Source organism: Notamacropus eugenii, chromosome 6 (assembly GCF_028372415.1).
Source record: "Notamacropus eugenii isolate mMacEug1 chromosome 6, mMacEug1.pri_v2, whole genome shotgun sequence".
NCBI classification, from domain to species: Eukaryota; Metazoa; Chordata; class Mammalia; order Diprotodontia; family Macropodidae; genus Notamacropus; species Notamacropus eugenii.
The window spans coordinates 16713218-16857396 of NC_092877.1; the positions used below are offsets into that span (position 1 = coordinate 16713218).

The window sequence follows — 144179 nt, forward strand, 5'->3', positions numbered from 1 at the left end:
ACTTAAATAAAGTTAAAGTTAAAAAAAAGAATTTATGAAAGAAAATGTTTCAGAGAAATCTGAGAAGACTTGTATGAACTGATACAGAGGAAAGTGAGGAGGACCGGAATAGTGTATGCTGTAACAACATTATAAAAAGTAACAATTTAAAGGCAATGAAAAAACTAACTCCAATCAACCATGATTGCAAAGAACCAATGATATAGTATGCTACTTACCTCTTAGTAGACAACCAATAAACACATTTTTGAACATGGCCAATATGGAAATTTGTTTTGTTTGAGTATTCATAATTTAACAAGGGTTTTGCTTTTTTAATTTTTTTTTTTTAGTAGAGCGTGGGTTGAGGTTAGAGGGAGAAAAAATGCTTGATAATTGAAAAGATCATTTTAGAAAAACAATAAATTATGAGGGATTTGGACAAAAAAAAGATTTAGTGTTTTACCAAATCTCCTGTTTTGACTATGAAAATGATACTAATTGGAGTAATTCCATTTAATCCATACAACTGAGAGCACTGCACCAGGCTTTAGGAGTGATACAAAGGTTAGTTAAAATATTGTACCTGCTTTTGTGGAGCTTTTAAATCTAGGAGGGAGAGATTATACATACAAGGACAATCATAATAAAATATGATATATCACAAGTATGTACCAGGGGTGCCCAGGCATTGTCCTGGTTACTCATAGCCTCATTAATTTGGCCTTTGTTTTGGCATTGATGGGATTTCCTTAATAAGGAATAAAGTTTTGATTCCTCCCCTAATAGAGGCCCACCCAATAGCTCTCCTCTACTTAATATGTTAAGGTTTATAAAGAACTTTACCTGTGTTAGCTCATTTGATCCTCAGTATAAGCCTGGGAGATAAGTGTTATGATTATTTCCATTTTACAAATGAGGAAACTGAGGCAGATAAAGGTTGTGACTTGCCCAGGGTCACACAATTAGTATCACTATGACCCTTGTGAGATATATACTCTGACCTCATTCTCCTGGGGCACATACATCTTCCACCCAGGGCTCTTAGGGGTCCTGTCTCGTTTAAAGGGACTCTTGAGGGAGGGATAATTCTTGAAAATAGTTCAAGTAACTCCAATGCTTCACCCCCAGTTCAGAGTAGGGATTGCTTCATTCTTTGTACATGTATCCTGAGTGCCTAGCACAATGCTCTTATATAATACCTGCTTAATAAATACGTGGTGATTGATTGATCCCACTAGTATAATGGAAATGCCTTGAGAGTACAGGTGATTTTGTTTTGTTTTTTCATCATCCATAACTAGTACAGTGCCCTGCAAATAAATATTAGGTGTTTATTAAAGGTTTGTTGAACTTTAAAAAAAAAACCTTAAAGAAGTTTGTGAATTCATACTAAATCCTTTTCTGTTTTTTTTTCTTTATTTATTGAAATATTTGCGTTTGTTGAGTAGCTAGGTGTGCAGGGGAGAGAATGTTGGATTCAGCCTCAGTTTCATTCAAAGTTTATACTCAGTTTATATTCAAAGATATAATGGGATAACTTATGTACAGTACTTTGCAAACCTTAATATATGTATTATTACTGTTGATCGTCAAGTTCATGATAAAAAAAAGGGACATTTTACAAATGTTTTTTGAATTGAATTGGTCATAGAGAGATGACCTCCTCCCCACAGTAGAGTTTTCAAAGGCTATGCTAGAAGAATTCTACAAATTTTAGGAAGTCTCATCAAGGTTCTGAGTGCTGAGTAGAAACCCAAGGGCAGATATATCTGTTGTGTGGTGTTGTACGTAGAATCCTGGATTTGGAATCAGGAATCCCACCTCAGGCTTTACCTACCTGTGTGACCTGGGCAAGACATTTCCCTGCTCTGAGCTTCAATTTCCTCATCTGTAATAAAAATAGCATTGATAGGGTCCTTTTAAGTTTACAGAGCTTTATATCTCTTATGTCATTTTGATCCTCACAACAACCCTGGGAAGTAGTTGCTATATTATCCCCTTTTCACAGCTGATCAAACTGAGGCAGACGGAGAACAAGTGATTTGCCCAGAGTTATACAGCTAGTAAGTACCTGAGGTAGGGTTTGAGCTCAGCATTTCCTAATTCAAAGCCTAGCGCTCTATCAAGATGCTCTTGATGGCCTCCAAATCAATGACTCTATGATCCAGTGTCTAACCTCATTAAGCTTAGAGAAGACCCATAATTAGAAGGCTGGACAACAGGTGATGAACTATCACCACCACAGTGGTGACTTATTAAGGCACTGAGAGGTTACAGTTTGCCTAGGCAGACCTGCCCACCCTGGATCTTCAAGGAGTTTGAAATATCCAAATAGCTATCTCAAATCCCCATTTCCCACAACATGTGTAGACACAGCCTTATCCTCAGTGGTTTCCAGAATTTGGAAGTAAACCAGTTTCCAGCTCTTTCACCACACCAATTGAATCAAGAGGAACTCTCCTTTTGCCTCACTCCCCTGGGGACAGACAATAGCCTCCCATCCTTTATCTACCAGAGAAGCCCTGCCCAGCTACACGACTATGTATGAAACTAACCAGATCAGCAACTTCGCATGAAACTATGAATCATCTCTATTGGTATGGATAACTGAGAGCCCAGGAGCACCTCTTCGGACCAACCTCCACAGTCTTCCACGCCATCAACTCTCCACCACTGTCAACTGAAGTCTGGGGGACATGAACAATCAAAGATATTGAGAGTTCTATAAGAATGACAGACCCAAAGCCCATGGAATCCTTGATTCTCTGCCATCCACTTCAGGAGAACAGAAAGGAAAATATTGGAGTCTTATCTCCTCAGGATTAGCTGAATAATCATTAGCTCAATGATTAGAAGTAATTTCTGTAAATTCAAAATGGAAAACTCTAGTCAGTTAAAGTAGGGTGTATTAGAAAGACCACTGGATTTAGAGAGACCTGAGTTCAAATGCTGGCTCTCTTCCTAGTCCTGGACAGGTCATGGCTTTTGCCTTGCACTACTTTACCCTTACAGGATCATAAGATTATAGATTTAAAGCTGAAAGGGGACATAGAGGGTCTCTAGCTCAACCCTCTCATTTTTCAGATGAGGAAACTATAGGAGTACGCAGGGTCCAGCGGCTACTGATTCTAAAGAGTCAGTGGTTAAATGCTGAATGTGAGTGCTTTCACCTTTCACACTCAAAGCAAAATTTAATCGTTTGTTTTGTTGGTTGTTTGGAAAGTGATGGAGAAAATGTTTAAAATGCTGATTAAATTGAAAGGTCTACCACGCATTTTCAGAGATCTGCTTGTTAAACATTTACCAATCCAACCTGCTTCTAGCTTGAAACTTACAGTCCTGTGGCCATTTAATCTGCCCCCTATGTGAACCAAGTGCCCTTCTATAGCTTCCATGGTGAGTGATCCTCCCACCTCTGCAGAGCACTAGGCTATGAGAAGAACTCTAAACAGAAATAGATCACGAGGCCTTATAATGTAGAGGAAAGAGCCCTTGAGTGAGAAGCTTCCCTCCAATGTGTACTCCTTGTGTGACCTGAAGTCACTTAACTTCAAGGACCGCATCCTTCAGAAAGAGTAGAGTAATCCCAACAGGAGGAACCTCTGTTTTCTCATCTATAAAATGGGAATGATGATAGCAACTGCCTCCCAGGCTTGTTATAAGGACAAAGTGGGATATTAGTAAAGCTCTTAGCATGGGACCTAGCACATAGCGTGTGCTTAGTCAATGCTGGCTTATGTCTTCTCTCCCTTTCTTTCCGCTTTTCCTCCCTCCCTTCGCTTCCTCCCTCCCTTCTTTCCTTTCTTTTTTCCATTATTTCTTCTTTCATTTCATTTCCTTTTTTCCTTTCCCTTTCTTCCTTTCCTTTCCTTTCTTTCTTTCCTTTCTTTCTTTTCTTCTTTTTCTCTTTCCTAAGGATTTTCTTGTAGGAAGATTAAATGCACTTCATAGACTTTAAAAGCCACATCAATTTCAGCTATGGCTGAAGGCGCGCAACCTTGGGGATCCACCTGCAGTCCCTGAGCCCGTTTCCTTCTCTGTAAAATGAGGGGAGTCAGGCTAGACCAAGGATTCCTCCACTTTCGTGTGTTCCGGCCGTCTTAGGCAGTCAGTCTGGTGCAGCCCATGGCCCCCTTCCCTGACGAATGCTTTAAATGAATAAAATAAATGTGCAGGATTACTAAGGAAATCTGTTAGACTGAAATACAGGGATCAAAAGTTTTTGCTTTCACTTTCAAGTTTATAGGCCTAGATTCAGAACCACGGAACTAGGAGGTTTCTAAGATTCCTCCCCCTTCCAGGGGTAAAAAACACAAGGACGCATCTGTCACCCTTCCCATAACCCTCTTCCCAACTCTGGAGAGGGTAAACTCCCTGATGATGCAGCAGCAGGAAGCCTGCTTCTGGTTAGGCAACGTGCTAGGGAGCGAAGAGCTACCACTTGGGCAGCCTTTCCAATTGCTTTCTCATCTGACCTTCGCAACAGCCCTGGGAGGCAGGTGCTGCTTGGGATTTCTGTGTTTTTATCCATTTTGAACTTCAGTACAAAAAAGGCAAAACAAAAACGTTTCCATGTACATAGCACAACATAAAAAGAGGATGAAACTTCAAATTTCCATTTCACACTGTTTACTTTTTTCCAAAAAAACCCTGTATAATATTAATAATAATAAGTTTAATTATTAATAATTAATTTTTTAAATTTAATATAAATTATTTTCATTAATAATTAATTGTTAATACAATAATTTATTAACAACAAAATGTGCAATAAATATTACACATCCATTTCAAAGCTACCCTGATCTTCTCTGAGTTTTCTTTTGGTTTCTGCTGTGTATTTTTTCTTTTTTTTCCCCTCTCTCCCCACCTCACCCTAGAAAAGGCAACCATTAGGCTCAAATTTGTGCGTGCGTGTTTATAAAACCATACTATACATACTTCTCTTTATCATTTCTTTCTCTGGATGTGGATAGCATCTTGCTTCGTAGGTCCTTTGTAGTTCATTTGAGTGTATTTATGATACTCAAAATAATGAATCGTTCAACGTTGGTCTTAGAACAATATTGTTGTGACTACGGACAAAATTCTCTTCATTCTGCTCATTTTAGAAAATAAACATTTCCCTCGTTATTTCATGCAAGTCTTACAGGGTTTTCTATAATCAGCCAGCTCATCCTTTCTTAAGGACCGGTAGTACTCCATCACAATCATACACCACAACTTGTTTAGTCATTCCCCAGTGGATGGGCATCCCCTCAATTTCCAGTTCTTTGTCACCACAAAAAGAGCTGCTATAAATATTTTAGAATATAAGTTGTTTGCCTTTTTCCCTAATCACCTTGGGAAACAGACATGGATTGCTGGTAAAAGGGTATGCACAGTTTCCATAACTCGTTAGGCATAATTCCAGATTGTTCTCCAACATAGTTGGATCAGTTCACAGCTCCACAAACAGTGAGTGAGTGTCCCAGTTTTTTCACATCACCTCCAACATTTATGGCTCTCTCCAATCATTTTAGCCACTCTGATAAGAGTATGAAGATATCTTAAAGTTGCTTTAATTTTCATTTCTCTAATCAATAGTGATTTAGAGCATTTTTTCCCCTGTGACTATAGGACTATTTCTTCATCAAAAAACAGCCGGCTTCTATCGTTTGGTTCGTCAGTTGGGGAAATGACTGATATTCTTATAAATTTTACAAAGTTCTTTATGTATCTATATTACATATATGTTATTTATATTTATGTATATATATATATTTTCTCCCAATTTTCTGCTTTCCTTCTAATCTTGGCTACATTGGTTTTATTTGTACAAAAACTTTTCAATTTAATGTAATCAGAATGATTCATTTTATATCTCATAATTCTCTCTGTCTTGTTTATTCAAACATTGTTCTATCCATAAGTCTGATAGGTAATGTTTTGTGGTCTTCTAATTTCTTTAATGATACCTCCCTTTATATTGAGGTCATGTATTCATTGTGACCTCATCTTGGTAAATGGTGTAAGATACTGGCCTGTGCCCAATTTCTGCTGGACTGCTTTCTGGCTTTCCCAGTAATTTTTGCCAAACAAAGAATTCTTATTCCCAAAGCTTAAATCTTTACATTTGTCAAACCCAAGGTTACTATAATCATTTGCTACTGCATATTGTACATGTCCTCTATCTCACTGATCTACCTTTCTTTTCCTTAGCCAGTATCAGAGAGTTTGGATAATTACCACCCTAGAATAGAATTTAAGATCTAGTACTGAAGTAAGTGCTATTATTATCCCCATTTTACAAATGAAGAAACTAAGGCAAACGGGTATAAATGACTTGCCTCCATTTTATACCTACCAAGGCTGAAATCCTGAAGATTTGGGGGCTTATAATAGATTGGCATAGAGAAAAAGGCAACTCCTGATAGAACGAGGGAAGTCTAGACTTACTTTTACACAGAATTGGGCATTCTAGTTTTCAGAATCTCTTCCTTCTTTTCTTCCTTCCTTCCTTCCTTCCTTCCTTCCTTCCTTCCTTCCTTCCTTCCTTCCTTCCTTCCTTCCTTCCTTCCTTCTTTCCTTCTGAAGGAATATTTCATATCCCTTGAGTAAAGTAAGTTCACTCTGTCCTTTTGGTGACCTCTCAAGGAATATAACATATGTGAGTTGGCCATGTATTAATGTTTTGGGAACTAGCCACTCCCGGAACACATAGATAATACTTGGAAGATTTGGCTAATCCTCCCAGTATATGATTAATTAACTTATATCTTGTGGCCCCCTTATGATATCTCCTTGATGGACAACCATCTGTATTCCCATGGCCATGTGCCTGACCAGCTTGGAACAGTGTGCAGAGCCGTTGGCAAAAAGTCTTCTTTGTCTAGGTCCCTATAAACTCTCCTTGCTTAGTGTAAGTCCTTGGAATCTCACCCATGGAGAGGACACTCTGCCTGGGACTACTTGCTCCCAATTCAGACCCAGAAAGCTGTTTCCCAGGATTCTCCAGCTGAGAAAATTCAGGTGTTGGTGCTTCCCTGAATTGGTGATGCTTTTCTATTTCCTCTTATATCTATATTAATATTGCTATAATTATATTAGTATTAGGCTATATTAATTATTTGTGCTGTAGCTCTAAACTGTTCATGCATTTGCCTTTTCTGTAAATCAATAAAATACCCAGCTTCTTCTTCTCAAATGTGTCTTATTGTAGGTGCAAATCTGAACCATAAATTTCCTTAATCACACACCTTCCAACCTTTTCTTTCTTGCTTCCATCTATCCCTACTATGAGTTCATGAGAACCAGGGCTGAGTTAGGCAACTCTTGAAGGTGGTTGTTTACCTTAGGAGATCAAGACCACTGAAAATACCTGGCAGGTGAGTCATGAGGCTGTGTCTCCAAGGTTGTTGATGGGAGGCTGTAGCCAACCTTGCATTTGAGCTCCAGGATCTGGAGATGTGAAACACCTCATTGAATCACCCAAATAGGGATTGTCTCAATTGCAAAAACCCCAGCTTCCTGTTTCTAAGAAATTGGGCTTGGGGAAATGAAGAAATTTCAAGAGGTTCACTATAACCATGGGGCATTGGGCAGGAAAAGGAAGGGTGGACTCCCCACTCTGTAGTTCTGGAAGGCTCATGGAAAGGAACTGGGGCATGTGGGATGTAGATTTGCATTAGGACACATCTGTAGAGTGGGACGCCTTCCCCAAAACAGGCCAAAACATTTCTATGCAGTCAGGCTCCCAGGCAAGTGAATAAGGACCTAGGCTATGTTCCCCACAACCTTCCTCCCTTCTCCTCCCCTGCCCCTCCAGACACCATTTCTTAACTTAAGCCGTACAGAATACACAGGACCCTAGCCTACTGCAATTCCAAGCCTCATAGAAACAGCATTCAAAATGGCTTAAGATTTCAGATTACACTAAGATCTAAAAGGAGGAAAGGAAGGAAGGAGGGAAGGGAAGAAAGGAGGGAGGGAGGAAAGGGAGGAAACATTTATTACGTACCTACTATTTACCAGGTACTGTGCTGAGTGCTTTACAAATATGATCTCATTTGACATTCCCAACAACCCTGAGAGGTAGGTGCTATTATTATCTCCACTTTATAGTTGAGGAAACAGAGATAGGCAAAGGTTAAGTGACTTACCTAGGGTTACACAACTAGTAAGTGCCTGAGGATGGATTCCAGGCTCAACACCGTATCCACTGTTCCACAAGCTGCCCTCATGGGTTAGGCCAAATCAGTAGTGTAGTTCCATAGATTCAGAGGACTTTAGAGATCAGCTTCCCCTTCCCTCCAAACCCCTAATACTCATTAGCTCTGGAAGTATAGATAAGACCTTTCAACTGTCATCCTCAACTTTCTCATCTGTAAAATGGGGTAATAAATACCCACATTATCTCCTTCCTTCACAGAGTTGTAATGATTCATTCATTCATTCAACCATTAAATGAGCATTTATTAAAGGTCTCCTATGGGTCAATCACTAGGATGCAAAGACAAACATAAAACATTCCTTGCACTTAAGGAACTTATATTCTGTTGTAGAGAAACTATGTCCCCAAAGATAATTAAATATTAAATGGATGCAAAAAAAATGCAAAGTGATTGGTGGGAGGAGTGCTGTGGTTGGAGGATCAGCAGGTGTTACTTGAACTGAACTTTGAATTCTATGAAACAGGTGAAGCAGGAGTCCAGTGGCGTGGAGGTGGAAGATAGAACATCAAGAATGAGGAAGAGGGAAGAGGAGAGGAACGTGAGGGAAGAGGGAGTCAGCTTGTGAACAACTTTGAACCAAAGAGTTGGGATTTTATCCCCTAGACAACAGAGAAGCCCTGTGGAGTTCTAGAGCAGGGGAGTGGCACAGTCAGGCTTTGGGGAAAATCCATCCATTTGGAAGTGGTATGGAAGATGAATTAGAAGAGGGAGAAACTGGAGTGAGGGCAATCAATTAGAAGTCTATTGCAGTAGTAGGAAAGAAAGAAGCATTTATAAATTGCCTACTGTGTGCCATGATGGCTGGCGATGGCTCAGGATGCAGTGGATGACCTTGGCATCTTCAGTGTCCAACCAAGCTCTAAGCACTCCACATCGCCTGCTTCATCTGCCTTCGTGGCTGTTGGAACAAATTGTTCTCATCTGCCCATTCCATCAGATGAAGTCTTCGCATGTGTGGGGTAGACACCCCTCTAACTCACCAATGGGTTTGAGAACCCTTGGTTACCCTCAACCTTATGGCAAGAGGAGGTTATCCCCCAGGAGTTCAAGGATGCCTCCATTGAACATCTCTATAAGGGTAAAGGGTATAGATTGTCCTGCAACAATCACAGGGGGATCTCTCTCTTAGTCATTGCTGGCAAAATTCTTGCTAAAGTCCTCCTTAATAGGCTGATCCTTCATCTGGAAGATGGTCATATACCTGAGAGCCAGTGTGGTTTCAGAAAGGGCCAAGGAAAAATTGATATGGTGTTTGCTACCTGACAATTCCAGGAGAAATGCCAGGGGCAGAACAGAGGTCTGTATACTATGTTTGTGGATCTGACCAAGGCCTTTGACATTGTTAGTTGTGAGGGCTTATGGAAAATTGTGTCAAAATTTGGTTGCCCAGAGAAATTCATCAATATTATGTCAATTTCATGATGGCATGTTTGTCCGGGTTCTGGATAATGGACAGTGCTCTCATGGCTTCCCAGTAACCAATGGAGTGAAACAGGGTTTGTGTGCTTGCTCCCTTGCTTTTTAGCATGATGTTTTCAGCCATGTTGACAAATGCTTTCAATGAGGATGAACATGGCATCAAGGTCAACTACCATACTGATGGCAAGTTCTTCAATTTGAAAAGGTTACAAGCCAAGACCAAAGTGGAGGGAGTGTTGGTGCATGATTTTCTGTTTGCAGATGATTGTGCACTCAGTGCAGCCTCTGAAACTGAGATGCAACAAAGTATGGATCAATTCTGTGCTATCTGTGCTAATTTTGGCCTAATAATTAACACCAAGAAACACAGGTGCTCCATCAGCCACCACTACACCATCCATACATGAAACCATCGGTTACAACAAATGGAGAAGTTTTGAATGCTGTGGATAAGTTCACTTAACTTGGTAGTGTACTTTCCAGGGATGTACACATTGACAATGAGATTGATGCACACATTGTCAGAGCTAGCTCACTGTTTGGGAGGCTCCAAAAAAAGGTTTGAGAGAGAAGAGGTATTAGATTGACTACCAAACTGAAGGTCTACAGAGCCACTGTGTTAATCTCCTTGTTATGTGCTTGTGAAACACGGACAGTCTACCAGAGCATTGCCAGGAAACTGAATCACTTCCATTTGAACTGTTTTAGGAAGATTCTGAGGATCACCTGGCATGATAAGATACCAATCACTGAAGTCCTTGCTCAAGCTGAACTGCCAAGTATTCAAACTATGCTTCAGAGAGCACAACTCCAATGGGCTGGCCACATTGTTCAAATGCAAAATGTACTCTTGCTGAAAAGATTATTTTATGGAGAACTCACAGGAGGCAGGCGATCACATGGTGGCCAGAAGAAACGATACAAGGACACTCTCAAGGTTTTTCTCAAGAATTTTGGATTTGACTGTGTGACATGGGAGACATTGGCACAGGACCGCTCAGCATGACATGCCCACATTAGAAAAGATGCTGTGCTCTTTGAGCAAAGTAGAATTGAGACAGCACAAAGTAAACACAGGATGCACAAATTTGGGATATCCACCCCAAATATTCACACGGACTATCTGTGCCCAACCTGTGGTAGAGAATTCTTAGCTCATATTGGTCTGACCAGCTACAGTCGGACACACTGAAGTTTCACTTTACAGTAGTGATATCATTTTGGTCCTCTCCAAAGACAAAGGACAACAACCAACCAACTGTGTGCCATGCACTGTGGAGAAGCTCTTAGAGAATATTATCTCATTTGATCCTTTGAGGTAGGTACTATCATTATCTCTATTTATTTATCCCTATTTCAACCTAACTATTGAAAGAACTGAGGCAGACCCAGTTAAATGACTTGCCCAGGGTCACCCAGCTTGTGTCTGAGGTTGGATTTGAACTCAGGTCTTCCTGACTCCAGGCCTAGTGCTCTAACCACTGAGGCATCTAGCTGTCCTTATAGAATACAAGACATTTCATGTATTCTAAAATGTGATGTAATTGTCAGCAATTATAATGATTTAGTCACTGTGTCATGGGCTTTAAAGTTGGAAGGGACCTCATTGGTCCATTGTCTAATTTATTATTCTTGTTCAATTGTGTCTCTTTGTGACCCCATTTGGGGTTTTCATGGAAGAGATACTGGAGTAGTTTGCCATTTCCTTCTCCAGCTTACTTTACAGATGAGGAAATTCAGGCAAACAGGGGTACATGACTTGCCCAGGGTCGCACAGTTAGCAAGTGTCTAAGGCCAGATTTAAACTGAGATCTTCCTGACTCCAGGCCCTGAGCTTATCACTGTACCACCTAGCTGCCCATGCCTACCTTAGTGGTGTCAAACTCAAAAAGAAATGGATCTCTGTGACTGCATATCACATTAGAAAACCACAAACTAACATTAACTATATTGGGTTGAATTTTTATTTATTTTGTGAAATATTTCCCAATCCCATATGTGTTTGATACCTTCAACCATTTTAATCTGTTTTAGCCATTTCAATAATTTCATAGATGAGGAGACTGAGGACCAAGGAGGGAAGTGTACTTATCCAAGTCCTAATTCCTTCATACTAGAGTGGAGGAAAGAAAGCCCTGGAAAAGTGAGGGGATTTGCTAAGTGTGCCCATGGATGGCAGCAGAGGTAGGACTAGAATGGAGCTTCCTTGCCCAACAGCAGTGTTGTAGGAAGGATGCTAGACCTGGAGGCAGAAGAGACCCAAGTTCTAATCCTGACTGAAGTTTACTTGTAAAGTCTCTCTCCCTCATTTGTTCATCTATAAAATGGGAATCATATGCTGGCCCCATTGCCCCAGAAAAATATTTCAAAAACCATAAGATACTCTAGGGGGTGGCCTGCTGGAAGGAACATGTGAAGATTGCCAAGGACAAACAGCTGGTAGTACAGGTGCAGAGCATGAAGGCATTTCACCGGATGAGCTTAAAGATGAATGACCTGAATGGCAGCCTAGCCTCACTTGACTGATTATGATGTCATAATATCAACATGATGATGGAACAGTCTCATCCCCTCTGTGCTATGTTCTCCAGTCCTGTTGGTGTAAGCCTGAACCACAGATAATGTCTGATGAGAGTAAGAGTGAGCTAGTTCAAACAGGTGTAATAACCAAGGTACTGAAGACCCAACTGAAAAATGATTGGTTATGGGAGAAACTTGGGTTTTGCCCACTTAAGTCAACGTCCTATTACTCTGAAGTATTCATATACTAACTTGATTATGCTAGAACCAGACCTAAATGCTTATTTATGCCTTAAAATGCACTGTTCTTTACAATTTTGTTTCCTGCAGCAAATTAAAAAAAAACTTTATTTGGGCAAAATTTGTACAAAGGAGGAGATTCTTATAGGAGTGAAAATTTTTAGAGTGTTTCCTTGGTTTCGTACTTGTTTAGTGGAAGACTCTTGCAAGGAATTTTTATAATCTTGTGACTAATTTCTATAACTTAGCTTCTGGTTTAGAATTTGTTATTATTTTTAGATGCCATTGGAAAGTGGGTATTTTGTTTACGATGAGAAATGGTTGCCTCCTTTTGACAAATACTGGATATTAGCATAGTGTTACTTGCTAGATATGCGAAACATATTTAAAGTCTTGAATGACCCAATTTTGAGCCCCTAAATGACTTTAGAGTAGGGATGAGGCCACAGGTTCCCCACCCCTGCTTTAGAGTATCATATATTGGAACTCGAAATCTTGTGGAAGTGGATGTTGAAAACTAAAATAAATAAATTGAAATGCAGAGTATCATGTATTCTAACTCCCTTTTCATTAATTCTGAAACTTATTTACTTTGCTACATTTTTCTTCCATAACCTTCAATATCCATAACTATCAAACAATATCAAGTCCTATGGAATTATAAATTTGAATATTTCTTGTAGTCATTTTAAATCTGTTAATACTGTGTCTTTGATTTGTTAGCTTTAAAATTAAGCTCGAAAGTTTTACACTACTGTAATTCAAACTTGTTGAAATTAATACTTTTGTAAAGGGTCCAGATAAAATGTTTTGTAGTGTCTAATTCTATAACTGAGACTTGTAATAAAATGAACTTAATTTCTGTAAAAAAAAGAAGACATTCTAGAAATGTAAATTATTATTCCAGTGGGCAATGTGAATTTCTTTTTGTTGAAGAAGAAATGATTCCTGTTTCCTTCTCTCACATAAATACCACCTCAGGGGATGGTCCAGGTTGGCTTTGAGCCTTCTCCTCTCCCTAGTCAGTTAAGGGGTGGGGTTGAGTCAAAGTAGACCCAAAATCTTCATCAAGTTCATGACTTTTGGATGGGAATCAACACACTCTAGTATGAATACATTGTTTATTTTTCTTACTTTCTTTTTTTAATATTTACAGTCGGAAAGACTTTGCTTACTGAGTGACTTAACCAAATAGTAAAGGAGAGAACAGTTGTGTGTTATTTAACCTCCCTGTAAATGTCACTTGTCTGTTCCATCATTGGAGATTCCAAAGGTGACACCCATGCTGCTAGCTCTCACCCCGTCCCCTTCCCCCAAGCCTCTTCTTGGCTCTCTATCCTTCCATAGCCTGCAAATGTGTGACTTTTCTTATGACAGAGCAAAGGAAAGGAGAGGAGGGAGGCAAGGGAAAGGGGGAAAAGACAGGAGAGATAGAGAGGAAAAGAAAGAGAGGCAGGAATGGAAGACAGAAAAAGAGAAGCAAGTCCTTGCTACATTTGAGGCACTGTGCTAAACAGTTATCATTTTCAGTCATGTCTGATTCTTTGTGACCCATTTGGGGTTTTCTTGACCAAGATACTAGAGTGGCTTACCATTTCCTTCTCCAGCTCATTTTACAGAGGGATACTGAGGGAACTTAGGCAGAGTTAAGTGACTTGCCCAGGGCTACCCAGTTATTAAGTATCTAAGATCAAATTTGAACTCAGTTCTTCCTGACTCTAGACCTGGCACTCTATCCACTGCACCACCTAGCCTCCCCAGACCAAAATATGTCATCTTGAAAACCAAGCAGAAGAGTTTAGATTGACATGATGGGGAATAAAGAGTCCTTGAAGGTCTCTGAGCAGGTGAATGGCTTACTTGAAAGCGGGCTTTAAGGAAGCCAGTCTAAAAATGGTATGCCAAGAACAAATTAGATAAGGAAGTGAAGAACCACAGATTTCTAGATGTGCAAGAGAGCTTAGGACCTATCTGTCCCTAAACAAGAATGTTCTCCACAGTATCCTTTGTCCAATGCTGATTCAGGCTTTCCTTGCAGACTTCTAGTGAGGAAGAGGCCACCATCTTCTGAGACAATCCATTTCACCTTTGAATAGCTTATTAGTAGAAAAGTTTTCCTTTTACCAAGTCTAAATTTGTTTGTTTATTTATTTTTGCAACTTCTATCCATAGTTCTGCCGTGTATGATCAAATGGAGCAATTCCCATCCCTATTCCACTTGACAGCCCATGGCATGTACTTGAAGACAGCCATCATGTCCCCTCCCCTCCCCTAGCCTTCTCTTCTCAAAGTTAAATATCCCCAGTTCTTTCACCTGATCTTCACTTGGCAATGATCCAAGGCTCTTCACCATCCTAGACTGTTAATGTCCCTCCTTGTCTCTCTTTTGGACATATGATCCTATGATCCCAAGTACCAGAGATGGGAATCTCTTAGGATTTATACCTGAGAGAATGTTATATATAACTGTCTGATGGTGGAGCTGGTAAGAATGAAAAGGGAGGATTAAATGCCCAAGATGTCTTGAAAGAAGATTCAGCATTACTGACTGGACATCAGGAAGAAGGGAGAGAGAATTAGAAATATTGCTATGGTGCCAAACTTGAGTGTCTAGGAGAATAATGGGACAGGTGGGGAAGAAAAGCCAGTTCTGAGAAGTCGATGAATCAGGTTTTAAATGCCACTCACTGAACATTTACCGAATGATGCCTGGGTTCAAGTCACTGTACTAGCTGTTAGATTTGCTGAATTTGAGATCAGGCAAGTTAGTCAAGTGAAAACATTCAACAGGGAGTTGAAGATAAGGACCTCTGGTGCTTAGCACAGAGCTTGGCATGCACTTAATAAGTTGTTGTTGACTGACTGACCCGATGACCTGGAATTTAGCTGAGAACAAAGGTGGACATGTAGGCAGACTTCTGGAGAAAGTTGAAGCTGAGAAAGTGGATAAGCTGAGAGAAAGTATCAGATTAGGGCCCAAAGACTGAGCCTTGGGGAGGCCTCCCATGTAAGGAGGAGGCAGGGGAAAAGTGGTCCATGAAGGAAAGAGAAAGAATGCTGAGAGGAGGGAAATGAAAGTGTGGCAAAAGCCAAAGGGGAAAAAAAGAATGTTAATATGGAGAAGGTGTTGGCAGCGTCAAGCACAGAAAGGAGAGGAGATCAAGGAGAGGGAGATGATGGAAAAGCCATTAGGTCTGGCCATAAGAGGGCCATCTGTGACCTTTCCAAGAATGTTTCCAGTAAATTGATGAGAATGAATGTCAAACAGTACAAGGTTTAATATTGTTATCAACTATTTCATGTCTTTTGAACGGTTTGGCTTAAAGACACAGTTGACATTCAGATTTACAGATTCCACAAAACTTAGAGGAATCATTAACATCCTGTATGAAAGCTACAAATCACAAAGATTGTGACAGTCAAGGAGTGAAGATTGAGGAGATGGGCTAAGTCAGTAGTTTTATTGTTAGGGGGAGCTCCTATGAGGAAATCCCCTCCACCAATTTGAGTCAGCATCATTTTTTCTGCAATGTAATCTTTTTTAAAAAAATCTTTTTTGTTTGGGTCTTTTGTGTGACAGTGGTAGTTAAGTGACTTGCCCAAGGTCACGGAACTAGGAAGTACTGTGTCTGAGGCCAGATTTGATCTCAGGTCCTCCTGAGCCAGTGTCCTATCTACTACACCACCTAGCTGCCCCCTGTAATGTAGTCTCAGAGAGTTGTCTAGATCACTGATAGGTTCAGTGATTCATCTGATGCCATATAACTAGTATGAGTCAGGGGAAGGACTGGAAGACTGAATCAAGCCTTCCTGAATCCAAGACCAACTCTATCCCCCTATGTGATGCTGGTTCTTGAATGAAATGAAAGGTTTACATTTGAGTTTTTAAAAATCAACTTTGAATGCACAGGGTAGAGGAAAATATGCCTAGACAGAGTTTGCCTTTAAGAACTATCCAGGAGTTTGTGTGGATGGCAAGGTTAATGTGGACCATCGGTGTGATTTGGCAGCCAAAAAAGCTAATGAGAACTCGGGCTAATCAGATCTTAAAACCAACATAGTGTCCAGCAATAAGATGAAAGTCCCACGGTACTCTACTCTGATCGAACCTCATCTAAGATGTTGTATTGAATTCTAGGTGCCATATTTTAGATAGAACATTGGTAAGTTCTAGAGTATTTGGTACACGGCAGTCATGATGATGAAGAGGGTCGATTTCATGATATGAAAGGATCAGAAAAGGAATTAGAGATGACTCAGGGAAGGGCATGATAACTGTTTTCAAGAATTTGAGGGACCATTACACTGAAGACATATTAGACTTGTTCTGCTTGGCCCCAGAGAGATCTAGGAGCAAATGAATGGGTAGATGTCAAAAAGAGGTAAATTTATTGATGTAAAAAAAAAAAAAACCAACTTCCTAAAATGCCTGAAGGTAAAATGGACTGCTTTGGCCACTAAGTAGTTTTTGAAGGTCTTTAAGCAAAGGATAGATGGCTGCTTCTTGTGTATGTAGCAAAGAGGATTTGGGGTTTGGCATGGGTTGGATGAGGTGGTCCCCAAAATGCTTCCCTGTGATTCTGTGGGTTAAAAGAGCACATGTTAGATGTTCAGAAAATTTGGCTGTGAATGTAAAGAAAGAACTAGAACAATAGCCAGAGGGTGGGGATCAGGGTCAGATGATCAGTGGACAGAGATCAGTAGGAAGTGGGTTGGCTCTGCTCATTCAAGGAAGTTTCCTGGAAAGACATTTACAACCGTGTCCAAGTTCTGTTTCCACATCAGCCAAATGAAGGGGTTAGACTAGATGGGCTCTGAAGTCCCTTGCAACTCTCCATCCATGAACCCTAAGTTCAAGGCATCTTGCTTTGTGGTAGACAATGGAGCAAAATAAAGGACTCGTCAGATTCATTCCCATTTGGGCAAAAATGGTCACATTTCCTCACCTCTCTGCCCCATTGATTTCTGTCTTTGAGATCTAGAGTAAAGAATTTGTGCACACTTTGGAAGGTCAGAAAGTGGTGTTATGCTGTGTGCTGTGCTTGTTTAGGCAAGGTGGGTTGGGTAAGCCCAGAACACAGAACACCTTAACTGTAATACAAATGACTCAACTTCCCCAGATGAATACTCCACATACCAAAGAGTGGAATTCTCATTTTGGATGAGCACTTTTAATGAGCCTTTATCTCTGCACTCCATTCCTACTGTGCCCAAAGGCAGCTACCTGCCTACCTTCCCTCTCTCTGGCCCTGCTGTCTTCCTCCAGTACTACACCTCTGACCCAATTCCCCAACCAGATAGCTGCAGATCTTTGAGATGAAACTAAAAGTAACCCAATTCTCCCGTTCAAGAACCTGCCGTCACAGACTCAGACTTGTTTGTGTTTGTAGATTCTGTCACCGTTCCAAGAAACACAGATACATTTCCTTTGAATCCTGGAGGCCAAGGGTTGTTGATCCTTTGCCATTCACCTTCCAAGGTCACCTTTGATACCAATATCTTGCTGAGTTTTCTTTCACTATCAAGTGTTTTTTTTTCATTCTTTCTTTACTGTCAACTTCTGTCTCTCCTCTACCTCCTGAATGCGTGCACACACACACATGCACACGCACACACGTGCATGTGTGACAAGAGGTTCAAGAACATTAAGGGAACAGGTCAGTATAGTAGGACATGGGTTTGAATCCTGCCTTCATCCGGACTACTATACAGCCTTTGGCTATAAAAGAGAGATGTAGAAGATGATAGTGTGTGGGAATGGTGGGAATGATTGGGTCTTAAGGATAAGAGAGTCATGAGTGTTTGTAGGGATCAGGGAAGCAGCCAATAGAGAGAGGGCTTGAAGATGAGAGGAGGAAGGGAGAAGAATTGTGGCAGTAGTCTGCTGGAGAAGATGGGAGAAGATAGACAAATGGTCCATTCAGAGTGTCAGATGATAGGGACCTAAGGACATGAAACATCAGGGGTGGAAAGGATCTGAAGACATACATGGTTAGAACTAGAAGTGATTGCAGAGATCACTTAAGTATGTAAAATCTCACTATCACACAGCCAATTAGAGAAGCTGGGACCAAAACTCAAGACCCTATGCTGCCTAGCTTCTCAAGTTAATAATAATTAGACCCACATATTGTCTCAGGGGCTGTAGGGACTTTGGAGACCATCTATTCCAACCTTCCAAACTGGAAACTGAGGCCCTGAGAAATGACTTAACTTGCCAAGGTCAAGCCATAAGTTGGAAAAATCAGGACTAAAGCTTATGCATATGCATTGCTGGGATGGCGGTCCCACCTTGATTTTTGTCTTTGTATCCGCCTGAGCAGAGACAGCACAGATACTACAAATTACACCCCAAGAGAATATAAACTCCTTAAGGGCCAGGTGCTAACTAAATTTTGTCTTTGTACCCCCAGCACCTAGCACTGTACCTGGCACATAGTTGGTGCCATATAAAGGCTTGCCAGGTGGGCTGATTACTTACTAATGATGCTACTGCCCCTTTGATAGTGGGACTTTATGGAGGTTTTCTAGGATTTGCAACAGTTTAGCTAACCAGACCTGGGAGCAGGGATGTGAAGGATGCAGAGGGCTGGAATTGATTTGCTGCCCTGAAACATTTCTTTTTTAATGAAATATTGTCTTATTGAGATGCAGACCTGCATAGTAGGGGGCTAACCTTGAAGTCAGGAAGAATCTGAGTCCAAGACCTACCTCGGACACCAGCTGTGTCACCTTGGGCAAGTCAATTTCTAAGTGCCCTGATGAAATTCTCTTGTACTGTACATGGCAGATACTGATCTTTGGCAGTAAATGAAATTCCTCACCAGCAGCTCCCTACCCCATGAAATCACAGGTCTCATAAAAATGATTTACTCTTCAGCAGAGGGATCGGTCTCTCCCACCCTCCTTTGCCTGGCCCTCCCAGATAATGTATACCCAGAAATGACAGCAGTGGGCACCTGGCTCCATTTTAATTCACTGAGTAAACTTCCTTCCTCCCTGCTCTTGCAAAGCTTCAAGCAAATTTCAACTCTCTATTCCAAGAATTCTATACACATACACACATTTGTCAACTATTTCCCAGGTTTGTTTGTTTGTTTTTTAATTAAGGCACTTATGACAACCGTAAAAATAGACGTCATGCTGAGAAATACAGCTCTTTGGCAATACAGATTTTTTTTTTAAAAAACAATTTTAAGATTCAATTTAAAGAGCAAGATCCCTGATGAAACAGTGGCCATGGGGCTGTTCTCCCACCCCCCAATTGTCAATACAGAAACCAGAGGGGAAGAAAAGAAGGGGTTGTCCAGTTTACAAGTCCCTGTTTGACTGAGCATGGAAAGGCTTGTACATTCCAGCAACAAATGGGAGACCACTTTTAGGGGCCAGTTTTGATTGAACTTCTCTAGTCCATGTCAAAGAAAATGCTCCCCAAAGGGAATTCGAAAGATGGTTCTGTCCCAACATTGTCCATTCAACAAGTATTTATTCAATGCCTACTATATGCATAGGACAGGGTGCAGTAGAGATTCTATGGGTGCTATGCACATAGTAAATGCTCTATCAAAGCTTATTGATTTTGTTTCTTAATGAGGAAAACAGCATTTAGCATTTTGCAGGTATTTGCATTTGAAAGACCACACTCTTGTAAAACCAATTTACACATCCATGCTAAAAGTTCCATTGCTAACCCTAAAAACTACTCAACATTAAAAAAAATACTAGAGCTTAGAAATGCTTTACATTTAAATAGCAATTTACATGGTATAAACACATTCATATCTTCATTGGTTAAAAGTGGTCAAAGGTTCGTTGCTGCTTTGCACACCAGGTTAAGAATCACAGTTTTAAATAAGGTAGAATTTGTGTCCAACATGCATCTTCCTTGACGACAAGATGAGTGTCTAATTTCCTGTAAGACCAGGTCATAAGTCAAACGTTGAAATCCCACAATGCCACACTCACAGGTCGAGGGATTTTCTTTAAGAAAACAAAATCATCCTGCTTGCCACCATCCCACAGATGAAGTAATTTGCAAGGGAAGGTTCTTAAATTATACATGGGCCCTTCCAACTTGGCCCCTGAAGGCAAGGTCTTCAAGAGATGAGGACTCTGCTCAGCAGACATTCATCATGATGCTACCTGCTTAGACTACAAAATTTCTCACAAGAAATCAAGAGTCTCCCTCTCTCAGACAGAGTCCTTTTTACACTTTCTTGGGCTCACACACTTCCAGCTTCAACCAATAATGTTTCAGAAAATCCGAGTTGGCTAAGGGCATCCATTGTCTCAGGAAAAAAAAAAAACCAAAAGGAAGTATTTGAAAGGGCAATTCTCACTCAGCTTCTGTGAGTGTCCAGGGCATCAGCAGAAAGTTTCGAGCATAGGATTATGAATGACTGAACAAGATAACAGGCACACAGGATGAACCATCCTCAGCCCCATTCAGTCCTGAGACCTCTCAAGAGTTCAAATCCCATCCTTCTCTGACTTCAATGTCCTCATCTGCAAAAGGAGCTTGATCCTCCAAGGTCCCTCCTACCTCTAAATCTAGGAATCAAGAAAGCTGTAAATCAGAAGTCAATTCTCCAAGGAAGACAGAGATCTGATACAATCCCAGGACATGACCCCCTTCTCCCCTTTTGGCACTGAACTGAGAAGTACTTGGTCCTCACTCTCAGCAGCCAAATTGGCATGGTTGCCTGGCTTGAGTTTTCCAAGTCACAAACAGCCAACCCAGTTAAAAGTACAAAATCCAAATGGAGACAATTGAAAGAGAAGCTGAAAACTTAATACCCCAATCTATTCAGAGAGGGACCCAGTGCCAAGAAAGAGAATGCTACCAACAAATGAGTAGCGATCTTTTTTATTCAGACATGGACTGGCATTCTCTAAATCCACTTAACTAACACCTATAGAGTGATGCTTGCTACTCAGGGCAATTACCTGAGAGTGAGGGCCCACCTCAGAAATAGCCAGAAAGTCTCAGGAATGAAGAAATCAGGCCTTGCCTAAAATGCTGTTCTAAGATCAGGGAGCTAGGTACACTAGACAGGATGATAGTAGTTAGGAAGAAGTCTGAAGAAAGGTCAAAGAGGAGCATTGGGCAATTTGACTCTTTCATAAAAGATAGTTAATTCAATAAGCATTTATTAAGCACCTAATATATACCAAGCCCTGTGCAAGGTCTTGGGAATACAAATACAGAAAATAAAATAATCCCTGCCCTCAAAGAATTCATATTCTACACATTTTAACATTTTAACACCCCCAATATACACAAGTTATACCTATTTTTTGACATTGGGAAGTAAAAATATTGTGATATGTACTTTCTCTTAAGACTTAGTGAAGGGAGAACAGGCTTCCTCAGAGCCCTTTTCCTTGCTTAGAAAGCAAGTTACGGGGGAAGCTAGGTGGCACAGTGCATAAGTGTGGGCCCTGGAGTCATGAAGACCTGAGTTCAAATCCACTTACTAGCTGTGTGATCCTGGGCAAGTCACTTAACTCCAATTGCCTAAAAAAAAAAAAAAGGAAGCTATGCCTTTATACCTCAAGGAGAAGGAAGTATGTTGTAGCTTAGGGGATAGAGCCCTGGCCCTGGAGTCAGGGGAGCTGAATTCTAGTCCTGACTCAGCTAAATCCTCCACTGGACCTACAGGCAAGTCCCTACATCTCTCCCAAGCGCCAGCCATCAAATGAGGTTAATAATAACAATTGCGTAACTCCCAACTCACCAGGCAATTGTGAGGATCAAATGATAAACACTAGAGAAAGACCTTTGTTAACTCTTACAGGGCTATGTAATGTCAGCTATTATTTTTATGGATGCCCTGGGTAGAGCCACGCCAGCCTGGTTGTTTTCTTACCTCTTTTTTCAGTCACCTAGTAATTGTCAACGGAAAAACTACAGAGCACAAAGCTACAGACCTGGGGCCAGACTGTGGGTACCATCAGGCAGAAAAAGAAAATTCTGCCTGTCCAGACCTCAGCTCCAAAATTACCCAATGTGCTTCTCTTACAGTCAAGGCAGACTCTTTTTTGCCTTTACCCTATTTAAAAGTATCCATCCACCATATTCACTGAGTGCCTGTGTGTCAGTCATCAGCCAGTACTTACTGAGTGCCTACAGTGTGTTGGGAAATGAAAGAGAATTAAGGACCCTGTAATCTTGCTGCCAACACATCCTGGTCCTCCTCTTACAGAACAGGAAAATGGGGTGGAAAAATTAGGGAAAGGCATGTGGCAAGTCAGAAACTAGAGCAGGAATTCTTGGAACAATCTGGCTCCACTTTCATTTTCCCCATATGTGAGCCAATGCCTATATTTCCAGACACCAGTGTTGGAACCAGTTCCACGACTGGAGGTGCTCCTGGTAACATGTCACAATAACAAGAAATCATGGGAACATAAAATAAGACCTGCAACAAATGTTAGAAGACATCTAGTCTAACCCCGTCATTTTATAGATGAGGCAACTAAAGCCCAGACAAGGAAGTGACTAACCCAAGGTCTCTCTGACCTCAGATCCAGCATTTTTTCCACTATGCCATAATGCCCATTCTGGTAGTGTTATTTACTGATCAAAATGTGGAATGCCAGCCAGCCAACCAGGCTACAGCAAGGATAGATGAATCCAAAAGAACTGAGCCAAGAGGGAAAGAACTGGGAGAAATTTTCGTTTTCAAAAATTATTGTCATCCCCTCCTCCAACACATACACATAGCTTTCCCCCTTCTCCTTTAAAATTCCACCAGTAATTCTCTGACTGTTCTTGTTTTGTGGCTGTTTCTCTTACACAACTTTTTCTCTTATCTGGGGTTCTAAAAGTTGATCCTTTTTCATTCTCCCTAAAAGACAATCTTGGGAGCCTTCCCTCTGTTTTAGTTGAGCTAAAAGGACAGGAGACAGATGACCTCTTAGCATTCATTCCCAAATGGGGGTACAAATGAACCCATCAGTTACTCCTACAACACAGTGTTCACTCTCACACTGCCTACTCCACATAAAAACTGGGATAAACACAACCAAGGATGAACCATAGGGAAACAGGTAAAAGACAGAAGAATCTCACCAATCAGCCAGAAAAAAAGTAGTCTCTGAAGTAGGCTGATCTGGTTCAGAGTCCCTGATTCAATGATTCTCTTAACCTTTCTCTCCCCATTAAATTGTATCAGATAACATTGTGCAGGGACCATCGTAGAGTCAGCATCGTCTCCCACTTCCAGTTATTGATCACCCAGAGACTAAGTCCAAACTCCCAGCATCCTTCAGGCTTATCACGGTTGATCCAGTAGGTCCCCAGCATATCAGAGCTATGTCATTGGAGTACAGTCAAGCTGTTGTATCCATCTCTCCCAAGAAGGACGCTTGGCGTCCTCATGCACAGAGAACATATCACCTTATACTAAGTTATCTTGCATTTAAAAAACAAACAACATTTAATGCCCTCTGATTTCTTTTTTGTTTTTTGTTTTTTCTCGTCCTCTAGGCAGGTAGCAAAAAGTGGAGAACCACATTATTCTTGCAACAGAAATGAACTTCACAAGAGGCAAAAATTGATCATACCACATTCAGCATCATATTTCACAGAAAACTGTGTACGTTTTTTCCCCATACAGGACATACTTCAAAGTAACAAAATAATTTTAACAACTGTAGTGTTCCTTCTTCCCTTTAGACGTAGATTGTGTTGTCCCTTATGGTACATAAATAGGAGAAAAGTAGTCTTTGAAATATTTACGTCCAGAGGTTCTTGGCTTGTTGTTGGATGTGTGTGTGTGTGTGTATGTGTGTGCGTGTGTGTGTGTGTATTTGTGTTCTGACAGCCTTAATTTTCATTTTCTCTCCATCCTCGGGCATTCTTCCCAAATTTATATACCAGTCTCCGTCCATCCACACGTTCGAGGATTTCTCGTTTGTAATAGTATCTGTAAAGAGGAAAATATACAAGGAGTCTAGGTAAGTCTGAGTTGGTGGAATACTTGAGCATGGAAGACAGAACTGTCAGGAGGGTGGAGCAGTTGGCATGTTGTCCCAAAACACCAAATTTGAAGAGAGCAGAGACCACTCTCATGCCTTCAGCAACAAGTAAATAATAGAATTTTGCACCTCAGTTCAAAGAGTGATTGTCCCATGCCTCCCCCCAACCACTGCATAGAAGCCAGGGTTTCTCTCTACCTGTCTCCCCCCACAACCCATTAAAAAAAGGCAGCTCTTGGCCCCTCCCTCAGCTGAGGGTGTTCTTGAAGCCCCTCGACCCAGGAGTCAACATTATAGGATCACCAATTGAGGGTTGGAAGGGAACTTAGAGGTCACCTAGCCCAACTCTCTCATTTAACAGATGAAGAAATGGAGGCACAGAGAAGTAAGGGGATTTTCTGGAGCTTCAACCAGTCTGAAAAACACCCCCTCCCCGCCCCGCCCCTGGTGGGCAGCGATTTGAATAGAGGCCATCTAACTCTGTCCTCTCTCTTGGCTGGCTATGGCTCCCATAAGTGGTCGCTGGCTCCTATGGTGCTCTAGGTCCGCACAGCCACTTACCTCATAGCTCGGCTGAGTTTTTCGTAGGTCATGCTACTATTATTTTTCTTTTTCCCCCAGAGTTGAGCCACTGCCTCTGATTTCAAGAACCTGAAGATGCCCTCAGACCGGTCTTCCCACTTTATTAAGCCTGGGTTCTTATCTGGGTTCAGGAGAATATCTCGGATAAACTCCCACAAGTGAGTCCCTCGAGGGTCTAAGCAAGAAAGCAGAGACAGTGTCACCAGGGAATGATGACAGGGGGACGTGAGTTCTGATCACTTCACTGGCTACTTCTGTAGAATGGAAGCAACTGAGGGCAACTTTGTGTTTACAGCGACTGGCACACAGTCGGTGCTCAATCACTGTTGTAGAATTAAATTGAATTGGATTGTGGACAAATGTCTTCCTTTGGGTCTCCCTCTCTTTCACTTCCCTTGTTAGAATCTAAGATCCTTATCTTAGGATCTGTCTTTCTTTCTCCTTGTATTTGTGTCCTCAGTGCTTGTTTAACACAGTGCCTGGTACCCAGTAAGTGCTTAATCAATGTTTGTTGATTGATTTTTATTCTGATAAGGGTTAAACTTGATGACCTCTGAGGTGCCTTTCAGTTCTGAAATTAGGTGGTTCTATCCCTTTCAACACTTGGGACATGTGCTTCCGTTCAATTCAACAAGCAATTATTAAGCATCTAATATGTTCATGACGCAGGGAAGGATAGAACTGGAACCTTTCCCTGAGAAATTCATCATCATTTTTACATTTCAGTCTGTTTCTATTGACACTCGCTTCAACGTCTGTTCCCCAGATCTGTGGCCATGACCTCAACCATCTATCAACACAGAAGACAAAGAGTAGAGCCCCTGCCCCATCTTGGATCCTGAAAACAAGTATCTCTTTCCTGGAGGTAGGACTGTCTTCAGGAGAGAGGGAGAGGGAAAGTACAGAAACAGATATAGTGAAAAAGAGACAGAGGAAGGAAGAAAGGAAAGAAGGAAGGAAGGAAGGAAGGAAGGAAGGAAGGAAGGAAGGAAGGAAGGAAGGAAGGAAGGAAGGAAGGAAGGAAGGAAGGGAGGGAGACCATTTATTACCAAATTCTTCTTCATATCCTTCTCTTAATTTCCAGGAGAAAACCCCAAGAAGGAACTATTCTGGCATTTCTTTGCATCTCCAGTACTTAGCATTATGCCCTCGCATGATGTTTAATAAATGTTTGCTGATTGAAAGAAAATCCTTAATAAAAAATTGTTGACTGGCTGGCTAACTCTAGGTGCCCAGAAAGTGTCACTTGCTGGACAACTCACTCTAAATGCTATAGAGCTAAGTATTTGGGAAAGAGTTAACGTTGATTAGCTAAGGGAAGAGAAGGACCAGGAAGAGAAGACCAGTTGACCCCAAAATGTCACCCCACAAAAAGTGGGAACATTTTACCTTTCCCAGTAGGTGCTGCTATTTTTTTCAATTGGGAGTAGCCAGGGCACCTTAGTGGCACAGTCAATAAGTGGCAGAGTCACTATTGGCTTTCAGTATTAAAGATTTTGTTTGTAAATATGACTGAACCAGACATGTTCAACGATTTGTGATTCCATTTGAGGTTTTCTTGGCAAAGATACTGAGGTGGTTTGCCATTTCCTTCTCCAGCTCATCTTACAGATGAGGAAACTGAGGCAAAAAACTTGCCCAGGATCATACAGCTAGTAAGTGTCTGAGGTCAGATTTCAACTCAGCTCTTCCTGTCTCTGCGTTCAATACTTTAATCACTGAGCTACCTACCTGCCCTGCCTTCTCTGTTTTAGTTTATGAATAAAGGATGGAGGTGGGAGGGTCTGGAGAAGGGGAACTGGAGAAAAGATGGCAGAAACTGGTCTGATATGGTGTGAGAACAAGATTTAAATTGGTGATGAAAAGCCATGAATTTAAATCTTGCCTCTGTTATTTATGATCTGTGTGTTTGGGGGAAATCACATCATAGCTGTGTTTGAGCATTTGAGGGACCATCCTATGGGTGGGAGACTCAATGTCTTTGGCAGTTAGGATGCTCCATAAGGTTGCCTTGGGAGGTGGAGGGTCCCTTCTTGCTAGAGACTTTCAAGCAGAGATTGTACGTCCATTGCCAAGAATGTTGGAGTGGGGATTCTTGTGACCATGTCAGGGACCCTGAGGTCCCTATCAGCCTCCAGAGCTCTGTGATTCCATTCGGGGGGGCCTCAGGCTCCTTCACTGTAAAAGGAGATATTTACTACCCCCAGCCAGTACTACAGGTCACCCCATAAACCCATTACCAGCTTCTCTCGGTCCATAGAGTACTTTCTTTGCTCTCCAATGATAATGGCTTCCTTCCTATCCATTCATCCCACCATCATTCCACCTGTTTTATTCATTCAATGAACATTTATTAGTGCCTACCATGTATAATTCTAGGGAGAGATTTTTTTAAAAAATCAGCTAATCAATCAACAAACTTTTATACAAGATTTACTATATGCTGGGCACCATGTAAAAGTGAAATAGTCTTTACCCTGAAAGCGTTTAGTCTACTGATCTAAGCTAATACACAGCCTTTTCAGTCTAGAAGGGGGGGCTAAGCCTAACACAGCTAAGTGTGATATACAGTATTCTGTGATTATGTGTAGTAGAGCAGTGAGGAACAGAGGATTTCGCTAAGCCAAAAAGGGATGTTTACCAACCTCAGGCACCAGAGTAGGCTTCATATATTATCAGGGGTGTCTGAGTTAGGCATTAGGGACGGAGGTAAGACATAGAAATGAGACAAAGGCCTCAAAGAGAAATGTCTGTTGGGAAAGACAGTGGTCCAGCTGGGTAAGGGCATGTTGTACATAGGTCAATAGAGGGAAAGGACTAGGAAGATTGGGTGATTCCAGCCTCTACAGGGTCAGAGGTGGTTGGCCTTGGGTCCAAGGTCACAAGGGGACCACTTACTGTGTTTTTTGGTATGAGATTTGACTGGATGCTCCTGTTCTTTTTTCAGATCAGGTGAATCTGCTCAAGAGGAACAGAGAAGGCACTTAGGTTCCCGTTCTTTTTCATTTTAATAACACAAAAATGCAAATGCCTGTTATAAAGAGAGACACCTTTCAAACTAGGACAGATCCTTTCTTCTTTTTTTTTTTTGGCATGCAAAGTTATATTTTAATCAGCTTGACAAAGGAACCATTGATGGGATTTGAGTGACTACAGAAACATATAGATTAGTTTAACAAAGGCATGACTCACAGTGGGCCCAGTGCCTGTCACCAAGATAGGGGGAACCTACTGAGGCACAACTGAAATCAAGTTCAGACTGTAAAATTGAGAGACAAAATTGGAGCTATCGTATCTGTGTCTGTGGGACTTTATATTATGAGGATATTTAGGGAGAGTGCACAAAGAACGAGTCTAATAACTACCTCAACGCTGAACTCCACCCCCTCCCAACTCATTTTTGTAAAGCAATGCCTCAAATAAAAAATAATCCCCAAGCCAGGCCTATCAAGAAAAGTGCTACAGAGGAATGGACTTGAAGTCAGAGCGGCCACCACTCAAAAGTTGTGTGACCTTGGGCAAGTCTCTTCAAGTCTCTGGGTCTCAGATGCCTCTTTCTAAAATGACAGAGTTGAACTAGATGCCTCTGAGGTCCCTTCTCCTCTAAATCTATGATCTTATGGTGCTATTCTTTCCTTCTACAGTCCCTCAGAGGGACAATCCAATGGTGGTCATTGGCTCCTTGACGGATTTCATTCCCCTGAAACCAAGAATCCATCCCTATTCCCATTAAGGGACTACAGGGCTTCAGATATAAACTGGACTTAAGCATTCTGGGTCATTTCTCATAGATGGATTAGTCTACCTCCCTGAGCTTCTCTCTACACAAAGGTTTGAGTGGTTTCTACAAGGGCACTACCTGAGTCAGATGGGAAGAGGAGAAAATTTGTCAAGACATTATACTAACTGCTCATACCTGTACACCTCTTTATATCATCCCATCTGGTCCTCATTACAACCATGAGAAGTCAGTGCTGTGACTGATATTCATTTTTTTTCAGTCTTATATAGTACTGATCCTATTTTATAGGTACAAAAACCAAGGCTCAGTAAGGTTATTACTCAACCAAGGGTCCTCTAGCTAAAAAGAATCTAAGGAAGTGTCTAAACTGTAGTGTTCCTGGTCCCTATGCAATCTGTGTCTTTCTGCTGAATCCAGTTCTCCATTAATGTGCTGCTCAGATGTCTCTTCAAAGCACTGAAGTAACTTTGGTTTCTTGCCAACCTGAAGGACCACAGATTTAAGTAGGTCCTGATCAGTCCATCATTGGAGGACCAGCCAAGTTAAGGTGAGAGGGTCTCTTTGGGACTGCAACGACTCAAGCAAGAAGAGCCACGACATCTCTAGACACTGAGCATTTTCATTGACTGTTCTCCATGCCTGGAATGCTCTACCTGCTCACTTTGGTCTCATGCATGTCCCAGCTAAAATCCCACCTTCTACCAGAAACCCTTCCCCACACATCTTAATGCCACTTGCTCCCCCTTTGGTTGTTTACTTCCAATTTTTCCTGTGTGTATCTTGTTTGCACATAGTTGCCTCCCCCATGTACCATGTAAGCTCTTTGAGGGGGGATTGTCTTTCATTTCATTTGGGTTTTGCCCTCCCCCCCTTTTGTTTCTCCCTTACTTGACGCAGTGTCTGGCATATGATAGGGACTTAATGCTTGTAGGTTTGACTTGATGGGTCTAGCATATGATTTGAGTGCCTGAAGGAATTCTAGCCAGATGGAAACCTGGCTCTTTGGAAATAAAAGCAAGTCTCAAGATCAGCAGATTTAGACTGGAAAGTACCTCAGAGATTATTTAGTCCAATACTCCCATTTCACAGGCAGGTAGAAAAATGCTTGGTAATTGAAAAAAATTAATAAAAAATATACATTTTGGTAGATGGGCAATATGGGAATTTGTCTTCCTTTGATGATCTATATCTCTTACAGCTATTTTCTTTTTCTTTTCCAAGGGGGTAGGAGTAGATGAGGAGAGAAAATAAGTACTTGAAAAATGAAAAAAGTAAAGCTCAATGCAGCTAAGTGGTGCAGTGATTACAGAGCACCGGCCGAGTCAGGAAGATCTCAGTTCAATTCCAAACTGAGGTATTTACTAGCTATGTGACCCCGGGCAAGTCACTTAACCCTTATTTGCCTCAGTTTTTTATCTGTGAAATGGGCATACACTGGAGAAGGACATGGCAAACCACTCCAGTAATTTTGCCAAGAAAACCTGTGAATAGAAGTCCATGGGGTCCTATAGCATTGGACACAACTGAACAAGAAAACGGGATAATAATAGCACCTACCTCCCAGGGTGAAATGAGATAACGTATGTAAAGTAGGGTTTAAACCTATGTCCTCTGACGACAAGCTCTCTCTCCCTCACCGTGCCATCCAATGAGGTCCACACAACTACCTCCTTCCCTTTCTCTCCTCCCACCACCATCAGTTGGTTTCTCTTGAAGATACAAAGGTTAATTAATTCCCAGGAAAATCAAAGAGCCCTCCATCACCCTCTCTGCTGGGCAGGAGGTAGTAGGGCGAGGGAGATTGCAACATCCCACACAGCAGGATGTGGCAATGTCGCAACTGCCTTGGCACTGCCCCATTGACACAGAGTGATACATCACGGTGACAGGTCAATACTGCTCCCTAGACAAAGAGACGTGGTTACCCAGAGAGCAGCGTGTGGCAACAGGAGCTTGCTAATGGCACCCGGGAGGGATGCACAGAAAGCCTTTCAGAGACAGGGTTGGGCTCAAGGAAAATACTTCTCTCCTCAATGGCCATGGTTTCTGTGTAAAGGCTGCAAGGTCTGGGGGTTGGCCAAAGTCAGGAAGAGATTGGTTCAAATACAGCCTCCACTGCTGACTACCTATTTGGCCCCAGGGGAGTCCCATTAAGCTCTTTAAAACTTTATTCTCCTTGCTAGTAGTGTGACCCTGGGCAAGTCACTTAACCCCAATTGCTTCACCAAAAAAAAAAAGAAACACCTCAGTTCTCTCCTCAGCAACATGGGGGGAAATGGTATCTACAGTATCTGCCTGCAGTTATGACAACATCTACATAAATTGCTTTCTAAACCATAAGGCACTATACAAATTCCAGCGCAAGGACAGAATTTTTTTTGGCTATGTCAGTCCTTCTTTCCTAAGGCTTAACTTTCATAGGACCCAGATTCAAATCCCAACTCTGATGCTGACTACCCTTGAGACCATGGACAAGTGACGTGTGCCTCAGTTTCCTCGTCTGTGAAAAGGGAGGATTGACAGATCAAAGAAGACACCCCTGTGTACAAAAATACAGTAGCTCTTTTTGTGGTATCGAAGAACAAGAAATAAGGGGGAGGGGGTGTTGCCCATGGATACGAATGGGATAGAATATTATCATAACATAAGAAGTGATGGAAGAGATCATCTCAGAGAAAACTGAGAAGACATATATAAAATAATGCAGTTAAGTAAGTAGAACAAGGGGTAATAACAACACATCATAAAGACAAACAACTTTGAAAGATAAGCGCTCTGATCAGCACAATGACCAACCAGAATTCCAGTATGTCGATGAAGCATGCTACCGATCTCCTGACACTGATAGATTTTAACATGGCCCCTGCATGAATGTTCTGCTTGACCATACCCATTTGTTACGTGTTTTATTTTTCTTACCCCTTCCTATGATAGCCTTGGTGGGGAGAGAAAGAAAATGGATTTTTGTTAAAAATTGAATTTAAAAAATAAAATTAACCAAAATAAACTGAATGCTTCCCAAGTTCTTTCCAGCTCTCGATGTATGATCCCATAACCGCCACACTTCTGATTTTGTCCCTGGATCTTCCTAACACAGGGCCCCTCCATGCAGCCCAGCAGAGGGTTTTATAATGCAAGTGTTAGAACAGGCCTTCAACCTCACTGCCTGGCTCACAGCAGAGATTAGAGATATTTGCATATGATTCAGCTGTGAGCGATTCTTTACGGGATATACAAATTTCAGTGTTAAGAGAGGCTGCAACGCCCTAGCTTGAGGCCCAACAAGCCAGTGGATAAACACATCAAGCCAGAGTTGGCATGACAGGGCCCCAGCTATCAAGCTCATCGAGAATACTGGCACGGCTTTTTATGAAAATGGGCAGATGTCAGAGAAATCAAAACAAACTCAACTTCCCCCACCTCCACTTATCAGAGAGGGCATCAGTTTAAGCCAGGCCCCGCCTTAGCTCTGCTGGTTAATTTTCCTCAAATATAGAAAGATCCTCAATCACAGAGCTTTTTATGAAGTCTTGAGATTCAACAATGGCACCCACTGGTGATGGCAGATTGATTGGTAGGATGGCTCTGGTTCAGTCTAGCTGTAGCTAGAGGCCACTCTCATCCGAGCCCCCATTGGTCAATTGGGGAAATGTTGTTAGATAAGTGAGACAACTTGACACAATGGATGGAACATTGTCCTGGGAGTCAAGCAGAGTTAAAATCCTATCTCACTCACTAGCTTTGTTCCCCTCAGCAAGTCACTTAACCTCCCTATGATGGGTTTTTTTTCATCTACAAAATGAAGGTGCTGTTTTGGATAACTCCTGAGGTCCCTCCTGGCTCTTAAATTCCAAATTAGATAATATTTGTAAAGTGTTTAGGAGAGTGCCTGGCACTCTTCCCTTCCCTAAATCTATCCTAGGCAGTCCCAAACACAGCCATAGAATTACAGATTCAGGACTAGAAAAGGCCCTGTTTCAGAAATCATCCAGGCTCATCCCCCGCTCTTGTTTACTTCTAATTTATACTGTCTATGGATTGCTTGCACACAGCTGTTTGCATGTTGCCCTAGACTGTAAGCTCCTTGGGAGCAGGTACTGTCTTTTCAACTTTCTTTGCGTTCCCAGAGCTTAATATAGTACTTGGCACATAATAGAAGCATAATAAATGCTGACTGCCTGATCTTTGGCTGTATTGACCAGATCTTGTCTGGAACTGCTAACAAGCTTCTTCCCCCAGACACCTCCACTAAGACCACTAGATAATAGCTGGTATTTATATACAGCTCTAAGGTCTGCAAAGACAATATTTTAAAATATCATCCCACTTGATCCTCAAAACAACCTTTGGAGGAAGGTGCCATTATTATCCCCATTTTATAGATGAGGAAACTGAGCAGACTTAAGTGACTTGCCTGGACTCACATAACTAGGAAGTATCTGCCTTCAGGTTTTGATTCCAGGTCAAGAGCTGTAGTCACTGTACCACTCAGCTGTATGAAATTAGGTGCCTTCCACTCTCCAAAAAGCTTTTTTCGCCTTCATTCTCTAAAGCATGCAGGCAGCCAAGACTTCTGTCTCCATTTTCTAGCTTGAAATAAAACCCAGATTTAGCAAAGCCAAGTTCCCCAGGCTGAGGGTATCAGGACTGTGCCCTTAGGTCTGACCAGGCACAATCATCTAACTCTGAGGTATTTGTTGGTTCAAATTAGGGGAAGTGGCATTAGCTAAGAGTTCAGGGACTTCTGGGAAGAAATATAAACTGAGCTCTCTCTCTCAGGCCGGGTCCAGAGCTGTGAAAGCCACAGCCACATCTGGGTGTGGCTTCATTTTCAGAGTGTCAGGGCTGGGAAGGGCCTCCCTAGGAAACTTCAAGGCAAAGTGACTGACTCTAAGTGACCCAACCTATGGGTGGCAGAACCAGGACCAGGATCTTAATCCTAGAGCTCTTTCCATTGAGCCACACTATCCTCCCCTCAGTACAGGCTGATAAATTCCAGTCTCTTTAAGTCTCTAACTCATTCACTCAAGAAGCTTTTACTGATTGACTACCACATGGAAGGTACTCTTGGGCTAAACAGAGATGAATAAGTCATGATGCCCAGAAATATTAATATTGGTTTGTCCCCATTCCCAATTCATGCTTATCCTACATGATGCCTTTTCCCACATTCTACAAGGTGGTCAAATTGGTTTTCTTACTATTCTTGACATACAACACTCCATCTCTTATCTCCATACCTTTGCATTGGCTGTTCGCCATGCCTGGTGTTCATTGACTCTTCTCTTCAGAATCTCAGTTTCCTTCAAAACTCTACTCAAATGCTATCTTCTGCATGAAGCCTTTACTGGTTCTTAAGCTAGTATACTCCACACACCCACCTCCTAAAATTGCCTTGTATTTATTTTATAAATATTGTATATACATGTTATCTCCTTTGATAGAAAGTTATCTCTCTTGGGGGCAGGGATTGCTTCATTTTTGTCGTTGTAACCCAGCACAGTGCCTTAACAATTGTATATTGACTGGTTGCAGCAAGGGACAGCCATTTGGATTTAGCAGGGGTGATCAGGGGGTACACCTTCCACAAAATGCAGGTTTTCCTAACACTGCTGCCACACAGAATGGGACCTGAGGCTGAGCCAAGTCCTCCAGCTTCCCACCCACCAGGTTTTCCACTCCAGTACCTCGGCTGTGACTTTGGAAAGTTTTTATCTAAAGAGATTACCTCGGAAAAGTCCTGGCACAGATTTCATGAGAATTAAACCCTGTACGTTAACTTAGGACCGATGCGTTTCTATGCTCTATTAGTACCTTTCAGGGAACAGGGACAGTCACTTCTTGGTCTTATATTAAAATACACACTCCTCAGCTGGTATTCAAGGCCTTCCACCATCTTACCCCAACCTCTCTCTCACGCCTGATTTTATTCTGTCTATTAATTGTGTGACTGTTTACCAAATATTCCATCTCTAGTCTGCCAGCCTTTGTATTGGCTGACCCCATGCCTGAAGTGCCCTTCCTCCTAACTTCTGCCTCCTAGAATCTCTGGCTTCCTTTTCGACCAACAGCAACAATTATAAGAATATCAGCATGGAATTAAAGCTTACAAAGTACTTGACCTAGAATATCTCAACCGATCCTCACAACAAACCTGTGAAGTAAGTGTTCTCAGGCCAAGGAAACTGAGGCTGAATGTATTTGACTAATTTGCTCAGTCACACAATTAATCAATATCTGGAAAAACATTTGAACCCAGCACTTCCCATGACAAATCACACTGCTTCCCAATGCTTAGTTTCTACAGGAAAGGAGGTCTTTTCTGGTCCCCCATGTTGCTGGCCCCTTCCCCTCAAGATTACTTTCCATCTATTCTGTATGTATCTTGTTTTCAGTCTCCCCAGTTAGAATGTAAGACCGTTGAAGGCAAAGAATATTTCATTTTTTTCTTTGTATCCCCAAAGTAACTGGGATACATTAAATGCTTAAGAAATACTTGCTGAAAAAATTGAATCAAAAAATATTTATTGATATATCAACTGATTTTCAGCCTCAGCGCTCTTGACTAAAATGTAGTCCGAACAAGGACCCGTTCAGGTCCCAGAACAGTCTTATTCAAAGTGGGCCCTTAATGAACTTTGCTGAATGGAAATTGAATGAATTATCCAGGCCAGATTCATAAAAAGGGAATCACAGATTCACAGAGTGGGCAGCTAATTTGGATCTGTAACATTTCTTTTCATTAATTTTAAGATAATTAATTAAGAACCTCTTCTCTGTAGAGATATGATCAAAGAAGATGAATACAGAAATGGTTTAGAACATTGTAAAGTATTATCCGCATTTGTCAGGACTCACAGCATTGAGGGCAAACACACAAGTAAGCGCATGGATTTAGGGACTCATCTGTTTAGCTCTCTAGTTTGCCTGGACAAAGAGCCATGATGACGCAGCAGTGCTGGACGGCTCCCAAGGAGGGCAAGGGGAACTGGATGATGCCCTGAGCCCATATTGTGCAGGTCAGCAGGGAGGATTTGGAGATGGGGGAGTTGATAGAAAACAGGACAGAGGAGGAGCAGTGAGGTGGAAATGAGAAGGGTCTTTGCAGGTTTTGTGGGCTGATATCTGTCTCTCCAGAAGGGAGACCAGACTAGTTTCCCTCAACTCCAGAGGAACAGTGAATGGAAGATTTAGGGAAAGGGGAGCTCTCTAGCAGTAGAGTGGGATGCCTTGAGAAGCAGCAACCCCCCCTATGGCCCAGTGGCTTCAAATAAAGGTGGGATTGGGGATGTATTCTATCAGAAAGGCTCTAAGGGTCATAGATTTAGAGCTAAAAGCACTGAGTCCAACTGCCTTACTCTACAGATGGGGAAACTGAGGCACCAAGAGGTTTGTTTTGTTGTTGTCACACAGTAATTTGCCCAGGACCATACAGCTAGTAAGTGTCTAAAATGGGATTTCTACTCAGGTGTGGATTAAAGTAAAAGACAATCTCTTTGAATTCTGAGATTCTACGATTTTGTGGCCGTTTCTACAAGTCAATACACATTCACGTGGAGGTGGGGGGTTAAGACCACCCACCCTCTCTCCCCACTACCAAGCATTTTTTCATTTGGTACCCACCCACATGGCCAATAGGTCTAGGGACTTATGGATAGTAGCCTATGGGACAGCCAAAGGATGCAGTGGCCGGGAGTAAGGAAGACCTTAGTTCAAATCTGACTTTGTAGACACTTACTAGCTATGTGACCCTGGACAAGTCACTTAAAAAAAACAAACAAACAAACAAAAACAAACCTCTGTTTGCCTCAGTTTCCCTATCTGTAAAATGAAGATAAGAATATCACCTACCTTTGAAGATTCTTGTAGGAACACATGAGATAATAATTGAAAGCTGTTAGCATATAGTAAGTTCTAGAGAAATGTAAGCCATTAATATCAGCAGCACACTGTGCTCAGCATTAATGCATTATAAGCATCTTTGGTAATGACTAATAAGGCATCAGGGCTGGCTCTAAAAGTAGGCAGAGTTGGCAACCACCCACACTGGGGTGATTCCAAAAGTTCATGCCCCTCACCTACAATACAAATACTTTGCTTATAACTGAAATTCCACAGCCTGAGATTCAATCCTTTGGCTTAAGGCATTCACACGTTCAAAGAATGTTAAGCCTGAAAGGGCCTTTTGAAGCCACCTAGTCCAATCCACTCATTTTATGGGGAGGTAGAGGATGGGGTAGGGAAATTGAGGTCCTACGGTTGGAACTGGAACCCAAGGTCTGTGACTCCCCATATTCAATCCACTATGGAAGCAGGCTTCCCTACACTTTGCCTCTCCCTGAAATGCAGATGTTGAGATATCACCTTCAGTGTTGCCCTAATATATACTTTAGTGGGCGTGCTTTTATGAAATTCTTTGCTGAAAGCAGATTTTGCTCAGGATAGACACAGGGAGGCAGAGGAGAGGATAAGGACAATGGGGACCACCTAGCAAAGGGAGGACAAAGAGAGAAGAGGTCAACTTAAAAGACTAACAAATCTACTTAGAATTCACTTGCTCTGAATGTTGGGGATCTTGGAAATAACTGCCCTTTCCCAAGTCATAGGGAGGCAATTACATACAGAAAAGTACATCAAAAGTGAGACCTGGCATGCCAGTCATTCTTGAGAAGCAAAGGAATCAGAGATATAACTGATTATCTTACCAACTGGGAGGTGGCCAGCGGTTGTCATGGAGATTTGAGCTCGGCAGAAAGTTTTGCTGTCCATCATTTCTAAATCAAAGAAAGACAAGGAAGTTTAGAAGCCACCCCCTTACAAAACGGCACTGTGGATCCTTGGAAAATGGCTCAAATAGGAGGATGGTAGTTACCTACTGTGCTACCATAGTTTCCGTCATATAAATAATTATCTTCTTTCCAAGTGGTCATGATGGAAGGATCTGAAAGAAAAAAGAAAAAAAGGGGGAATTCAGGAGGGCAAGAAATTGTGAAGTCACCAGCTTTGTGATTTTCGAGATCATAATGCTTTTCCCTGGCCACCAATCCTCTCTATGTTTTGCCTACACCATTAGAACATAATAAGCTTGCTCCTTGAGGGCGGGACTGTCTGTCTTTTTGTATTCCTATCCTTGGCACCTAACAAGGTGCTTAATACATAAGGATAGGGACTAGGCGATTTCACCGATTATAAGGAATTCCCAGATGAGAAAACTGGCCTCTGTCAATGCAGATGGCACCATCTCTGAAATATACCATCATAGAGAATTGTCCGGAACTCAGAGAGCAAGTGACTTAACCTGGCCAGAGTCACACAGCCCATGTGTGTCCAAAGCAGGACTTGAACAGGGCTCTTCCTGGCTCCAGCACCAGCTCTCTCTGCTCCATGCCATGGTACCTTTCCCATCATAATTACTTAATAAGCGATTTTCGTTCATTTTATTCATTCATTCGAGTATCTCCTGCCCACCTTCCCAGCATACCACACACACTCTATCCTCTTCTAACATAAATAATTATCATTTGATTTTCACATGGGGGTGGGAAAGGGTATAAGAATAACTTCTGCATGAAAAATTTGTATAATTAATGAGTAATGGTCTTTATAAAATGATCCATTTTCTTATAATTGTTTCGAGCTCATCCTGAGCTTAGTCTGTACAACTGTCTAAGTCTGTCCATCCTCCACCCCACACCTCAGAGTGTCTCTAGTTAGCCTCAGGGGTATCAGGATTTCTTTTTTCAAAGTGAAACTCGCCTTAATCCCTTTTAATTAATTTTAAAAAAATGAATCCACCTATGGCATGCAGCATTTTAAGAAGACTTCGCAAAAGCAAATAAAAATGCTGGGGGTCAAGAGTACTGGTCCTAGAAAGAGCTAGAATGTTCTTCCTTGTACAGCAGATTTTTGGACCTGGAGGGTACCTCTTCTCAGCCCTGAATGTCCCTTTAAATTTCTCAATCACAGATAAACTCCCCTCCATCCACTCAAAGTGAAACCTAACCCCAACAGCATCCCCAACTGCTGGCTGATCTCCAAAAAGAAACTTCCCTTCCTAGTTGTTTGAGCTCTGTTAATGCCAGCAACTAATTAGGACAATAGATATCCTAATGTGTTTATCTTCCTGGCTCTGAAAAATGAAAAGACCTCTCCCTCTGTGCCACCATGGCCCCAACTTAAAGAGCTGGTATTGTTTCTAAGAGGGAAGCGTACAGAAGAGGTAGCCTGGTAAAGCAGGAGGAGACCTGGATCTGAACCACTGTATCACTGACTGTCCATGTGACTTTGGTCTGTCATGTCCCCCTTCTCTGGGCCTCAGTTTCCACATTTGTCAAATAATGAGGTTGGACTGAAAGGTCTCTCAGGTCCCTTACCGCTCTAAGTCTATGATCCTCTGAGATCTTCATTTTGTTTTTATTGCCTAAATCATAAGAAATCTGACTCACTGCCTAAGTCCTGTTTATGACATAAGGATTTAGCTGGTATCCTAACTAAGAGCTACATGTTGGGGCACCCCAAGCTCTAGCTCTTTGGGTTACACCCTCTCCTTGTTTGGTCACCCCTTATATCTGTTGTTTTGGAAAGCAAAGCTGGCCCAGGAGGTTTGGGGAGTGTGGCCCCTCTCTGGGGACCTTCTTTCCCTCTTCCAAGGATGGATCAGTCTCTCCACCCTTTAGCTCCACTCTCCTGAGCTGGCACCAGAAGAAAGTTGGGGTGCCTGGGAAGGAAGAATGGGACTCTTTGGGACTTTCCCTGAAACACCACCCCAGGGTCCTTGAGGAGGGTGCCTGTGGGATCACCGAAGGGAGGGGTTTAAATTCCTGAGGAGCTCATACATAGGGATGCCCAGCAAAGCCTAATTAATATGCTTAGCTGCTCTTAGTTTTGCCTTTAATAATGGGGGAGTAGCCATCTGGTAAAGGAGTTAATACATGCACTGGGCCAGTTCTGTTCTAGCACCTAAGGACTCACTCAAGTGAGTGACGAGTTCATCTTCCCTCTCTCTGGCCTCCAATTAACCTGGGATGCTAAGATTTAGAGTCAGAGGACCTGGGATGGAACTCCAGTTCTATGGATTGCCACCTGCAAGATCTTGGGTAGCTCACTACCTCTCTGTGCCTCAGCTTCCTCATCTGTAAAATGAGGCTGCTAATCCAGTATCTTGGCCAAGACCAGCCCAAATAGGGTCACAAGGAGTCAGACACTACTGAAAGGTCTCAAAAGCAATAACTCCTATAATACTTGTCTCTCATGAGGCTCGTTAAGTAATTTATGGAAAGTACTTTGCCAACCTTGAGCCACAATATAAACATCTGCTATTTTTTTTTAAGTCCCTTCTCACTAACTCTTCTCACTGCAGGGATCTCTCCACCAGGAAGCTCAGTGATTGTTTACCTGCTTGCTCTGTCTTCACGATGACATTGTGGGTGGACTGGAACGGGTCACTGCTACATTGACCTGTGGAGGACAGTTTGGGAAAGTTGAAATGATGGGAGGCAAAGGAGGGAACCAAGCTCGAGATTCTGACTGTGTGCTACCTCATCGCAACATCTAGAAGGGATCAGGGTCAAGGCTTGAGCCTGGTCTTCTGCTGACTGTCCACCTGCCTGAGTCATTCCTGTCATTCAGGAAGCCACAGCTCCCATAAACACAGGCAATCAGCCCCCTTGGAAGGCTCTCTTTCTTCACAAAAGCACTTGTCTGTGCATATCCTGTACTGTCCCAGTAGAAGGGAGACTTCTTCAGGGCACCACAGGCTGGTAGAAAGAGCACTGAATTTAATGAGAGGAGGAGAGTTAGAACCTCAGCTCTGCCAACAGGAGGCCTCAGGTCCTTCTCCTATAAAGGAGGGGGTTAGACTCACTTAGCCATTCTGAACCTCAGTTTCCTTATCTGTAAAGTAAAGAAATTGCTTCACTCTCCTGAGGTCTCTGAGGTCCCTTCTAGCTTGAAATCTGTAGCTTTATGGTCCTATATTAGATAGCCATAGACTGAGAAGACGAAGGGATGGCAAGCAGAGGGGCAAGCTGAAGGAAACGCAGCATGGCCAATTGGTCAATCTCACATTCAGATGGTGGTTTTTGTCTTGTCTCCTCAAATCTGGAACACAGTCCTCCCATTCAGTGAGCGATCTGTGATCTCATTCACGGGAATGGATTCCCTCCAATAAAAGAGATTAGCATCACCCAACCATGCCTGTCCACCCATTCTGGGAAACTCATTGTCTATATCCTCATGGAGTCTGCCCAATATGCCAGTGTGCTTGCTCTCCTGATATCCAGAGAATACCCATGCGCAGAATGTTTAAAAACATGTTTGCCAAATGAAAAAGCACAGTAGCTAGCACACAGTAAGTAATTAATAAAGACTTCCTTTTTTTCTCCCTTCTTTCCTTCCTACTCTCCTTCCCTCTTCCCTCACTCCTTTCTTTCCTTCTTTCCTTCCCTCCCTTCCTTCCTTCCTTCCTTCCTTTCCTTTCCTTTCCTTTCTTCTGAATTATATTACCCTGTGGATTAGTCTGGAACAGTTGGGTTCGGGTAGCCTGGATTTCCCAAGCTTCCACAACCCTACAAAGAGATTCACTTCCAGTTATGATAATCCTACTATTGGGTTAGGGTCAGAGTTGGAGTCATTAAGAAATCTTTGTTGCTTGATCAATTGATATCCAATTCTTCTGAAGACAGTGATTCTTCATTTATACAAGGATAAAATGAGTATTAACAATAATAATGGTGAGGCTGAGAGCTGACATCTATGCAGCGCTTTGAGGTTTGTAAAGTACTGTACACACCCAACATTCACTTTTACAAGATTGTGAGTTCTAATTTTTTTTTCTCCCTCCCTCCCCTCCCTTCCTGCCCCAGATGGCATGCCTTAAAAACCATATGGTGAGGGAGAAATGATTGGTATTATTATTGCCCAATTTACATCTGGGGAAACCAAGGCTCCAAGGTGACTTGCTTAGGAGCAGGTCTTCCTGAGTCCAAGTCCAGTAAATGATCTACTCTACTAAGCTAATATTGCAATGAGAAAAACTGGGATGAGTGAGAGAACAGACAGAGAGCAGGAGGAAGAAGTTAGGATTCTTCTTTATCTGAATTTAATCACATCTGTTTTGTGTGTAGGCACAGGCTCTGAGTTACATCTGGAAGAAGTGAGTGATCATTGCACTGTTCTGAACTTCATTTGCACTTATAAGCATGATCTGATCATTGTCTTAGAGCAAGGTGTGGTAGGAGCAATATACATGGAGTCAGAGGAGGTGGATTCGAATCCAAATTTTGCTGGATGACTTTGGATAAATCACTTAACCTCTTTGGGACTCAGTTACCTTTCTATAAACAAGGAAGTTGGACCAGGTGGTCCACTTCCAGCTTGAGGACAATGAAAATTGGAAGCCTGTTTTCTAACCCTATACGTGTTCATGTTGTTTCCCCGAACATACAGCTAGTGAGTGCCTCAGGGGTAGGTGCTGCCTCTTATGTCTCCTCCCCCAGGGTGCCAACCCAGGGCTAGGCACATGGTGGTGACTTAACAAGCAATTGTCTAATAAATTTAGATTTGTCCTAAGGGATGAAAAGCAAAAACTCAGTAAGAAACATCCATTATAAGCAACCTTTGTCAGCTCAAAGACTGCAACCACCCTGGGATCATAGATTGGTCAAGGACAGGCAGGCAGAGGAGTACAGAAGAAAGAGGACTAGTTTTGGAGTCTGAGGACCTGAGTTCAAATCTCGGCTCTGCTACTATCTGTGTGACCTTGGGCACATTCTTGAAGACACCTGGGCCTCATCTATAAAATGAAAGGGTTGGACTTGATGACTTTTAAGGTCCCTTCCAGCTTTTAAATCTATGACACAATGACATCCCCTAGGTTCAGTCAGGCCAACGCTTGAAAAAAGTGGATTTTAATTGGGGGGACGGGGAAGGGAAGGAAGCCTTTTTATTTCATCTGCCATCGTTGAGTCCTCAGGTTTATTTTTAGTGTTTTGTTTGGTTTGGTTCTAGTAAAATAATAAATGAAATGAGCAACTGCCGTGAGCTGGATGCAAAGGATCGAGGGAATGAGTGACAGACAGATGAGGTCATTCAAAATGGCACAGGGGCCATGGCAGGGGTGGAATGTTCCTGAAGTGACACCAACATTCTCTCTCATCAGCTCTCAGGCTCCTCCTTGGTGCTGATGGCAACTGCAAAGAGTCTGAATAATCTGAGGAGTCCAAATATCCAATTATCTGCCCATTAACAAGGATTCAATTCCCTTCCCTTCAGAGCTGGCTCTTTCCCCATATGCTTGGACAGAAGAGCTCAACTGGAGCATGCTACTTGGGAGTCCTTGGTATTTTAATGTTGGATGACTTTACCTTAGTGTATCCTAGCATAATCCCTTCTTGCTTTGAGTGACACATAAGTAAATATACCATGTAACCTATATCAGATTGCATGCCATCTTGGGCAGGAAGGGAGGGGAGGGAGGGAGAAAAAAAATTAGAACTCACAATCTTATAAAAGTGAATGTTGGAAACTATCTTAATACATATAACTGGAACAAATAAAATACTATTAAGTGTGTGTATGTGGGGAGGGGGGGATAAATAAATAAATAAACCATGGGTTTTAAATTCGTTAAAGTGTAAGCACTTTGAGGGTAGGACTGGTTGTTGGGTTTTCTTTGTTTTCATGCATGTAGCCCCTAAGAAAAGCATCTTGCAGGCAGATAATCAATACTTGTTGAATAGAAATGATAAGACCCTGCTTCTTTGCAGAGGTGGAGGAGAAGGTATGGGTATGGAATGCGACAAATAATGGCAGCCTTTTTTGCAATATGCTAGCTGGATTTGCTGAACTTTTTTTCTCTCATTTTTTTATTTCATTTTAAGGGACACCTTCTGGGAAGAGAAGGATACCTTGGCAAATATGAGGGGCTGTCAAATCAGAAGGGAGCAATAAACAGTTTTAAAGGGGAAGGGGGAAAGAACTCTTAGGATTATCCATTCAGGCTGGCAAGGACCTTGGAGGTCATCTAGTCTGACTCTGTGTCACAGACAAGAAAACAGAGGTTCGCGTCAAGCAACTTGCCTGTGTTCAGACAGGTAACAGATGAAAGAAAGCCTGAAGTTGGAACCCAGACCCTGTGATTTCAAACTCAGTGAGCTTCACCCTGCCTCCCTTTAAAAACAGTCAACACAATTTTCTACCAGTGTTCGCAAATATGAATATTAGGCTATCTCTAGTCTATATGGAACCTCTCACTTAGGTGTTAATATTTTATAGTATCTTATGGAGCCGAGAGATCATAAGCTGGTAGATGCAAGGTGCTTAAGGCAAGGGATGCCTGGCTTTTGCTCTTTGTCTTTGTACGCCTGGCAGAGTCCTGCCCGTAACAGGCACTTAGTAAATGCTGTGTGGAGGGAATTGAGAGGTAGTGTCTTGCACCTAGCAAGGCTTGGTCAATGCTTGTTGGACTGGATTAAGAGACACCTTGATGTAGTAGGAGAACTGGGTTGGGAGCCAGCTATCTTGGGTTACAATCTGACTTACTACCTGTGGGATCTCAGGCACGTCAAGTCAATTTTCTTTGACTCAGTTGTTTCGTCTGTAGAATGAGTTTAGATGACCTCCAAGTTTCCTGCCAACTTTCTATGACCCTACTGATTGGAATTATACTGAGGTTTATCTATATCCAAGGATCCAAAGATTAAAAAAAAAAAGCATGAATATTCACAGCTCGGGGAGCGGGAGTTCGTAAGTGAGAATGTTGAGGCTGGCTTTCAAATGAGCATCGTGCTAAATTTTAACCTGACTGAATGAGTTGCTCATCTAAGTTCACTTTAGGGGCTTCCTGGGGGGATAGCTAGCCTCCTAATATTTCCATGAAAACTTAGCAGTGGGACGAGAAGGCAGTTGAATCCTCTGAACTCTAAAGGATGAGGAACTCATAAGGAATTAGGAAAGAGACCATTCCTACTCATCTACATCACCCCCCATTCTGCTCTTTGCCATTTCTTCTAGAAAAAATTAAATTAAAAGCAATCCTGGTCCCCTTTGCCAAAGAATTCTTTTCCCAGGGTCCTTTCTAATGTGTCTAGCAGAGCCCACAGAAGATGGGGATGGGGAAAAGGAGATGAAGAGGACGCTATTCACCATTCCACTTGAGATGCTGAAGGTTGTTATAGAGGATCTGACCGGCTGCCCCTGCTGCTCGGCTAAATTCTTGCAAGGTCATGCTGCACAAATGTTCCCCGTTGATGTCAAATTCCTGGAAGGGGATGCAGTTGGCATCAAGCTGGTTGGTATCCAGGAGGTGCTGGAGCCACTCCCACACCTGGTACTTGGTCCAGTACTGGGGATGGATCTCATGCCACTGGCTTCCAAAAAACCCGCTGGAAACTGAAAAAAAAAAAGAAAAAAAAAGAGAGATCCAATGAGTGACTTGGGAGGGTGCTCAGGGGTGATGACTACAGGGCCATTTTTGTACTGGGTTAATATGATAGAGTAACAGAAAACATCCAAAAGCACTAGGTTGGAGGGGGATGCGTGGGCAATGTGTACAGCAAGGGGGAGGAGCTGGTCTGGCATTTATGCCTGGACTGCCATACAGGCACAGATAATACTAACAACAAGTATTTACAGAGCTTCTTAAAGTTTACAGAATATTCTGCACAGAACGAAACTTTGGACATGGCCAACATTAGTATTAGCTCTGACTGACTACACGTATTTATTTAAAAGGTTTCATTTTTCTTTTTTGAAGGAGGTGGGAGGGAGAGTAAAGTGTGTTAATTGGGGGAAAATAATTTTAAAAATAATACGTATTCTGCATACGTTTCCTTTGATCCTTATAGCAAGTCCATAAGATGGATTCTGTAAGTATTATTGCTTCTACATATTTTCTATTTATTTATTCTCTAAGTATTATTGTAATTCCCATTCTACAGTTGAGAAAATAGACTCAGAGAGGTTAATGAATTTGCCGACAGTCACACAACTAAGTATCAGGGGAAGGAATTGGAACCTGGTTCTTCCTGACCTCCAATTCAGCACCCCACATGCTCCAACACCCTAAATGTCTGTCTGCAAGCGAAAAAAACAGAGTTGGAGATTGGACCTCTCAGCCTAGCTAGACCATCGGCTCTCTGGAAAGCCTCAGTCAAACTCATCTTTCTGTGCCTCTATTTCCTTCCCAGAAAAATGGGTCTAATAATCCTTTCCCACCTCTGTCACTCCCAGGGAACTTTACGAGGAGGACAAGAGACATTACACTTTGTAAGTGCTCAGAGCTCCTTAGAAGAAAGCTAGGTGGGGAGCATGATTATATTTTCAGTAGCTAATTAATCGCAGACCCCATAATTAGCATGCGCGTGTGCACGCGCGCACACACACACACACACACACACACACCCCTACATCACCCTGTTTTCCACCAAAGCCTCATTGGAATTTTAGTGTAAGCTCTTTGAGGTGGGGACAAGCTGCTGTTTGTTTCTCACCAGAGCTTAGTTCAGTGCCTGGCACACAGTAAGCATTTAATAAAGACTTCTTGATTGATTTGGAATGGCTCTGAGAAGGGTATCCTGACCTCCGACTAAGACTTCCTTGCTTTTCCCAAGCACAATCTTGGCTCTCCCTCCCACTTATTTTGGTGGAAACAGCAACATTGCTGGCTGCTGAAGAAGGGGTGTTGGGGGAATTTTTTCTAACTGCCACTTCTCCGGAGTGTACACATTGCTACCTAATCTTCTCCCCGTGCCTAAGTGTGCAGCAGTCAGAGCTTCTGCAATGTAAGGCTGGTAGCATCTGTATTCAGTTTTCTGAGTCTCAGCTTCCACATCTGTAAAATGAGAGAGTTGGCCTCTGAGGTCCCTTCCAACTTGAGGTCTAGTTCCTAGGATCCTGTAATCTACTGTGAATACTGACTTAAATACACCTGTAATTGTCAGCATGAGGATTCCCTTGCCTGGTGCAGACTGCAAGTTCTTCATAACCTGGTAATAGCCTTTGAAAACGGCTGTGGCTGAAACATTCGTTACCCTACTGGGATCCAGGGCTTACTGGTCCAAGGACACAAATATCTAGCCCACATGCTAAGACTTCGTGATTCCACTCTCCAGACACTGGTCTAGATCCATCATCCACACTGCTGCCAAACTAGCATCCTAATGCACTTATCAGCTGGGTTATTCCCTTGCCCAAGAAGTTTCCATGGCCCCCTGCTATCATCTCCAGGATAAAATACAGACTTCTTTATATGGTGTCTTAGCCCCTTCAAAATCCCTGCTACCTACCGACTACCCATCCAGGCTGGTTATCCCCTCTCTCTCTCTGTCTCTCTCTCTGTCTCTCTCTCTGTCTCTCTCTCTGTCTCTCTCTCTCTCTCTCTCTCTCTCTCTCACACACACACACACACACACACACACACACACACACACACACACACACACACATACTCACATACTCAGTGTTCCAGCCCTGACTGGCTTCCTGTGCTCTTCCTCATACATCTCACACATGACAATCGATGGACCCAATTACACACCCTCCTCACCTCTGTCTCTTATAAACCCAAGCTCAAATAAAACCTTTTACAGGAAGTGTTTTCTTATTCCCCCATACCCCTTCCTAAAATTATCCTGTATTTGCTCTGCATGTTCATGTGCATATATGAAGAAATACATACATATATACACATACATGCAGATGTGAGGAGAGGGTTAGAAATAGGGTTTTGGATAGGGACAGGAATAGAGATAAGAAAAGAGGAATTCGCTGTTGTTCAGTCATGTCTGACCCTTCCTAATCCCTTGGCAAAGATACTGGAGCGCTTTGCCATTTCCTTCTCTAAGAGTTTGGAAGAGATAGGGATAAGGATAAGACTTGTGATTTGAACAGCAAAGGAGACTCCTGGCTGAAGGAAGACAGGTTGACACCTTCGGAAATTTTATAGTCTTAAAGAATTTAGATGAGCTCCAGAATGTTAAGGGACTTCCTCAGGGCTGTACAATCAACAGGTCAAAACTGGGACATGAGTATGCACTTAGGATATTCAGCATATTCTATATTCATTTCTATATGTTCAAGTGAATTCTTTGAGCCGATGTGAGCTTCTTAAGGTTCTTCTATTTCCAGTCCCTGATGTGGTGCCTGGCACATGAGATGCGATTCATGAATGCTGGCCCTGCTTCTGAGGAGCCAGGGTTCCTTCTAAACCCAGGAGGTGTAGTAAAAGGACATTCTCTGGGGCTTTAGAGTTATATGCCTAAGCATATCTTCTGTATGGATGCTCCTTCTCCCTTAGAATTGTCATTACTAAAAAGGAATAATTAGGGGCACCTAAACAATCTAAATCATATACTATGTGGTCTCCAATGTCCCCCTGGGCTGCATTCTGGAGATACAGAAAGGCCAAAATCTAAACAGCCTTTGTCCTCAAGGGGATTACACTCTGCTAATGGAAAACGATGTGCTAAATTAAGTAAATGCAAAGTAATTTCCTCAGAGAGAGAGAAAGAACATTAAGAATTGGGAGGGGCGGACCTCTGAACAACGTTGGGAGCCAAGAATGCTAAGGGGCAGAGATCAGGAAGGGGGACATTCCAGGCATGGGGAGCAGCCTGTGAAAAAGCAGGAAAGGGAATGTATATGGGGAACCCCCAGCAGATCATTTCGTGAAGGGAAACAGTTTTGAATACCAACTAACAAAGGCAAGATTTCATGACACCACACAATGAAGTGGGGACAACTCTACTCCAATACAACTGTAGAGGAAACTCCAGAAACATCCCAGCACCCAGATAAGGGACTCTGTTTCAGAGAGGGTTTTCACCCAGCTGCCTGGGGTCATGTAAACATGGTGTCTGGGAATGAGTCCTATTTCTTAGTGTAGCTCCAAAAATGGTCTTCTGTTTTAGCTTTTATTTTAAAATTTGAGATAGCATGGTGTAACAGAGAGAGTAACGCCCTTGGAAGGCCTAGGTTCAAATCCTGCCTCAGGCACTTACTAACTGGGTGAAGCTAGGCAAGACATTTAGTTTCATCTTTTCTGTATCTCAGTTTCCCCACCTGGAAGATGAAGGAGTCAGACTCGATTTCCCTTTCAGCTTTAAATCTGTGATATGCTCAGTTGTATGACCCTATTCAAGTCCAATGTCAAAGGCAACTTCCTATGACTGTGTGTTGCAGAGAAGTTACTGACCTGTGTTGGTTGAGGAAGTTTACTGACTTGGGAATTCCCCCAGCAGTGAAACCAAGTTTAATCCCTAGATTTAGAGGTAGCCAGGTGTCAAAGTGGTTAGAGCACTAAGCCTGGATTCTGGAAGTTTAATTCCAACAACCCTGGGAAAGTCGCTTAACCTGGATTCAGGAAGTTTAATTCCAACAACCCTGGGAAAGTCGCTTAACCTCTGCCTGCCTCAGTTTCCTCAACTGTAACATGGGAATAATCATAGCACCTACTTTGCAGGGTTGTCATGAGGATCAAATGAAATGATCCATGTAAGATGCATCGTTAATGCTATATAAATATTAGCTATCAAGATCCAGGCAGGCAATTTGGTAAACTCTTATCCTGAGCCCAAGAAGCTTGTGCCACCCTGAGACTACCTTCCATCTATGTGCATCTAGCTCGCTTGTACCTGGTTATTTACATGGTGTCTTCTCTGTTGCCCTCCTTGAGGGCAGAAGTGGGACTTTTGCCGTTCTTTGTAAACAGCGTCTGGCACAGAGTTAGTGTAAGTAAGTGCTTATTGACTAAAATGAACTAAACTGGATTGGATTGAATCCTAATGTCGAGATTCTCCTTGTATGGAAAGTTCGTTATAGACACTTCCTAATGACGGATCCCTTAGCATATTTCTCCCCCCTATTTGCTACTCTTGTCATAATTGTAGAATTTGGATCTAGGAGGGGCCTTATAGATAACTGAGTTCAACTTTCTCATTTCATAGATGAAGCTGGGGACAACCCTACTGCATTCCAGTCTGCAAATGCCAACAGAATTGTATGGCTCCCATTCACATTTTGGTTCACTCTGCAGCAACACTACGGGAATTTGAAAGTGTGCCATGATCCTCCCACCCCCAAAATAGTCACAATTGAGTTTGAAAGGAGTCAAAGTCATTTTCCCTCCAGAACTCCTCATATCTGGGGTGATAGTTGGAAAGTAGAGGTCCTCATAACATCATCACATGGGCTCCTGCCTCAGCCTGGGATGGTCATCTTCTTCATATAATAAAAAAAAAATCTCTATCTGAAATATTAGGAACTCTTTGGAGGAACCACGATTATGTAAGTCTCAAGTTACTAAGCTGGTATTGGAGAGCCTTGACTTAAGTCTTTTCCCCCTATTTGATAAATATTAGGACACATGTAGATCTTAAGAGAATTTGAACCCAAGTTCAGTATCAAATTTATTTAAGCCATGGAGCTTCATGGAATGGAAAGAACACTGGTTTGGGAGTCAGAAGGAATAGCTAAGAAAGGTCTAAATGGCCCATGCCCCTCTTCAGCTAGGGGAATCAGGTTGGAAAGAGGCACCATGCATGGCATCTGGAAATGGAGAAACAGGGGAAGTTGCAACCTATATAACCAGAAAGCCATGATTTGAGAGGTGGGACATCAAGAGCTGATGGGCATGGTGGGCAATGTAGAGAGGACACACAGCCCCATCCAGGAAGGAAGTGCAAATCCCCACCGGCGAGGCACTAGTTATGGCAGTATGGAAATTCAGAGAACTGAGTGCAACATCTCGTTCTGCCACTTACCACGTCTGACCTAAGATAAGTCATTTAGCTTCTCTAGGCCTCAGTTTACTCATAGGTAAGATGAAGCGGCTAGATAACCTTCCACATTTAGCCCTCTTATCATATAAATTGCAGCTTCAATTTTTGTTATGACAGTGGGCATATCACTTAAAACTCTCTGAGACTTTTCTTAATCTATAAAAGTGCGGTTGAAGTAGATGATCTCTATGGTCCTTCTTCTAAACACAACAATTCTTTTTTTTTTTTTAAAGGGAGGAAAGAAAAAAGAAACCAATAGGGTAGAGAAATAAGCGAGGGGGTCAATTTGACAAGTATTCCTAAGTCCTTTCTAGCTTCATCCCCTATAAAGTGATACATATGAGCTGAATGTATATTTACTATCCTACTTTATTTTCTTTTAATTTAGTAAAGGATTAAATAGATTTTTACATAGAATTATTAGGTTATTATCTATTAATTTAGAATTAATATCTATTAATTTAGAATTATTAAGCTATCCTCACCAACTTTGCTCTATCTTGGCTTTGCTGAGAAAGAAGGATGAAAACTTGAAACATGTATCTCTCCTTCAGGTAACATCTGGCCCACCAGTCTCTCTCTCAAGGGATCCCACTCAGGCACCATCCTCCCGAACAGGAAAACAGGAACTGGAGAAAATTGCCAAAAGGCACCATTGGGGGAAGGCCATCATCCCACAAGGGAATCCATCCCTCAGAAAGTTTTACCTTCCCACCCTGACCTAAAAGTTAATTTTGGGGGGGGAGATACTGTTACCTAAATAGAAAAGAATGGACTCGTGTGAGTATGGGGGAAACAGTAGCAGGCACTTAACCCCACCCAGAGCCAAGGTCCTCCTACCATTGCAAGTGGGGTAACTGTCTGTCCAGGCCGGCTGTTGGTGGAGGAGATGACTGCTGGAATTGATATTCATCACACCACTTCCTTCCAAAATCATGATCTGTAAGGGTGTCCAACAGTCCGCTCAGTTAATGCCTTCTCGACAAATGCCATTTGGAAAGCGCCAGCAGGAAAATTTAAAGGAGAAGAGAAAAAAAAGTCAGTTCTTCCACACCAGCCCCAGAAACATGTTGCCGCAGCCCTCATCAGTAAAGGCAGAACTCTCCCGCAATTAAAGTTTCCATGTCCAATATTCATATGTATGAGACAAGTTTTTACAGCCACCCATTCATAAATGAATAATCTCCGATCAGGAACGAGGCAGAATGAAGGGTAATACACCTCGCACCAGGAGATGCTGGCCAGCCTCCAAGTTTGCAAAAGTGAAAATACCAAAGGGTGTGTTGTTGTTTTTTCTTAAAGCAGAATTCCAATCAATTAAACCTTGTAGTCAAAGAGATGGGCATTTCCAGTGAGATTCTGACCTAAAATTATCTCCTCAGTAGTTCCAGGGCACCTGTATACATGCATTGCCCCACACAGCCAGCTCTCCCTCCGAATTGCACAGGGACCTGTCATGGGCCTGGCCCATGGACTGGGGACTTGGCTGGACTCCCCAGCCACTGGGATCTGCTTCTACTTAGGGCACTTGGAACCTTGCACAATCCTGGCTTTGCTTCTTAGAAACTCTGCCCACCTCCTCTCACCCTCCAGCCCCCAAATCACAAATGGTAACTGTCCTTTCCTTCCTCTTTGATGTACTAAGAGATGGAGATAAGATGATCTTGGGAACTAATTTGAAATATAGTGTAGAGGGAAGAGCACTGGCTTTGGAATTAGGTTTTGTTGCTGAGTTGTTTCAGTCCTATCTGACTATTTGTGACACCATTTGGAGTTTTCTTAGCAAAGATATTGGAGTGGTTTGCCATTTCCTTCTCATTTTACAGATGAGGAAACTGAGGCAAACAGGTTAAGTAACTTGCCCAGGGTCACACAGCTACTAAGTATTTGAAGCTGGATTTGAACTGTGGATGATGAGCCTTCCTCACTCCAGGCCTTCACTGCACCCCTACCTGCCCCTTGGCAGCAGAGCATTTGGGTTCAAATGCTGGCTTTGCCACTTACTAACCTCTGTGACTGGATAAACACCTTATCTCTCAAAAGTCTCCATGTCCTTAGCAAAATGAGGGCATGCAACCAACCTCTGGGGTCTCTTCATAATTGTGTTGCCTGCCTCCTTATAAAATAAGGGGAACTAAGCTTGTAAAGCCCCCTCCAGTTCAAAAATCTATGACTTATGATTTTTATAGCTATCAGTATCAAGGAGGATTGGGGGGGGGGGGGAATATGATAATCCCCAGATCCTTAGGGAAATCTAGTTGGAAAGAGCCTGGCCTGGGAGTCAGGAAATCTGAGCTCTAATCCCAGGCTTAGATTAACATTTATTCTCTGAAACTCCCATTTTCTCATCTGAAAAAACAAAAAACCCTCAAGGAATAGGGTTGGACTGAATGGCCTTCTAAGGTTCATGCCTGCCCTAAATCCATCATCCTGTGATCCTACCTATATGACTTTGGGCAAACCATTTCCTCTCTCTAGGGGTCATTTTCCTTACTTGCAAAATTAGGAGATTAGACTATGATCCCAAAACTCTTTTTCACCTTTCAAATGGTATTATCTGAGAAGAAAATAAGTCTGTCTGCGCTGTCTTAACTTCTCAACAGCTGGAGGGGCAAGAGGGGCAGGAAGAGGTGTGGAGGATAGAATCTCCTTCCCTCAGTGCTCTATTTACCCAAGGCCTGGGCTCCCAAGAGAGCCTACATTGATCCTACCACCAACATACTTAGGAAAGTTACTGTTTAACATTTGAAAGTCTGAAGATCATAACCCAACCGGTTTGCACAGAAGGATTGGCTAGGCGGGTTTCCACTTCATGGAAAACCAGGCTGGAGGAAAGGGAAGGTGGGGGGTGTGGGGAGACAGAGGAGGACTAGGTTGGGAGTTTTCTTTAAATTCTTCCATCCTGTTTGCCAGCTGGGGTTGTTTAAAGAGGCTGGTTCCACAGAGCACAGAAAGGCAGGCAGGCAGGTAGACAAGAGGGTGACCTGATCATCTTTGGGGCAGGAGGCTGGGAAAAGGGGAGATAAAGTCTCCATTTGCCTTTCCCAGGTAGTTGAGCTCAGCATCTTCCTGACCAGACTCCTCCTAGATACCTCCTGGCACCAAGCACTCAACTACAGGAGGTCACAGGCCCAGATTTAGATTTAGAAGTGGAAGGTTCCCCGAAGGCGCCTACACAGTCCCCCTTCATTCTGTAGAGATGGAAAATGAGACCCAGGGTGTGCTCATCAAGGTCATATAGACAACCCCCTTGAGACCTCGGTCAAGTTGACATCAACCAACTTTTATTCTTTGCATCTTCCTGGCTGTCCAACCAGTCTAACCGATTTCATCTGATTTAGTACTCTTGCCTAGCACAGTAACTCGACCCCAAAGGGTGTGTGATCAAGGGGAGGAAGGGTGGCAAGATGGATTAAATCCCACCCTCTCAGCCATAGCTAATCATGGGGTTTGTCTCCTACACAACCACACCTACCACTACAACCCAGTACTTCCCTGAACCTTCTTCTGTAGCTTGGCAAGCTCCCAGTCTTCCCCCTTGAGTTGGGCATCAACCTCCCTGGGACTTTATAACTTACTCTCAATTTCAGAAACTACACAGGTGCTATTGGGAAAAATCTCCCCCACCCAGACCCTACCATTCCCAACCAGGGAAAAAATACCCTGATAAGAGTGTTGAATCCAAGACGTCTGGGATCAATGCGCCCAGCCTACCATTCCTGTCTGTTCCACAAAAATAACATGCTACTTTAGCAATCACTTAACCAGTCAATCAAAAAACAAGTACCCACTATGTGCCAGAGAGAAAGAACAATTGGAAGCATCCCTCTCCCTTCTTTTAGAGTCAGGATCCTGATATCTGCAGCATGGTTTTAAACAAAGCAGTGGGGCTGAGTCAAGAAGATCCAAGTTCAAATTCAGCCTCAGATACTTACTAGCTGGACAAGTCACTTAACCTCCGTCTGCTTCAGTTTCCTCAAATGGAAAATGGAGATCGTAATGGCACCACTCACCAGGGTTGCCAGGAGGATAATATTAGCACAGTGCCTGGCACATAGTGCGTGTTCATCCTTCATTGCTGAAGAAGACCATGCCATCAGAGAAATGATGACATGACTTGCACTTGACTTTGTTTTGAGTGAGGGAGGGCTGTGCAGGTCACCAGCCTCACTTCTCCTCCCAAGCCACCTGAATCTAGCAACCAGATATTCATCAGGATGACTGGAGATGACCCAGGATGAGGCAACTGGGGTTAAGTGACTAGCTGTGTGCCCAAGGTCACACAGCTAGTGAGTGTCAAGTGTCTGAGGTGAGATTTGAAGTCAGGTCCTCCTGACTCCTGCACTGGTGCTCTATCCACTGTACCACCTAGCTGCCTGGCACATAGTAGGACCATATTAAATGCTTGTTCCTTTCTTTGAGAGCTGTGACTTTCTCTTTTGGACTTTATTTGTATCATCAGGGCCTAACGTAGCTGCGCATAGTAGGCACTGCAAGTATCTGTTGATTGATTACCTGCTCTCCAGAAACTTCCCTTTTATCAAAGGAAGCAAACACTTGCAGAATTACGTACAAACAAGAAAGAATCTCAGGTCAGGGCCAATTCTACTGGATTTTAATCTAATCTAGCAGGAGGATAAAGACCAAAAAGGTCACTGGGTTTAGGAAAGAGGAGGAACTAGGTTGTTTCAAGCAGATTAAAGCTGGGAGGCAGACTATCATATAAAAGGGACAGAGTGCAGTAGGGAAAGTCATCATTAAGATACACATCGCTGCTCCCCAGCTCTCTCCTCCAGCCCCTAGCGCCCAAATCCTCAACAGCTCTGTTTTACTGATTTTAGTGGAGGCATCAATGGAAGAGAAGCCCTGATCCTGGAGCCTGGGGAGGTCTGGGGCTCTAATGATTAGGTCACATAAGCCTCGCCGAAGTAGCAGAAGGAGAACTCTTTGGACGTGGGTTTAAATCCAATTCTACCATTTATGAGCTTTTGTGACCTGGAGCCTCAGTTTCCTCATCTGTAACATGGGAAGCTGACCTCTGGGGGACCTCCCAGCTCTAAATCTAGATTCCTGATTTACGTCCCAAGAAGAGACTGATGTGAAACGCTTGTCCATGTCAGTTACTCTGGTCTACATGTTCCACCCCCACAGCCCGGGAGCTGGCTCATGGAGCAACAGGCATCATCATGGCTCAACCATGGTGTCCCCCCTTTTAAGAGAAAGCTGTTAGAGTGGTGAGCTGCCCATTTAAAGGGGATATAAAACGGTTCCTGCTTGTAAAAGCGTTTATATGACAACCCTTACTTAGTCAGAGTTCATCTGAGCCCACATGAGTACCTGATTGTAGGACTGCTGGAGTCTGTTGAGTAACCGCCTCACTCACCCACATCGAGAAGAGCTGACACAGGGCCTCTAAGAGGGAGGATGCCATCTTGAAAGGGAGGATAATAGTATCTTTTTGATTTCCCAGGCTAAAGAGATGGCCCCCACAGGCAGAAAGATCTGGGTTCAAGTTCTACTCTGCCTCTGGTGGCACAGTGGATAGAGCACTGGACCTAGGATTAGGAAAACTTCAGTTCAAATCCAACCCTAGACACTTGCTGTGTAACCCTGGGCAAGTCATTTAATCTCGCTTTCCTCAACTGTAAAATCCTACTTTCTAGGATTGTTGTGAGGATAAAATGAGATAATATTTGTAAAAAGCATTTATCCAGGGTTAGTAGGGTTAGGGTTAGGTTAGCACATAGTAGGTACAATAACCATTTCATCTTTCAAACTGAGTGTGCAGCAGTTTAGGATATAATGGCTTCCTGCTCCAAGGAGATCATTCTGGCAAAAGTACTTCCTCCTTAAAAGTCGTAGATATGGAGAGAGGCCATCTAGCCCAACTCCATTTTACAGAAGAGAAAACTGAGACTTAGCCAGGTAAAGTCACTTGGTGTCCCAGGTAATGCAGGTTGAGAGTCAGAACTGGAATCCAGACTTTCTTCCTATACACTCGTATTTTTCTCATTACCCCATTCTGCCTCCCTGTTATCCACTTTATTATTAAGATATTAATTTATTAATAAGATAGATTAATAAGATTCATTTCTTTTTTTGGTATTGATGTTTCCAAAGTGTAACATAGCACCTTGCCCACCATCGACATTTAATGCCTGTTGGTTACTATCATGATTTGGATCACTTGCTTCTTTATCACAAAAGTAAGTAGTAGAGGTTCAGCCCCATTGACTCCAAAGCTGGTATCCTTTTCACTTGTGCCACACTGCCCATGGAGGGGTCATTGCTTGTGTAGGTTAGAGGCGAAGATCGTCCCCACCCTGAGTCATTTATTCAAAAGGGGCTTATGGCAGTTTCTTAATTCTCCAACAGTTTCTCTTCCCTTCTAATACTGACCACCTTTTCCTTCTGTTCCATGGTGTCTAATCCAGGAACGTAAGATTAAATCATTCATGTTGAGCCATGAAAAAAAATCCTAATTAGAATAATAGGAAAGTTTCTGTTGTTAAAACAATTCATTGGACCCACTTCAAAGGTGAGAGGGAAAGCAATGGGGGTGGGAGCTCAGTTAGATGTGCCATGGCTACCCTCCTGGAGCAGGAAAGACAGGCGGTGACTGAGACTGACTCGGTGCCCTTCTGGATTGCTCAAGGGTTGCACAATCCCAAGAGATTTGTTAATGCAAAGGGAAGACAGTTTGTTAGATTGACGGTTCTGGAGACAGACGTCTGCCCCTTAAGTTGACAAGCAGGAACTCCATGGCGTCCATCACTTGGCAGACAGATACCGACTCAGCTCTCCCTGCTGCCTGTCAACTGGTTCTCAACCTAGTCTTTTTCATTCTCTTGGTGTATTCAGATCATCTCTCTGTAGTAGCTGCCTGGTCTACAAAGTGGGGGCCAAGTGTTGGAAAATGAGTCTAGCTGTGATCAAGAGAAAGTACCTCAGGAAGCCACATCATCACAAAATGAAATTCCGGCGGGTGATGGACAAGCCCCCGTCAAACACAGCAGGTCACTGGGTTCTGTACAGTTGCCAGATTCAGGTCACTTCATCCCACTCACTTTCATCTACACCTGGAACTTTTCTCCATCTACCACCAGCCGGTCAACTAGCAGATGCCTCATTACCCTCCAAGGGGATCCAACCCTGACCATCACCACCTGCACAGCTCTATTTTTAGCTTTGGAGAAGAGGACATTCAGGTCACAGGGTACATTTCTGAGTACTGACTTGGGATCAGCTTTTAGGGAGTAAACTGCAGGATGGAAAATGAATAAAACATTCAAAGGAAACTGACCTCAAGGTAACTAACAAACCGATAATGATTCTAAAGAACTCATAATCAAATATTACCTTTCTCCTCTCAGTGGACAGGTGGGGGACTACTAGGGCACAGTGTTAGACAAAAGTCACTATATATCTGTTGAGCCCTTTCTCTGCTACAAGGAACGGTTCAATTTGGCAGGGATAATATGCATTTCCAGAAATAACTAATGTAAAAACAAGACTTGTCAGTGAAACTAATAATAATAAAATTAATTGAGGCTCATCACTCATTTCAGTCAAACTCTCAAATGAAACTGTGTGACATAGTTGAAAGATCTTTGGTTCTGAAGTCAGAGTAGCAGATTTCAAGTACTGGCTTGGTTTCTTTATCCATAAAATGAGAGACAGCTAGGTGGCACAGTAAACAGAGCACCAGGCTTAGAGTGAGGAAGATCTGAGTTCAAATCCAACCTCAGAGGTTTCCCAGCTGTGTGACCCTGGGCAAGTCACTTGCCTCAGTGTCTTCATCTGTAAAATGAGCTAGAGAAGAAAATGGCAAAACAAAACCAAAAAATCTCTCCATGATCCTTGCCAAGAAAACCCCAAACGGGGTCAGACACAACTGAAATGACTCAACAACAAATCCATCTGTAAAATGGGGACACAAGTGGCAAGGAAATAGCAAACCATTCCAGTATTTTTGCCAAGTAAAACCCATGAGTCCAAACCAATATTGAGAAAGCTCTAGGTAGCAAAGTAGACAGAGCCTTGCACCCGAAGTAAGGGAGACGAGTTCAAATCAGAAACTTACTAGCTATGATTCTGGACAAGTCACTTCACCTGACTGCCTCAGTTTCCCCATCTGTAAAATGGGGATAATAAGACCAATGTTGTAAGGATAAAATGAGGGAATATTTGTAAAAGTTCTTCACAAATCTATATAAATGCTCGCCATTATAATTGTTACCATACAATACCTATTAAATATGGGCAGTATGATTGGACCTTAGAGGGCAGTAATATATAAGAAGACCATAAACAGAGGAAGCTTGAAATGCCAGAGTTTATGTCTGATTCCAGAGGAATCGAGACCACCAGGAGTTTATTGAGTAGAGGGTGAGGTGACAAGGTCAGTCATTCTGATTCCTGGTGCGTCGGGATTCATTCCTACCCAGGAAGGAGTGACTGACTCTGAAGATTCTCCCATTCAGACTGAGTATACAACCATGCAATCCCATCTTATTCACAGAATTAATACATTCTTCATCTTCTTCAGGCTAGGGTGCTTTTCCAGTGTTTTGAAGCTCCCTGCTGTGAAATCAGTCACTTCCTTCCCCAATGTCCACCCTCTCATTAATCAACAGCCTCTAGTCACTTCAACTCTGCCTCAGTTTCCCTATCTGTGAAATGAGAATGATAATAAAACAGTGCAATGTTCTTATGAGAATCAAACAAAATGATATTGATAAGGAGCTTAGCACTGGCACATAGTAGGTACTTCATAAATGTCTGCTCTTTCCTCTCCCCCTTCTTTGATTCTTGTACTAATGTCTGACTGAACCTGAGACTGAGCCAAGACACGTTCTTCCTGGCCCAGGGGTTGACTCTTCCTGAACGATGGACTGTGTTGAGAATGGGAAGAAAACAGGAAAAATGGTAGGGATCAGGGGATTGTTGAGCTATAAATCCAGAGCTACAAGGAAACTGAGAAGTCATCGGGTCCAACTCCTTTATTTTACTGATGAGGAAACTGAGGCACTGAGAGGGGCCATGGCTTGCCCATGATCATAAAGGAGCCAGGATTTAAAGCCAGGTCTGACTCCCAATCTAGCATTCTTTCCTCGGCTTCCTCAGTGATGAAGAACTGAAATCCCAGTAGGAGGGCAAGACTTGTGAAACTGGACTCAGTGGTTCCTTCCGGCTTTGGGTCTTTGATCCTGTGATTCTCTGTCCCATGCTCACCGGGGAAGCATTGCAAAGGTTCAAGCCCTTGTCTTCTCATTGAAAGGTAGGTTGGACACAGATGGTGGCCTCCTCAAACTCGAAGGGTGCCACTCAAAGGAACAGGAGGCCCTGGCATGACTGAGGGGGTGAAGCTGGGACCAACTTCTACCCAGAGAACTGGGAGGGTGTGCCATTCTCAGGGTGGGGCCCCCTCCAGTCGTCTGGTTGTCTTTTGGCCTTGCTCAGTGAAGAGAGAAAGAGAGGCAAGCTCAAGTCACAAAGGCAGAAACTGCTGAACTGTGACTTTCTGATGAACAATTCCAAGGAAACCAACTTTCTGGCTGAGACAAGCCCAGCACAGCTCGGATGAGCTGCCCAGTGGGAGGTTCTGTCCTCAGCCCAGCTCAGCCACCCAAGTGGGGTATGGGAGACCCAGGGAATTTTGAAGCCCTCAACCAAGAGATTCCCCCACACCTAAGAAGTTGGAACGCTTCTAATTCCTTGGGTAAATTAAGCAATTATTAAGTGCAGAGTTCAAGGCCCAGTGCTAGAAGAGATAAAAAGATAATTAAGACCCTTCCTTTGGGGAGTTGTATAAAGACCTTCCCCTCCCTACTTTACAGATAAGGAAACTGAGGCCCTGGAGAGTTTTCTTTTTTTTTTTAATTTAATGGAGAGGAGGGTAGAGTTAATATTTACTAACTGAAAAAAATTTAAGAGATTATGTTAGGTTCTTTTATTGACGTCTTCAGTACAAGTGCCCAAGGTATCGTGGGGAAAAGGAGGAAGATGGAGTACTCATTTCTTGAGTTCTCCAATGGTGGCCATCGTGATTGGCAGAGATCCCACTCCTGGGGGTAGCTCAAAACCATAGAGTGATCCTCTTTACCCCATTTACACCATTACATTCCATGTAATTATAATGTAAGAAAGGCAGAGTTGGAAAGGATTAGAAGGCATCTAATCCAACCAGTCCTCAAACAGGACTATACTCTAAGTCTACCACAACCCCGATGGATGCGTTAGCAATCATCCAACCACCACCTGAAGAGCTCCAGCAAATGGCAACCCACCATCCACCAAGGAAGCCCTTTTCACATAGTTAAGAACGTTTTCCTGACATCCAGCCAAAATTCCCCTCTCTGGAGGCAATGCCTCCTTACAATAGCCGATAATACTTTCACAAGGCTCTCAACCATTTCTGTATTCATCTTAATTGGTCAGATCTCTACAGAGAAGGAGTTCTTAATTTTTTTTTTCTGTGTCAGGAACATGCGATCTGGTGACACCTAAAGACCCCTTCTCAGAAAATGTCCTTCACTGCATCAAATAAAATACAGATGATTACAAAGGAAATCAAATGTATTGAATAACAGTGATCAAAAGAAAATTTTTTAAAACAAGCTCATGAGTGGATCCCAGGCTACAATCTTTCTAAAGAGATTCGCCACCACTATAAAACTTTCCTGTCTTTTAGGGACATTTTATTTCATATTATTCCCATTTTAATGGAGTCAAGGAGGCAAGAAACCAAGGCTTAATAAGGTTCTATGAGTTACTAAGGGTCACAGAATAAACTCAGACAGAGCTGGTGTAAAACCGTTAAGTCTTGGATCTTCTAACCTCCAGGCTTTGGGTCGAGTCAGTGAAGTCAGAAATCACTGAATTTTTAGCCGCTCAGTCCAGATTTGCTGGCAAATCTACCAGCACAGAATAAACTGCTGGAATGAATAAGGATCTGGTGGGAGATTCCCCTTTAGGTTCATAAATCATAGAGTCAGGAATCTAGATATGAAAGGAAACCTCAGACCTTTGCCTCATAAAGTGAAGGAAACAGGCTGGGAAAGAACAAGTGACCCTGCTTATGGCCACAAAGGTCCTAAGTGGTAGAGCTGAGCTTGGAATATTGTCTTTCCATTTTATCAAAGGATCTGATCAGGAGAACAGCATTGCATTAAAACATTGGGCAGCCTGGTGTGCTAGAAGTTCCTTCTATTGGACTTGGAGGAAGAAAAACTCGGGTTCAAGTCTGACCTTAGGCTTAGTAGCTTGTGTGCCTTGGGTGTGCTTCAGATTCCATCATCATCGTTGTCATCATCATCAAATAATGACTAACATTTATGTAGCATTTACTTTACCAATATTATCTCATTTGATCCTCACAACAACACTGAGATGTTGGTGCTACTCTTATCTCGATTTTACGGTTGAAAAAACTGAGGCAAAGAGAGGTTAAATGACTTGCCCAGGGTCATAGAGCCAGTAAGTTTCTGAACCTGGATTTGAACTTAGATCTTCCTGACAACGGACCTAGTGCTCTATCCATTTGTCTGACCCAGCTGGAAATCTATAAAATAAAGGAACTGGGTTTGATGTCTTCCATGGTCTGTTCTAATTTTAAATCTGTGATCCTAAAAAGGTTTTTTAATCATGACGATGGCAAAGGATCCATGTTCAAATCCCACCTCAAAAAGTTACCAACTGTGTGATTCTGTATAATACAGTCCCTCTGTGAGACTCATTTGTAAAATGAGAGTTATCTACCTCACAAGGTTGTTTCAAGCATCAAATGAGATAACATATGTCAGTCAATAAATGTTCGCTAAGCACCTACTATGTGCCAGGCACTGTGCTCAGCGCAAAGGATACAAAAAGAAGGAAAAAACCAGTCCCTGCCCTTAAGGAGCTCATGATTTAATGGGGAGACAACATGCAAAGCAAGCTATCTACAGGATCTAAGTAGGAAATATTTAACAGAGGGAAGGCACTGGAATTGAGAGGTTAGGAAAAGCTTCCAGTCTAGAAGGGATTTTATCTGGGACTTGGAGGAAGCCAGGGAAGAAGGTAGGCACAGTGGAGGAGGGATACCATTCCAGGTGGGAGAGACAGCCAAAGAAAATCCCCAGAGCCCAGGTGGAGTGTCTTGTTCCCAGAGTGGCAAGGAGGCCATGGTCACTCTGGGCTAAAAGAGTCTTGGAGGGGAATGATGTGGAAACAGACTGGAAAAGGAGGAGGGGGCTTTACAATTCTTTCAGAAGTGGACAACATCCAGAGTCTAATCTTAGCTAACAAACAAAATAACTAATAAAGTAATAAGCAAAAGTCAGTAGGTGATTTTTAACCCTTTGTAATAAAGTTAAGTATTTATACTTTAAAATAAAGATGCTAAATAAAAGTCTTCCTGTTTCAGTGTAACTCTAAGTTTGGGTTCATCCTCAATCCTCATTCCCTCCCACATAAACATGTCAAACGATATTGACAATATTCCCCATTTTCACCAATGAACAGAAGCCTGGGGATTATGTCACCCATAATTCCATGCTTACAGAGTTAGGTTAATGAAAACTGTTCCCTACTTTCAGGGCTATTGATTACTCTAGATATTCTAAGAGTTCTGGAGGCTGTTCGTGCTCTCCAGAGGCCAGATCCAGAACATTTTTGTGGATTTCCTTCACTGTTTGTGAACAATTTGTAAACAGACCCATTTCTGTGATCCTTATCGCCCCTGGTGCCTGATACAGACAAGGAGGCAGATACCGCACAGGGGAAGGCAATGAACCAAAGCTGATCAAAAGACAAGTTCACCCTGTGTGACCCTTGGAGACGGTCCCAGCCAGGAGTCTTTGAGATAAAGCGAAAGAGAGCTTTAGGAGGACAGCCTGGACTCTTTCTGTCTTCTCCTCGCGTGGAACGGAATGTAAGACATGAGGCTGCATTCTTACTTTGGGAAGGAGGTGGGGGAGTAGAAGGGGATGAGAATAAGTGATTAAAGAAGCAGTATTACACCTACGGTTACCAACCAGGAAAAAACCAGAGAGGATACCAGAATTCTGATTTCCAGTAAGACAACCTTGAAACTCTTTACAGGAGGAAAAAGAGGAAATCAACAGGCAGAGAACAGCTATCCCATAGCAGATGGCCAGGAGGTAAATCAACAGCTGGGGTAACAGCTGTTAGCCAGCAAGTTCAACCAGGAATTGTGTTTTCTATCCCCACTTAGGATCCCATCTTTCTCTGCCTTCCTCGCTCCCCTAGGCTAACACTCCACCCCATTCTCAGGGCAGACAATGGTCCACCTGGCTTCGGTCCACCTGAGTCAGGCTCTAAACCCCTCCCAGGGTCCTTTCATCTCTGCCCTCCTGGCACAGAGAGACCATCTGCCCTGTGTCCCAACTTCCCCACCAATGATTGCTTTCAATGATTGTGCCCTCATACAACTTCCATTGGGATACGTACAGGGACCATGCTCCCTGCCCTCCTGGAAAAGTTTTCATCCCTCATCCCTCCCTTCTTTGACTTTATTCACACTCTCAATCCAATCTGTCCTTTAAAAAAAATGCCCATGGAGAGGCAACCCTGTCAGGAAGGATGCCCATGGATCTAACAAAAATAGTGATAAACAAAGTAGATGACATTTATAGATCAGTTTAAAGTTTGAAAAAAACATCTAATTTGAGCCTCAACCTCCTAAATTTGGCAGGCTTGGGAACACAGGAGCCGTACGTTACAGAGAGGGTGGAGGTGGCCATCCAGAGGGAGTTTCGGGCGCTAGACCTGGAATGCCTAATTTGAGCCACTAGACTAGAAATAGGAACATTCCTTTCTCAGTTCAAGACTTTGGGGTTTGGTGGAAACAGCAAAGGATCTGGAATCAGAAGACCTGGCTTAGTCATTTATGCCTCATGCTCGGTTCAGTCGTTTTCAGCCTTGTCTGATTTTTTGTGACCCCATTTTGGGTTTATTGGCAGAAATACTCAAGTGGGGTTTGCTGTTTTCTTCTTCAGCTCATTTTACAGATGAGGAAACTGAGGTAGACAAGGTTAAGTGACTTATCCAGAGTCACACAGCTAGGACATGTTTTGAGGTGAAATTTGAACCCAGGAAGATCAGTCTTCCTGACTCTAGATCTGACGCTTCATCCACTGGCCCACCTAGCCACCTGCTCTGTGTGAACAAATCACTCACCCTCTTTGGTGACAGGTTTCCTGACCTAGGAAATGAGGGTGCTGGATCAGATATGGGGTTTTTACTCTTTTCTGTCATAGATAAATTCCTTTGGCAGTCTGGGGAAGCCTTTAGACCCCTTAGATTTGGGATACTATTGATATGAACATTTAACCCAGTGCCTGGCACATAATAGGCATTTAGTAAATACTGCTTTCCTTCTTTATCAGATTAATGTTTTGTATATACAAAATAAAATACTTAAAATTATCAAGGAAACCAATTATGTTGAAATATAATTATCAAAATATTTTTATAAATAAGTTCAGAGAAACTAAGTTAGAAACCTCTAAAATTTGTAATAGAATATTATTGTGCAATAAGAAGTGACAAACAGGGTAATTTTAGAAAAACCTGCAAAGATTTACATGAACTGATGCACAGTGAAGGGAGGAGAACCAGGAGAACGTTGTACGTAGTAAAAGCAATAGTTAGATGAAAACCCGTGAACGACCTAGCTATTCTCAGCAATACGGTGACCCAAGACAATCCCATGATGAAGCGTCCTATCTGTTTCCAGAGAAAGAATGGAGACTGTCTGAATACAGACTGAAGCACGCTATTTTTCACTTTCATTTGAGTCTTCCCGTACAAAACAACTAGTGTGGAAATGTTTTACATAATTGCTCACATAGAACCTATATCGGATTTCTTACCATCTCAGGGAGAAGGGGAAGGAGAAGGGAGGGAGGGATAGAATCTGGAACTCAGAACTTTAAATGAAAATGTTAAAAGAATGGAAAAATAAATCAGAATCCAACAGCGTTTACATATAACACGTTTAAGAATGAGAGATACACACAGAGTTAAGAGCAATTGTGAATGAATAAGTTATTTTGTTTATTATAAATAGCCCAATTAACTATAAAGGACATATGAAGAAAGACAGTATCTGTATCTAGAGAAAGAATTAATAAATAGAAGTGTGTGTGTATGTGTGTGTGTGTGTGTGTGTGTATTTTGTGCCTAATGGTAGCCATTTCTGGGGAGTGGGAGGGGGAAAAGGGAAGGAAACAAAGAAATGTACATGATGATTGTTGTGTGCAACAGTAACAAGTTTGGCATAGTAAGCTTGCAGTTTCACGTCCAATCATCTTTCTTTTTATTTTACTATTATGGAAAGGCTTATTTTATTCCATAAATTAAAAAAATAAAGAATGGAAATAAAAACAACCCTAGAATAGACGACCTCTGAGATCTCTTCTGGGTCTAAATCTAAATACGATAAAGTCATTTCGCCCCTGTGTTTAAGGACCACTCCATTTTATTATCCCTTGAATAAAGGAAACTCCTCCAAGACAGAAGGCAACTTTTATTTCATCCCTTTTCCCCGGATCCGAACATACAGTGCCTTGAACTGATTAGGCATTTAACAGATGCATGTTGCAATGCAGGGTGCAGGGAGGGGTTTGAATTGAATCCAGCCCACTTCATCACTTTAGATTCTAGTAAGACTATAAGACCTGAGCATTAGGTAAAGCAGTCAGGAATGTTGTACATACATTCCACACCTTCAATGTTAGGACAATACAGAATATATGGAACTTGAAGGAAATTGTATTCTGTATCAGTGAGGGAGAAAGTCCCTCACTGGAAAGATGACAGCTATGTCATGTGAATTAGGCATCCCAAGTGCAAATCTATGAGCAATGATTGTCTTTACTACAACGTACCCTAACCCAGGCTCCAAAGGCTCACCAGACACATTTAATAGACATGGTCTATTATCTTAAATGTGTTTTCTGAAGGTAGACTAATTAGTAATCGAGAACAGAGAAAGGTAGGCAGAATACCCTTCTACGGCAGGGTTTCTTTGGCCCAGAGTTCCTAGAGGAACATGGAACCTTGGTCTGACAGGGTCGCCTTCTACCTGAGTCTTTTAAAGCATCAACAGATCTTCCTGGATCTCAGGCTTTAAGCTTAAGGGGAGTGTCCCCTTAGCTTTCCAAAACATAGAAACTCTCCACCAAGAGAAATACTTGTCTAGTATCCCAAGCCCTTCCAATTGACTTCTAAACAATTGTTACACCTTTTTAAATGTGTTCTAGTCCATTCAATGAATCCAACCAAGTGTAGAAGAGGGGAAAAAACCACTAAACTGAAAGGATCAGTGGCAAAGGGAGCCAAGGCAATCTGCCCTGGGATCTGGAAACAACCAACCTGCCAAACAAACAAAATGGGGAGGATTCCATTAAAAAAAAAAACAAAACAAGTCTTAAGAGCAAGACCTCCTCTCTCTTTCTGGACAATTCTACCTCCCCTTCTCTCCCCACCCCCACCCCGTCTTTGTGCCCTTGCTGGAGAAGACTCAGGAGAAAAAAAAAAAAACAACAAAAGACTATCCTAAGCTCTTAGGTTGGCAGACAGGATTAGGGTCCAGAATTCTCCAAAGCAGCCTAGGCCAGGAAAGCGTTCCACTCAGGGCGGAATAAAGCAGTTGGCTGTCTGGGCTCCTCAAGACAATGCGGTGTTTATATGTCAGAGGGTTAGGAGCAGGTTGTTAAGGCAGAAAACCCACCGTAAATAGAACTGTTAATTCAGTTGCTGGCATGAGCTCCTGTTATCTCCTGAATACCTCCCAGAGGGTATAGGCCCTACCTTTTCGTTTGAGTTGGCAGCCCAGGTATTTTTTTGCACCTGCTACTCTGCTTCGATAACAACGTAGTTAAGCATTGATTTGTTGGAAAATAAACAGAAAAAGCAAAGAAAGGCATCTGCCCGAACAGCCTGAGCTGGTTTGACTGAATGGCTGTGCCAGTTTGTTTTTCTTATAAAACCAGAAGAAAAAAAGCCTCTATACACAGTTCCAACAGATGCACACAACTGTGTGCTTTCGGTCTGAACGCTCCTTCAGCATACAGAAAGGTGTCGATGGTACCCAAGGACCCTTACCCAAAGGGCACTCTATCCATCAGTCTGTTCAAAGAAGGCACAGTGAGAGATGTCTTGAGTTCTGTGAGTGACAACTAACCAACACCACATTGGAGGGTGAGAATGAATGTTTTACTTTTCTGCTTGTCAGAAAAGCAACAATCAAAAACATACATTAATCAGGGCAACCAAGAAAGCTATCTTTTACCCCAACCAATGTGTCATTTCCAAGCTAGAGCTCAGGAAATCAATATGGTCCACAATAGATGCAGGATTTAAGTCAGAGAGGACCACGGTTCTAATCCAGATTCTGTTACTTAGTACCAGAGTGACTTTGGGCAGGTTGCTTTCAGTTCTCTGGGTCTCAGTTTTCACTGCTGTCAAATGATAAAAAGACCTCTGGGGCCCCGCACTTCCAAATCTATTTGATCCTTGTAAGAGGCCCTGGGTCACTGTCCTTGTTGAACTTGTCCCAGTTCAGATGACCTCCTAGTCAATTTCTGAGTCACTGCCCAGGTTGAAGCCCCTTTCCCCTCACTGGGTTGCAGATTCCCCAGCACAAAGTGAGGGATACCTACCTCTACCAGGGCTGGTCATGCAGGTTCATTCATGTCCTGCAAAGTGATCTGAAATCCGAGGTACAAAAGGACTGGGGAAGGGTTAGGTGTGATTTCTGCCTTAATCCAAGGTCTCTCTTCGTCATCCACATGCCCTCATTCCTCATTAGCTTGTCAATATCATGTGATGGCATGAGGCCTGGCCCAAAGGGGTCAGTCACAAAGGGCTGGAGAAACCACTCAAACTTAAGTCATGACAGCACTCATTAAAGGAAGCATCATCAACCAGCCCTCAACACCTCCCCGCCATCACAGGAAATTTCTTAATGGTTTTCTTTCAAATTAGGGAAGATGAAGACTTGGGAAGTATCCTAGGCTTCCCCCAAAGAGCTCCCTCTCCACCCTGCTTCTTCCTCACCCTTGGGGCCTCACAGCCCCTGGGCCATAGGACTAGACCAGAAGCCTTTGCAGTGGCCAGGAAAACTGAAGCCTTTGCAGTGGGCCAAGAAAACCACAGCCTTGCCCATCAAGGAGCATTAAGAACAGGATGTTCTGACAAGGGAGGGACATGGCTGGCTGAGCATTCCCAAGCATTCTTGTTTTGAGAAGGACAGGGAGGGTAGCTCATCAGAACCAAACCGGGCAACCAGAGAAGTCAAGAGATTTAACAACACCCTCAGTTGACTGAAAAATAAATAAGAGCTGCCATGTTGGAATGCGTAGCAAGGGTGGAGGGAAGAGACGGGTGGGGAAGACAGGGAGGGAGGGGTTGGGATCCAAGGTACTGTCTCCATTATGAGCAAGGTGGGTTTTCATGGAAGATCTTTGCTTACTAGATGGCACTGGATGCCCCTGGGGTCAACTGGGGATAGGCTCAGTGGTCGGGAACGTAGTCCTTGCTTTTCCACCTTACAAGTCAGACAAGGACAGAGCAGTGACCAACAGCCCTCCCTAAAAACTAAGACTTACCTTACCTTACTTGATAGTAATATACTTAGCCCATTTTGCATGGCCCTAACAGAAGATCCAACCTCACAAGAAGGTCTTTGGAGAGATTTCTTTGTTCTTGTTTTTAACATTTCAGGTTTATTTTACAGTCCCTCTCAGGGGGTTAAAAAAAAAAAAGATCCAAGAATTTCACTTCTAAGACAAATGACAGATTCCAGTTCTCTCTCTCTCTCTCTCTCTCTCTTACATCCAGGTGCTGGGCACATAATAGGTGCTTAATAAATGCTTGATGACTGACTCTCTTTGGTTAAAGTAATGGTAAGAGTGCTCCACTTGAGTTCAAAGCCCAACTCTAGAATCTACTATCTGTGTAACCACAGACAAGATCTTTATCCCCTCAGAGCTTCAGTTTTCAGATCTATAAAAAGGGGAGTATAGGTCAAATAAGGGACAAAGGTAAGGGAGAAAAGGCATCAAGCATTTATTATGCTTCTATCATGTGCTAGACACTTTTCAAATATCAAAAGGATAGTCTCTCCAAGCCTCAGTTTCCAGATATGTAATGGGAACAATTAAGCAACGAACAAGAACTTTAACCTCCCTAAGCCTCAATTTCCAGATTCATGGAATGGAGATAACCAATCCTGAAGCACGTTAAGTGCCTGCTATGTGCCAGCCATTGCCCTAAGTACTAGAGATATGCAGAGAAAAAGGGGGACACAGCGTGTCATGAAAGACAGCATACTTTAGTGAACAGAAAGCTATCCCTCAGAGCTAATGAGAGAATACACATAAAATATTTGGCAGACTTCAAAGCAGTATAAGAAATGCCCATCAGCAGCATTAACCGCAACATCAACATTACTTCTGGGTAATAAATGCAGCAGCCCCCACGGTGTAGCCCGGAACGTAGGTTCCAGCATCTCTATAAATGAAAAGTGGGCTGCCACTCCCCCAGGGATTTTTACCTTCAGCGAGTACAGGAGGTACCCACCCCCAAGACCCCCCCAGTCCCTAAGATGAAAGCCTCCCTTTCCCAGAAGCATTCCTTCAAGGGCCAGGCAAACGCTTGCATCCAAACCTCAGTCAGACTTCCTGTTTAGAGCTGAGGACTGACTCAGTGAACTGGCCAAGCTGGGCTATGTGACACCTCAGCCTTATTAAGGGTAATAAGAAGTACAACACAGTGAATAACAAAACTGTTTTTAAAAAATCTTAAAGAGAAAATGGAAGGGAAATTAGGCCTGTATGTGAAGAGCGCCTCTGTCTGAGCCCTAATACGCAGCCTTTATGACAGGCCTGTTTACTCAAACATCACCCAAATTAGAGAAAAATGGCAGTCATCCTCTTAACTACAGATAATTCCATTATTAAGACCATTAAAGTCTAGAAAGATTTTTTTCCTCCTTATTCATATCACAACCATCTTTGGATTATTCTTTTAAATGGATAAATATAATAACTACAATTATTCTAAAACTCAGTTCTTGGGGCTGATGAGGCTACCGAGGAAAGACGCAAATTATCCCAGGGATCCATCATAAACCATAAGTCACTCCTCAGCAAACAAAACAAACCATCTCATTATATGGAAAGGTGGCCTAGGATGGTGAATACAGGATTGGACTTGGAGTCAGGAAGCCCTAGAGTCAACTTCCATCTTGGAAAATTAGTAGCTTGGGCTAGTGACCCTGGGGTCAGCTAGGTGGCACAATGGGTATAGCTCTAGGCCTGAACTCAGGAAGACCTGAGTTCAAATCCTGTCCCAGGTTACTGTGTGACCCTGGATAAGTCACTTACCCTTGTTTGCCTCAGTTTCCTCATCTGTAAATTGAGTTAGAGAAGGGAATGGCAAACCACTTCCAGTATCTTTGCCAAGAAAACCCCAAATGGGGCCATGAAGAGTCAGACATGACCGAAACAACTACAGGACAACTAGTGACCCTGGGTAAGTCATTGATCTTGTCTCCTCTATTAGATCATGGGATCATAAAGTTAAAGCTGGGAGAAACTTTACAGGTCATCTAGCCCAGCCCCATTGCTTTACAGAGAAGGAAACTGAGGCCCAGAGACATTAAATAACTTGCCCAACATCACAGAGACAGTACGTGACAGAGAAACTCAGTTACCTCTCATCCTCAGTGTCCTCATCTATAGGGAACAGAGAGCAATAATTCTTAAAACACTGGAGACAAATGAAGATTACTTTGTCAACTTTAAAGTGAAGGAGTTGCAATAATTGGTATGGGGATAGGTCCTCGTCATCTGCCCCAGCACCAAGACAGATAGAATGCTACAGAATCTCCAGGCATTTGGTCTCTTCTCCCTTTCAATATCACCATACTTTAGGCTGTCAAGGGTGCTGTCCCCCGGGAAGAAGGAAAAGGGCCTGGAATCAGCCAGGTGGGTAAAAGCTAATCTCTGAGAGCTGTTGCTATATGTGTTGGAATCCCAGAATCTTAGAGTTGGATAACCTTAAAAAAAATTGTTATTCCAACATATTCAGTCATGGCAAAGCCATTTAACTTAGTTAATAATGTCATAGATCTAGATATGAAAGGGACCTTAGAGGCCATATAGTCCAGTTGACCTTTTATAGATCAGGGAACTGAGGCTCAGATTGTTTTAGGTGATTTTGGATCAGAGATGTAGAGTTGGAAAAGCCTACAGAGATTATTTAGTCCAATTCTCTCATTTGACAGGTGAGGAAACTGAGGCCCAGGGAGTGACTTGTTTAAGGTCATATAGGCAGTAAGCCCCAGAGGTGGGATTTGAACCTAGGCCTGCTAACTTCAAAGCCCACATGCTTTCCATTGGACCTTAAAGCCTTCATCTTTTGAGCCTCCAATAAAACAGATATTGAACAATCTTCGCACCTTACAGGTTTATTATGAGGAATAAACTTTGTAAACCTTAAAACCCATGGAAATGTATATTTTATTACATTGTGGGGCACCAACTTCTCCTTAGACACCATAGCCTCCCCAACCACTCCCAATTTCTATTCATTCCCCCAAGGCAGTAGAGTGAAGTCTGGGCTTTCTCAGTTCCCAGGGCCATAACATTTCAGCAGGCATTTGGGCATTTTCCCAAGGGTCTACAGGAGAGACCAGGTTTGTCCTTCAGGCTATACTTTCACCCTCCTCTGCCTGAGACACAATCGAGCAGAAAGCCATAGTTAAGTTTCCAGAAGTAGGAAGTCAGCCTAACCTCCACCCCACCTCCACCCAGAAGTCCCACCCCCAGGTATTCTCAGTCCAATGCCTTGACATCATCCAAGTTTCCCAGCTAGATAGGACCTATGTTGATACTTGTTCCAAGATGCCAATAATTTTTTCTTTAAAACATGACTTCATTGCCCCTACTTCGAAAAGCTCTACCAGCTTACAGAAAAAATATTTGGCCTTGCAATCCTAAATTTAGTCCTATTGCAAGGAAAAAGAACTTTTATGTATGGGGGGGGAATAAGTATTTATATAGCACTGACTATGTTCCAGGCACTGGGCTAAGCACTTTTACAAATATTATTTCATTACTGGATAGAGGACTTTTAAGTATTTCTGATAAAAAGACCAAAGCTGAGTAGGAACTTTTAAAGGCAAACACAAGAATCAAGAGAAACCTAGAAAAGTAAATTTATTTAAGTAATTTGAAGAGGTTTATATGATGATGTAGTGCTAACATTCAACTAGGAGGAAAACTAATGCTTGTCCTTTTAGAATTTTAATGTGTCAGAAAAAATATGGAAGAAGTCACATGAGAAAAACAGGAAGTAGGATTAGGGTGATTCAGTTCTGAAGCTGCTCAGAGAAGAAAGGAAGGTAAAAAAGAACATGAGCGTACAAAGGTGGAAGGAGGTGAAATCTTATAATCTGGGTTCCTGAAAAATATATAAATATGGAGAAAGGGATAGGGAGCAGGGGGGATTGGGCATCTCTTGACTGAAATCTATGAAGAGGTCTCACACACACACACATGTGTACACATATACACACACATATATATAATATGATATATATACACATACAAACATAGAGGGGTGTGGATATATGTGGGTATAGATATATGTATGTATGTGTGTATATGTGCGTGTGTGTCTATGTCTATGTTTGGACTTGACCCAGTGGGTGGATTCATTTTGCTTGACCATGCTGATTTGTTACAAGGTTGAGTGTTCTTTCATTCTCTTGAATTTTAATTCAGGACAGGGAAGATAGGGTAGGTAGGATTGCCCCCAAAAAAGAAAGAAAACCACTATAAATTTTTTTTATACACAGAAGAAAGTGCAGAAGGAAAATATAGACAAGCAGGACAGTTATGAAAGTAACATGTGGATTCTATATATAATATATTTATTATTATTATATCCTTTTTAGAAAGTCACAAGAAGTAGAAATTCACAATAGTGCAATCGTCTCTTTTGGATTCTGTTGTATAAATGGAAATGTTCAAATGTGTGTTTAGTTCAGAATTTTAAAAACCAGAATCACCTCCAATCAATCAATCAATAAGTATTTATTTAGTGACGACTACGTACTGGCCACTATGCTAGGTAAGGGGGATAAACAGACAATGAGGCATCATCAGAGATGACAGCTACCATTTATATGGTGTTTAATATGTGCCAGAGACTGTGCTAAGCGCTTTACAATTATTTCATTTGAATCTCAAAACAATTGTGGGAGGTAGGCGTTGTTATTAACCCCATTTTACAGATGAGGAAATTAACCCAGGTTCACATATCTACCCAGTTTCTGAAGCTGGATTTGAACTCAGGTCTTCCTAACTCCAAGCCTGGCACTCTATCCACAGAGCCACCTAGCTAAGGTTCACTAGCATATGGAAACCTCCTACAGCAATGGGTAGAGATTGAAACTCTCTCCCAAAGCAGCATCATGAACCATTAACAAAAAAATCACGTTTCTAAGATGCTATTTTAAGGTTTCATAAATCAATTTCTTCATAATCACTGGGCAAAAAATTTGTTTATTATTCTCATCATTTTACAGACTAGGAAAATGAGGCTTAGAGAAAGAATCAATGGGTGGCTCAAAAGCCATACACCTAGTCACAGAAGCCAAGATTGGGACTCAGGGCCTTTTGACTCCAAATACAAGTGTTCTGTTCATCAGACTGAGCCAAGTAATATTGAAAATCACTTAGTAAGTGCCTACTATGTCCCAGACAATCTTGGTAAGAGCTGGGTAAAAACAGTCTCTACCCACAAGAAGATTCCTCTCTAAAAGGTGAGACAACATGCAGATAACTGTTCCGATAAGATACCTACAGGATAAACTGAAGATAAGAAGAGAAAGCACTAGCTTTAAGGGGTATGGAAGCTTTAAGGAGCTAAGGAGGTGGAGATGAGAGTAGAGAGAGTTCCAGGCAAGGGAGGAGCAGGAAAAAGCCATTGAAAATGGCTTGAGTCAGAGACAGTGTCATGCATATGGGAACACCAGCATCCCTGGAAGGCAGAGCACATGAGAGGGAGGAAGGCATACAAAGACTGGAAGGATAAGAAGGGGCAGAAGACAGTAGATTTGATCCTGAAAGTAACAGAGCCAATGAAGCTGATTGAGTGGGTGGGGTGGGGCCAATCAGGGAAAGGGTGATGTGGTCAGACCTGCACTTAGGAAGATCCCTTAACAGCTCAGTGCAAGAGGGGTTGGAGGGGGGAAAGATAGGAAGCAACAGCACTTAATAAGAGTAGGGACATAATAAATGCTTGTTTACTTGACTTGACATGAATATTGAAAGACCTCAAAGAAGAGTGGCTAGAGGACCTGCCAGGAAGCTGGTTTCAAAGTCCCACTTCCAATGCAATATCGACAGTGACCCATAGATATCAAGCACCATTGGTAAAGGAAGTCTCCTAGACGAATTAGAATAACAAAAGCACCCCCATTTTACAGATAAGGAAACCGAGGCTGGAAAAAAAGGTTAAGTGACTTGCCCAAGATCACACAGTCACAAAATGTCTGAGACAGAATTCAAACTCTGGTCTTTTTAACTTCAACTCCAGCACTCCACCTACTTTGTTGCTTAGGTCACACAGGTCCACTCCCTAGGATCGTAGTTATTATCATCATCTCCAGTTCTGGGTTCTTCTATGGCCCAAAGAACTGAGACCACCTTTGAGTAAACTTTTATGCTTGATAATAACTTCACGCTACCCCACAACAGAATGAATTTTCTTCTCTTGCAGTTAAAAACAATAGCCCAGAAAGGAGAAGCAAAAAACAGATAAAGTGCTTACTCTCAGGATCCAACCTATTGGTTTCTCCAAGTAGCATCCCTGACACTCCAATTCCCAAGGGCAGCTCCCTGAGTTGACCACAGAGACACTGGGATCAGAAAATCTCAGAATCTTGTAGGATCTTCTCTGATCCTGGACCTCCTCTCCTCCTCCCAGAGTCAAGATGGCCCCTTTCCCAAGGGCTGAAAGATAGGCTGGTCTATTAGGTGAGGCCCAAACAAAGCTTCACACCATTATGGTATTAGTATAGGGGTGTGACTCATTCACTTAGGATGTGGACAAACCTATTCTAGTCACACAAAGAAAATGGAGCTCAAGGCAAAGGGAAGACCCCTTATAATGCAATTCAACCAACTCAATTTAAAAAAGCTTATTAAGCACTTACTGTTTACAAAATCCGAAGAAGATTTGACCACAGAACAAAGCAGAATCTTTGACACTTTTGGTTCCTAAGTTTGGTCATCAATAAGCATTTATTAAATTTGTACTTTAAGAATCTGGGGATTCAAAGAAAGATACAAGAAGATTCCTGTCCTCAGGGACCATTCCAATGGTGGAGAGAACATGCAAACAACTATGTACATCCAAGGTACATGCACCACCCTACGAGGGATGGTGACAGCTTCTCCCGGGAATTATTCAGAGAGTAATTTACTAGTTGAAGTATAGAAAGAAGCCACATGTTCACACCCTGGGCCTCTAAGTCACCTTCTTAAGTAGGCTTCAAAGCACCTTTCCTGATCCCCCACATCGTCAATGCATTCTCTTCTAAAATTATATGATATTTATTTAATTAGATTCAACCAGTCAATGGGCACATAATAAGCTGTCAATAGACGCTTATTGAATTACACTCTAAGTAGTGCTGGGCTGGGTTCCGAGAAACTGGGTTCAAATTCCATCTCTGATCCCTTTGGCTAGGTGACCACTGAATTTCAGGGAGCCTTGGAGAGCTCTCCAAGACTCTCAATTATTGACTAGCTACTGTGGGGGGTTCCAAACCTCCTGAATAAATCACAGGTCCTTGACTCTAGAGCTAAACTTGGCCAAAGACTGACTTTTGTCCACATTTTCTTTCCCAGACCTAACGCTGACTTGCTTAGAGTAAATGCTAAATAAATGATTACTAGTTAATTGAATCAAAGTCGAGATCCAAAAGGGCCACGGAGAGATTCTGGATGGGCCAAAGTGACCGCAGGGGAAGGTACAAGCCATTATTAAGCACCTACTATGTGCCAGGCACAGTGCTAAGGCTACACTAGGGATACGAAGAAAGACAAAAACACAAACACCTGTTCTCTTTCCTGGAGGAGCTCACATTCTTTTCAGGGAGATAACAAGTAAGTAGTTATGTGCGTACAAGATACATATATAGTGCCTGCCATGGCTTCCTTCAAATCTGTTCTGCAAGAAATCTTTCCCAGGCCGCTTTAGTACCTCCCCTCTGACACTCTCTCTCCAATATATTCTGTATATATCTTATTTTTTATTCACTTTTTAGACATACCTGACTCTTCATGACTCCCTTTGGGGTTTTCTTGGCAAAGATCCTGGAGTGGTTTGTCATTTCTTTCTCCAGCTCATTTTACAGATGAGGAAACTGAGTCAAAACAAGGTGAAGTGACTTGTCCAGGGTCACCCAGCTAGTAAGTGTCTGAGGCCAGATTTGAGCTCAAGTCTTCCTGACTCCAGGCCCACCACTGCATCCACTCGGCCATCTCGCTGCCCTAAACTAAACACACTTATCTTATTTATACATTCTTTCTTGTATGTCATCACTATCATTAGACTGAACTCAGGAGCAGGTATCCTATTTTTCCCTTTCTTTGTATTCCCAGCACTTAGTCTAGTGCCTGGCATATAGTAGGGCCTTAATAAATGCTAACTGACTACAAATGGAACACATTACCAAACCAAAGCTTTTACAAGAAACCCCCAGAGTGGCCACCAAAGAATTCTTGCCAACTTATGAGGTAAGACTGAGAGGCTGGAAGAGTCCATGTTTTCTGCTGGTATCCATGAAATATCAGGAGAATTAGAGGAAGGGTCTCCAGCTTGTGAAGTGGTTCCCAGTTGGGGGACTCTAGTGAGCTCCTATCTGCACAGTGTGCCTATATCCATCAAAGCACTGGAATTATGGGATGGAGTATTTATCTTCATTGGGAGGACTGTTGTTTGGGCAACATTTTAGCTGGAGAGCCAACAGGGCAAGGTACTGAGGGTGGTGAAGGGCTTGGAGGTCATGACATATGAGCCTTGGTTGAAGCAGCTGGGAAAAGTTAGCCTGAAAAAGAGCAGACTGTTGGGAGACAGAATAGTCAAGTATATAAAGAATTGTTAAAAGGAGGAGGGAGCTGACCAGATGGCAGAGGTAGAAACAGAAAGAAGTGGCAGAAAGGCAAATTTAATTTAGTTTTGATGTCAGGGAAAACTTCCCACCAATTGGAAGATTCCCAGAGCAGAATGGGTTCCCTCAGAAGGCCCTGTAGGCTGGCTCTCTCTGTCTGTGTGTGTGTGTCATGTTCTCTCCCTCTCTCTCTCATTCTCTCATGCTCTTTCTCTCCTTCCATATCTCAGAGAAAGAGAGAGAGAGAGAGAGAGAGAGAGAGAGAGACAGACAGACAGACAGACAGACAGACAGACAGACAGACAGACAGAGAGACAGAGAGAGGAGAAAGAAAGACAACAGGGACAGAGAGAGAGTAGGGCTTCAAAGGTGTTCAGAGCTTGTTCAAAGAAAGTCTTTACTGAAAGCCCTCTTGGACTCCGCAGGGGCTAAGAGCCCTTCCAACTAGAATCCACTGGTTCTTTGATTATGTAGATAGAGCACAAATACGCCCAAGGTTCCATCCCCAGAATGTGAGACCTGGATCTGCATGAACTTTTTAAGAGCACCTTCAGGCAAGAAGTTTCTTATTCTGTCTCCAAGGAGTTTGCTGTAGTAGCTGGGTAGCCATTCCAAAGGTATTATTCAATTGATCAATAAACATTTCTTTAGCACTTAATACAGCTTAGTATGGGCAGCTGGGTGGCCCAGTGGATTTGGGGCCTGACCTGGAGTCAGGAAGACTCATATGCCTGAATTCAATCTGGCCTTAGGCACTTACTAGCTGTGTGACCCTGGGCAAGTCACTTCACCCTGTTTGCCTCAGTTTCTTCATCTGTAAAATGACTCGGAGAAGGAAATGACAACCCCTCCAGTATCTCTGCCAAGGAAACCCCCAAGTAATATCAGGAAGAGTGAGACCTGACTAAAATGACTAAAAATCATTGCTTAGTTAGGCCTCTAGGTGGTAAGTCTGACACAGCACTGGACCTAGAGTCAGAAACACCTGAGTTCAAATTTGACCTCAGATGCTGAGTGACCCTGAGCAAGTCATTTTACCTGTTTCAGTTTCTTCACCTGTAAAATGCATCTAACTGATAGCACCTGTCTCCCAAGGTTGCTCTAAGGATGACATGAGACGTTATTTGTAAAGCACTACGTCAACCTTAAAACTCGAGCTACTGCTATAGTTAGTTCATCGTTGTTGGTCAGTCGTGGTGTTCTCTTCATGCCTCCATAGGGGGTTTTTTGGGCAAAGGTACTGAAGTGGTTTGCCATTTCCTTCTCCATTTACAGATGAGAAAACTGAGGTAGACAAGGTTAAGTGTCTTGCCCAGGGTCTCACAGCTACTAAGTCTCTGAGGCTGGATTTGAACTCAGGTCCTCCTCTCTCCAGACTTGGCACTCTATTTGCTATGCCACCTAGCTGCTAGGTTCAAATCCCACCTGAGACGACTGTCAAGCTGTGTGAGCCTGGACAAGTCACTCAACCACTCTTGGTCCCCTCAGTTTTCCTCATATATGAAATGGAGATAATAATAACACCCACTTCACAGTGTTGTTATCAGGACTAAAGGAAATAATATATGTAATGCATGAAATAATATGCACAAAGAGCTTTGCAAACTTTAAAGCATTGTATAAAATCTGTGTATTGTTGTTATGTGCCAGGCACTGGGCCAGGTGCTGTGGTGAGTCAGAGGTTCAAGGGAAATGGTTCCTGCCCTTGGGGGGGGGGGGGGGATCCAGGGGCTGAGACAGCAAGTCCAGGTCCATACAAGACACCTGCAAAGTAATGGATGTGGTGACTGAGGCCTGGCATCTGAGGAAGGTGGAGAGAGGAGATCAGAATGGGATCTCTAGCTGTTCATACCCGACCTGGGAAGAGACTGTAATAGATGGAGGTGAGAACCCATGCAAAAGTTATGAGGTGGGAAATGGAGTCACTGTGCTTGGTTGGCAGGCATTTGATTAGTGGGCACAGGAGGGGTTTGATACATTTATTCTCTCAGAACCCACTGACCTCCCTGGAAATGAGCATGCTTTCCTGAAGGGTACCCCCTTCAGATTTAGCTAATGGCCTCAGCCAAGGCATCCAGGGACAGGAAAGTCGAGAAATGCTACTTCTATCACTCCAAAACTCCCAAGCTATAAGCCACTGGCTTTGATTTGCTGCCAGTGAGATGAAATGCCTAGTTGGAGTAGAAGGGGAGGAGAGAGAAGGGTCCTCTCATAACAGTGCCTTATATCTTGAATTCAAATACTAAGGAAAATCCTTGGAAAAATGGAAGTCCAGGCTCTGGAGGGCAAAAAAACCCAAACCAAACCATGTGAGTCCAGTCAGCCAACACAAGAGCCTGGGCCCCTATAAAACCACCAACAAAAATAGAATTGTGGTTAGGTGCTAGTGAAATCCATTTTCAAAGGAGCTATTTTACAGGCTGTCTCATTTAAAATGAGGCCAATTAAAAAGCTGGGGGCCTCTTTAAATGGGCCACCCTATACGTTCCTGATGACAGGGTTGCCCTGTGCCAGTGGACATCTGAGGTATCATTTCAAGAGGGCTTGCTTGCACACCCTATGATACACCCCCCTCTGCTGCCTGAGGGGTCTGCCTCCACTTTCTGGCACATCTGACAAAATGGCAGCACCTTTGTAAGGATCTAGGCAAGACAAATGTTTGGCCTCCTGTAGCCAAAGGCTGTATGATTGAACTTGGAACATTTAGGCTTGGGTGGGGGAAGCGTTAATTAAGCTCTTACTGTATGCCAGACACTGGGCTGAGGCAACGAAAACAAGAAACTAACTTTAGAACAACTTTGTAACAACTGGGGCTTTTTCCCCTTTTTTTACTCACTGACTTAAGTCTTAAGCTATAAATAATAGGAGGGACGGATTATAAAGGAAATAATAAAAGATCCCAAAAGTCTCCCCCTAAGGCCAGGAGATAATACATTTATTCCAGTCCTCTCTTCCATTTCATTCTCAGGCAAGCCCATACTGAGCAGGATTTGGTTAGTAAAGGGAGTGAGGAGGGGGGTTGGAAGGGAACACAGGAGCCCCCTGGTCTAACCTGGAGCTGAACATAAATTCCCCTCGCCCCTCCCCACGAATATACCTGATCCAGGCGTCATCCAGCCATTGCCTGAAGACCTCCAATATCTCTCCAGGTTGTTAGCTTGTTTCATTTCTACATCAAACCTCAGGGAGCACTTCTCAATTTTCACTCATTCTCTCCCAAGTCTGCTTATGTTTTTACCCTGATTCCCATATCTAAGATACTGGGTATTAGAAAGGCATGGAGCTAACTCGATGTATCTCAAGGTGGAAGCCAAAAGCTTTCCTTGGGCTGTTTGCTTAGCCATCCATTGATGTATTTTGGAGTTTCACTGATGGCTTTTTTTTCAAATTTTTGTTAACATGTTTCACTTTTTATCACATTCGCTTCTGAACGTATCCCTGCTCCCCCACCCCTACCCAGTAAGCCATTGCTGTAAGCCAAGAATTTTTAAAAAACAATTCAGCAAAGCTAATAAATCAATCTACACTGTCGGAGGATAGACACAATTATGTATTTTTCTAACGTCCTCCACTTTCTGAATTACCCCTCCCCCACTCTCCTCCTATCCATCCTGATGCCCCACCCCCAAGGAGCCTTCCAAGGGTAAGAAAGAAAAGCCATTAAGTAAAACAAAAAAAATAATATAGCTACTGAAACTGACAGCTTATCCACCCCTCCACACCCACAGGCTAGCACCGAGGACCGGGGTGGATCGGGGACAGGATCATCCCTGGGACCAACATAGGTTCTCATAGCTGCACAGACTAAAACTCGTGAATTCACCCATCTCCCTTCCACCCCATTAAACGTTCATTTAAAAAAAGTCGGGGAAGACTATTAGTCTCATAGCATCTGAGCTTTGGAGGCATCACTCACCTTGGCCTCAGCCTACAGCGACCTCAAATAAAACCTGAAAGGTCAACGATCGACCTGCAGCGACCCGAGACTCCTACCACAACACAATCACAGACTAGAGAGCTTCGTAGGGACCACAGAGATCATGTATTCCAGCCTACAACTCCGGCAGAATCGTCGCTTGGCTCAGGGCTGAGTGGGGGGGTCTCCAGATACTAAGATGCTCAGTCAAGATGCCAGAGGATAGTTTAATTGAAGCTTCAGGCAGGTCTTAGTGGGGAGGCCTTAGAATCAAGAAAACCTGTCAGAGGAATCCTGCTACTGACCCTGGGCAACTCAAGCTCTCCAAGCCTTAGTCTCACCATCTGTGAAATGGGGATAAAATCCCTCCCAGGGTAGTTATAAAGATCCAATGGGATAGTAACAGATATAAAGTGGTTTGTAAACCTTAAAGGGCCACATAAATGTGAGTTATTGTTATTTATCCATTGTTTTGACTTGTCCTATACACAAAGTCATATGATTTTATTACATATTATACTACACAAGTACCTTACTTGGTGAGCTGGCTGTTCCCCTCCCCCCCCTCTCTGCCATGTCATGTCCTGGATGCCTTGGGATCCTACAATCAGAGATCTAGGACTGTAAGGAATCTCAGGCTCAGAGAAGTCCCATCCCATGTCCAAATCCAGCCTAAGAATCCCCTCAACTCCTCCCCCACCATGAGAAGCACTTTATGTTTGCAATAACGAGCTTTTTCTTTTTTTTAAGCCAAGAAGGAAGCTTTCAATTGGCTTGTTTGCCTATATCACAGAGCCCCACAATGGCAAAGAAGAGAAGTTTGCAACAAGTCATCTTAGAGCCAACAAATCCACGGAAAGCTCCTAGCTAGAAGGGCAGGAGAGAGAATGCACATCCAAGTAGAGATTGCATCTGAGTCTTAAAACCATGACTGCTCTGTATTCTTCCAGGAGACCCTCCACCTTTACCCCAAAGGAGTTTTTGAAAATCACCCCTTCTTGGAATGATTTAAACAAATACCACTGTCTAAGGGCAGAAGGGTGGACTAGATGACTTCACTATGCCCCATTAGATCCTGCCTTTCTATTTTTCTTACTGCAACTGGAACTAAATTGAACCCTGTACTTAAGAATCAGTTTCCAGAGAAAACAAATCGAAGGAGTGGATAGGTCACTAGGATCCAAGCCATTACTTGGCTTTCTTTGTGCCCTTTGACCCAAAGCCTCACAATTCTGAACTGAAACTGGTCCTGCTTTCCAATTTGCCATTGGTTACCTACAATTTGTTGTGTGATCTTGGATACATAACTTAACCTTTCTGGGTTGGACTAAGGCCCCTCTAGTTCTATCATCCTATGATCCCATGACCTTGGGGGGGATTACTTTAATCTCCCCTTATCTTTATTTTGTTCTCAGTAGGGCTTGGTATAAATACCTGTCCCAGTCCCTCCACTGGCTTACAAGGCAGTTTTGAAGATGGATTAGATAAAGTCTGGAAATTAATGGGAGCTCCTTGCAATGTACTATAAAGACAAGACTGAACGATTACGATTGCTCCAACCAAATGGCAAGTTAAGATAACTTACAGAACACTCTGTCCCTCCAAGATATTCACAGTTCCTTCTTATACTCTCCCGAATCACTGAATCTCAGAAGCAACCTTTGAGGCCATGTCTTCCAACCTGTGTCAATAGAAATGTCTGTCCTGCTCAACGAAAGGTCATCAGAGGCCTTTGGCTCCAAGACCTCCCATCAAGAACTCACTACCTCAAAAAACAGCCCCTTCCACTTTGACATGACTTTACCTTTTAGACTTTTTCCTTATGTGGCTGAGGTTTCTTTTTTTTCCTTGTGGCGCTGAGGTTTTTTTTTCCTCTATATGTTTATCGACCTGCAACCCCTGCCCATTATTCCTAGATCTCTTCTCTGGGGCCTTCAAAAATCACCCCGTAACAGCTGTTTGCTTCTCTGTGCAGTACAGTGCCAAACCTAGGAGTTAACCCCTGGCTTGTGTTTATGAATTCAAAGAACCTCAATTAAGTTTGGGGACCACTGTTGTTTCCCCATTAGCCAGTAGTCCTATGGATGCCATTTTGGTCTAGCTCATCTTTGAAACAACCCTCCCGTGGCAGTTGTTCATCCATCAACAAATGTTTCTTTATCACCTACTGTGTGTTAGCTAATATGCTCTCCTATCTCAAATAACTTTCTATTTACTGATCCGTGGGCATATTATATCCCTTGACAGCCCTAGTCAGTAGAATACAAGTTCTTTGAGGGCAGAGTCTGTTTCTTTTAATGTTTTAACTAGAAACATGTCTTCCATACAACAGATACTCAATAAGTATTTCTTGGATTAAATGCAATTGAATCAGATTCCCTAGAGATTTTATAACCTTTCATAATGATATTTCTCAGAATCTCGAAGCCCTTTGCAACCAGGAGAATTCTTTCTACTAGCTAACCTAAAGCTTTTCTGCTGTAAATTAGATCCTACCCTCAATTACTCAAATCCTTGTTTCCCTGGTCAATTCCTCTTTCAGAGGATACCATAGAAGTAGAATACAGCCCCTCAAGGGCTCCACATTATATAACCTTTCATGGGCTTACAGGCTATTTCTAAATACATCTCCCTTCTCATGCCCCACCATACACAAACAATCACAAATAAGCCTCTATCCTAAAGGGGTCCAGTTCCTGCATTCAATTTTTTTTCGATTTTTTTTCTTAACAAGTTCAAAGGTATCTCCTCTCTAAATCTTTCATAGATTCAGAGCTAAAAGAGATCTAATGGGTCACCTTGTCTAGTCCCCTCATTTTACAGATGAAGAAACTGAGGCCCAGAGACACTGACTTGCTCAAAGTCATAAAGGTAGTAAGTGGACAAACTAGAATTCAGACTCAGAATCTCCAAATCTGAGACAATCTTTCCATAGCACCAGCACCATTCGGACAGTAACTACAATCGGACTGAACTCAAGACTCATGAGTCCACCTGCACCACCTTAAAACACACAGCTCCAAAGAGGTCACTCTGTGTAGTATCTATCACCTAGTAAATAATAAATAAAAAGCTTAATAAATTCTTGTGTAATTACTAACCAAAGTTCCAGCACGTTAAACCTTTTGGAAATCCTGCCTGGAGCATTCTTCTTGCCTACAAGTGACCAACCCTAACATCCCTCTTGTCCTGTGCTGAAACCTGACTGTATATTACCAACACCTGGGATCCAGAACCAAGAAGCTCGATGCCTTGGGAAGGCTTCAAGACCTACTGAGTCACTGCTCTACACCCCATCATCAACAACACTGTCCCTTCATAAGGTAAACAAAAGACTAGCCAGTCCAACCTCCCGCAATATGGTAGGATTCTTTGCCCTCATCTGCTCCCCTCTTACCCCCACAACCCCAATAATGAGGTTTTTTTAGATTACCTCTCTTTCCCCATTCCACCTGTTTCTTTTGGCTGTGTAACCCCATCTCCAGCATAAAGTGAAAAAAAAGGAAGTTTGGATCACTTCATTGCCCTGTGCCCTACCTTCTTTCCCATTTCCAGGTATTTACTACCATCAAGCCACAACAAGGCTCTGCTGGCTGCTGTCTCCCTACAGAAAGTTCCCAAATCAGGAAAATTACAAACAGGAGCCACCTCTAGGGCACAGGACCATAGGCTAAGAGCAGGGCAGCTGATTAGCAAGCCTGGAGCTGTTTATTTCCTAACCTAGGCAGGTGGCTGCAACAGAAGGTCAAGGGTAGAAACTTTCATGCACTCAACAGTCAAATCCACTCCTCTGAGACCCAAGCAGGGATTCTGAACCTGCTCTGTGTTCTAGGTTCCTTGGTAGTCTAGCACAGTTTATCAACCTCTTCTCAGAAAAATGACTTTAAATGAATTTAAAAATATATAAAGGAAACCAATTACATTGAACAGAAGTTAAAAGAAAGTTCATGAACTCCAGACTAAGAACTCTTGTTCTAGTGAAAAATCCCATTTAGTGAGAACGGGGGAGGCAGCCAACCAAAGGTAAGCTGGGTTTCATTTTCTGCCCCAACCGACATCAGGGAGGGAGAGTGGCCAAAGATCTCAGTTTCTCAGCTGTCTGGCTCCAGCCAGACTGTCCCCGCCAGAGTACACAGGCTTCTCTCCTCACTCAGGTATTAACAATTCAACATTGAAAAAAAGAGAGAGAGAAACCAAAAAAGAAAAAAACAAAAACCAACCCAACCCAACTTACCTCATTTAACTAAGGATTCTGTTGGGAAATCCAATAGCAGGGTCTGATGAGGAAGCTGGGGAGAGGGAAACAGACTAGCTCCTAGAGGTGATGGCCAATCTTAGTGGGGTGTTAGGTTCTATCACTTCCCAGCCCTCATAAGACTGAAGATGAATGCATAGGACATTAATTTTAAATCATTTTGTAGGATGTTAAGCAATAGGCCACCAACCGGGAATTCCCTAAGTCACTTCCCCCTCTCCTGATTGGCTGCGAGGGCCTTAATACAGTAAAATAAAGGACAGCCAACATGGGCTCATTTGCATGTGGAGCTCACTCTTCAGTATTCAGCCAAAACAGGTCTGACCAGGTTATGACTGTCTCGAGAAAGAGAAGCGACCTGTTAATGGATGAAGAATTGATCTGGCAGTTACTGTTCTTTCCAGCCTGGAGGCTCACTCTGAAGGCTCAGGATCCCAGAGCCTCCGTCGGAAGGGACCCCCAGACAGAGGCCAGCTGGCCCGACCTGGACTTGGTCAGGAATCCCCTACAACATCCACATCCAGGGGATTTTTTTTCCTGGAAGACGTGGGAGGAGGGGAATCCTAGGACAGTAGACTGAGAGCTGAGAGTGACCTTAGGGGTCAACTAGTTCAACCCCTTCATTTTTCCAGCTGAGGAAACCAAGGCACAAGTAAGGTCACAGCCATTAAGTTTGTGAAGGGGACCAGAGCTGTCATATATATGGAGCAGGTGCTCCTAATTGTTTTCATTTTATACAGTTTATAACTTTATTCTGAGAAGGTTTTACCAGAGTGCCGTAAGGGTCTCTCTCTCTCTCTCTCTCTCTCTCTCTCACACACACACACACACACACACACACACACACACACACACACACACACACACAGACACACATACACATTAAGAACCCCTGATTTGGAGCTAAATGGGACCCAAGAAATGGTCTAATCTAGACACCTCTGACACATGAGGCAGTGAGAGAGAGAGAAAGGTGAGTGACCTACCTGGGATCATACAGGCAGTATATGTCTGCAGGTCTTTGTGACTCCAAGTCCCACACACTTGTTTGATCCAGTTAGGAGCAGCCCATTCTATTTTCTGCTTGTTAAGAAGTTAACCCTTTCCATTCACCACTGAACACCTTCCCCCATCCCAGGTTGTCTCTGGGGCCAAGCAGAACAAGTGAGACCCCTCTGTTTCCCGAATACCTTCCCTATACTCAAAAGTCTATGATGAACCTCCCCAGTTCTCTTCTCCCAGCTAAGCACCTTCAGTCCCTTGACTCAGTTCTAGCTTGGTGTGATCACTCACCATCCACAGCTCACCCTCTTCTTGATATGCTATAGCCTGGCAGTGTCTCCTTCCAACATGGCTGCCAGAAATGGACATTATACTCCAGAGGTCATCAAACTCAGGTAGCGGACAGAGGAGGTGTCACTTCCCTTGATTTTTGTAGCCTAAGATCACATTACTATCTGAGGGCTATTAAGTCACACTACTCATGGCATATAAATTGAGTTCTCAATCTACTAAGATCCTCAGATCTTTTTTTTTTTCCCCATATGACTTCTTGTCTCAGATGATTTAGGTTAGATGCAAGGGAAAAATTCCTAAAGAGCTGACTTCCCCTGTCTTTCACCTCTGGAAGATTTGACATTTTGCTTCAGGTTAAGAAAAACAACAGCAGCCACCAGAATTTCCCCTTTCTCTCAAAAAAAAAAAAAAAAAGGTGTGTGGGGGGGAATCAAGGGAGTAGTCTATAAGGTTGACTATTATAAATACACAAATTAAAAATAAAGGTCATGTGAAGAAAGACACTGTCAGCATCCAGGGAAAGAGCTAATAAATGAAGTATATATATAGAATAATTTCACATATATTTATATCTATCTACATATATATGTATACACATATACATGTACACACACACATATATCCCTATTTGTGTCTAAAGGTAAGCCATCTGTAAGTAGGACAGGGTGAGAGAGGGAAGAAAACAAGGGAAAAACAGACATTTACATGTTAAGTGTTGTCTATTTGGAGGAAACAGCAAGTTGCACACTGTGGATTTACAGTTTCATGTGCATTCTTCTGTTTTTATTGTACTGTTACGGAAATATTTGTTTTGTTTCCTAAATTGAAAAGAAAATATTTTTTTAATTGAGAAAAATCAATTCTAGAAAAAATCATTTTGATAAGATATTGTGTGTTAGCTCCGGGTTTTCCACACCTGGAATGCACGCTCTCTCCTCCCTTCCCCTCCAGTCATAGAATCCTTTCTCTTCAAGGCTCAACTCAAAGACTCCCTCCTACAAGCAGCCTTTCTGGATTTACCCTCCAGACCAACTAGGAGCCCCCTCCCTTCCAAAGTGACTATTTATTCTCCCTATAATTGTTCTGTATATTCTAACCTCTAGCCTTGTTACCTCCTGAATTCGAATACAAAATCCCTGAGGGCAAGGATTGTTTTAGCCTTTCTATTTGCATCCCAAGCACCTATTATCCTGCCCAAGCACTTGGTGGACTCTTTATGCGATTCTAAATGACTGTCTCTCTTCTGACCTTCCATTTCTGACCCTCTAGAGGCTATGTAAATTGATATAACAGACAACCTAACTGTTCCCTGGGGATCTTTTTTCCAGAACTGGAAGGAGCCTCTTTTTACAGATGAGGAAACTGAGGGCCAGAGAGTGGACAGGTCAGATCCTCAGCAAGCATCAGAACCAGGATTCAAACTCAAGACCCAAGACTCTACTTCCATTGCTATTTCCACTTTGCCACTCCATAATCAAATTGCTTTTCTCATTATCTTAAGCACTAACCCTCTTTGGCACTGCTCTTTGGCATTCTTAATTAAAAAGCCAAGCACTGGTTGGACTCAATGAAAATCAGTTCCTTTGAGGCTTAGAATCACTCCCTTCAGGTCCGTGAGTGACAGTGGGTGGAGGAGAGGGGAACTTGGGAGGGAATCACCCATCACCATTAGTTAATAAGGAACAGTCAACTCTCAACTATGTAGAAGCTGATCATCCAGTTTGTGGATTATCCAAGTCTCTGGTTTCCTCCTGCCATCTGCCTGACCATATAACTATTTATTTGCACCCTCCCCCAGTGGATGTCCAGGAGACAGAAAACAGTCTGCTTTCTTTCCCAGAGGAATCTCTGCTTTTGGTTAGTAATACCTCTAAAAGATATAGCCAGGAAAGAGATGACCAAGTAAGGTCTAGGGAAAATAGGGATTTCAACTCTCCATCGTCGTCTGCTGGATTTCTTCATCAACTCCCTGGGAGTAGGGATTGTATCACTCTTTGTATTTGTGTAGCCAATCCTCACTTGACCCTTAGGGTCCCCGAAGCCCTTAAATCCCCTCAGGGCTCTAGGATTAGCCTCAAGGAGTTGAATGGTTATCTTTCTAGTGTGGTAGATCATGAGCCCCCAAAGGCATGGTCAACTTTTCTTCCTGGAATTTTGAAGGGATCACCATCCAATTTGTCCTTCGCTCATAAGGCAGAAACAGCCAACAACTCTTCTAGGGATGCACTAGGATGCTCGTGAGAAAATGGGAAATGACTACTCCAGTTCATCCAAGGGCATATTGTATTTGATCGATTGGTTGACTGAGACTTGTTCTGGTCTTGTTAAAGTGTCTGGGCATCTCTTGCCACTTAAACTGGGGGGGGGGGGAAGTTTCCTGCATTGAAATTTTGATGACAAAATATTGTATCATGTATCTTTATGGTATTGTATTGTAAACAAGTAATTATACACACATATTCCTGCCAAAGCATGTTGTACTTTCTGTCAATGGGTGACGCCCTGACCTGCCAACACTTGCTTGTTAAGACCTGTTGATGGACTTGACCACTGATTGATTATAACTTGCATTTTGTGTGTTTATTTTGAAAACAATCTAATCACTACAACTTTGACTCTGTTACACAATAGAAGAAACATGTATGAATGGTTTTTCAAAATTCTCTTCTCTTCTTTCCTTATGCTTCCACCATCCTCTTATTTTTACTCAACACCCCCCAATTTCACCTGAGATTACCACCAACCCCCTGGATCCTTCCAGCACCTCTCAAGGGGCGGTATCACCATTTTAGTAACTCTGTTCTAGAGGTTGACCACTAACCAAAGCAGAGATTCCTCTTGGAAAGAAAGCAGACTGTTTTCTGTCTCCTGGACACCCATTGGGGAAGCGTATTAATAGATAGTAATATGGTCAGGCAGATTAGCAGGAGGAAACCAGGGACTGGGACAATCCATAAAGTGTATTACTTGGATAATACACAAACTGAGGTGAGGTAATCAATCCCATTCTTTTATTTGTTTCCTCAGAGCCTAGCATACAGCAGGCACTTAATAAATGTTTGCTGATTGGTTCCTCATTACCAGACAGTAGTGGGGAATTAACTTTGCTTACATCATTAGTCTCCATATCTTTAATCTTTCCCATCTACAACCTATCCTGTACACAGCTACAAAAATAATCTTCCAAGAGCACAATCCTATCCATGTCACTTACTTCCTCAAAAACTATCAATGGCTCCCTATTGCCCCTAGATTAAAATGCAAATAAACATTTGAGGCTCCCTACAACCTGGCCCCAACCCGCCTTTCCAGCCCCATTTTAACTTGACTTCCCTTCTTTTATTCTATATTCTAGGCAAACTGAATGACTACCTGTTTCCCAGTTGCTCCTGCCTCCATATTTGCACAGGCTGCCTCTGGTACCTAGAAAGCACTGCCTGCTCAGACTCCTTTTTCTAAACCCTTATCAACTTTGAAGGATCAACTCCTGTCAGCTTCCATTCTGAGAAGCTTTCCCTGATCTCAGAGACAGAGAAGGAGGAGATGAGAAAAGTCCTGAATTTGAAACTAAGACCCAGTTTGAAGGGCTGATATGGCTACTTCTAATGGTACGTCCAAATCTCTGTTACCTCCAGCAACTACTGGACCACCCCTGGATCCCTCCTACAGTCTTTCTGTATATAAGATCCATCTTGCCTCCATGAAGGCACTCAGATTCAATCTGACCAGCTTGTCAATACAAGCATCACAGATTCCTTAAGAGTCTAGCCAATGCTGAGATTTCTTAAGAGTCTATCCAATATGGTGGATCTTTAATAAACTTTGTATTTCTTTGGCTGAAAGAAGACTTGGGTCAAATTAATTTAGGCAACTCCCATGTATCACTATTTCAGGGGTCCCAGCACCCTTAAACCTCAACAATTTCCCTAAGGTCTCAATTTATTCATCTCTAAAATATTCTCACCTACCTCAAAATTTCAGAGAGCATTTTATCCAGCTCTGTCCTTCCTATCTATCCAGGTACCTGTAATATTTATAATTATCCAGGTACCTGTGGGACACTTTTCATGGTCCAAATAGCTCTGTCAGAGCAGAAACCACCATTGTTTTATCCCTAGTCTTAGCACAATGCATCACCCTTGGGGTAGAGAGAGGGAGCCTGTTGATTTCATTGGCACAGAGAACCCTGGTGAAGAAATTCCCTCTGCCTACAGAGATTTAGCAGAGTATCTTAGAGAACTCCCGGGGAAACTGAGAAATTAATTGATTTGCCCCAAGGTTACTCAGCCAATATATGTCCAAAAAGAAATCTGAACCTAGTTCTTCCTGACTTCAGGGTTGTTCTCTTTCTCTGCACCTAGTGAGTGCTTAAATATTGAACTGAACCACAAATCCCTCTGCCCGGGAGTATACTCAAGCTAGCTGCAGCCAGCTTAAAGAGCCATTGTTAAATTCAGTGGGAGCATTTGCAGTTTGATTTATTGCTTTGGTGACTGTCTGGACTTAAGAAATTGATGTAGAAAATATTAATGATACAAATTTAACTTAAAAGTGTGCCTCCCTTTGTTAAACATTTACTAGCAGCCCCCCTGCATCCACCCATAGAGATGTGTTAAAAAAGGTAAGCTGCTTCCAGAGAGGACCATGGCCCCAGCTGTTTGGGGGCTCTGTGTCTAGCTGAAGTTCCCATAAATGGCAGGCTTTGATACCGCACCCATATTCAGACACTGATTACTTTCCTTTTTCCTGGGAGGGTAAATAGTCTTTTCCCTCTCTCTGGAATGGAGCATCTGGTTTTCATAACAATAAATGCTTAAGACTTTAGAAACCATGCAATTATTGTGAGTTTAGACCAGAGGGGCTCCAATGGATTAATCGGGCAATAGCCTCACTCCCCTATCAGATGTGTGACCCTGGAAAAGTCACTTCTCTCAGACTCAATTGCTTCATCTGTAAAATGGGGATAATATCAGCACCAACCTCCCAGGGCTGTTGTAAAGAACAAATGAGATCATTTTTATAAAGTGCTTTGCAAACCATTATATAAGGGCTAGTGTTACGTAATAATAATAATAACTAACATTTGTATCATGCCCATGTTCCAGGCTCTGCACTAAGTGCTTAGTCCCAGCCCATCTAGATCCCACATCCACCCTTCATAACCCGTCTCTGCCGGCCTCTTTCCCCAATTCCCCTTAAGTCCCTCCCCCAATGCTAGAAATTCTCTCCATCCACCTTGACATGATGACATAATAGCCTTAGCCAAGCTGATTCAATTTGATTCGATTCAATTCAACAAACATTTATTAAAGGCCTATTAAATCCAAGGGTAGCTAGGTGACACAGTGGACAGAATGCTGGGCCTGTAGTGAGGAAAACTCATCTTCCCAAGTTCAAAATCTGTCCTCAGACACTTCCTAGCTGTGTGACCCTGGGCAAGTCACTTAACTCTGTTTGCTTTATTTTCTTCATCTGTAAAATGAGCTGGAGAAGGACATGGCAAAGCACTCCACTATCTTTGCCAAGGAAACCCCAAAAGAGGTCACGAAGGGTTGGACATGACTAATAATGACTGCACAACATCAAAAATTAAGTCCAAGAACATCTGGGCTCAAGTTTAGATTCAGACACATCTTGGCTGGGTGACCCTGGACCAAATCGTATACATTTCTCAGACGTAGATAAGTGAAGATGCCCATTTATAGAGAAAGCTTCTCACTGGGAGCTCCCCACCATCCCTGGACCACACCTCCTGCCTGGCAGATCCCTAGCCTGGACCAGCCTCTCTGGCTCACTTCAGCAGGCACCCCCCTCCTCACTCCCAGCTTTTCCTCACTCCTCCTCATCCCTCCATGCTTCATCCTCCAGGCACCTTTTATGTGCAGTGTTCCCCCATTTGAATAACAGGTAGGGACCGTTCATGAACAGCTCTTAAGCACTTTGAAGGTCATACAAACAGTAAGAAAGCTAGACCTTACTAGCCACTAAGAGTTTACATTGTAATGGGGAAGGAAAACATTTTTAAAAAGCTGAAAAACCTTGATATAGGGGAAGGGGAGGAAGGGAGGGAAATAGAGCAAGCCCAGAGAGGCAGGTGGAGACTCTGGAAAGGATCCTTTATATCCGGGGATACAAAACCAAACACCACAAAACAAAACAAAAGACACGCCCCCAGATCCACAAAGTAACCTAGCTAAGGAACATTCCCAACTCCCTCTGGGTCAGGAACAACACTTTCTCCTTGATTTAAACCCCCTCCTGGGGCACTAGTTGAGGGAGTTGTCTCCTTCTGCCCCTCCCTTGAGGAGAATGCCAATACTAAAGCAAAGGACCGTCCCCTTCCATGTTCTAGCATCCTTTGGGGGCAGGGTGATAGGGAAAGGTGAATTACTCCCATTTTTCAGATGGGGCAACAAGAGGGCAGAGAAACATAACGTCTTGTCCAAGGTCAATGAGCCAGCTCAGGTGACGCTGAGAATAGACTAGGTAAATGATTGACTCAGGCTTTGGGAAGGAGGGAGGGAGAGAGGGAGGGAAGAGGGTGGAGCAGAGGAAAGGGGTGGTACCTATGGCCTTCTGCCCCTTCTTAGGTCATCCTCAGGGCCATGTGAAGCCCAAGTTCTAGCTACTGGCCTGAGAGACACTACATCTCAAGACCAAAAAAACTCTATCCACCTTGTTCCCGTGTACCTGCCAAAGCAAAGCATTCACTGGAGCCAAGTATCAGGCCCTAAGGGAGTACAGAGTCCTAGAGCCGCTAAGGCACTCTGTGGTTTCAGAAAAGGTCAGTGGGAGTGATGGTACCTTGCAAGAAGGAAGGTGATAACTTACTTTAGCTAGCCTATTTTATCCAGAAGCCTTTTGTACGTATCTGTCTGAAGGCATGCCTGTGCATACACAGCCATCTTCCCCATGACGGAAATTGGAGTTTAGGAACCCCAACCCTAACTATCCCTTGGGAAGATCATGGCGACCTCTCAGCAACTCCCTGAGAACCCCATTACCCAAGTGCTCGGGGCCAGACAGGAACAAGAACCCCAGGGGAATTAAGTTATTATTAATTGCCCAGGCTTAAAGTCAGGCCAGGACGACTGAGTTAATAAGCATCATCTTGCCAAAAACAAAACAAAACAAAACAAAAAACCACCCACCCTGGTCACAAGATCATTAAAAACCACAGTGGTCAAGGCTTTTCAGGTGTGCGTCTGCTTCTTCAAATACGGAAAAGATGTTAACTTAGAAAACTCCCTAGGGGCTAGCCGAGGACTGCCCGGAGAGTCTGACAAAGGAGGTCTTCAGCTGACAGCCTTGTTGACAGGTCTGGGTGGAACCACCAACAGCTGGCGTTGGTTTCTATGGCTTGTCGAGGTTGGCAAAGAGCTTTAGGCATCTGATCTCCTTGGAGCAGCAACCCTGTAGGGGAGGGCTGAATGATGAATCAACTGTGAATCAACAAACATTTATTAAGTGCCACTGCACACAACGTACTGTGCTAGGCTCAGTAAGATAGCAATTGAAAAAAATGAAACAATCCCAACTCACAAGCAGTTTATATTCTAATGGGGGGTGGGGAAGAAAATATGAAATATAGACAGCAAAAATAAAAGTTGAATATTTTGTTGTTGTTGAGTTGTTTCCAATTCCTTGTCACCCCATTTGGGGTTTTCTTGGCAGAAATACTGGAGTAATTTGCCATTTCCTTCTCTAGATCATTTTATAGATGAGGAAACTGAGGTAAACAGGGTAAAGTGACTTGTCCAGGGTCACACAGCTAGGAAGTGTTTGAGGCCAGATTTGAACTCAAGAAGATGAGTCTTTCTGACTCCAGGCCCAGCACTCTATCCACTGCATGACCTAGCTGCCCAAAAAAATATATAAACGTGTACCAAGTAGTCAAATACAAGGGACAAGGGGGATAAGGAGTTGGGAGAATCCAGAAAGACTTCACGCAGAAGATGGTACTTGAGCTGCATCTTAAAGGTTGAGGGAGATGCTATGAGATGGAAGGAAGGAAGGAATTCATTCCTGGCCTGGGGCATGGCCAGTGAGAAAGTAAGAAGTCAGGAAAATGAATTTTTGTGTCTGAGGAACAAAGAGAAATTCAGTGTGACTGTACTAAAGAGCTTAAGAAGGGAAATAATGAATGAGTCTGGAAAGATGGATTGGCACTTGGCTGCATAGAGCTTCCAAGACAAAGCAAAGGAGCCAGTCAGTACGGGAATCAAATGGCCAGATTTGCACTTAAATACAACGACTTTGGCAGAAGAGAGGCTGGAGTAGAGAGAGGTTAGAGGCAGGGAGGCCAATGAGGAGGCTGGTGCAATTAATTTAGGTGAAAGGTGATAAGGCCCTCAACTATGGCGGTAGCTGTGTGGGAAAGGAACTGGGTGCCAGGATGTTATCAAAGGAGGAAGAGCAACATCTGGCAGCTTATTATATATATAGGTGAGAGAATGAGGAGTCCAGAATAACGTTGAGATTGTAGGTCTGAGAAACTGAAAAGATAGCTCCTTCAATAAAAATAGGTCAATATGGAAGGCAGGGAAGGTGTAGGCAAGGTGTCTAAGATATATTGTATCATATCATGCTGTCGTATCACATCACGTTATATCATATTATGTCATATCATATCATGTGTATGATGTGGTATTGTGTTGTTTTATATCATATCATATCATATATCATATTGTTACATGGTATCCTATTATGTCATATCACATCATGTTATATTACATTACTTTATGTGGTATTACGTTATTTATATCACAGTCACATTACACTATCATATCACATTATAATCATATCATACTGTCATAATGTCATATATTATGTCAAACTATTACATTCTGTTGTATTATAAATGTACGTCATTTTAGTGCACTGTGCTTAATTAAGCTTCACAGATATTGTGTTTTTTACAAACTGAAGGTTTGTGACAACCCCATGTCCAGCAAGCCTATGGGAGCCATTTTTCCTACATGACGTAGCCAAATCATGTCTATGTTTCACATTTAGATTGTTCTCCTGCTGTTTCAGACTTTTCATTATAATTACATCTGCTACGCTAATCTGAGATCAGCCATCTTTGCTGTTGCTACTGGGGTTGCTTTGGGACACCACAAACCATATCTGTATGAGATGGTGAACTTAACTGGTGAATGTTGTGAGTCTTCCGACTGCTCTACCCACTGGCCTTTCCCAGTTTCTCTCCCTATCCTCAGACCTCCCTATTCCCTGAGATACAACCATATTGAAATAAGGCCAATTGATAACCCTACAATGGCCTCTAAGTGTTCAAGTGAAAGGGAGAGTCAATCGATGTGACAAACTTCATTGTTGTCTTATTTTAAGAAATTGCCACAGCCCCCCCCAAATCTCAGCAGTCACCACTCTGATTGGACAGCAGCCATTAACATCGAGGCAACACCCTTCACCAGCAAAAAGATTCTGGTCATTGAAGGCTCAGACGATGGTGAGCATTTTTCAGAATAAATATTTTAAAATTAAGGTATATACATTTTTGTAAACAACACTATTGCACACTTAATATACTATAGTAAAGTATGAACATAATTTTTGTATGCACTGAGAAATAAAAAAATTCATGTGACTCACTTTATTAAGATATTCTTTTATTGTGGTAGTCTGGAACCGAACCTGCCCAGGTATTCCTGGATATTCTAGTCTATTGTATTATATCACATTGTATATTACATATTTGACATTTTCTAACGAGTTCCATTTCAGGCATGTTGAGTTTAAACTGTCTCTGAGACATCCTCTTAATGAAGCTATGGGGAGAAACTAGGGCTGAATCTGAGAGTCATCTGCATAGAGATGTTAGTTAAACTCATGAGAGGTGATGAGGTTGCTAAGAGTGAAAGACTATAGAGGGAGAAGAGAGTCTAGGACAGAATTTGGGGGAAGACGCACATGTAGAAAGGGCATGCTGTGGATGAGACAGCAAAGGAAACTTAGGAGTGGTCAGACAGGCAGGATTACCCCCACTTTACAGATGAATACACTGAAACTCTCTGAAGATGTGGATGATTTACCTACCACCATCCACCTAGTAAATGTCAGGAGCCAAATTTGAGCAACATCTTTTCCGACACAGATCTATCTGTGTACACATTATGGCACATCCTACCTTTCAGATCTCTCCTTAGTACATCTGTGCTTAGGTTCGTTTCATTCACTCAATCCGTCCATCAGCAACCACTTAAGAAGTGTCTACTACAACAATCACAACTCCCAATGTCTCATCTTCAGTGATAGGCACCAGTTGGACTCTCACCTCAGCTGCCAACACACAATGGCATGTAAGCAACCAGACTACAGAGCTCTCATTCAGAGGGGCCATGCAAGAGTCTACTTTCATGACATCTTAAAGACTGTGATGTAACTCCCAGGTGAGGAAGCTCTCTTTCTACCAATGCAGGTCAGCCACTTCCTCCATATCAGAATTTTGAAGGAGTGCCTAAGAATGGGGAGGTTCAGTGATTCGCTCAGGGTCCCACAGTCAGTTTGTATCAGAGGCAGTATTTCAACCCAGAAATTCTTCATTTCAAGGATTGCTTTCTATCTACTATGACCTAGGCTCCATGGACCTTTTAGGGTCTGTGAATAGATTCCCAGGGGTCTGCGAACTTAAATGGGAAAAAAGTTACATCTTAATTTCAATATGGTTTCCCTTGTCATCCTATATATTTTATTTTATGTATTTAAAAATATCATTCTGAGAAGGGATCCATAGGCTTCCCCAGACCATTAAAGGGGTCCATGACCAAAAAAAAGTTAATAATCCCTGCACTATGCTATATTACCTTTCATTTCAAAGAGAAACATTTTTTTGAAGATTAGAAAAGCTCACAAATGGCATTTTTACTACAAAAGAAAAATAATTCAGCAACTCTCTCTTTTCTCATCTCTCTAAAGTCTTTGAGAATGGACTGTGCACATACCAGTGGTATTCATGCTGATGGAGACAGAGACAGAGAGATAGAGAGAGGGAGAGGGAAGGAAGGAGAAGGAGGGAGAGACAGAGACAGAGAGACAAAGACAAACAGGCACAGGCAGACTTTTATAAATAGTTAGGAATAGATAATGGGTGTGCAGGTAAATGTTTAACAACCAGCTCTGCAGAACAAATTCTTTAATTTAATCCTCATTATTAAAGTTTTCTTCATCATATTCTTAGATCGAGACAATCAACAAAACAATAAATAAGGTCCTGATCTGTAGTGTTGACTGATTTCCCAGGGGTAAATGTTCACACTGAGAATTTATCAATCCCAGCCCATTGGAACTGGCTCTTGCAGACCCCAGGGTACAGAGCGCAGAAGGTCCCACTATATGTGTTGCTTGTTATATTTTTTTTAGGGGAAAAAAGTATCATTTGATCTCCCTGCCTCCTTTCTTTGCAAAGAGGAGAGACAATCTGTACGGATCATTACATGTACTGTCAGACATTGGAGAAATATTGGTCAGTTTCTCCCAAATACCTTTTTTCTCCTCTTTTTTAAAAAAATATTTTGTTATGATTCAGTGGGCAGGGGAAGGAGGAGGGATGGATTTGAAAATCATGGCTGTGTAAAGTCCAAAGATAGACTGGATCTGTCATTTCTTTGGTCTAGGGAACTCTCTAGATGAGGAAAAACTTTACCAGGTGATGTCAGAAACTTCTCTGAACCTTATTGTCTTAGAAATGACCTGAGAGCCCAAAAGGGGAACTTATTTGCCCAGGATCATATGACCAGTATCTATCTGAGAGAGGACTTGAACCCAGGTCTTCCTGGTTGTAAGGCCAGCTCTCTACCCACTAAGCTACCCTGCCTCTTAAAAAAAATTAATTATATCCAAAAATTAATTTAAACATTAAAAAGCATTTGACTTGATGGAATAAAATCCATCAAGACTCCTCTCCAACAAGATATCTCAGATAGATAGATGTGTGTGTATGTGTATATACATACACACATATATGCATGTATATACATAATACATATGTACACACATGCGTATTTATCATGTGTATCATCTTATATATTATATCTTATATGAATATCATATGTATCATGTGTATGTCATATATTTCATATATATCTCATATGTCTCATGTATATCATCTTGTATCTTATATATTTCATGTCTATCACATATCTCATATATAATATGTAACATGTACTTCATAGATCTTATATATCATAGATCTCATGTTTTCATATGTGTGTAGATACAAATACATGTATACATATGTATATACACATTACATTTGTCTGTGATGAATGTGACCATGGAGATGACTTTGTTCAATGATCTGCTGGGTGCCAACATCAAGCAAGACATAAAATTGACAGACACATGTACCTAGGTCATTCTTTGGTGCCATGAAGGGTATTGGGGGGAGGTGATACTCATGGATGTCTTAGGTGTGTAGGTCTCTGCTTTATGCCTTGCTTAAGGTTGGTCCTCAGCAGATCATTACAAAGTTCTTCCCATGGTCATGCTGACATAAAGAGTATGTGCAGATAATCTGGATCAAGGATTATAATATTCTGACTATATCAAGTCCTAGAACACTGAGGGCCTTGTGAATAAAGAACTTGTTCATTCCAAAGAGACTGACTGAGCCATCCATACTGAAATCAAAAAGGTGGATTTAAAGAAACTGAGGTAGCCCAGATTAAAACTTGCAGTTGATCAGGTGGTTCATTGAATCAGTCCATCAGTATGGTGCTCTATATAGGAGGGAGTGGGGAAAAGGATTTATAAAGTGCCTATTTTGTGCCAGGCACTGAGCTAAACTGCTTTACAAATACTATCTCAGCTGATCATCACAGTAACCCTGTAAGGAAGATGCAACTATTATCTTCATTTTATAGTTGAGGTAGATTTTAAATGACTTGCTCAGGATGACACAACTAGGATGTGTCTAAGGTCAGAACTCAGGCCTTTCTTACTCTAAGTCCAGAGAGCACAGGAGTGATGAGAGATGGGATCAGACTGAATTGTAAAACCATGCTGTACTCTGGTTCTAAGCTGCTCCCTGTTACAACATTCATGATTTTAGATGCCAGTATTCTCCCAGTATTGTTATGTAGCTAAGAACCATGAATCAAGCAATAAGCATTTATTAAGCACCTAGTATGTGTCAGGCACTGGGTATTGGGGCTACAAGGACAAAAATGAAATGGCCTCTGCCTTCAGGTAGCTTAGAATGCTATGCTATAACAGGATTTCAGATGAATTAATACAAATTGGAGTACATAAATAGGCTTTAGTTTATTACATTATAGTTCAAATAACCTGAGGTGAATGAGCCTTTACCCCAGGACCAACACCCAGGGTAAGAATATTTCCTGCTGAATCTCCATCACTCACCTTACAGATCTCTGGTGGCCTTACAATATTGACTCCACTTGCTTAAGTCAGGTGTACTTAACATGAACCAACTAAGCAGCACCCAAAAGCAGTTAAGTGACACAGAGACAGAGCCCTGGGCCTGTAGTCAGGAAGACCTGAATTCGAATGTGGCCTCACGCATTTACCATCTGTGTGACCTTTTATTCTGGTGTTCGGCCCAGGAGAAGGTAAACTCCATGTCCAAAAGATGCCTTTTTCCTTTAGGTTTACTGGCTACAATTCTTGCTCAAAGATCAAGCCTTAAACCCAATTCACTCTGGAGCTCATAAACTGGACAACAAGTCCCCACCCACCTAGCACAGAGTGGATATAATAACTAAATAGTAATTGTTTCTCTTTTACCCAAGAACCCTGAGGGTCTTCCCCTCCCAGTTTGATTTTTTTTTTTTTTTATGAAAGGGGCCATCCCTTGAGTAACTTAAACAAGCCTATTCTTTGAATGAGTGTATCTCACTCAAAGTAAGAATATGATAAGACCTTAGCCTGAAAAGGCCAGGGTCTCACATTGCCTCCAGGTCCATTTGCAGTCATCCTGATGAATATCAGGCCACTGCACCCAGATGGCCCAGGAGAAGAAAGTGAGGTTGGTGACCTTGCACAGCCCTCCCTCACTCAAACCAAAGTCAACTGCAAGTTATGTCATCATCTTGATGTCGTGGTCCTCTTCAAGATCGAAGGACAGACACAACAACCTTGAGCAAGTCACTGAGCTCATTTTCTCACTTTCCTCAGCGATAACAGGTGGTTGCGAGGATCAAATGAGATAATATTTGTAAAGCACTTGGCACTGTTCCTGACACATAGTAAGCACTTAATACTTTTCCCCTTTTCTTTTCCATAAAACCACCCTGTGATCCCAGTTATTTAACAGATGAGGAGACTGAGGTTCAGAGAAATTAAATGACTTGCTCATTGCTACCGCACAGCTAGTAAATATAAGAGCAAAGTCTTGAACCCAAGTCTTCCGATCTTCAGATTCAGTCCTCTACCTACTCTATGAGTCAATGATTCACCTCTCTGCATCTCTGTTTCCCCATCCAGGTCTGACATTCCATTCTTCATGTCTCCTCCCCCTGAATCTAATCAATTACTGAGCACTTGGTATTTCCCTTAAGGGAGGGATAGCAAATAATGAGTACCATAAGTGTCAGAAATCATGGCTGGGCTCTTCTACCCCTTTCCAGCTGCTTTCTGTGTGTTATCTTTCCCCTTAGATATAAGTCTCTTGAGGACAGGAATTGTCTTGTATTTATATTCCCAGTGCTTAGCAAAGTTTCTGGAACATAGTAAGTGCTAAGCAGATGTTCCATCTATCTATCTATCTATCTATCTATCTATCTATCTATCTATCTATCTATCTATCTTTCTATCTATCTATTGTCTGTCTGTCTGTCTGTCTACCTATCTACCTATCTATCTATCTTTGATCTATCATCCAAGTATCCTTTATTCATATCTATGTATCTATCACCAATCTATCAATTTTTCAATCATCTATCCACCTATCATGTGTCTATCTATCACTTATCTTTCTATACACCCATTTATCGTCAATGGGTCTATCAATCATTTATCTTTCCCAACTTTTCCTTGTTTGATAAAAAAACAGATGTTTTCCAACTACCAACTTTGGGAGATTTGAACAAAAAACTTTTTGAGAGAATAGAGTTAAATCATCCACAGGGAAACCCTTAAATCTTGCATTTATGTGTTTAAAAGACAATGCGCACCCATAATATACTAGTTACTGGAGAGAAGTCTGAAGACATAGTTCCTGCCTTTCCAGAGGACTACCTATCAAAGGCAGTGCCCCAAAGTAAGGTGTATTCAGTATTCAGTATTCAGGCCTTTTTCTTCAGAACTACTGTCTCCCATTTTATTTCACTTCTTGATTTTATGATCTGTTCAGCAAGCAGCCCAGAATTGACACTTGGTGCTAAATTCTAGAGAAGCTCTCTATATATCTGAATTTAGCACATGAAAAAGGATAAGCACAGTTTGGCAAAAACTAGATATAGACCAACATCTCACACCATATACCAAGATAAGGTCAAAATGGGTACCTGATTTAGACATAAAGGATGGTATCATAAGTAAATTAGGGGACCACGGAAAAATTTACCTGTCAAATCATTAGATAAAGAGTTTATGATCAAACAAGGGATAGATAGGGTTACAGAAAGTAATGTGGATAATTTTTATTACATGAAATTAAAAATATTTTGTACTAACAAAACCAAATGCAGCCAAAATTAGAAGGAATGCAGGAAACTGGGGAAAACAATTTTTTACAGCAAGTTTCTCTGATAAAACTTTATTTCTCAAATATGTAGGAAATAGAACAAAATCTATAAAAATATGAGCCATTCTCCAGTTGATAAATGATCAAAAGAAATAAATAGCCAGTTTTCAAAAGAACTCAGGGCTAATTATAATCACATAAAAATACTCTAAATCACTATTGATTAGAGAAATGCAAATTAAAACAAACCTGAAGTACCACCTCATACTTATCAGATTGACAACATAGAATTAGAAACTGAGGGGATGCCCATCTATCGAGGAATAGTTAAATAAGTTGTGGTATATGAATGTGATGGAATACTATTGTGCTATAAGAAATGATGCACAGAATAGTTTCAGAAAAACCTGGAAAGATTTATACGAACTGATGCAAAGTGAAGAGAGCTTTGTACACAGTAATGGAAATACTGTAACAATGACCAACTGTGAAAGACTTAACTACCCCAATCAGTACAATGATCTACAACAATTCCAAAGGACTCATAATGAAAAAAATGTTATCCTCTTCCAGAAAGAGAACTGATGTACTCTGAGTACAGATTAAAGCATATTTTATTTCACTTTTTATTTCTTGCCTTTTTTTTTTTGCCATATTGCTAGTATAGAAATGCTTTTCATGACTTCACATGTATCGTGAGTATTCTATTATATGTCTTTTCAATCAGTAAGGGAGGGAAACAATTTGGAACTGAAAAACAATTTTAGTCAAAGTTAAAAGACAAAAATAAAGGAAAAGGCAGGGCATGGCAATCAGTAGGAACTGAGCACAGAGTGGCTGGTTCAGAAGAAAACCATAGAAGGAAAAGAGAGACTGAGCAAAGAAAGCTTTGTCTGCAGACCTCCTAGACTTCAACCAGTCAACAAACATTTATTAAATGACTAGTAAGTGCCAAGCATTCTACGAGGTGTTGGTGATTGTTGTTGTACAGTCATTTCAGTGGTGTCTGACTGTTCATGATGCCATTTGGGGGTTTTCTGGGCAAAGAGACTGGAGTGGTTTGCCATTTCATTCTCCAGCTAATTTTACAAATGAGGAAACTGAGACAAAGAGGGTTAAGTGGCTTGCCCAGGGTCACACAGCTAGGGAAGTGTCTGGGACCAGATTTTCAACTCAGGAAGATGGATATTTTTGATTGTAAGTCTAGTGCTATATTCACCGCATCACCTAATTGCCCTGGTGTTGCTGATACCAAGACATAAAAGAAACAATCCCTGCCCTCAAGCAGTTTATATTCTATAAGTGAGAAAACAAGTACATACAGAGATTTATATAAAATTAATCAATCAATCAACAATTATTTATTCAGTATCTACTAGATGGAAGGGACTGTGCTAGGTCCTGGGGGTATAAGTAGGAGTGTGCTGGAATAAGTTCTTACCTAACTATTGTTAAATTTGCAGTATGAGCATTTGCAGTCTTGGAAATCTGCAAATGCTATGATTCAAAGCTTGATTTACTGTTCTTTTGATTGTCTAGGCTTAAGAAAGTGACGAAGAATATGTTAATGATGGATTACTATTGCCTTATAAGAAAAGATGAGCTGGTTCATTTCTAGAAAAACGTGGAAAGACTTGCAGGAAGTAATGAAGAGTGAAATTAGCAGAACCAAGAGAACACTGTGTACAGTAACAGCATTGTTGCTTGAAGAACAATTGTGAAGGACTAAGTTATTTTGAATATTTTAAATTCTCAAATCAATTACAGAAGTCCTATGAAGGAGGATGCTATCCACTTCCAGAGAAAGAACTGATAAACAGAAGGATGCGCAGTGTGGTTTTCCATATATACATATACATACATACATAAACATCTGTATCAAATGGTGGGTTTCTCTAGTGTGGGGTGAGGAGGGAGGGAGAAAAAAATGCACAAGAGAGAAAAGAAAACTCAGAAGGAAGCACCGAAACGTCAGGTAGCTTTAAAAATGTGGTACAGTACTGGTTACATCATTTTTTAAAATAAGTAAACAGTGTGAAATGCAGATTGGTGGTTTCATGTTGAATCCTCTCTTTGTGTTGTGCGGTGTGCATGGAAATGTGGGAGGCTGACTTTTTGTATTTAAGTTCAAAAGGAATTTTTTAAAGATTTTAAATGCTAATGATGCATACTAAACTTAAAAGTATTTCTGGGTACAATTTTTCTAGAGATGGGTTGTTAAACATTTACCAGCACACAAAGAATTAAACAATCCCCAATTACAATGAGCTTACATTCTGATGGGGAAAACAAGAACAAGTAAAAATATAGACTTCATAAATAGAAAGTGAAAAAGGATAAAAATATGGAGAAAGTCTCATAAGTGTGAGTGGAAATTTGAAAGAATCCAGGGGTTCTAAGAGGTGGAAATAAGAAGACAGCTGATTGCTGATGCAAAGCTGTGTGTGGAGGAAAGGGATGAAGTGCTCTGTGTGAGAAACAGAATGAAGGCTAATTTGGCCAACTGAGATCACGAGAAGACAAGAGCTGTACAATAAGTATGGAAATTGACACCAGGTAATTGACAAGCGCATGTTTCAGGGTATGCAAAGCACCTATTTGCATATATAAATTAGCCATTCAAAATATATGCACCTGTACGTTGTGGGAGTGTCAAAAAATAAAAAAACTCTTAGAATTGATTTGCTTATGACAAGTGATGAGGGTTGAGGGGAATTCCAGGATCTGAGTTCCATCCTTCCCCTGCCTTTCTTCCTTAGAAAAGATAAGGGGGTTTAGGTTTAGAAAGTCTTTTACTCTGGCTTCTTGGAAGCCAGGGGATAGGCCAACAGACCCATAGTCTGGCCCAGTTAATCTGACCGTGATCTGGGAAAGTTTTACTTCAGTGCTGATAGGTTACTGTAAGATAAATGACTAAGTGCTCAGAGATTCTGGGAACCTCAAATATTGTGTGGGCAGGTGTACAGTAAAACTGATCGAATGCATTTTGCTGGGCACGCTCTACCAAATTCCTGCCCAGGATCACATGTAGGAGCAAGTCTGTGTAGGAAGGCTATCCTCTGAAAACTACGTAATCACTAGAGCCTGCTGCACTGAAGAACTATGTCTAGCTAGGGAGTGGGGAGTGGAGGGGGGAGAAGGAAGAAGAGGGGACACATTCCATTTTTCCGGGACAAAGGAAAATAAAAGAACATTGGGGGAGGGATCTTTGGGTCATAGATTCAGAGGGATCTGAGAGTTCACCTAGTCCAACCTTCTCATTTTACAGATGAGGAAATTCAGACACAGAGGGAGATTTAAATGACTCTTACCTTCCATCACACAGGGAGACAGAGAGAGAGAGAGAGAGAGAGAGAGAGAGAGCTGGAATTCAAATCCAGGTCCTTTGACTTTAAATCCAACCCTCTTTCCTTCACAGTTAAAAAGAGAGAACATGCTTACCTCTGGATCAGACAAGTGTCCACCTTGACAATATGACAACCCAAAATATAAGACTCAGCATCTAAGCTATGGTGCCAGATTGGGGGTGATTTACAATGAAGAAAATAAAAGTTATTAAGACTTAAAACCTGTCCAATAACCAGCCCAGAGATAAATATGACAAAGACTCTCTAGACCAAGGGTGGGAACCCCACATGTGGCCCTCTAGGTCCTTGGGTGCAACTTTTTCACTGAGTCCAAGTTTTCCAGAGCAAATCCTTTATTAAGGGGATTTGTTCTGTGAAGTTTGGATTCAGTCAAAGGGCTGCACTTGAGGACCTAAAGGGCAAGTGTGGCCTCAGGGCCTCAGGTTCCCCACCCTGCTCTAGACCATGGGTTTTTAACTTTTTAGACATGCAGTCCTGTAGATCCTGCTCTGAAATCTATCCGTGTACCGTAGAATAAGAACCCCCGATTTAGAGCGTAGATAATTTTTTCCACTTGTAACCCCAGGGCCTTGCGCAATGCCTAATACTTAAAAAAAAAAAATCAAACTATGATTTTATCCCTAAAGGAAATTCCCAGAGAGGAAATTTCCTCTACTAATTTAAGCTGGCAACTATTCTGTAATTTATAATTTTAAGAGAACCGCCATGGGCATTTAAAGATTAAAGATTGTCGAGGATCACAGAGTCACCACAGTGGATAAAACTCCTTGCCTAAAGTCAGAAGACTCATCTGTCTGAGCTCAAATCTAGCTTCAAACACTTAGTATCTGTGTGACCCTGGGCAAGTCACTTTACTCCATTTGCCTCAGCTTCCTCATCTGTCAAATGAACAGGAGAAGGAAATGGCAAACCATTCCAGTGTCTCTGCCAAAAAGACCCCAAATGGGGTCACAGAGAGTCAGACATGACTGAAAAACAACCAGAGTCATACAGGTGGGACTTGAGGTGGGCTCTCTCTCTTCTCTTTGCTTTCTTCCTCCTGTTCCCTTGCTCTCCGTCTTCCCTTCTCTCTCTCTGTCTGTGTCTGTCTCTGTCTGTGTCTCTCTCTGTCTCTCTCTATCTCTGTCTCTCTGTCTCTGTCTCTCTCTCTCTCTCTCTGTCTCTGTCTCTCTGTCTCTCTCTCTCTCTCTCTCTCTCTCTCTCACACACACACACACACACACACACACCCCTGGGATGCAGGGTCCTTTGAGGGAAAAAATACTTTCTGTTTGTCTTTATGTGACCATAGTTCCTGGAAGCTACTAGGTGCTACATAAATGCTTACTAAATTAAATTGCTGAATTTAAGTGAGTACTGCATGCCAGGCATGGGGGTAGCTGCTGAACATACAAAAACAAAATGAAAGAGTCCCTTTCCTGGAGGAGCTTACATTCTGGGCAATAGGGATAAAAAAGGGAAGGGAAACTGGCAAAGATAACTACAAAGTAAAGGGAAGAAGGAAAGAGAACTAACGATTGGGGATGCTGTAGAAGCCTCTGCAGAAGAGGCAGCATCTGAGTAGAGCCTTGAAACGGAACAAGGATTCTGAAACTCCCCAGGAAAGTTCTAAAATTGAACCAGAAGGAGTAGTGAAGAAAACAAAGAGAATCGGTTCTAAACTCTTCTATCCAGGGTCCAACTGCACAAAAGGCTTCTAGAATCCTGCTTAAACCAGAGCAGGTTAGAAGGCAAGGGGCCAGAGAGATGCCCAGTGGGCGAAGGCCACCCCAAGGGCCTCCTCCCTGGCCATCCTTCGGAAGAACAGGTCAGACCAGCATTCAGGTACCCCAGATCTGAACCAGAGCAGGAGGTAAGGCCAGGGGCACTAGAGGACATGAGCACAAGACCCCATCCAGAAACTAAGGCTAAAAACATGAGTATAGGGGAAAATGTAAAATGTGATGAAGAAATAGGATGAGCTGAGAAAAAGCCAGGAGTAAAACCAGAAGAAAACAGCCTCACAAAGATATCTAGAGAAAGCAGTGTCTTGGCCACAAGAAGTAAAATAATAACTGTAAAACAAGATATAAGCTGGAATACTTAGGGAGGAAAAATGGCACCGAGAATACCTGAGAGCAGACACTGGTGAACCTTACCCAAGAACTGAACTCCCTGAAAAATTAAAAAAACAAACAAGCGAAAGATTTAAATGAAAAAGGAGAAAATACAAGATATAATATAAAAGGGAACTCACTTGCAAAACAGGTCAATGAGTGATTATCTGAATTTCATCAGACTACCCAAATATCATGACCCAACAAAACACTTAGAAACCATGTTTCAGGAAAGAGTAAATGCAAACTGCCCACGTCATTTAGAATTAATAGAATTTTCCAGTTAGAAACTCTAAATGAACTAAAATACTCAAAAACAGCAGATAGAGTTTTGAATTTGGGGAACAGCTAGTAACAACTGAATTGTAGTATTTCTGAGGAGGAGGATGAGATAATACCTGAGAGACAGGTAGGAGGCAGAATTGCAGGGGGCCTTCAATGACAGACTGAGGAGTTTCTATGTTGTCTCAGAGATAACAAGACCAACTAAGGCCTCTTCAACAGAGGAGTGACGTGGTCAGGCTTATGTCTTTGAAAGGTTATTGTGGCAGTTATGGGCAAGATGAATTAGAGGGGCAGGAGACTGGAATCAATCAGGAGACCCAAGTAAGAAGCCATTGCGATGATTCAGAAAAGAAATTGCAAAGTACCCAATTAAGATGTTGGCCCTTTTCAAGGCTGCTCATCCACCTTTGGCTTTATGATGTATAAAAAGTTCAAGAGACATAATTTTTTGGTAATTAATAATTTTATTAATTATGACTAATGAATAATTGATAAGACCATGATCCCTTGGCCATCAGTAGTGAACCAAAGACCCATTGTTTGGGTCTCTTGATGCTTATATGCCCTCAGAAGAGTGGAGTTACTACAGTCAGCTCTGATTAGTTAATGACATAATAAATATTCTAATGAGAGGTGGTATTCTAATGAGGGGCTGAGGGATAAGACTTTGATTATGTCACTCTTAGTCCCAGACCACCCCTAGCCTTGGTCAGTCTAGATAAAGTATCTACTCCCTACCCAAGCCTAAGTAGACTTCCCCGCTTGGGTGAGTCTGAACAAGATTGAGGAGAATCCAATCTCATCCTCAGTAAAGTCCTTTGGGTGCTGGCTGAATAACCTACAAGGGGCTGATTTCTGAATGAGGAAACTGAAAGGGTAAGAACCTTAGTCCTAATTCAATAATTGCTTATTAATATGAGGGAAATAATAATTTCTCTCATTGTCCACCTTCACCCAACTGTCACCTGTAGCTCCAAGAAGCTGGAGCATATACAGTGATCACATCATGGTAAACCATTTTAGCTGATGGACTAAACTAGGTTGGTTTAGGTGAGTTAAGGAGATGTCTACCTCAAGCAAGTGAAGATTTCCCCTAGTGGAATGGGTAGATGTGAACAATGTGTTGCAACATCCATGAAGGTGGCTGAAGCAGGTTCTGTGAAGCACTTAGAGTTTGGTCAAATATTGAAGATGCCAAGGTCATCCAATGTATCCTGGTCCTTCACCACTCACCCTGACTTTTGTCCTGCCACTAGATTTTGATGGCTCTGGAAGAGAGAGGTTGATGACTTTGTGCAACTTTGTCTCACTAAAATCCAATTCACAAATGAGTCAAGACATCACCTTGTGATGCCAGTGGTCCTCTTTGAAAAAAGATGAACAAAATATTGGCTTGGTTTAGTGGAATCAAGGGAAAGATAGCTCTTGTGGAAGCATAATCAATAGAACTTGGCAACATTGGATATGGGATGGGGTGGGGAACTGGAGAAGAGGGAAGAGAGTCCAAAGTTTCAAACCTGGAATGACTAGAAGGAAGGTGCTATCATCGAGAGAAACAGGGAAATTTGAAGAGGGATAAGTTTGGAGGTAAATGAGTTGCATTTGGAACATGCTAGGTTTGAGATGCCAGACAAGACATCCAAGTTCAGCTGACTGTTGGTAAAAACAGAATTAGAAGTCAGGAAAGAGATTAGAGCTGAATGTATAATTTGGCATTCATTTGCATAGAGTTAATGCTTGAATCCATGTAAGTTTATGAGATTATCAATGGGAAAAAACTGTAGAGAAAAAAGAAAACCCAGATCAGAGCCTTGAAGAACACCCATACATAGTGGGGTAGGAAATGAATAATGATCCAGAATAGTAGACTGAGAAGAAATTTAGAAGAAGAACCAAAAGAGAAGAGAAGCCAAGGGAAGAAAATGTATGATGATGAGGTGTATACAACCATGTCAGTTATCTACAGAGGGATCAAGGAGAAAGAAAACTGAGAAAAGGTCTTAAGATCTGACATCACAGAATCAGTTGATTAGTGATGTCAGAAGACAGATTGCAGCAGATTGAGAGGTTATTGGGAGGTAAAGGCTGTGGAGGCAATAAATGTACATTGTTTTTCTGGGAGTTTGACTGTGAAAGGGGAGAGAGATTAGGATGTAGCTTGAGTGGACCTTAGGGGTGAGTGAAGACTTTTTTGAGAATCTGGGGGAGAAACCTATGCATTTTTGTAGGAAGCAGGGAAATATCCAGTGGATAAAGAGAGACCAAGATTAAGTTTGGAATTATTCAAAGGATAGACCACCAGAGAAGATGGGAAGGGAGGGAATGAAGAACACAAGTAGGAGAATTGGTCATGGCAGAAGGGAAGGGGCCATATCACCATCAGAGACAACCTAATTTGATCAGCAAGGAGGGGAGAATTTGTAGATCAACAATTCATTTCAGTTAAACAAATATTAATGAAGTAACTACCCTTTGTCCAACCCTGTGCTAGGTGCTGGGGATATGAACAAAAGGGGCTACCCTCAAGGAGTTTACATTCTACTGGGATAATGAAGAGGTTAGCTCTAAAGAGGTTGTAGGGTCCAGCATCTTCTGTAGAAGTCAGGTTTCTGAGAGATCAAGAAGATGGAAAAGATGTATAAAGAGATGTAAGATGAAGGTAAGCTTATGTTCTTATATCACCCATATTATTCTGTGTATCCTTCCTCTCTCTCCTTCCCAGGAATCAATGAAAGACAAAGAGAGAGAGAGAAAGAGAGAGAGAGAGACAGAGAGAGACAGAGAGGGAATGAGGAAAAGAGGTAAGGAGGGAGAGAGAGGGGGAGAGAGAGGGAGAAAGGGAGAGAGAGGGAGAGAGAAAACAAAGTGGGGAAAGTCCTGCAAAACTACCCAATGTATCAAAAAAGTCTAATGTTGTAGGAAGTTTTCAAAATCCATGGTTCCCCCTCCCCACCCTGTCCCCACCCCACTCATGCAAAGAAGGTGGAGGTGATGTATTTCTTTTCTTTGGGGCCAAGTTTTTTGTTATAATTTAGCAGCATTTTGTTTCAATTGTTTTGTTTTGTTGGTTATCGTTCTTTCCCTTTACGTTGTTGTAGTCACAGTGAATGTCATTTTCCAGGTTCTGCTTTCTTCACTCTGCATCATGTCCTATAATTTTTCCACGCTTCTCTATATTCACTGTGGTCACCATTTCTTACAGCACAACAAATATTCCATTGCATTGAGGTACCACAGTTGATCTGGCCATCCCCCAATCAATGTGTACCTCCTTTTTTCTGGTTCTTTGCTACCAGAAAAAGTGCTGCTATAAATATTTTGCTGTATATGGGAAAAAGTAAGCTTGTTAACAGCAGATAGAACTTGCATAGGGCACAATGGATAGGGAAGCTAGAGAAGATAAAAAGACTGGAGAGAGAGAGAGTTGAGCTGGATAGTATGAGAGTATAGGGAAGGTTTGCAGCGGAAGTGAGGTTTTGCTTCAGAAGACAATTCTGAATCACAGGGATTAGGAGACATTGGTGGTAAGGATTTGTTAAGACATAGGGCTGAGGAAATACCAATTGATTTGGGCCTCTACTGTCCTAGAATGATGGAGGGCAGAAATGACCTGAATGTAGAGAGAAGGGGTAATTCAGGTCACAAGGTGGGGTTCTTACTCCACCCTAGTCCAAATGCACCCGTTGTGCCAGCTTTGAAGCTCTATCCTTAGGCTGGAAGTCTGATATTTGATTATAAATGCTACCAAGACAAGCTTAGGGTTTTAGCAAGTGGAAAGGGGGAGGGCAGTGAGACATTTGGCAATCAATAGAAACATACATTACAAGCAGTGAATGAGTTGTTCCTAAGGACAGGTACACCCAGAAGACACCCTCCATAGATCATGCATTGATTTCTATGCAGGCTTGACATTTGATACCCTGGCCTTCTCGGCATTTGCCGTGGTGAGAGAGAAAGATGGAAGGACAGATGCTAAGGTCATGGCCAGAGAAGATGGTCCCCAGGGAGTTCATCTTTGACATTTAACATTGAGACCCTGATATTTCTAAGGATGGACAATTTGATCATCAAACAAAAAAGGCTGTGTGTATGCATGGGGGAGAGAGATTTGCCTTTTGCAAATATTTGCCTTCTGTCAACCTATTTGTCCTTCAACTTGGCAGGTCACTCTAACTGTGGAAACTGAATGCCCTGAGGAAAGAGAGCAGCAGGCTTTTAAAAAAAGGTTTGCCAAGGACTGTACTATTGCTCAGCACACCTGAGACGTTGGCTCAGGGGGGCAGTAGAGGGGACAGTTGCCTTTTAGTAAACCCTGTAATGAGATCCTGGAAAGCCTCACACATCCCAGGCAGGGCAGGAGCAGCTGGCCCTCAGACATACTTGGTATCTGGAGCTAACAAGATGTTTGGGATTTGGCAACCCCTAATCTATCACTCAGTCCTATTGTCCAGTTTCTGGGCTTATTCCCTCCAAGGGTAACTACTCTTTGGTGGCAGTTCACCATCTCAGGAGAGGTAGTAGAGTGGTGAGCGTGCCTTGCTGGCCACTTGGGCGTCTGAATTCGTACTCCTTGTACCACCCTACCTAAAGAGGTAGGAGATATACTGGGCACTGAGTGCAAGGAGTGGGCACAGACAGGGGGGATGGCTGAAGAACTGGAATGACAGAACAGGATGAGGAAACTGAGGCACAGATTAAGGAAGGAGTATAGTCATGGAGTAGGGTCATGGAATTTAGAAGTGGAGGTGATGGGGTTGGAAAGGTGGGGGATTCAGGGTCCCTCAAGGACTGAAGTACAGGACAGGGTCATTTGGAATGAATCACAGACTCAAGCATTCTTGAAGTCAAGGTGGCAAAGATTTGTGGTTACACATTTCAGCGGGCAAGAGTTCTTAGGGAACCTGTGACCTTAGAGGGGTACAGTTAAAGTTTATATAAAATATTCTATAGTAAAACATGTGCCAAATATGCTAACTAGGTGATTCAGGACAGGATTAGGGAGTGGTTAAGAAGTGGTCAGTTCTCAAGGGAACATGGGCTTTTAGTATCTACTGAGTAGGGGTTTTACCCAGGGTTCATTGGGAAATAGCCCAAGGAGGGATTACATGGAGGCGTGGTTTTAGGCCTGAAATGTCATCAAGTCAACTAATGGTGAGAACTGACTGAGAAATACCCAGGCTCCTCTCCAACAATGTTTTGTTAGGCAAGATAAATGTAGGGAGTATACATATGTCTAAAGTCTAGGATACACATAATGAGGAGTCCAGGATGCATATGATAGTCCAGTGAGTAGTAAATATCTTTGGGAGCCAGTACACAGCCAGTTCAACCAGTACACAGCCAGTTCAAACCAATAAATTCTATAGGTACAGCTGGCTACTGTATCAGGAAGAGAGATAAATGTTTTGTTAGGCCAGGCTGCCCTTGGGCTGGGGAGAAACTTCCAGGGACAGTGTTTTGAGGCTAGGGAGAAATGTGATTTTGGAATTGGGATCCAAGCACAGGCACCCAAGCGCCCCATCAGAAGGACCTTAGAGAGAGAGAGTCAGGGTTCAGCAGGTCATTGATGGAAAGATGGCCTTGGAATGAAGGAGGCCAAACTGGGATGCTTATTAATGAGGCAGCTTTGAAGGGCCAACTCATTTCATCAGTCAGAGCCTCAGTTTCCTCATCTGTAAAATGGGGGCGGCATTGAGGCTCTCTGCCCCACAGAGATGCTGTGAGAGGAGTGGTCCGCAGACCTCCAAGTCTTACAGAATTGGGAATTGCTGAGGTGTCAGAGGGCTCACACTGACTAAAGACTCTGGATTTCATCACGATCGTGGAATCATCCTGGGAGCCTAGAGCTAGCTCTAGAAAGGATCTCAGAAGCCAACCTCCCCCCCCCATTTACAGAGTAGGGGAACTGAGGCACAGAGAAGCTTAAGTGACATGGGAGCAGAGATCTAGCGATGGAAGAGGCCTCTCACCACATCTATCTGCCTCAGTTTCCTCATCTGTAAAATGGGGATATTAACAGCACCCACCTTCCCAGGGCTGTTGTGAGGATCAAATGAGATAATAGTGATGAATGCTCAGCCCAGTATCGGGCACATAGTAGGTGCCAGATAAATGCCTATTTTCCTCCCTTCTCCCTCTTCTCTTCCTTTGTATAAAAGAGATCAGAGATCAGCTAGTATGACTTCTGGCTTACCTTCCAGTTCTAAGTCTGTTATTCAAAGAGACTCATCTTTCTGGACTTCAGTTTCTTTCCCCATAGAATGAGGGGGTTTACACACACACACATGCACACACAGACATACACACATACACGCATGCACACACATGTACACACACATGAAGCCTAGGATCCTTTCCAACTCTATTGTCCAGTTTCATTTGAATATTAAGCTTTTCATTTTTCCATGTAACTCAGCTGAGTTTGCTTTTCAATTTAATTTTTCCATTTGTAGACTTTTTGTTTTAAATTATAGGTGGTAACATAAATATTACGTTCATTAAGATTCCTTAGTTGTGTGATGAGTAAAAACAATGTTTTTTATGATTTAGTCTGACTTAGCATTCAACAAATGTTCTCCCTTAAAAGAAAACAAAACCAAAATTTGCTCAGACACACACCCTAGTGAAATTGCTCAGGCTTATGCCTTCTGCATAGGGCTGCTGGGAGAGCATTATGTAACATACATCAAGTACCAAGTATGCGGAAAACTGTAAGGAAGGACGGCAGCAAGCATTTATTAAGCACCTACTGTATGCTTAAAATATAATAATAAAAAGAAATGCTATGTGTTTAATAATAAAGACAGTCAGAGGTTAAGTGATGTGGCCATCTTTTAAGTATTATTTTTTAATTTTTATTTATTTTATTTTGATTTGCAGAATAAAACAAGCATTTCCATAACATAGTATAATTTTTTTTAAGAAGATGATTGCATGTGAAACTGCAAGCCTATTATATACCACTCGCTATTTCTTTTAAATATATGCTAAAGTTATGTAAAAATTTCTTTTTTTTCTTCTCCATCCTCCCCCTGCCTTAGAGATGGCTTCCATTAGATATGTGTGTATGTGTGTGTGTGTATGTGCGTGTGTGTGTATAATCATTCTACACATACTTCTATTTATCAGTTCTTTCTCTGTATGCAGACAGCATGTATGTCCTTTATTGGGTTAATTGGAGTATTTATAATAGTCAAAACGACTTAGTCTCTCAAAGTCATTTTTAAAACAATAGTTGTTACTGTGTACAGCGTTCTCTTGGCTCTGCTCATGTCACTACATTATTTCATGGGAGTCTATATATGTTCTTCTAAGATCACTGAACTCTTCATTTCATACAGCACAGTAGCTTTCTATCACAATTATATACCACAAGTTGTTCAGTCATTTCCCAATTCAAATTTAATTAAAAGTACTATTTAAATCAGCCTGTCATCATCACTGGGCAGCTAGATTGAGTGCCAGACCTGGAGTCAGACACTTACTAGCTGCGTGATCCTGGGCAAGTCACTTACTCCTGAATGATTGCTTCAGTTTCCTCATCTGCAGACTGAGTTGGAGAAGGAAATGGCAAACCATTCCAGTATCTCTGCCAAGAAAACCCTCAATGGAGTTAAACACAATTGAACATCATCGTCATTTCATTCTCATCTTTATGTCCAAATAACCCAGAGAAAAACAGTCCTGGAACAAGTTATTCTGTTCATATTCTTTTATGTTTACATTTGGGCAAACTATTATGCAAATGGATAAAATGATTAACTTCTTTTGAAATCTAATACAAATATTAGGATGCAGGCTCAGCTTTTGAAGAGTCACCCCTGCATCTTTGGGACAACCCCAATAACAGATAGGATGACAGATACAACATGGACTTTTTCCTTTTCCTAAAGGAATGGATTTTTTCCATTAGGTCTCCATCTTAAGATAGTTCTTTCCTTCCAAATAATTGGAAAGTTATGAAGGTTTGACGTCTACTTAAAGTATTGCTCTAACTTTTTTTAAGTCCGGGTGAATATAGATGATGAATTTATCTATTTAATGTTCTGGTTCTAAGTATCTGTTGAATTCTCAAGCACATATTAAGGTTTGTACTGTACTAAGAGGATTTGTCATCTGTCAATTTACAGAGAAAAGAAAGAGTCTGGTTTATAAATCTGACCACTTGATCTTTGTCTTTGTAGGTATTCAGCAGGTGTTAAATTTTTTCATCCCACAGTAATAGGTTGTATAGCATCTGCCATTTTCTCAGTAAGTCTACAGCAATCAATAAGTCCAGGTTCCTTAAGAATGAACTTTCTGTAATTCTTCATACCAATGACTTGATCCTGTATCACTACCACAATGGATTTAGAAGGAGAAGGAACATCAAAGACTGTCTAGTCCAATCTTTTTGTTTTTATAGGTCACCAACCCTTTTGTGTGTGTAAATAAATAATCAAACTTTTGTTGGCTGCTTCTTTGTCGCCATTTTGTTGGTTGAGTCCATGTGGAATGTTACCTCTGAAGGGCCTTTGGATTCCACTCTTAGATCTTAGCCAAACTGATATCTGTTAAGGTCAGGTATTTGTATCTATTGCCATCCTTGACTTGCAGAGTGAAGTCTTTTTTGTTTAGGAAGTATTTCTATACGTTTTTACTCCATTTGACATGTACTTTAAGACTGTTGTCATCATTATTATCCAAGTCACCCTTTTGGCAAGAGTTCAGAGGCTTCTCTGTCCCTCCCTTGTTGTCAGCAATATGTGTTTATAGTCAGAGTCAGTCAATTGAAAGATATTTCTTGGGAAAACTTGATCTAAGAAGCCAACAGAAGTCCAAATAGAATATCTAACTCTTGGAAATAAAACAAATTTAATTCAACTTGAAATATAATACACAAATTCAATTTGACAGTTATTTGATTAGTATCTATTTGTGTTAAGCATGGGCGGGGGCAATAGAGAGATTGATGAAAAAACTTCCCTACTCTCATGAAATTTATAATCTCGTAGTACTATAAAACACAAATATCAATAGTGATAATAATAATGCAAAATAGAAGTAGGCCAAGTGAATCAGAGAGGAGAAGCAAGGAGGTCATCAAGACATGAGTTTTCCATTCAACATTTAAGTATTTATCATGTGCAAGGCACAACGCTAGACACTGGGCATAGAAAGAGAAGTAGTAAACATTCCCTGTCCTCAAGAAACTTACTGTAGTTCAGTTTGGTCTAATTCTTTATGACCCCATTTGAGATTTTCTTGGCAGAGATACTGGCATGGTCTGCCATTTCCTTCTCCAGTCCATTTTACAGATAAGGAAACTGAGGCAAACAGGGTTAAATGACTTGGTCAGGGTCACGTAGCTAGTAAGTATGAGACTAGTTTGAAGTGAGGAAGATGAGTCTTCCTCACTCCAGGCAGGCACTCTATCCACTGCATCACCTTAGCTGTTCTTTAAGAAACTTACATTCTCCTGAGGAAATATAAAACATGAACACAAGAAATCACAAAATACACAAAAAGCCATTTCAAGGGGAAATGCCAGTAACTGGGAGAATCAAATGCAAAGGCAGCCCCTGAGTTGTGCAGGATCTCATGTGGCAAAAGTGAGAAGGGAGTGTATTTCAGGCATAAAGCAAAGGTACAGAGGCTGGAGATACAATGTCCTGTAAGGTCAACATTGAGCAGACATGTGACTAGAAGAGAGGCTGTGAATAGATGGGAGGTGGGGAAGGATGAAATACAGGTAGGAGCCTGATTAGAAAGATCATTTTTATGAGGCTAGGGTCCAGAGAAGGCAGAATTTTTGCTAGACTTTAGACTTGGCATTTAGTTTTTCTAAAGGTGAAAAATCAAATCTACAAACACTTACTGAATACTTACTGTATACAAGGCAATGTAAAATTAGGAAAACTCTAGGCACACTTGCTAAGGCCAAAATGTCCTCGAAATTTCTCTGCTCCCCCAGTCTCTCTCTCTCTCTCTCACTCGCTCTCTCTGTCTCTGTCTCTCTCACTCTCTCTCTCTCTTTGTTGCTCTCTCTCTCTCTCTCTCTCACTCTTTCTCTTTCTCTTGCTCTCTCTCTCTCTCTCTCTCTCTCTCTCTCTCTCTCTCTCTCTCTCTCTCTCACTCTCTCTCTCTCTCATACTCGCTGTCTCTCTCGCTCTCACGCTCTCTGTCTCTCTCACGTTCTCTGTCTCTCTCTCTCTCTGTCTCTCACTTGCTCTCTCTCGCGCGCGTTCTCCGCCCCCCCCAACCCCCTTCCCCATATCTTTCTGTTTCTAAATCTTTGTCTCTGCCTTTCCCTCTCTCTGACTCTCTTCCTGTTACTATCTCTCTCCTGGTCTTTCTGTCTCTCTCTATTTCTATCTGTCTCAGTCTCTCCCCACTTACCTTTTCTTCTCCCTTCCTTTTTAGTAACTGAAATAGCCTCATGAGTTGGCCACCATCACCATTACAGAATGAGTTTAAGGAAAAAGCAAAAGGAAGAAGAAAACTTGAACCCATGAAGCAACTAGAGACTAAAATTAAGAACCAGAAGCAATTTCTGAGATTATTTAATCCAGTTTTCTCATTTTACAGATCAGGAATCTGAAGACCCAAGAAATTCAATAGAATGAAAACTCCTAGGAGGCAAGTGAGGGAAATGATCACTGATAACCAATGATTTGGGGAGATTCAGAGTTCCCCTCCTAAAGTTCTCATTTGGAAGTTCAACCACTGAAGAACAGGATAGGATAAACATTCTCCTCAATCTAGGTATTGTTAGCCCACCCAACTTCAAAGGAAATTGAATCCAAGGTGAAACTCCTTTCCCTTTATATTCTGCTTAGGCTTGGGTGGGAGAATATTTGTCTAGATTCCCTCCCCAGGCTAGGGGTGATTTGGAAGAGTATGACATGATCAAAGTTACATCCCTTATTGGAATAGGTCACCTCTCATTATAATATTCACTCTGTCTCATTCATTGTTAACCAATCAGAGTTGATAACCATCCTCAGGAATACCCACTCTTCTAAGGGCATATAAACTGTGAGTCCATCATCATGATTGGTCTTTGGCATTCAAGAGTGTCACCGATCCTTTTATTAGTAAAATTTTAGCATTCTTAATGAAATGATTAGTTACCCAGAAACTATGTTTTATGAACTTTTAAAATGTCACACACGGTTTAGTTTCATTTTTATATTCCCCCTCTTAACCACTACCCCTCCCCAACACAATCAATGTCTGGTCCATAAGTCAGTGCTTAATAAATGTTTATTGAATTGAGTGACTTGCCCAACTAATTTCTCATCCATTGGGTCAACTATAGCCTGGCCATGACAGAAATGACCTGGATATTCTGGCAGGAAAAGAAGGTGCTCACTATTGCACATGAAATATCTACTAACTCTCTCTCCCACTGCTCCACCCCTACCCCCCAAATTAAAAATAAATGAAACTTATATCTGGCCTCAGACAGTTACTAGCTGTGTGACCTTGGGTAAGTCACTTAACCCCAATTGCCTCAAAAAAAAAAAAAGACCGGTTAAAGTTCTTAAGTCTTTTAAAGTTTCAATAAATATTTATTAAAAGAAAGCAATTTGCGTTCAAATAGAGCCAAACAGGTTCTGTGTGCAAGCTGATCAGTCTTGAAAATGAGGAGAGAAGGCAAAAGAATATTTGTCTTATCTAGAGAGGGTCTATACTTTTCTCTGTAACCTTCCCAGTTGCCTAGAACCCTGAATAAATATTTATTTAATCTAATACAGTTTTTCTCAGTACTTCACACAGATAGAGGTAGAGATGGATAATCAATTAAAGAGAGGAAACCACGTGGCGGGTCAAATTCTCAGTCCCCATTCGCCTCCTAGTTGGTCTCTGTCCCAATTGTTCTTCCTATCTACCTATTACAGTTTCCAGTGAAGGATTCATTTCCAAGTTGCGACAGGTAGGGAGTCCTTGTCCAGGACACTCCTCCCCCTCCTCTTCCTCCTCCTTCTAGTGAATTCCTGATAACTGCCCCAAGCATGTGCACCCCAACGATGACTCACATATTCAGTGGAAAGAGCATCCAGCCATAAAACAAAGCCAGCAGTGTGCTGCTGGGATAATTACAGGCCAGGGAGGCCGCATGAAGACCTGGTCAAGTTCATGATTCTTAGGAAGAATGAGTCAGAACTTGAAAGGCTTCGCTGAGGTCCAGGGCCCCTGCACTCTCCCTCAGCTCTGCCATTCAGAGTGGAGGCAGAATAACGAACTTATTCGGGCCTCCTCAGCAATGTCTCCTTGAGCTGAGAGGGACCTGGGGAGGTGGGGAACACGTGGAAGGAAGAGGAGGATCCCCTTATCTCCCTCTCTTTTCTTTCAATTCAACACATGTTCATTGTTTTAAATTTTATTTTTTTCTAAATGAACAAAAATCTATATTCTCTCTCTCCCACTTCTCCTGCATATAAAACTCTTATAACAAATATGCATGGTCAAGAAAAAGAAACTCCCACATTGGTTATGTACAAAAATGTGTGTTTTGTTCAATACCAGGCATCCCCTCACCCTTGTGACAGGAGGTAGGTAGCAATCTTCATGTTTCATCCTCTGGAATGAAGACTGATCATTCAAATCTGGCCCCAGACCCTGTGCAAGTTACTTAACCCCAATTGCCTCAAAAAAAAGGACTGGCCATGCCATTGACTAGAATTCTTCAGTCTTTCCAAGTTTTAACAAACATTTAAGTATTTACTCTGTGCCTGGCGTTGGAGATATAAAAACAAAAATTCCTCCTTCTGCAAATTTATACTTTGCTAGAGGGATAAAACATAAACATAAAAACATGGGCACAGAAAAGTTTTCCAGAGGAAGAGCATGCCAAATCCTGCAGTAGGCAGTTAGGAAATGTCTCAGTTGATGGCACTTGAGGTTTTGTCTCAAAGGAGGCTAGCGATTCCACAAGGTGGAGATGGAGAGAAAGAAAGTTCCCGTTGTAAGTGGCATCTTCCCTCTTTCTCTTTACTCTCATCCCCTTACATTTTGCTTTCTATCCAGAGCTACTAACTCTTCTTTTCCCAGAGAGAGGAAGTTTGGCATTGATGGATGGGGCAATAGCTGTGGGATCAAGAAGACCCAGGTTCAAATCCTCTTCAATATAGTACTATCCTGAGCTAATCCCTCACCACCTCTGAAGGGCCAACATGAGAAGGACAATGGTACCCACTTTACGGGGTTGTGAAGATACAGGGAGACGTATAGAGTGCATTGCCAGCTTCAAATCTCTATGTAAATACAAGAGGCAGCATGGTATAGAGAAGTGGTCATCAAAATGTGATACCAAGACTCCTGGGGGTCCCAAGAGCCTTTCAGGGGGTCTTTGAGGTCAAAACTATTTTCTTAATAATACATTTCAATGTCTAATACATTAAATATCAATAAATATAACCCACATCAACAAAAAGTTCTTTGGAGTCTTCAATAATTTTTAAAAGTAGAGCTGGGCAGCTAGGTGGCATAATGGATAGAGCACTGGCCCTGGAGTCAGACAGACCTGAATTCAAATCCAGACACTTGTTAGCTGTATGACCCTGGACAAGTCACTTAGTTTCTTTTTTGCCTCAGTTTCCTCATCTATAAAATGAGAATATTAATAACATCTACCTCCCAGGGTTGTTGTGAGGATCAAATGGGATATTTGTAAAATGCTTGGCACAGTGCCTAGTACGTGGTAAGTGCTGTATTTGTTGTTGTTCAGTTGTTTCAGTTGTGTCTGACTTTGTGACCCCATTTGGGGTTTTCTTGGCAAAGATACTGGAGTGGTTTAGCATTTCCTTCTCCAGTTCATTCTACATATGAGGAAACTGAGGCAAACAGGATTCGTGACATGCCCAGGGTCACACAGCTAGTAAATATCTGAGGTTGGATTTGAAGGTCATTCTGATTCTAGGTCTGGCACTGCACCACCTAGCTGCCTAGCTACATAAATGTTAGTTGTCATTGTTGCTACCTTGGGTAAGTCATAACTTCCCTGTGCTTCATTTTCCCTCATATGTAAATGAGGGGCTTTGGTTGGATGACTTCTAAGGTCCTTTCCAGCTCTAACTCTGATCCTACAAGATTCCATTAATTCTCTAATAAATGACAATAAATCAATGAGTGTATATTAAGTGTTTATAATGTTCCAGGTACTCAGTTGGCACTGGAACCTTCCTCAATTCTCTCCCCTACTTGGTGCCAAGCTTTTCCCTCAGACCCTGAACAGAATTCTGTCCAGTCCCTCCCTAGAACACTTACAATGTAACGCTGTCCAATTCAGCACCTCTGTCTTTGTAGGTCTCTTATGCCCCTCCTAGAATATTACTCTCTTGGGGGCAAAGATTTCCTTCTGCCTAAATTAACCCACCACTAAGGATGGATCTCGGTTGTGCACACTGCATGTATTATTACATGCATTTTTGTTTCTTGTTATACACTTTCTCCACAACTTGCTGGCCTTGGCATGGGAGAAGTTAGGATAAGAGCTGGAGAATTAAGAACTTTCCCAGATTACCCTGCTATGAACTGACCTGGCTCTCCAGGACACTCCAGCACATTTTGCCAAAGATTTCCATCTCCTAGAACTTTCCACTGCTGTGTTTGGCTTAGATATGGCTTCCTACTACTCTGCAGGAAGCCCACTCTTCCCAGATTTCCTCTCTCCTACATAGTCCTGAGAGAAATGATTCATTGAGGACCCCCTACTCAAACTCCAATCAGTATTAATCAGTTCCTTATGGATTTATAAAGGACAATGATTGTTAGTGATTATTTTAATATATTCATCTATTCCTACATGTCTAGTCAATCATCTAATAACAGGTATAAAAATAAGCAAAATATTAACCCATACTTTGTATCAGTCACATAGAAATACAGATTCTAATAGAAGGGCTCTAGAATGAGCCTCAAACTTTAATGTATTGTTCATTACTTATTTAACAGCTGCGTAGCTCTCTTGCGCAACCACAAAATTGCTGACAAAGCTATCTTCATCCTGTCGTACTCAAATTTCATGACCAAACCAAGCATGGGTGGTGGCCAGGTATGAGAAGCCCCCTGATATATTCTTGGAGCATATGCATAGCTTGTACTATGTCTTCCTTGTTAATCTAAGGAGGACCCCATCCATCTTATGATCACCTAGTAAGTGGAGCTATTCCTTGTTTCATCTAACTTGTGACCCTGCCAACAGATCATTTCTGTTTATTTTAGCTTATGAGTCATATGTTGACCAATGGGATTCTGTATTTTGTATAGCTTCTTTAGAATGTCTAGGTAATAAATCCTAGAATGTCTAGGTAATTAAACCCTATGAAAAACAAGGTCCTGGAAGAAGGGGGCATCTCAGATTGTGAGGAAGATTTGAGGTCCACTTAATTGGAGGGTACCATGGACCAAATGGTCCAAAGGGCCATTGGCTCAGAGCTCTACCTCAGTTTCTTTTAAGCCCCACAGTCCTCTCTCCTCCTTCCTCAGTTAGGTCAGTCATCTCACAGAATGATCCCAGCAGGCCCTATCTTTCCATGGAAAGACTATTTGGTTACCTGATAGTTTGCATTTTTACCACTAAGAGGCTTAAACACGATGGAGACGGAACCTCAAGCCACAAATCAACAAGATGGAGAAACACACAATTTTACAACAAACAATGGTTTCTTTAAAAAATGGCCCTTCTTACCCTCTCCCCAACAGAAAGCCTCTAACAGTTTTGAATTAGGGGAGTACCATGGACAAGCCTAACCCTTAGGGAGTAGAAAGAGACTTGCAAATATGAAACTGAATGATTCTAGAATTCCTAGGATTGTCCCTGCACTTACCTCCTTATAGCACTTACCAGTAGCATTAAATCCATGGCACACATTTTTATCCTGCCAAATTAAATTATGGAGAAAGAATCCATAAAGTTGAAAGATCTAAGTGAGGTAGGACTTATTTCTGTAGTTCAATGGATCTGAGATCTAACTAATCAACTAATCAATCTACAAACATTTATTAAGCACTTTCTATGTGCCAGACATTGTGCACAATTCCCCATTGCACTGGGAGCTCCTTGAGCACAAGAGCTGTCTTTTGCCTTTCTTCATATCCCCAGTGCTTAGCATAGTGACTGATTGGATGACTGCGTGGTTCTTGCCCATATTCTCCCACAAATACTCCACAGGGAGTACAGCTCACATGCTGGAGGCCTTGCATGACATCTCTTGGCATTACATCAATGCCAGTGATGCACATGAGCTATCCAAATGTTATTCCTTGCTCTCACTTAGTTACCAACTCACTTGACTCTTTTGGCTGTGAACCCACTTTTCTTACACGTCTCCACTGGCAATATGTTGTACCCTACTTACGCCCACCATGAGCCTCTCCATTGCCCTCTGGGGAACACAATTTTAATTCTTTGGAGACTCACAACAATACACCATCATTGGAAGAATACATACTGATGTTCAAAAGCTGAGCCCTACACTAATGAATAATTGGTAGAGCTATGAACTGGTCCAATTATTCTAGAAAATCATTGGGAATTATGTGAAAAAAGTCACTAAACTGCTTTTATAATCTTTGGTTCCGTGATATCAGTACTGTGTGTGTGTGTGCTCATCCTTCATTGCTGAAGAAGACCATGCCATCAGAGAAATAATGACATGACTTGCACTTGACTTTGTTTTGAGTGAGGGAGGGCTGTGCAGGTCACCAGCCTCACTTGTCCTCCAGAGTCATCTGAATCCAGTGACCAGATATTCACCAGGATGACTGGAGACAACCCAGGATGAGGCAATTGGGGTTAAGTGACTTGCCCAAGGTCACACAGCTAGTGCGTGTCAAGTGTCTGAGGTGAGATTTGAACTCAGGTCCTCCTGACTCCTGCTCTATCCACTGCACCACCTAGCTGCCCCAACCAATACTGGGTATATACCAGAGGAAGAGCACTCACCTTTGGATGTAATCCACCAACTCTTTTTGTTTTCCTCTCAAAGGAGAACCCATGAGCTAGCTCTTTATTTAGTTGCAACTTACTTGTGTCTTCTAATTTTGTTTACAGTAAGAATGACGTGATACAGTTCTTAGCTACCTGACATATAAGAGTCACTTAATAAATGAGTGTTGATTGAGCGATTGATTCTTCTACTGGCATGCTCATTTGATGAGCACTGAATGATAAAGTTCTCATGTTGGAGTACCAATAATTAAATTATTGTGTATAGTTGGTCTAGAAACTGTATGGTGCTTGGCAGTCTTGGCCCCTCTCTCCCACTGTGTAGAAAGAGGAAGTGGCTGCAACGGACTGAGGATCATTTTGTATTTTAGTCTGGTCTCCTGGTTTCTGTGAATAAAGACACCGCTGCCCAGGTTTGCAGCCTCTGAGCCATCCTTGAATTCTTCCCCTTCCCTCCCATTCCAGTTACCAAGTCTATTTCTGCAATATCTGTCCCCTTCTCTACACTCATGTGGTCAATTACCAACCCAGTTCAGTCCTTATCTCCTCTCACCTAAACTAGTGCAATAGCTTCCTACTTGGTGACTTATCTATCCCCTGTCCAATCCAAACTCCACCAAAGTGCCAAAGTGATAGTGCTACAGCACAGGTCTGAGCCTACCATGTCACTCCCCTGCTCAATAAACTCCATGGCTCATTACTTCTAGGGTCAAATATAAATTCCCCTGCTAGGTATTGAAAACTGTCCTTCACCACCTGGACCTAGCTGATCTTTTCCACCTTCTTTTACATTACTTCCCTTCTGTGCTCCATGGTCCAACCAAATTGACCTTCATGCTATTTCTCATACATGACACTATCTCTTATCTCCAATTTCTGCAATGACTGGTCCCCATTCCCAGAACACTGTCTCCTCATTTTTACTTTCTGTTTCCTTCAAAGCTCGGTGTGACTGCTAGGGTCTATATGAGAATTTTCCTGGTTCACTCAATTACTAGAGCTTCCCACCCAAAAATCATTTTGTATTTATATATTTGGGCTTTACTTATCGGTATATATGTCATCTTCCCTGATAGAATGTGTGCTCCTTGAAGGCAGAGAGTTTCATTCCGGGACTTGTTTATTTTAAATCACCAGTAGGGGACTAGTGGCTCTCCAGCTTTGAGTAAATGTTGATTGATTGATTAAAATAAATGATTGATTGATAGTGGTCCTCCTATTGGAGAATAAACCTCTCCACATTTAACTAGTTGACACAGTGGAAAGAGCGCTGGATTTGGTGTCAGGAAGACCTAAGTTCAAATCCTCCCTCCGCCTCATACTAGCTTTGTGATCCTGGACAAGTCATTCAGTTTCCTCATCTGCAAAATGGGGATACTAACATAACTGATTTCCCAGGGTTGTTTTGAGGACCAAATGAGATAATATTTACAAAGTGCTTAGCAAATGCCTGGCATACTGTACATGCTCTATAAATGCTAGCTATTAAAATCGGTAGTCAATAAACATCTATTAAGCTCCTACTGAGTGCCAGTCACTGTACCAAGCAGTGGTATACTGTGCTAAGGGTATGATAATAATAATTAATATCATTTTTAGTTATGTTCATCCTCAGGAATGCAGACTTAGATACAGGTTGTTGCCCAGTTTCCAATGGCAAATTTTTCAGCATGGTCAGAGTTTGAGATTCCCAGGTATCCCCTTGGAGAACCCAGAGTTAAAGCTCACGAGGCACTAAGGAGGACTCTGGTGGAAGTGACAAGAAATCATTACGACCCTTTTCAGACTTCCAAATACATTAGGGAGAAAGAGTATTTTGGATGTGTGTGCTGGGTGTCTTGGGTATTTTGGGTGATTCGTTGGTCTCAGACTTCTTATGAACTATATCTGGTCATTGTCTAAACCACAGTGTGGTAGTAATTACTCTTCAAGTCAAAGACTTGGATCTTGATCCTGGCTCTGCCTCTTTCCATCTTTGTGACCTTGGGTAAATCATTCGACCTCTCCAAGCCTCAGTTTCCACATCTGTAAAAAAGAGGAAATTGGATTATATTATCTCTAAGGTTACTTCCAGCTACAAATCTCTAATCCCATGAGCCCTCAGATATGTAGATAGCTAAATGGACAGACAGATAGATAGATATAGGTAGATAGATAGATAGATAGATAGATAGATAGATAGATAGATAGATAGATAGATAGATAATCAATCAGTAAACAAGTATTAAGTAGATACAATGTGCCAGGCAGCAGCTAGATGGCACAGTGGATAGAATCACAGGTCTGGAGTTAGGAAGACCTATCTGGTATTGAGGTTAGGTCTGCCTCAGACACTTAATAGCTGTATGACCCTGGACAAGTCACTTCACCCTGTTTGTTTCAATTTCCTCATTTGTAAAATGAGCTGGAGGAGGAAGTGGCAAGCCATTGTAGTATCTTTGCCAAGGAAATCTCAAATGGGGTCATGAAGAATCAGATATGACTGAAAAACAACCCAATCCCAACATACGCCAGGAACTGTGCTACAAACTGGGGATACAAAAAGAGACAAAAGACAGTTCCTGTCCTCCCCCCTTTGATGGGGGAGATATCATGAAGACAAATATATGCAAAGCAAGCTATATACAGGATAAATAGGAAATAATTAGGAGAGGGAAAGCACTGGGATTAAAAGATGTTGGGGAAGGCTTCTAGTAGAAGGTGGGATTTTACTTGGGACTTAAAGGAAGCCAGGGAGATCAGTAGTGAGGGGGAGGAAGAGAGCATTCCAGGGAGGGGGGACAGTCAGAGAGAATGCCTGGAGCCTAGGGATGGATTGTCTTACTCATGGACCAGCTAGGAGCCCAATGTCACTGGATCCAAGAGTGTATAATGGGCAGTAAGGTATAAGAAAATAGGTATTATAGGAGCGGTTCGAAGCTATGAAGAGCTTTGAATGCCAAACAAAACATTTTGTATTTGTTTCTAGTGTCAATAGGAAGCCACTGGAGTTTATTGAGTGTATGTGTTTATGTGGGTTGAGGGGGGTGAGACATGATCAGACTTGAATTTTAGAAAAATCACTTTAGTGGCTAAATGGAAGATAGATTGATTGGGAGAGACTCAAGGCAGGCAGACCCACCAGCGTGTTATTGCAATAATCAAGGTGTGATGATAGATGAGAGACAGAGACAGAGGAGAGAGACAGAGAGACAGAGAGAGACAAGGAGGGAGGGAAAGAAGAGCGGAGGAAGAGAGAGATGACACATGGATACATGGATATATAGAGCATTTCTTTACTACATGTCAATCATTGTGTTGAGTGTTGGAGATACAAATATGAGAAGGCAAGACAGTTTCCTCCAGAAACACTTCTTCTAGGGGAAGATGACGACTCATAAAGAGTAAGGTTGGGGAGGTTACATGATGGCGCATCAAAGTTTGAAAGAAGTGTCTCATTTAGGGCAAGATAAGACTACAAAGTCACCCATCAGAGCAGGAAAAGAAAAAAAAAACAAGCCCTACCCTGAGGGAGGTTACATTACAATGAGGAGAACTGGAAGAAGAGGATGTGTCTGAAGGCCTCTGGGGAGGAGATGGAGAATACTGCATGGGTGCAGCCAAACTCAGCTTAGGTCTATTGAAGGAAGCCTGGGCTCCTGGTGGAAAGGCCATCTGGGGTAGGAACCAACCAATCATGAAAGCAAGTCCCAGGGTGGAGGCATCTCTAAGGTTGGGAGGGCAGTTGGAGGAGAGGGTGGGGGAAGGGGTAGTAAAGGGATCATGTGGGGACAAAGAAAGGGGGTGTAAGTCAATAGCCTTCCCTTGATGGAGCCAAATCCTAACTTAGACTTGAGTGAAGTGATTAACTAACCTTGATTTGGACCCATTGCTGGTAGTCTGCCATAGACTTTGGCACTAGCGGCATAGTATAGTGAAGAAAGTATTAGATTAAGACTTAGGAAGGTCTAGGTTCATACTTAGCCCCAGACTCTTCCTAGTTACTCAAATTCTATAAGCCTCAGTTTCTTTTTCTGTCAAATGAGGATAAAAATCAGCACCTACCTTTTGGGGCTGGAGTGAGATGGAGCATATTGAGCATTTATAAATCTTCAAGTCCTACATAAATGGTACCTATATTAATAGCAGTAGTAGTGTTGGCGTTCTTGGCATCCTACATTATCTACAAGACCTTAATGAGCATGGAATGAATGAACAAATGAATAAATGCATGAAATGAGTGAAAAAATATTTATTAAATACTTCCCATGCCAAGAACCATGCTTAGAGGGGAGATACAGATAAAAGAAAAGAAAGCATTCCCTCTGCTCAAGGAACTTATATTTCCAATAGGAAAAGATAAGATAAAGAAGAGTTAGAAACTGGTGGGAAAGTAGGTGTGAAGGGCAGTGTGATTTATCCCTGGGAAATGAAATGGAAGCCCCGCTGTGGTAGAGATAAGGTGAAAGTTCACCAATTCAAGTCCAGGATGGTTCCAGGGACAGAGTCCAAGGCTTCAGGGGAATGGAAATGGAGAGGATGAGAATGATGGTCCAAGTGTAGTACTTTGGAAATGATGGTCAATAAATCTTGTTTCCATTGATACGGTGTAAAGAATCAAGGCTGGGTGTATGTCATTTCTGGCTGGTATCTCCAAAGCCCAGTACAGTGGCTTAATAAATCTCTTAATAAATATTCATTGATTGATTGAGTTGGAGTTAAGACAAACTGGATTCATGTCCCTCCTCGGGCATTTACTAGCTATTTGAATCATCTTTCCTTTCTGAACTTTGGTTTCCTCATCTGTCAAATGGGGATAATACTATTTTTATTCTATTAGCAGTCACCTGCCTCTTGGGACTGTTGTAAGGCTCCAGTGAAATGTGGTGTTTCAAGCACTCTGCAAACTTTGCAGTGCTTTGTAAATGTTGGATGTTATTATTCACTGGGACAGGTTCCTTCGGGCATTTCCACCAAGAAACCCACAGCCTGGCATTACTAGCAAGGCCTGTTGCAGGCCAGAGGAGATGCCCAAAACATGTTGTGAGACAGCTCTGGCATTGTCTAACCACAACATCTCTGAAAAATCAAAACATCCTAAGATTTATAAGGTGATAACTAGGAGCCGGCTCAGGAAAGCATCTGCTCCCTCGTCTGCCTCTGGGCAAGATTCAATCTACCCCAGACAACTGCGTGTCTCCTCCTGGTATTATTGGTAGCAATATTATTAGTATAATAGTGATGCTACTAATAATGAACACTTAGAAGGAAGATTTTGAAATGTTCCATAATAACCCATCCCAATGTTCAGCAGCTTTCAAAACACTGGATTGGCAGGATGAAGAGTTGCTTGATATTAGACCATCTTAAGTTCCTCAATTTCTAGAAAATGACTGCCCAGTGGAAGAAGGCAAGGCTGCCTTTCTGGAACGAGCGTGGTGGTATGGTGGACAAAGCTGACTTTGGAATCTGGATCCACAGTTGGATTCAGAGTCCGGATCACAGCTCTACCTCTGACTATGTGATGGTGGGTAAGTGGCTTCCCTTCCTTGAGTCTCAGTTTCCTCATCTGTAAAATGAAAAGAATGAACTAAAGTACAGTAAAGGGAGAAAATGCAGCTAGCCAATGTACACAATGATCACCACAGTGTAAAGTAAAGAGACTTTGAAGAAGATCGGTATTCTGGTCGAAGAAATGATTCTAGAAGATTAAAGAAGAAAGATGTTTCCACTTTTTGGCAGAGAATTGATGGATCAGAAGGGCAGAAGAAGCCATCCATTTTCAGGCACAACCAATGGGTGGGTTTCATTTGAATTACTTGTCTGTTGCAAGATGAGGGAGGTTCTATTGGGGGGAGGGTAGTCATAAAAAAAGTGAGAAAGAGAAAAAGAATTAATAAATCACCTTTAAAATACTCAGAAGAAAACAGAAGGATGTTTGGAAGAGGATACAGACAGAGTGGTTTTGTTACTACTATTTTTAACTTAATATATACCTAAAAAGGGAGGAGAAAAACAAGCATTTATTATGCACCAACAGATACTATATTCAGTGACTTACAAATATTATCTCATTTGATACAACTCTGGGAGGTAGGGGCTATTATATCTCCATTTTCGAGTTGAGAAAACTGAGGCAAATAGAAGTTAAGTGACTTGCACAGTTAAGTGTCTAAGGCAGAGTTTGAACCCAGGTATTCTTGGCAACAAGAAAAACAGTCAAGCAAAACTGATTGACCCAGCAACTACATCTGAGAATGTATGCTACATTTAGCCACAGTAGTCACCCACCTTCTTACCAAGCAGATAAAAATATTATTCATCATATGTTCTCAAGGACCACATTTGGTCTTACCATTAAATCTGACATTAATTGGCCTTTTAGTATTATTTTTTAATATAATTATGATTATTTTACTAAAGAGAAAGCTATAGGGAAGCTAAGTGACTTCTCCAAGGTCACACAGAGATAGGACTTGAACCCAGATCATCTGACTCCTGAAGTCTTCCCATGTATTTCTTCTAAATTCCTGGCAGTCTTTATTTCTTATTTAGCAATAATATTACTGTGCATTGATATAGCACGATTTATGCAGTCATTTCTCTTCAAAGTGCCTTGAGTCCATTTCCATTTTCCTGTTATCACACAAATGGTCACAGGAAATCCTGAAGACCATGTACCAGATCACAGAGACCTTGGGATCTGTGGCAGGGAAGGAGTGTCAGCAAAGAAAAGAATCACAAGCTCTTCCAGGACTGAAGCATTACTGTTATTCTCCAGGCTGATGGATTCCCCCAATGCAGAGTAAGTTCTTGGAAAACAGGAGCTGTTCCCTTTTTGTCTTTTTATCCTTAACAAACGAGGTGACCTGGGATCGTCAGCCTTGACCTTCTCAGGAAACACTCTTCCCCAGCCCCCATGGGTCTCAGACCAGACTAAGAACTATTCTTACAAAGAAGAGTGGGCGTTCCCACAGCCCTCTTACACAGACTGCCAATTAGCTGCCTTATCTCCTCCAAACACTTTCATTTTTGCTTCAGAGGGTTCAAAACAGAGGGAGGGTGAGTATTCCAACTTCCTTAACTTTCATTCTCCTGGCATAAAGGTGCCAAACTGGATGCTAAGATAAAAATGGCTCCTTTGTTGGGGAATCCTTGATTAAGATCCAAAGAAGACATTAGAAAAATGATCTACAATTACCTACACAGAATTACTACAGTTCTGTTGCTAAAACACAGATCTGAAGATGTCACCCACACATTAAAAAACAGTCAGTGGCTCCCTACTGCTTCTAGGTTGAAATCCAAACTCTCTAGCCTTGCAGTTAAGGTCTTCCACAATCTTGCTCCCATCAAACTTCATATTATTCTCCATTGCAGTGAAACTGGCTTGCTAACTGTTCCCAGACATGCCATTCCATCTTCTGCCTCCTTGCTTTGGAGTAAGCAGACTCCCATGCCAGAAATGCACTCCCACCTCATCTTTCCCTCACAGATTTTCTAGCTCCCTACACAACATGGTCAAGATACAACCTCCTAGACAAGATCTTCCCTGTTCCTCAGCACTCTGACTCCTTGTGATGGCAATCAAAATAGAATCTTTTGCTGTTTTTGTTTTAGTACAATCAAGTGCCTCTGATTGAATCTTGTCTTTATCAACTGAGAGTCTTTACTAGGAATAAAGTACAGAAACAAGAACTTCTTTAACTGGAAACAGTGTATGTACTTGTATTGTTAATTATTTTAATGTGATTCAAGATCTTTCCTATCCATTGATGGGCCTGCCCATTGTGGGAAGTTTGATTAGGGGAGTTGTTTTATAGGAGGGTCCCAAGTACCTTTTGTTCTTTCTATTGAGACATTGAGTCAAAGGGTTGTGATGCCCTCTGGCTTTGTGTATGTTCTCCTTCGTTGCCAAAGAAGACCATGCCATCACAGAAATGATGACATGACTTGCACTTGACTTTGTTTTGAGTGAGGGAGGGCTGTGCAGGTCAGCAGCCTCACTTCTCCAGAGCCATCTGAATCCAGTGACCAGATATTCATCAGGATGACTGGAGATGATCCAGGATGAGCCAATTTTTAGACCCTCTGGCTCTAAAAAAGGTATAAATACCCTGAGTTGAGGTTTTACTTTGGGGCTTAGTTTTTGCAAGAAGGTTTGAATGCCAGATGAGGATGAGTCAAAATGTCGTGCTTCCCTCTCTGGTAACTGATCAGACAGCTCTTCCTGTCTTTGAATTATGGTCAGGCAGAGGAAGGTATGTCCGTTGATGACTTTGGGTCTTACTGACTAGAAGTGTTTGTTTGGCCACACAAGGACTCTGGGAAGCTGCTAAAGGAGCCCCTGAACTTGAACTCAGATGTCGTGCCTCCCTCTCTGATAACTACAGTCAGACAAGTGGGGTCCAACTATCTGTTGAATTCAGGCAGAGGAAGCCATGTCTGTTGATCTTTTGATTTCTCTGTATTTTCTTTGAAATCCCCGGTGCTGACTCCCTGAACTGACTGAATGATATATGTACGTGGTTAAAGGAATGACACATGTGCTCGATTAAAGTGATTGTTGCTTTCCTTTTATGAATGCAGATCTAAGAACCTGTGATCGCAGGCCCCCCAGTGTATGTTAGAGTACTTACTGATACACTTCCCTGGGATTACTTGTATAACTTTGAGCTTTGTGATGGTGTTTTCTCTCCCCTGGGAAAATAAACTTCTTGAGGGCAGGCATTATCTTTACCCTGGTACCTAGTAGAGAACTTTGCTCCTTTTATTCATGGAATTTGTTCTGTGAAGTTTGGATTCAGTCAAAGGGTCACACATGAGGACCTAGAGGACCACATGTGACCTCTAGGCCACAGTTTCCCCACCCCTGGCTGGATAGAGCCAATATGAAAGATCAGTATGAAAGGTTAATGTGACCCAACCTGTGTAATTTGTGCCAGCCATATAAATTAATAAATGTCCACTAGAATGGGCAACTAGATAGTGTAATAGAGCACTAGAAACAGGAAGGTCTGAGTTCAAATCCAACCTCAGAAACTTGGGTAAATCACTTAACCTCTGTTTACCTCAGTGACTTCATCTGTAAAATAAGGGTGATAATAGCACCTATCGCCCAGGATTGTTGTGAGTATCAAGTAAGACAATATTTGTAAAGCACCAAGCACATAGTAAGTGCTTCACAAATGTCAGCTATTATTATTTTTAGGCGCACCCTCAGGACTAAAATGGGAGCTTGGTGGGAGGTGAGTCAGTAGGAAGGGGACTTGAGGTAGGAAAAAAAGGGCAATGAGTTATCAGGGTTAGGAGAAGAATCCCAGAATATCTGATTATTCGCCAAGACTTTAAAATCTAGATCCAACTTTTGAATCCAATCTGAGGATAAAGATTCAATTAAATAATTCATCACACATTTGTTCAGTGTCCTGTATACAAGGCAGCTAATTGCTGAGGATACAAAAATCAAAGCAGACTTTAAAAATGATAAAGTCTCTGCCCTCAAGGGAAATCCACCAGGTGAATGAGTAAGTAACTCCAAAGTAGATTCAGTGTCATACAAAGGACTTTCACCAGGGAGAGGAATTAATAATTGAGGGGAGAGCAGGAAAGACCTTACGAAGGAGTGGTTCTTTGGAGGAAGCCGGGCGTCTAAAAAGAGGGAAATGAAACATATGAGACATGGAGTCTGCTTGCAAAAGGTGGAATAGGAGATAAAGTCAAAAGAAATGTTCCATTAGTAACTTGATCATAAGCACGTACAACACACTTGATTATTTTTTTAAGACAAACATTTCTTACTTCAATTTAAAGGACATTTTTATTCATTAAACAAACTAAAGGGAATAAAGCCTTTTCATTCACAATGAAACTTTTCTTTAAAACATGAACTTTTAAAAAATGATGCAAAATACCAATTTTAAAAAAATATGAGTGTACCTGGATACAGTAATCATTCTCTTATAGGAACCAAACCCAGCTCAGTTCTCTATATATTATTTTTTCAAAATCTCAAATATTTGTGTCTGGTTTTGTTTAGTGTTATTTAAAAAAAAACATGCATTTATTTTATTTTTTGTAATTTTGAAAATGTATTTTAAACAAATGCAAAATGAGAAAAGAAAAAAACCATTGCCATCTACACTGCAAAGCATAAAAGGATTCAATACAAATCAATAAATTTCCATTTCAAGAAAACCTGTATAATCAATACTACACATTATCTTCTAAGCTACCCAGCTTTTCTTTGTTTCTTGGTAGATTTCATTTGTGCTTTGCTATTCACTTTTTACTTTTTCTCCTCAGCCCCCTTCCCCAAAGGTTACAATTAAATGTGGGAATATCTATAAACACACACATATACACTTCTACACATACATGTAAGATTGCACTATGCTTATTTCCACCTGTCCTCTGTTTATCTGAAGATGGATAGCATCTTTCTTCATATGTCTTTCCATGTTTTTCTAAATCAATCAGCTCATCATTTCCTACACCACAGCAGTATTCCAACCCAATCACATCCTATCTGAGAGACTGTCTATGAAAGTTTTTCCCTACAATTTTCTACATTCCTCCTATTTTTGGCTACAGTGGTTTTATTTATAAAAGAAAATTTTAATTGAAATAACTGGAATTATCCATTTTCACTTCAACAATGCTCTCACCTTATAATGCAGTTTAAGGTCTGATACTGATACATTTGCTTTCTTTATATCTTTGTTCCCTGTTTTCTTTGAAATTCCTAAACTTTTGTTCTTCCGAATGTACTTTATTTTTTCTAACTTAATAAGATACTTATTTTTACTGATTTACTTGGGATGACACTGGATAAATAGATTAGATAAAATTGTCTTATTTATTATATTGAGTTTATCTACTCACAAACAACAAATATTACTTCAATTATTCAGCTCTGACTTTTATTTGTATAAAAATGTTTTATATTTATATTCATATAGTTCCCATGTCTGTTTTAGCAGGCATACTCTTGGTAGTTTATACTGTCTAGTTATTTTAAATTGAATAATATTCCTGACACATACAGCAATTTCCCTATTTTTCTCTTTTGATAAAATCTATTTTAGCTTTAATTTTATCTGAGATCATGATTACTACCCCTGCTTTTTCTACATAATGAATCATATTCCAGCTCTTTATTTTATCCTTGTGTGTAGCTCTCATTTCTACAGTGTTTACTGAAAGCTACATATTGTTGAATTAAAATTTTAAATCTGCTCTACATTTCCACTTTATGGGTAAATTCATCCCATTCACATTCTAAGTTGCAATTACTTGTGTATTTTCCTCCTTATTTTTTCTCACAATCCTTCTCACCCTATTTATCCTATCCCCTCTCAGTCCTCTACTTTACTTCTATCCACTACCTTTTCCTCCTATTCCTTAACCTACCTACCTCTCCAAGAATCTTTCCATTATTCTCCCCTCTGCCCTATCCCTTTGCTCTCTTATTTTTTTCTGAATTTAGACAACTTTTATGCCCTTCTAGACATATATATGCATGTATGTGTGTATATTATATATACATATACTATATACATTATACATGTTTATGTATACATATACACATATATGTTCTCTCTTTAACCCATTCCTGATGAGAGTAAGGTTCTACCACTGCCTGCCTTCCCCCCCACTAGCTTCTTCTCCTTTTATGCCACATTTGTATGAGATAATTACTCCTTTTTATCTCTCCCTATACAATATTTTAGAATCACTGCTGCATTATTCTCAGCTCAGCCCAAGCCTTTCTTTCACACTACCCCAATAATGACAGTCTTAAGAGTACTGATGACATTTTCATAAACAATTTGACTTTACTGAGCCCCTTATAATTGGTCTTCAATGTTTACCTTATATTTCTCCTGAATATTATATGTCAAATTTTCCCTTAGGTTCTGCCTTTTTTGTCACAGATGCCTGAAAGTCTTTCAGTTCATTCTTTTTTTTTCATTTAGGATTATACCTAACTTTACTGGGTAAGTTCTCTTTGATAGTAACCCAGCTCTTTTGCTCTACAAAATGTGATATTCCAAGACCTAGGATCCTTTAACGTAGTTGCTGCTAGGTCTTGTGTAATCTTTGTTGTAACTCCATGATATTTGAATTGTTTCTTTCTTGTTGCTTCCAATATTTTCTCCTTGAGTTGGGAGTTTGGATATTTGCTTTGGTATTCCTATAAGTTTTCCTCCTGGGATCTCTTTCAGGTGGTGATCAGGGGATTTTTTTTCTATTTCTGCCTTGCCTTCTTATTTTGGAGTTTCAGGACAATTTTTCTTGATAATTTCTTGTAATATTGCATCAAGATTCTTTTTTAAATCATAATTTTCAGATAGTCTATTATGTTATTTCTCCTCAATCTGTTCTCCATCAGCTGGTTTTTTTCTGATAAGATGTTTCACTTTCTCTTCTATTTTTTCATTCTTTTGATTTTGTTTTATTATTTCTTGGTGTTTTAGAATGTCATTTGCTTCCCTTTGCCCAATTCTAGGTTTCAAGGAATTATTTTCTCTCTTAAGTTTTTGATTCTCTATTTCAAGTTGATTGATTTTCTTGTCATAATTTTCTTGACTTTCTTGAGTTGGTCTTGCTTTTTTTAAAAATTTTTCCTCAATCTCTTTTATTTGATTTTAAAAGTCCTTTATAAGTTCTTCCAAGAACTCTTTCTATGCTTGGGACCATTTGAGGTTTCTCACTGAAAGAGAAATGGCTTTTTTGGCTCCATTATCTTCCTCTGAATATGAACACAAATCTTCTCAATACCCCTTGTAACTTTCCAGGATTATGTTCTTTTCCCTTTGCTTACTCATTTTTATTCTTATTTTGTTTTATTTTGTTTTTGGCAACTATTAGTGTAATCAAGTTCTAATCCTGAAGAATGGGGAATGATATCCCAAGCCTCATGTCCTTCTTACTATTCCTTTCTGAGGTCTTTCCCAGGTCTCAACCTTGGGTTCTCCTCTCCACTCTTAAGCCTCAGCTAGGGCCCCCAGTCATACTGGCCCGCAAATGATCTTTGATGTTGCTTCCTGTGGTCCCTCCAAGTGGCTGCGAACTATAACTGTCCTTTCTGCCAGTGACTGAAGCCAGGGACTCTACTTTCCTGCAAGTGCACACAGCCAACAGGCTCCCTGCCCCTCACTACATTTAGCATGTTCTAGCTCCTTCTTCCCTGCAGCCACAGCCAGGGACATCGTCTGGTGCATCGCTGTGCCTGGCTTCTCTTCACGGTGGAAGGTCCTTCAGTCTTCTCCTACTCCATGGTCAGATACCTCTACACTGTCCCTCCTTCCCTCCCCCCCAACCTCCACTGTCTGTGAGATGACAGTTCCTAAGGCTGAGGCTGCCTCCCAACCCAGAAGCCCCCAGGGCTTGTTGCTTATTGATTCTGCAGTTGGTCTAGAGATGTTTGCACTTCACTTAGGGCTGAACCCCTGCCCATGGCGGTCTGGTATTTTCAGTTGTCTTGGGAGAACAACTGCTTTACCCCATGTTTATTTTTGTTGCTCTGAGGTGATACTGTCTTTTTTATGGACAAAATTTGGAGAGCTGAAATTTTTCTGACCCACTTCACCGTCTTCCCAGAATGCTCCTCATACATTTATTTTAAAACTTATAAAAGTATAAAACTCCAACCCCAACTAGTTGAATGAAAGAAAACCAGTTTTGCCAAAACCAGTTTTGCCAACATCTGAGAGTCAGTATGGTCCAAGGGGAAGAGTACTGACTTTGGGTTACAGGTTCTGAGTTCAAGTCTTGCCCATGTCCATCCCTATAAGACCTTGGGTGGGTTGCTTTACCTCCCTGGGACTCTGTTTCCTCCTCTGGAAAATGAGTGGGTTGAACTAGATGGCCTCTGAAGTCCCTCCCAGCTCTGAACCTATGACCCAAAAGCCTGGGGAAAGAGGACAAGCCTTTCACGGTCTGGTGGCAGTGAAGGAGAGCTGAAAGAAGAAATATTCGGGGGAGAGAGGTTTTAGTATTCAGTGGCCTTGCCTTCCAGGGCGATTTTAACCACAGATGTCCCTTCCACTGCTGAATGCAAATCAGGGATAGATAAAATGAAATCCACCACTACTCACCCCAGTGCTCCAGGTCAAAAGCTGACCACTTGGCAATGAGCTATTTTCACCATCTTTTCCACTATATATTTGCTATGTCTAGTAGTCATAGTAGTAGTAGTAGTAGTAGCAGTGGTACTAGTAGTGGTAGTAGTAGTAGTGGTGGTAGTAGTAGTGGTAGTAGTAGTGGTAGTAGTAGTAGGGGCAATAGTAGTGGTAGTAATGGTAGTAGTAGTAGTGGTAATAGTAGTAGTGGTAATAGTAGTAGTGGTAGTAGTAGTAGTGGTAGTAATGGTAGTACTAGTAGTAGTAGCAGTAGTAGCTTGGATTTATGTAGCACTTTAAAGCTTACAAATATTATCTCATTTTATCCTCATAACAACCTTGTGAGGTAGGTGCTATTATTGCTGTGCTTGTTTTACAGATGATTAAACTGAGCCTGTGACTTTCTGAGGCTGTGACTTTTCTCAGGTCACATAGCTGTGAAGTTTCCCAGGACAGATTTGAACTCTGGTCTCTTTGAATCCAGGCGCAGCACTCTATGCACAGCTCCTCCTATCTGTCTCTGGTAAGTTTGCTGAGGTCAAGAGCCACCATCCACATCATTCACCTTCTCACAGGCTTTGCCACCATCTTCTCCAAGATCCTCCACTTTCTGAAATCATTCCACCCAATTTTGGAACCGATTTCTTTTGGTCAAGTTGGTCAGAATAATGGCTGATAAAGCCCTTGTATCATATCATTTATTGGAGAAGACATGGTGAGTATGAATGAGATTGGTGAGGTTGGAGGAAAGAGGATGGAAGGGGGGGAGGGAGGGTCCAATTTGAAAAGCTCCAAATTCTACAAGCGCTTTCTCTGTACTACTGGCCTCTGTTCCTCCCAGTCGAAGTAAGAGGACTTCCGCTTGATTGATTCTCAGACACTTGAAGGTGGTGCAACTTCTCTCTCTGGCTGAACATCATCTGGGTCAATAATACTGAGACTGCTGCAGAGAGGGGGTTGAGTTAATCTGTGCTTAGCTCAGGGATCAACCTGCCGGTGGCCAGTAGTTGTTTGAAAGACTTCATTCCTTCGACCACAGAAGCTGTGACTCTTTCCTCCCTTCGTCTGACGACTTATTTTGATGCATATTGTAGTGGTGAAGTTTTGTTTGGCACCAGAAGAGAGGCAGGGTAGAAGCCGGTCCTACAACCTGCGTCACTGTCCCAGACATTTCAAAGTAGCGGCCTCGAGGCAGCTGTGCCAGGATTTTCCTTGCCTTGACCTTTCACCTTGTCCTTGCCCTGAACCAAGTGCAGAGACCACATTTGGCCCTAGACTGAGGGAAGATGTCAAAGCTATCTCTATCGAGAGACAAGCTCTGGTCACCGACCCAAACCACGATCTCAATCCACCCATCGCCTCAATCAAGATCTGTTCTCAGATCACTTTCACACTAATATGCAATTGCCAATGCCTTCCATTTTATGTTTCCCTGGGAGAATTTCCATATTAACCAGCATCAAAGTCTTAAATCAGAGGAGCAAAATGTGTAACTGAAAATTTTAGGATGTGTGTGTGTATGTGCGCGTGTGTGTTTTGGGGGAGAGGGAGGAAAAAGACAGAGGGGTGTCTTTTAGGATTAAGTTGAAGTACCTGGAGTGGAGTCTTGGGGAATTAGTAGACTTTTGAAAAGCACCGAGTGGTCAGGAGTGGATAAGAAAGGAGGTAGCGCTGGGATTTGGTCTCCCATTCCAACATCTCTGACTATCTCTGAAGTTTGGTTGGGGGCGGGGAAGCCAGAAAGGTGTTGACAAGAAGGCTCCTGGGCTGATTCAAGCCTCATCCCTGGGTGTCATGCTGCTCTCTGAGGACGAGTTCCCACATCATACCCTGCTTCTCTGAGTCAAGTCATTTCTGCAAGTGCCAACAGAGAAATCCGAGTTCTGGGTTGGGCTCAGTCTTCATTGTTTCATTCTCCTACTCTTATCTCCAGTAAGTTAGTGATTAACGATGACTTGAACATTTCCCAACCTCTCCAAACCTACCAGGGAGCACATCTGATATCAGATGGGGAAATTTGAGTCTCTCGGGTTGTTGTTTGGTTTGCTTCAGCTCTGAGAAAGGAAAGGATCTGAGAAAGGGAAGGAGCCGGAGGATAAGAATCCTAAGTGAAAGGGGGTAAGGAGGATGTTAGGAGTCAGAGAATATGGATTCGGATTTTGCCTCTGCAAAAAGTGTGACCTTGGGCAGGTTGTAGAAATGGAGGTTCCTCAAGAGTTGAATCCCAAACTTGAACTCTATCATCACCTATTTGTGTGCCTTTGGACAAGTCACTTAACCTGTCTGGGTCTCAGTTTCCTCTTCCGTCAAATGAGGAGGTGGGGCCAGATAATTACAACCCATATTTGTATAATAGGATAGAGAGATGATTTCACTGGAACCTGACACAATTCTGAGAGGTGGATGATTTTATTTGTCAATCAGTCAACAAGCATGTATTAAGTACCTGTTCTACATCAAGTACCATGCCAGGTTCTGCGGTTATACCATGGGGATACAAAAATAGTCCCTGCCCTCAAGCCGCTTTCATTTCATAGGGTGAGATTGAAACATTAGGGCAGACGATGAGAATGCTGAAAAGTTGGGAGAGGATAAGTGATTTGCCCAGGATCGCTGCGCAGCTAGGATCTTTTGCAGGATTTCCTCACCTCCAAACCAGCTCATTATCCACTATTTCATGCTGGCTTAAAGTAAGTAGGCAGCGTCTGTGTCACCTGGGAGGGGAGTTGGGGAATGACTTCTGACGACAGCCGATGGCTCTGACAAAGGGTGAGTTGGAACAGGGAGGCGAGCCCCTGAGGAGGCAAGGAGAGGGAGGGAGGGAACCGACGGTTTCCCCCTCCTCCTCTCTCTCCTCCGCCCTCCCGGGCTAAGGAGCTCTCTCTCTATGCTCATACCTGACCCATAGGTGAGTCAGAGGCTTGGCTTTCACATACCCTGCGGAAGGGCACGTTTACCTCCTCGAGTGCAAACGGGGCACACACTGGCATCAGGCCCTCCCCTCTCATCCGCTCAAAGGGAGACCAAGGGAGACGGAGAGCCCTTTCTTTCTCTGTGAAATTAGACCAAGAATACCCGGGATCTGCCTTTGTCTAAGTCAGAGTATCATAGAATCCAGCTGCTTCATTATCCAAGTGAAGGAGCTAAGGTCCAGAGGGGGGAGGCAGTTTATCCAGGAATACGCAGCAAGGAAGCCTCCAGAGTCAGAACTGAAACCCAGGTCCTCTGACTCCAGATCCAGCCTCTTCCCTGGACACTTGCTGCGTCTCCATGATTGGGGCCAGCCACTATGCTCCTCACTTCATCCAGTGAGGAATTTCCCTTGCTAATGCCATATTGTATGTGCTCTGCAATTTCTAGTCTAAGAGATTTGGCCACTGAGAGGTTAAGGGATTTGTCCGGTTACGCAGCTTTTGTCGGAGGCGGATTGGAACCCAGGTCTCCATGACTCGGAGGACAGCTCTCTATACTCTACCAGGCTGCCTCAATAGTAGAATAACAATAGCTGAGATTCCTATTGTGTTTTAATATTTATTTGCAAACCATTCATCAGACTTTATCTCCTTCGAACCTCGCCACAGTTTCTATGAGGCAGGTGCTGTAGGCACAGACAAGGAAGCAAAGTTCAATATCTCATCCATGGTTATTTGCTCACCACTAAGTGTCTGAAGGAGGTTTTGTAACGAGGTTTTCCTGATTCCTGGTGTAGGACTCTATACACTCTACCACATTAGTTAAATTTAATTCTACAAACATTTATTACTTGCTGTATTCAAGGTCATGTGCCAGACTGATCAACACAGGTCATTCTTTGACCATGATGATTAGTAGTTTACTATCCTAAATTTCCAAATAATATTGTAGAGAGTATTGCTTTTTTTTTTTTTAAATTAAAAGTTGGCAGAATTCCCCTTTCATACTTCCCTGTCCTTTCAAGAAAAAGAAATCCAGACCAAGGTATTAAAAACAAAAGCAAATCATCTTTCCCTCTTAATTTTAAATCCATCAACCTAGGTGCTCACTCTCTGTTGGCATATATGGAACCGTTCTTTCTGCCTGGGTGTATGTCTGATAGTGGGATTGCTGAGTCAAAGGATATGAATGCTTGATGAACTTCTCTCTCTCAATTCCAAGGTGTTTTCCAGTATGGTTGGACCAATCAGCAGCTCCGTGCATTAATGTGCATGTTTTCTTACAACCCCACTAAAAAGGACTATTTCTGTCTTTTATCATCTTTACCAGTTTTCACGGTAGGAGATTTAGCTTAGGAGTCATTTTAATTTAATAATAATTGGCATTTATATAACATTTTAAGGTTTTCAGAGTGCTTTACAAATATATTCTCCTTTTATCCACACAATAACCTGGGAGGTAGGTTTATTATTATGCCCACTTTACAGAGGGGGAAACTGAGGCAGAGATGAAATAACTTGCCCAGGGGCACACAACTATTTAGAGTCTGAGGCTGAATTTGAATTCAGGTCTTCCTGACTCTAGATCCAACCTTCTATCCACTGTGCCATGTGGCTACGGTGGAGCACTTTCTACTTGGTTATATGGGGAAGGAGGAAAGGGAATAAACATTTATTAAGAGCCTACTATG

General features: G+C 42.0%; 1 protein-coding gene and 1 long non-coding RNA gene across 3 annotated transcripts; one reads left to right on the forward strand and one right to left on the reverse strand.

Annotated features, from left to right (window-relative positions):
- Nucleotides 1-19439: 19439 nt before the first annotated feature.
- On the reverse strand, nucleotides 19440-85983 carry EHF (ETS homologous factor). 2 transcript variants are annotated; one of them, XM_072619174.1, is made up of 9 exons: nucleotides 85806-85983; nucleotides 51297-51431; nucleotides 44824-45069; nucleotides 40075-40137; nucleotides 37553-37621; nucleotides 37386-37454; nucleotides 27837-27896; nucleotides 24918-25113; nucleotides 19440-24304 (listed from the first exon to the last, which is right to left on the reverse strand). In XM_072619174.1, exons 2-9 carry the CDS (start codon nucleotides 51391-51393, stop codon nucleotides 24205-24207), a joined length of 900 nt encoding a protein of 299 aa, XP_072475275.1. In that variant the 5' UTR covers nucleotides 51394-51431; nucleotides 85806-85983; the 3' UTR covers nucleotides 19440-24204. The 2 variants fall into 2 exon arrangements, with proteins under 2 accessions (XP_072475275.1, XP_072475276.1); XM_072619175.1 differs by lacking the exon at nucleotides 51297-51431 and having other exon boundaries at nucleotides 85806-85982.
- On the forward strand, nucleotides 79428-90948 carry LOC140510473 (uncharacterized). Its single transcript, XR_011969242.1, has 3 exons — nucleotides 79428-79538; nucleotides 82322-84894; nucleotides 90478-90948. It is a non-coding gene; the product is annotated as an uncharacterized lncRNA (long non-coding RNA).
- The last annotated feature ends 53231 nt before the right edge of the window (nucleotides 90949-144179 follow it).

Excerpts from the sequence above, each read along its gene's own strand:
- EHF (XM_072619174.1), bottom strand. The coding sequence starts at position 51,393 with ATGATTTTGGAAGGAAGTGGTGTGATGAATATCAATTCCAGCAGTCAT. Across the intron at positions 37,455-37,552 it reads AAACTATGGTAGCACAGTAG|AAATGATGGACAGCAAAACT; the intron begins GTAACTACCATC and ends TCTTTGATTTAG. Across the intron at positions 24,305-24,917 it reads AAACTCAGCCGAGCTATGAG|ATACTATTACAAACGAGAAA; the intron begins GTAAGTGGCTGT and ends TCCTCTTTACAG.